Raw genomic sequence first — 140,248 nt, 5'->3', positions numbered from 1 at the left:
GACCTTTCTTCAGCAGAAAGGTGATGGAGCAGGGCATATAACCCTGATAACACCTTCCATGTTGCTCTCCTTTTCCAAATGACAGAACTGAACTAGGAATATTCAAAGCACTGGAGGACCCTCCCTCCCAGCAGTGCGCTGTTCGCTCCACATCTGTGCTCAGCAACATGAGTACTTGCCACCATGTGTGCTCCTCCTGTGACCACGCAGCCCCCTAAGAAATAGGGCTCCAGCAGTACATCAGCATTTCTGAGAGCTTTAACTGGGCTCTAGGAGGGAGGGAAGATACAGCACAGCTTTACAAAGTGATGCCTGGTGCCAAGAAAACCAAGAAGTATTATTATTTAATCTCTCCCATACTGCAAACCTAAAAGAGTTTGCATGAGGGCAAGAAATAAAACTAAATATTCATTTAATTCTAGAAAGGCCAGTTAACCTGAGGCGCGTGCACAACATGAAGGGAAGGCAGTTCATGGAGGAAAAGCATGGAAGCAGTGACTATGTTAGCAGGGGTCAAATCAGTTCCCAAGCTCCAGGGTTTTTTGCTGACTGGAGGTCAGGCAGCAATTTCTTCCAGAAAAAAGGAACTGGAAAGCAGTTGACAGTGGCAACTCTGTGTCCACCACTTTGGGGTCACCTAGGAGCCTCCTGCACACTGGCCTGGGACGACATGAGTGTGGGAGAGTTCAATGGGAGCCAGGAGCCTCAAATTGGTTATTTTAGAAATCGAAATCTGTGTGCACAAAACCTGCTTGTCCAGACTTCTGGGGGCCTGTATCTCCCCCATATCTCAGATCCGCCAGGATGCAGCCAGTGACTGCCCCATCGCACCAGAGGCTCAGTCCCTCTTGCAGCCCGAGCAGTGCTCCTGCATGCTGTGCCTGAGCAAAGCTTCGATGCATACCTTCAGAGCCAGGGAATCGTGGTCTGTCCCACATTTTGCAAACTTCGCAGTAGAAACAAAAACTTCCTGCCTTTGAGTTGTTGCTCCACAGCTGGTCCCAAGCCATGGACCACCAATCCAACAGACCCCACACCCAAAAATGGCCTGAGCGTGCTGGCCTGAGAGAATAACAGCACCCTGGGAGTTTTTCCCACAGTTTGGCCAGCGGCTGCCTCAAACAGAAGAGGAGCTGATTGTTCCCTGGAGAGATGAGGCCAAATGGACCCCATGGCCAGCTGGCCCTGGTGCCGGCATGCGGATAGATCTGTGGGTTTCGCAGGGACAGTGGTGGTGTGCAGCCTTCGCACACTCCCTTTCAAGCCCAGAGGAGCAGAGGTAGCTTTGAGGATTGTTAGCTCTCCATGCATCACAGGGATTTAGCAAGGTTTTACTCCCAGTATTGCATCTTTTTTTTTGCTTAAAACCCAGTCTGGGCGGAAAGCATGAAAAGCACTTGGCATTTCTCCGCACGCAGGCACCTGATTGCCCGGGATTAGTGCTAGCTGGGCTGATCTGGGGACACGGACTGTGCGCCAGAGCTGCAGACAAAAAGCTCCTCAAATTGACTTTTCAAACTGAAAATCCTGCAATTTACAGAGCCAGAATGGTAATAGTAATTTCTTTAAGGATGCGTGCCCGGTTCGGAGGGGGTGGACTCCCCCGAGTCCACGGTACAAAGGATTTCTGAGAGTGTTTCACTCCGGGCATTCGTGTCTAATGAATTCACCCTCCATGCACACCCCCAGGACACCAACTTTCCCTGATCTGGATCTGTTTTTTCGTCTTCTCTGCAATGACTCTTCCCCTAATTAGGAAACCATAAATACGATTCTAAAAAAATTAGGTTAGGCTCCATGTGTAATGCAGGGAGGAATTTGTACAGACAGATAAGCTTTAACACTGAGGAGCAGGAAGGCGATCCTTGCAGGAATTTCAACCCAGGAAGGTTTCAGTTCTTTCCAAAAGAGAAGAGAGAAAAATAGAGAGACAGGGAAAGAATAAATGACACGTGTCTTTTAAAGCCGCTAATGGAAGATTCCCCGAGGCAACCAATCAAGCTGGCAATCCTCCTGTTTCATTTCTTGAAAGGTTCCTATCTTCAACTGAGTTGTCAGCCCAGACATCTCTGTGTTTCGGCACTCGAGGGCTGACAGCCACCGGCAGGAGGGGACAGCAGGACACAGCCAGGACTCCATCGAGACCCAGCGCAGCCCAAGCCCAGAGACCACATATACCTCCTAGCTCTTCCACCCTCTCTTCTCCCCAGCTGTTTGCTGAGACAGGTAAACATTTTCTCTTTTTAACAGTGTTAACTCTGACTTACTGAATTGTTTGTGGTTAGCGGTGGATTCAACCAGACTGAGATTTGACTACCATAGTGCTCCATGTAAAGCAGCCGACGCAGGCCAAAGGCAGCTGTGATCCTGTTTTCAGAGTGCGATGTTTAAGCTGGTGGGGTCTTTGCCATCCTGGCATGCATGAGTTAGCGTGAAGGCATCAGCATGTCCCTGCTCATGTCTTTCCCTTCCAATGGTTTTTCAGGCACAATCAGCATGGGGGTTGCACGATGAGCACTGACAGCTCTCCAGATTGCAAATGGGCTTATTTTATGCCCCTTTCACATTCCCTTGGAGGACTATGCTAGCCTAAAAATGTGTTTTGATCAAAAGGCAACTGACAACCTTCCTGCAAAACTTGCAGAAAATCAGTCTAGAGCCTTTTGCATCTTGGGACATTGCTATGGGGACAGACCCAACAGTCTCACGTTGCATCCATGAGTCCCAGCAGAACAGCATATGGTGCACTGGAAACAGGCGTGCAGGTCCGAAAGCACTTGCTGTGCACACGAGCAAATCCATTACCACTCATGGTTTACCGCTTAATAGCCTGCGTGATCGCGTTGCCCTCTAGCGTCTGGTCGTACGGCAGGAGGTTCGCATCACTCCCAGCACTCTCTGCTCTGGGATGGTTTGTTTAAGCACTGGAAGTAAGGAGTAAAAACTTGTGGTTGCTCATTTTGGGCACTGCCAACCAGGCCCAGGCAGCTGGGAAAGATGCATGTGTGCATGCGTGCAGGTGCTGTCTTCTGCGGCCTGTTGGTTCATGTCTAAAACCAGAAATCTGGATGAAAAGCTGAAAGCGAAATGCCCCAACCCTGTGAAACATGTGCGGAAGAGCGTTTCCCTTTCCAAGCCACTTGGAAATGGGGATGCTCAATAAATAATGGAAGATGTATTTAAAAAAAAAAAAAAAAAAGAGAGATTGGTTGAAGTTTCTTTGCCACACCAAGTCTGCCCTGTCCCCTTGTGAAGCCAGGGACCCCAAGCTGGACGGCTGATGGTCCTTCCCTGCAGAAAGGCACAGACCCCCTTTGCCTCACTGGGCACAGAGGTGGCCCCTGATTGGGAGCTGCCCCATGACTAAGGCTAAGGCTAAGGCTCTCCTAAGGGAGAGGATCTCCCCGTGAGCCCTTCCATGCTCTGCCACGGAGGAGCACCTGGGGACACCCGCTGCTGCAGGGAGTGCTTCCAGCGGGCGCCGGCATGCCGGGCTGCAAGTGCCCCACTGCCGGTGGCTGCCCAAGAGGGAGCTGGGCTGGGCTCCACCACGGGAGATGCCTGCAGTCTGCCAGGAACCCAAGGGCTGCACATAATTGGCATGGAAAGAGCAGATGATTATTAACAACTGTGGCTCATATTTCACCCTAGAGGAGCCCAGAGCCTCTTATGGGTGGGGTGTTCAAGTGCCTTTGGTGTCGGTCTGGCTTTGCTCACTTTTAAGTTGGTAATAAAACTCCCACGGATGGTTCTGGGACAGACCTGGGCCAGCTTTGCTGCTCTGGATGCACAGGCTCCTCTCCTGTGCAGGGAGATGCATGGGGCTTTTGTATCTGTTGGGAGGCAGGAGGACCTGGCCAGGGAGCCACCATCCTGTCTGCCAGCAGAAGAGAACCAGGACAAGTGTCTCCCAGGTAGCTACCTGCTCAGGCACCATGGGGGAAGGATACCACCTTCCCACATATTTCTGGGCACAGGTAGTTACAATGAGCTCTTAGCATCAGTTCTTCTTCACTATGTTTTTGAAAAGTACCCAACAAAATAGACACCTTCCACCCTGCACAGAGTCAGTGCGTCAGTGACACACAGATACGATGTGATTGCAAGAGTGAGGAGTGGCAACGTTCCCAGTTATCCAACAGGCAGAGGAGATGCCTTCAGGGAATTCATCCAGGAGCTGTGGGAAGTGGTCTTCTCTTCTGGTCTCCATTTTCGAGTGGCTAAGCTGATTGCTCTGAGCTGTCGAGTACATGGGTTCCTGTTGCCTGCAGCTGGTCTTGCGGCATTGCTCCCAGGTCCTGTGTGTGCTGGGTCTCCTCAGGGGATTTCACAGCTGCCCTCCAGGGTTTTGAGGTGTTGAGAATTTTGGACAAAGCATTTCAACTGCTCAAGGCAAGTCATCCAAAATGGGCCACAGCTCCTTGCTGGGCACCTACACAAGCGAGAGGAAACTGTGACATACCAGAGCAATTGATGTGGTCATGTGTGCTGCCTTCTGGAAAAGTAGCTGTAGAGCATCCCCTGCCCAGAGGGGAGGAGGAGGGTACTGCTGTGGAGAGCAGGGTGATGAGCCCTGATGGAGACACAGACACTGAAGTCAACTCCTACACTGGGACATGTGGTTTACTCTTAATTTCCTTGATTCATTTACAGAGGTTAATGCGCCCTTCAGCACGCCACATCCAACACCCTGCTCAGCTGGAGGCAAAGCAGAGCCATGGTTGTTTACGGTGTGGGGCTGCCTGGGGGCTCTCTGAACCCCACATCGCCTCCCCCCACACAACCAGAGCAAGGTGTTGAGAGGGAAGGTGATGTACAGGGCTCACCACAACGGGACCAGACCGTGCTGGGGATCGGAGGTGCCTGGGGTGGCTGTGGCCAGCCATGGGGATGGTTTCCAGGGAGCGAAACTCCATGTGGGATGCAGGGTGAGGCCAGTTTCTGGGTCTGGGAGGTGCTGGAGCTCAGCCTAACTCACCCCACATGAACCAGGCTATTCACCCCCCCCATCGACTCCCCCCTCCCCTCCTTGGTCCCCCTCAAACAACCTTTGGTCTGGGATACATGGGACATCCAACTCCCCCACTGGGTGCAGAAAAGAAAGATAAGCCAGTGCTTCAAAGCCGGCCCACAATCCCCTTTGATTCTGCAGATACAGAGTATGAGAAAGTCCCTCTTTTGCTCTGGTACCGGGAAGGACCGGGCAGCAAAGCCCAGCTAGCACAGTCAAGTCCATGCAGATGGACTTCCAGGAAGCCATCAGCTTCTTCCCTGACACATAGAGTGGATGGCATTGCCCGCCCCAGGCGGGCCCCATGTAGCTCTGACACGCCATGTCCTGCCTAGTGCTGCCTGGGCTTTCTGCCTCCGTTGGTACCGTCAGCAAGCCAACGCTTGGGGGACACGAAGCAGCAGCAAGGCTCCTGCCACAAGCGCTGCCCAGGGAAGGGGACGCTGAGGTTTAATTGCCATATGTGTGTGATCTCCTAAAAGCCCTGTTACTTATCGGGGCCTCAGTTTTCCCCATGTGAGATGGAGAGCCTGCCCCTGCTGTGCCTCTGCTGCGTGGTGCGTCACCGCAGCAAAATATTGCTCCTTGTGGCAATCATGGTGTCAAAACGGAGCTGTAAAGGACAACCGTTCCTCTTGCAACCCTTGCCAAAAGGATCTGCTCCCTGTGTCCTGGACACTACCAGTATCATGGCATCCTTCTCCCCCTAAAAACGGGGAGCATTGCCTGCATGCCCCAATGGCACAAACACTGCCAGCATCTCTCTAGCCTCAGGGAGCTCCCAGCCACAGGGCTGGTCGCAGAGACAGAAACAGAAACACGGCTGAAGGTGTTGTTGCCACAGGGTCAGCTGTGACTTCACAGGAGAAAAGCTTTTGCTAAGTGCTTTCGCACTGCCATTTACATGCTGGATCTGGCCACTAAAAAGCAAAATGCCCTGGAAAAGGCACCAGCTGGAGACAGGAGAATTGTCACATTGATGCACAGGGACTCCATCGCGTTGCACACCTGGAAAACACAGAACAAAGTCCTTGCACCTGCATTGCTTTAGCTGGTGCTGGGGAAAACATGAGCAAAATTATCTATAAAGGCTTATCCACATTTATGTCCAAATTCACCTTCTCTGCCTCTGCTTTCCTGATAACACACTGTTGACAACACAGCAGAGTTTAAGGATGCATTGCAGACTTTCCCGGGAAAACACACTTTAAAATCCTAATTGTGAGCCTTGTATTCATCTGACCTACTCAACACCACATCATCCATGTAGCAAATCATCTGGATACCGAATAATTATAGACCAGTGCTAATAAATGAGCAACAAATTCATAATTATCTGCAGAAGTTATTTGATGAATGATTTAAAAAAAACACCATGAATTTAGCTAAATTTGGAAGGACTCAAAAGCTGTCCACAGCCAGGGGAATGAGTCAGTGGGAAAGACGAGCTCTGGCCCTTTCATCACTACATGACAGCAGTGTGAAGTTATTGCCGACTTCCACGCTGTGGATTTTTTTTGCACTCCATTAGGCCTCCAGAAATTTTCAGTTCCTGGTTCCCACAGAGCAGTGCCCACCGCTGCATCCCGGGTGCAAACACTGACAGCAGATCTGGTACTCCCAGAGGAAACTTTGCTTTCCATTGTAGAGAGAGAAGAAAAGAAAAAAAAAATCCGGGCTATGTTTCTGCTCCTCTTTAGATTCCCAGATTGCCTGGGTATCGTTTAGGCTTTGGACAAGACAAGTCTTTGGGGATGACTTGTCAAGGGGGAACGGTGCTTGGGGACCCACTTTAGACACCTTTACAGCGTTGTGCAGCAGTGCCACTCATGTCGGTTATTGCCTGAGACCTGGAAACACTGGTGCTAACCCTTCTGGTGTGCCTGAGAGTGCTGTCTCCATGACTTTCACCTTTAATGCGTGCAGGGGAGAGAGCCTCTGCTCCAAACACGGGGAAAGCAAGAGCCTGCGAAGATAAAGCCCGTGGATGGGCTGGCCTTAGATGGTCTTGCACGCGGGTGATTCAGGCAGCAGCAATGTGATCCAGTTGGAGCAGGCTCGGTGTGCGCAGCTGCCTAATTACACGGTAAGGGGCTTGGCAGTGAGCCGCGCCACTGCACTGCACCTCCGCCCTCCAGCCGGGAGCAGCAAGGGCCCCAGATGGTTTCCAGGCCCAGCTCCTGCCATGGGGCAGGGCTAGGAAAGCTGCCTCTCTCCCAAGAAAGGGCTTGGCATCGCCTGATCCCACCCTGAGATAGCAGGAGCATAGTGTAGGAACCAAACAGGAGCTGATGCTGGGGCAGGGAGTAACCAGGGCTGTGCAGCGCTTCTCCGTGTGTGCCCACCCACGTCCCCGCTGCAGCACTGCTGCCTTCAGAGGGAGGTTGCTGGTGATGCACATCCCACCAGTGACCTGGAGGGAGGTGTTGGAGGCCAACCTCAGCCAGTCCTTCCCTGTGTACTGCAATGTGTATGCACCTTGCAAAAGCCTGTCGTGCAGGAAGGGGCTTGAGTGGTTCCTCTACCCCATCCCTGCTGTCCTCAGCATGGGGCTGGGGTCCCCGCTTGGACACGGCTCCTCCAGAGGTGACCCCTGTGCTCTGCCCCACCACAGTCCCATACCTTTGCACATGTGGCTGGGGATGAAAGCTGAGAATGAAGCACGTGCTCCTCAGCTCAGCTTCAGCTACTTTCATCTCAGTGGCACTCTGCCCTTCTGTCTCCTAGCCCGTGGTCTGTGCTTAGGCCCAGCACGCACTCAATGCCTCAGGACCTCTCTGGATTGTACCACTGCTCCCATCAGGACAGACAAGACCTGGGAGCATGTGGCAATGCTCTGCAAAGGCTACAGACAGCCCCAGTGCTCCCTTGCCTACTGCAGCCCACCAAGCAGCGCCCTGAGGACCCAGGCAGGTCCCAACCTCCTGCCTCCCTGCAAAATACCCTGGAAAGGTGCTGAGCTCTGCCCGCTACCAAGCCCACCAAGCACTGACTCCCTTCTGATAGCAGAAGCCTGCCTGCGGAAACAGTACCCTGCACTGTAAGCAAGCGCTCACTTCCTCCTGAGTTAGTGGAAATATTTTTCTCAAGCCTATAAAACTTTGTGGGTGGATGTAAAGTTGAATCAATGCACCCAAGCTACTGCATCATCTGCAAGGGCTGGATCCAGGTACTTCCATGGTAGCTGCCTGCTGTGGGAAGCTGTTATGCAGTGCAGTTAGGGAGCATTCTTTCCGATAAGAAAATAAATTGAAAATAAATATATTTTTTTTCCCTCCCTCTGTTAAGCCATGTGCTACCCAAATGGTAAATCTTGGCTGGCTGATAGGTATTTAGAAGTGCTCTTTCATTGACAAAGTGAAAAAAATATCTGAACCAGAAGGGTTCTCTAAAGGTCCTTGTAATCTGTGATTTGTGATTGTTTATTCTCAGCAGCGAAGCAGAATCCATTAAAATGGATGTGCCTCTTCAGCAGCTCATTTCCCTTCTCCCTCTGAGGTGCAATTACAATAATAAGCTGCACGAGAGTGAGACCAACTTTTCAAACAGCAGGTCTTGTGAGTAGCAAAGCACCTCCACAAACCCCGGGATATGACCGGCCTGAGAGCATGCCTACAGAAACATCACTGTTTCATCAAATCAGCACCACCATCTTCCTTCCTCCAACGTCCTGCAGTCAGCAGGGCTCACGTCCAGACAGGCAGGACTCTGCGGGCAGCATCACCGGTGCCATCCAGCCATCCTCCCCATGACACGTGCTCAGCAATGCCATGCTGGACCATGCCTGGAAGAGCTGAAGGCTGCCAGTGCCGGCCTCGCTTCTCCACCCAGAAGAGCTGCTGCCACCGGAGAGCACCGCGGCAGTGCTGCCTCTGCCTGCCGACACTCACAGTGCTGCCAGCAGCTGCCTGGATTTGGGTCATTTTTCTCTTTAAAAACTTCTATCCACGTTCTCTTTGCATTCATTTGTGAGCTGCTGGGGAGGCTAGAAACTTGCCTGACTTTGTAAGTAGAAGGTGAGGTATGAAAATACTCCCATGGCTCCAGGAACTGGAGCTTTAAAGAAAAAAAAAAAAAAAAAAGTGAGGCAGCCTCCTGCTCTGCAGGAATTTGGCGCTGGCTGGAGACTAAGATCCTTGGATAGCTGCACATTGGTTTAGCTCTAGCAGGAGCCCCTCAGAAAAACAAGGAGATAAACCACCTCAACTATAATACTTCAGAGCTCTTAGATGTGAAGTTTTTACCTTTTATCTCCATCCAAGTTAAAAATATTTTTGTTTTGCCCTGTCAGCTGAATGGACCATCAACCCTTCCCAGGGTCTGAGGGCAGCCGGGATGACCTGGGTGCTCTATCGCACAGATCAGTTCTGCTTTGGGTCCCATTTAACTGGGAAAGGAGAGCAATCTGGCTGGCTTTCAGATCTCTGATGATGGAGATTCCACCACATCCCTCAGTAAATTGTTTGAATAGCTAATCACCTTCATAATGAGCAGTGTGCGTTGTATTTCTTATCTGAATTTCTGGGTGAAACTTCCAGCTCTGGTCTCCTGTTAGACCTGTATTAGATGAAAGAATCTTTTCCCATCCAGTGTCAGCTCCCCACACAGATTTTCATGGGCTGGACTGGAGTCACCCATAACCTCTGCTTCGGTGAGTGACTGAGATTTTGGAGTCTCATGACTGCTTTTAAGCCTCTTCTGCATAGTTTCAGCTCTTGTTCAGGGTGCTCCTTTGCTTTACCAGCCTCCCTTTGGGGGCCAGGCAGCCGCCGCAGCAAGGTCCACCACCAGAACACCAGCACCAGAGCAAGGTCCCGGCGATGCCTCCCAATTCCTCTCCCCATGCCCAGGGTGGCAGTAGCCCTTTCAGCTTGGCATGACGCCAGAGCTCAGGTTCAGCACATCAATACCAAACTCAGCTGTGGTATTAATGTGTCCTCTGAGGTTTCTGCAAAAGTGTATGCTAAAGCATATTCCTAAAACGTCTGTGGAATGAGCATTTCTTATGGCATATGATCCAGAGGAGGATGCACACAGTCTTACAGTGTCATAACAACCCAGAAGGGATTTCAGCAGCGTAGGCATCTTCCATGCTCTCTGCTCCTCCTGGTACACCTCTCCTCCTCCATAACCCCCACTTCTGGTCCTAACAGCCCAACCACAAAAGCCAATGGAGAAACTGCGAGTATGGGAGTTGCACTGCATCTGGCAATTGGGTGAAAAGCCAAAACCTAGTAATAAAGCGTGAATTATCAAAGCTATCTAGCTACAAGATAAATGCTATGAGAACAGGTATGGAACAAAAGCAAGGGACGGGAGACAGAAATAGAAGGGAAACAAGATCCATCTTCAGTGAGAGGAGGAGAGACTGACGCAGAGCCACATGGGGTTCACTGAGTGGGTCCCTCTCCGTTCTGGCATCGAGCTTGGAGATAAGGGGTTTCCTCACCACCAGGCTAATGCTCAGCATTACTTGAGAGGGTGCTTCTCCCTGGAAGACAGACCCCAGGGAACCTAGAAGAAAATGTGGACTCTGCCGGAGCTGGTTTTAATCCCCCTCCAGGGCCATGCTGACTGTGCACCTGGGAATATTACTGACGAGGCTTGAAGGAGTGCTTAAAAAGAAAGGTGGACAACATCCATTTTATAAGCATGGTGGTTGTCATTAATTATTTCACTTCTCTTTATCAACTTACTAATTATATTATTTACCTTTAAATTTACCTGATTTACCTTTAAATATGACCTCTCTAGAATATCCTGGCAGAGCCTTGTCCCTATCATCTGAAAAGTCTCTGGTATTGCAAGACGTCTGGAAAAGCAGCCAACAGTGACTAGCAAGTTTCTCAGCTCCTCCACAACTCTTGCATTCAATTAACTCAAACTTGCTATTTACAAATGAGCTTCTGAAAAGACATTCCACACAGGGCAGAGCGGTGGATGACTGCGCACTGTCACACTGGCATTAGTGCTTGCTACAATGTCCACCGAAGGAGAGGGACTAGACAGTCAATGTATGTGCATACCCGTGCATAGCTTCATATCCCTCCTCCAGACTTTAATTTCCTATTAAGATTGAGCATTAGTTTAATTTAAAAAGTCAGCACATAGCTGCTCCATTCACCAAGCACCAAGTAGTGCAAAGGGAGGAGCGGCAGGCAGTGCGCCCAGTTGGACCTGCTGGGTAAGGGTGCATGTTTGACAGGGCATTCCTGTCCTGCTGTGGGGGGGAGTCATGCAGCTTGCTGGGGAGTGGGTCAGGAAGAGGCTGGAGCTCAGGAAGGCTTCACTCACACCTTGGATGGGGACATGGGGGCTGACACCCTGTAATAAGGTGGCAGCAACAGTCATTGGGAGGGTCTCCTCCTTCCAGGCTCTGTCGGCTCTGATCAGATTTTCACTTCCCCATCTGTGACCTTGTCTGATGCATCCCCAAGTGCAAGGGGAGCACACAGAGAAAGATGCAGAGCAAGGGGGGAAGAGTTCATCACAGGATGGTTACACTACTCCACCAGTATGAAATCATTTTGGTACTGCAAGATTTTGCAGACAAGTCCTCCAGCACCATTTAGTGAAACTGCATAGATTAACTCTCTGGTTAAAGCATTCCCTCTGGAGCAACACCTTCTTCTCCTGTGCTCTTGCTTTGCTCTTCCTTCACTTCTTTCCAGCCTCATTATCTTCCCTGTTATAGTTTTGTGCAGGCACAGTCACCCCACAGCCATTGGCAGAGGGACCATCACCTCCCCACACTCTCACCCGCTGTCGAGTGAGCACAGTCCCAGCTGCTTCCATCATTTTCCTTGTCACCATATACTGCAGACTCCATTATTGTGCTTCTATTTCTTTCAGCATCACTGCCTCTCCTATTCGCCTCTTGGTGAATGGCAGCATATCACATTATTTTTGAGATGAGCTTTTCTCGCTCTGATTTGCATTTTGTTATTTTCTGCCATGCGTCTGCCCATATCTCATCTGACTTGCTTGCCGCGGTGGGATCAGAGTGCCAGTTTCACTCTCTCTGGGCTCTTTAAAAGCTGTTGGCCTGTCTCCCTGCTGGAGAAGAACCAACCTCCCATTTCAAGTCTGTGTCCAGCTTTCCTCCAGGTTTCAGCCACATGAGACATACACTGTGTCTTTTCCTAAGACTCGCTGCCTCCCGGGGAGGCCTGCCTGTTCACAGCACCTTCCCACTCCCCCAGATAAACATCTGAGCTTCACTCGCCACAGACTCTGCTCATCCCCACGCCTGCACCTCGGCAGAGGCTCTGCCTGCCTTGTACAACCTCTTGGGAAGAAACCATGGGAAGTCAGCCCATGGCAATCCCCTGCAGTGATTTCTGAGTCCACACTGCCTTTTGTAACAGCCTCTAATTTCACATCCTAATTTAGTAAATGACCTCAACTTGCCTTTTGCTCCCTCATCTACCTCATTAACAAAGACAGTGCTGTTTAGGAATTCAGCTTATTTTCTGCTGGTGGGCAGCAGGCTCAGGATGGCCCTGTGCGCACCACACACACATATGGGCAGCTGCTCAGCTGAAACAGGGATTTTTGCCCTGCGCTGGCAAACCTCAGCCCCAACTCTCCAACTCCCTGCCTAGCACTTGCTTGCTCCTGCCTAAAGGTGTTACTTTGTACTCCAAAAGAAGATCTACTATGATGTGTTTCTCCTTAAATTCCCTTAAGCTTAGCATTCATTCCCTCTACTCACCTTCCAGCTGATTAGGTGTGAACAAGGAGGAGAAATCACTTGCTGAGTGCTCCAGACAGACCCAGGTGGACCCTCCAGGAGGATTTAAACCAGTGTTGCAGGTGGGGAGGATATAAGCTGGGGGAGCAGTTCTTTGCTTTTTGAAAGGGTGGGAGGTCTTCAGGGTCTTTGGAGTGCGGATGATGGATGTTGAGGAAATGTTAAGTTTTGAGTTCTCAGGAATTAGTCTATTGCTTTTATTCTGGTTATAAGCCTGACCTAGGTCTTGCTAAATGCATATTTGCTTTGTTTAATTCCTAAGTTAGCCTAATGCTAGGGTGAAAGAGCTAGCAGTTGGGTTATGTGTTACCTGTTGCTATGTGAGGCTAGAAGAAAGTGAGAGATGCAAGTTAATTTTGAAGGGCTGCTCCTAGTGTGTGTGACCAGTGAACTGGGAAGTGTGGGAATGTTTCCCACAGCATGGTAGGGTCAGGGTAATTCTTGTGATGCCAGGGGCTGACTGGAGGGGGGAAGGCTGTTTTGGCTGCTGAGAGCTAGTTTCTCTTTTGCAAGACATAGAGGTTACCCTGAAGCATCCTAGAAGACAGCATAATGTGCTACAGGAGCCCCATGATGGTTGCCTAAAGCTGTGCTTGGCGTGGAGCTGGGGAATGCAGGAGCAGAGTGTAACCTTGCCTTCCCTTTGTGTCTGCGTTGGGACCTGTGTGTGTCTGAGGGGGGCTTTCTCATATGTGGCTTTGGATGTGTGTCAGAGGAAAGAGAAACCTCAGTAAAAATCCTTAGAAATCTCAGTGCCTTGGGAGACAACATTCCTCTTGCACGCTCTGTAAAGCAGCTCCAACAGCCTGAAACCAAGATCATGGGGAAACATTTCAGTAGTACTGACCTGCTCCTTACAGTACAGCCCTCCACCAAGTGTAGTGTCATGTTCTGTAGTGTTTGACCTCAGGAGTAACTCTTATACTTTCCTCTTGTTTTATTTCCTACTGAATTGATCGCTTTGGAAATGAAAATAGTCTCCTTGGGTGCAAGGCTAGATGGGTTGAGGCACCTTTCCTATCCGGGTGGCTGGTACAGATTCAGCTCAGGCTACCAATGCTAGCATTGCACGTGGGATGGATCAGCAAGGTTCAAAGTGGGTGGAAGACTCTCACCTTCTTCATGCACTGAAAGAGGTTTACTAAGGACTAGTGTGGAGGGGGCTAGGGTTAATAAGTTAAACTAGCTGTGACTTGGGTGGCTCTAGTCCTGTTCCAGCCTGCTGGAGAACCTCACTCAAGGTTGAGTGAGGAGATCCATCTGTTTGCTGGGCAGCTGCAGATGGGCTTGTGGCCCGAGAACCGCTCATCTCCTGTTGTAGTTAGTTACTAGGCCTCAATTGCCACTGCAGCTGGTAGTCACTGTTGTACCTTTTAGATGGCAGGTGCTTTAGGATGCTGATGGAGTGATTGAACAACTTCAGCCCCCAGCTATGAGTCCTTACAGCTGGTTTGTATGACAGTGAGGGCTGTACTCACCCCCAGCTCACTCTTCTACCTGCTTCCTTGTTGCCAGTGTTAGATTGGGGGTTGTTTTACCACTGTCTTTAAAAGCATGTTCTCAGGGCTGCAAGGATCAGCTTGTACATACCGGGAAGTGAAGCTTTCCGCCTTACACGAATTCCCCTCATGCATATGTATGGCGAGGTACTCTTTAACTACATGATTCTTGGCAGTTTTTTCCCCAGGACCCTGTACCCTTTGGTCAGGGTTTTCATGCAGCAATTCTGTGTTTGCTCTCCAAAATGAGGCTCTGGCCAGGTTTTTCTTGAGCTCCGGTGAAATGCTGTGCTGAATGCAAAATTACAGATGTCTTCATGTGTGCTTCCCCTGGAGCTTATAACTTATCCATGTGCTCTGCAAGCATAATGAATGTTTTTCCAATGTGAATATCTGGAAGCTGGGGCCCATGGCCCAAAGATACTAGGGAAAAGCACAGACAGCATGTGATCCCTCTGCATGCCTGACCTGAGGTACTTGGGCTCTTTTTTCTACCCTCGAAATGCTTGGCAAGACAGGACTTTATGTGTGTAGATCTGCTGATGGCCCCGGTCACGTTGTGCTCACCAGGCTCCGTACCAACATGGGAACTCAGAGAACAAGCAATACAGGTGTGGCCACTTCCAAATAGGAGCTCTGCAGTGGTTGCAGAAATAAACCCCCAATTCTCCAGGGTGGCACTGAACTGTCCATACCCTATCACATTGTTTTTCTCTGCCTGTAGCCACCAGCCATTTTTCCATTTCACCAAAAAGCAAAAGAGGTCCCTGCAGAGAGCGGCCCTGTTCACTAAACCACCCAGCCCCCCTCCCTCAGCAGCATCCATCCTCTGCAAAGATGAGGGAGCCCTGCAGAGTTAGAAAAGAATAATGAAAGGTGGTTGCGATGCACAGAAAGAAGGAGCTGAGCAGAGACTGCCCTTTCGGGTGCCTAACTTCATAGTCTGAGGGCTCCTGTGTGTTTTTCCTGTGCCATTTTCTAGGCTTAAAAACCAGCCTAAACAGGGAAAATCAAATTGTCATGTGAAGCCATTCTGTGCCCCATGTGGATAATCAGCACATTCATCCTGTGGATGCACAGCACCGATGCCTTTGGCTGCGGCAGCAGAGGCTCTTCCAGCCCTGGATGTGGCTGGGGTGGCTGTTACCCTCTCTTTGCCCACCCCCCAGCAGAGCTGAGGGTTTGACGGTCAGGCTGGGAGCTCCTGGGCACGGGTCCATAAGCTGGAAGGAAAAATAGCGGGCACTGGTGCTACTTTCTCTGTTCTCCACTCCCCTGCAAAGCTTGCTTTAGTGGAAAGTCTGTGAAGCTGAACCTATTTAGCTAACTGAGGAGCAGTTTCATCTTGGAGTCACTGTGGGGGAAGCAGTTACTGTACAGCAGGACTCTCTGGGCTAGTGAAGGCTTGATGAAACAAGAAATACAGACCAGAGAACTTGTGCTTTATTTTGGTGGTGAGGGTCATGGCTGCTGGAGTGACTCACTGGGGATATGTGGGAGTCCACCCCTGTGTCTTTAAAATCCAGCTGAAGTCTTTACCCCAGGGATGAGTTGCTTCAGGTCCCTCTGCAAGCACAGAGACGGCAGCATTTTGGCTCCGTGTTGTGATCCTGGCAAGGCAGGGGAGACCCGGCTGGGGCATGTTGTGCAATGCACCCGCCCAGCCCAGCTTGGGAACGGGGGAGGACTGGGGCTTGTCATGGCAAGGGGAGGGTTTGGAGACACCCACCACCCCACTGCCCAAAAACAAGGAGCAGCTCTTGCAGATGTTGTTGTGGGGAGTTTCTTGCTTCCCTCCAGCTCTCAGTTTCATGTCTTGCCTCTCCTGTGCTAGCTCCCAGGTAATGGGTGTCTTATCTCAGTGCCTTGTCCCAACCCACTGCTGGTCCCCAGCAGTACAGAAGCAAAACTGGGGACTGCTCCTGCTCTCTTGCTGTGGGAATGGTCTGGGCTTTCCCCTGCAGTGCCTCACCTTCCTCCTGGAGGCCTCTTCTTCCTCAGGAGGAGAGAGAGAAGGGCTCTCCCTAGAGAGGGTTTCTCACTGGCAAAGGGTTGGTTTGCTAATGCTCGTGTTCGCCTTGAGCAAAACCACTTTACCTGCAAGTAACTGGGATCGCTGAACTCTGGCGTAAGGGGAATGCAAACAAGCAGCTGAAACATGTTCAGAAGATGGCTTGAAACCTGGCTAGATAGTCCTCGCCTATCAAACCCTGACTCCTTACGCAAGTGAGAATTTCCCTTCTGGGGGTCCCAGGGGAGGCAGAAGGATGGGATTGCTCACAAACAAGGTGGTGCAAAACCCTGCCCTTTGACCCTCCTTAAAGAGCTGGACTGGATTGAGAAAGCATTGAGGGCTGGTTTGTGTGCAGAGAAGAGATGCACCATGCATTTGAGAGAACAGTTTTTCCTCTTTGGAAATCAGCCCTCAAACCTTGCGGGGGCAGCTCAGCCCTCCTGCTTCTGCAGGAGGGTGTTGAACAATGAAGCCTTAACAAAGTGCACGACACTGTGACTGACTGCTTGCGAGACAAAGAGGCGTTGGGCAAGTGGATGCTAAGCCAGAAGAGCTTGTTTTGTGGCAGGTGAGGTCTCTGGTTTACTCACCATGGGAGAGAGCTGGAGTTCGGATCAGGCTCTGAAATTCCAGGCCTCAACATGAGGTGGTGCAAAGCATCCACTTCCCATCCACGAACCAGGAGCCGCTGCTCCCTGTGCAGCAGCAAGGAGGAAGAACTGAATGCCTTTGGGGAACAACTGGAGATAAAGGAGGTGCTAATGAAAGCTAGAAGAATGAAGTCATCAAAATATAAAAAGAAAATGAGAAGAGATTCTTCTTGGGGAATTCATCCATCCCTGCTCATCTCTACAGCTGCCCACCTGCTCTTCGGAAGAAGCAGGAAGAGGGATTCAGAAGTTAAAAGGATTTTTTTTCTCCCCAGTGCTTTCCACTGTAAGAACAAATTTTCAAGGGGGAATCCTGCTTTATAACCTTGTGTTATTTATTCAATAGGCATCCCAGGCACGTGGTACAACTCACTCTAGTGTCTCCCCATTTGTGAAACGCGGATGCCAATGCATACCAGCCTTGGGCAGGATAATCATGATTCCCTTAGTCCCAGCAACATGCTCGCAGCTGCATGTTACAAAAATCAAGACAGTCCCTATTCAAAATGCACAGGTCCTCCTGGAAGGGCTGTTGAGCATTTGCCACTCCAAAATGACTTCGTGGGCAGATGGAGATGATCTCCCCACCCCTAATGAATGTGACTCACTCTGGAGTGGTTAGCACATTAGCATAAAGAGCTCTACCCTCCTGCTGCCCTGCTTGCTCAATTAAAGTGCCATTTGAACCTGATCCCTTCTGTGTTTTGAACGCATGCATATACACAACACCACTGTAATTGTAAATATTTGCCCAAGGTCACCGCTGACACCTCCAGCTTTTAATGCAGAGGCCCAACTAATCTCAGCGCTCATCAAGCTGTGAGTGGGGCTGTCATCTGCTGGTGATCTCTTAGGAAAACTGTTTGGGGGACTTAAAAAAAAAAAATATGCTTCTGTCACTGAGCTGCAGTCTGGTGGGTCCCAGCCCACTTGGGCCCCAGCATTGGATCTGTTCTACAGATGGAGCCACAGCTGTGCACACCCGTCACTGCTCCTTGGCTTGCAAGTGTAAGTACCGGCAGCAGCTGATTCCTTGAGGGTAGAGGAAGGCACTGAGGCTGACCTCCACTGCATCACCCCAGCAGCTACTTCAGCCCCCCATGGTCCCCAGCCCTGCCACCTTGCTCACCCTCTGCGGTGAGGCTGTCACCAGAGCTGGGAGCTGGTGTGACATCGTGATGCTATGTAGCTGGCCACCACTGCACAATGCCTGCTGTCTGGGCTTTATTTCTCCCTGGCGTGCTGAGGGAGGAGGCCTGAGAGTCTCTGAGCTCGGGCCTGAGCCGAGCTGCCAGCCTCCTACAGTAGCTGCTCCCTGGCAGCCCCGGTAACTGCGCAGAGCCCTGTGCAGCCAGGCTGTTACCCACGGAGTCCTTGGTAATGGTGCTTTGCTGTGATCTCTAGTCATCTACTAGTTGTTAGTGGCCTCATTTCTCCTGCAGCCTGATGTGCCTTGTCTCAGGGCTGCACATCTGTGCTATTATCCTCGGTGCTTCACCCCAGCCACCAGTGCAGGGTGCGCCGAGCAGCCTAAATCCGACCCTGGCTACCTGCTGCGGCCTGCTAGCAGCACTGAATTCAGAAAAGTGGCTTTAATTTCCTGCCTGTCTAACCGAAGGAGCATCGGGCCCTATCAGGCTCAGATCTGGCTGTTTGTTCTCTTCTCACTCAGTCTTGCACAGATGCAAACGACAAGGACCAGTCCCAGGACAGCTATGAATTACGTGACTTGGCCACAGCTGTGCAGGCTGTGTTTTCACTGCCAGAAAAGCAGAGATAGGATTTAATGCAGAATAAGTGGTGCATATTAACTATCCTGCTGTCAGATCCTCCTAGGGAAATGGATTTGTAATTCCTCTGCGTGGTGAACTAGGTGAGAACAAGGCTGGCCGTGGTTGTGGTGTTGGCCTCCACTGCTCGGTAGAGTACAGCTGTCTTGTTCCACTGGAAAGTCACAGAGTGACAGCTACCACGTGCTCAGTGTCTGACTGTAAAAATACAGCATATTTGTGTGTGCGTGTGCAGTGATGGCAGTATCGCAGCGAGTTAAGGGCAGAAAACAACACAGATGCAGGTCCCTGCACACCAAAACCGTCCTCCAGCATCTGCAAAAATCTGTCCCTCTCTCACCTTAAGGAGCACCTTAAGGAGCACCAGGAGCCTGGATATATTTTTTCCCTCATGTTTATTTTAAAGAGATGGCTCATTGAACACTCTGGGCAGTCTTCAAATATAAATAACCTGTACATCACGTATCCATGTTACCGAGGAATAAATTGCACTTCTGGGTTCCCCCTCCCTTGCTTCCCTTTGATGTTATTGCCTTGGATACATATATATGTATATGTGCACTTTATACATAACAATGTAACCTCACCCAACAGCCCTTTTACTGTATGGACAACACCAGGACACCCCTCTGCTTTGCTGAACTAGAAAGTAAAAACCCTCATCTAACCTATTTTTCAGCCGTATCTGCCAGTGGAAAAACGAGCATGTTGAAGGACTCGCTGCCGAGGAACCGAGTCTCAACGTGAACATAAGAACGTACATTGTCGCCTGTAACCGAAGAACACGTAACGTGGCGGCGCCCCGTGGGTCTCAGCGCACGCGGGTGCGGGACTGCCGGCTCTTCCCCCACGCGGGGCGAGACGCGGCGGGTGGGTGCGTGGGCGCCCGCCGGTCCAGCTCCGGCCGGCCCGGCCCGGCCCCGCGGCGGCGGCTCCCCCGGCCGAAGGGCGCTGGGGAGGCGGCGCGGCGCGGCGCTGCCCCGGCCGCAGCGGGGTCCTGAGGCCGCCGGCCTCACCTGCGGCGGGGAGGGGCGGCGGGGGAGGCGGGGAGAGGAGGGGAGGGCAGGGCAGGGCAGGGCGGGAGCGAGCGAGCGAGCGCGGCGCCGCCCCCCCCCGCCCCGCGCTCCGCCGCCGCCCGCCGCCGCCGTCTCCCCCGCGCCGCCGCCGCGCCTCCAAGATGACCGGGCAGCGGCGGGGAGGCTGCCGCAGCCCGCTGGTAGGTAGCGGCCTCGGGGGAGCGGGGCGGGTCCCGGCTGGCGCCCGGGCACCGGGGGAGGGGGGTACCGAGCCCGGCGGTGGAGCGCGGGGCCCCGGCGCGGCCCTTCCTGGGTTTCCCGAGGGTTTGCAGCAAGTGGAGGCGGAGTGGGGGGGGCTCCTGCCCTTCCCTTCCCGGGAGCCGGTGCCCGGTGGCGGCTCCCCGCCACCCCCGCTCGGGTTTCCCGGCTGCAAAGTGCGTTTGCGAACCCGCCTCGGCATCTTCCGTCGCTCGGCGGGGAGACCGGGGGGCCCCATCCCCATCCCCACCGTTCCGCGGGGGGGGACGGACAGCTGCAGGGGCGGGCAGCGCGGGGGGCAGCGAGGCACCCCGCGTCCTTCCCGGCCCTTTCTGTTTGCTGGGAACCGTCCTGCTGGGAAGCAGCGATTTATTACCCGGCTGGCCGGCGGGAGAGGGGACTAACTTGCCTTTCCGCGCCATATCAACTCTCCCTGCCAGCTGGTTTAATGACCCAGCAACTCCCCCCCCGCCCGCCCCCCTCTCCAATTTTCCCAGGTATAGCGTGTCGCATCCTTTCTGCCTCTGAGCCCGGTGACATTTTAAATCCCTGCATTTTTTGGTTCCAGGCTCCCGCTGCTGTCAGCAGGGAGCTCCGTGCGGAGCTGCTGCCTTCCAACTGCTCCCGTTTTCCTTCCTAGCAGTGTGGCATGGCTTTAGTCGTGATAAAGTTTAGTTAAATAGAAGTTGAAAGGTAACGGGTTCTTCCGAGACTGGCATCTTCAGGAATTACGCAGGCTTCTTGCAGAGCGAGAGGGAAGAAATGGGCATGTGTAATGTTTCTACTAATGCAAACCCTTCCGTTGCACCAAGAAGCTGGGCAGTATTTCTTGGGATATCGCTCTGGTGTTTTATTGCCTGTGTTCTTACAGATATTATTGCTAGTCTTGAAGCAGAGCATGTTTTGCTCGTGCTGAGAATCTGTTGAGCTGTTAGAAGATGTGCCTTAGTGACACGCAAGAGCTGAATTTCCTTGTCCTCATGCTTTATTTATGTCTTGCCTCCAAAAACGTATCAACCGCATATTTTATTGCTCTAATGTGCACTGCTAAAGATGGTTGTAACGTAGCTCCGGCGGCAAAGCGCTGCTCTGCTGAACGGGTTGTGGAGTTTCTGGAGAGGGCAAATGACTGTTGTTGCTCCATGATTTCCTCAAGTCTTGACATGCTGGGGTGTTAATGGCTCCGGCTCTGCCTGCCCTGCCTGGCTTTCGCCCAGGCCTCCTTGCGCTCTCGAGCGAGCCCTGAAACCTCAACTGAGCCTTTGTTGTTGGAAGGCGGCTTCAAGGAGACCGGCTTTGCTTGAGGAGCTGCTGCAGCCAGACCAAAGCTGGCAGCCGGCACCCGCCGGAGCACTGCGCATCGCGCTGGGCCATTGCTGGCTCCCGGGTGGCATCGGCTCAGCAGCCAGGTTACTGCCAGCCAGCATCTGGCAAAGCTGGGGAGCGCTGCCAACCCATCACCCTGCGTGCATGGGGTCAAGTAGGAGCTTGAGCTGCTCCTTGACCCTTATAATATCAGCGGTGCCCTTCCTTCCTTACCTCCCCCTGCTCCGGTGAGGCGGTGGTGCTCAGCGGCACTCTGTGCTGGAGGGGGGCCGTGGCGGAGCTGCCTGCAGAGGGGTGGGTGGCAGGCTGCGGGCAGAGCCCTCTGGCTTCTGCAGGTGCTGTGGGCTCTGCGTTGTGGTTGTTGCTGCTGTGTTTTGCCTGCTAGGAGCACACTTGAAACTCCTCGCTTGGCTCTTGCCCCTAACGAAGGGGTAATAAAACTAGTCACGAGATGGGGGGGGAGGCTGGCCGTGGTGGTTCGCCCCGGGCAGCGGTGTTGCAATACCCTCGGACCCAAGGGGTTATTCCTCAAGGATGCTCCTGGGAAAAGACAGCGAGTGGGATAGAAATATGAGGAGGAAGAATGAACGTCAGCAACAGAAGCGGTTGCCTCGATTCAGGCAGGTGGTGTTATTGCTACAGAGCCCTGGGTGTGCCGGCTGCTTCACAAGTGATTAGAGACAGGTCTGTGCCCTGCGGAGCCTTTTGCGGCATCGGGTGAAAGTCGTGCGAGCGTGCAGCCAGGGTCCTGAGAGTTGTGCTGCCTGTTTTGTAAACGTTGCTTCAGAAAAAGAAATTAAGCTGCAGTGGGTGATAAATTCTCTCCCTTGAAGCGTGTGCTTGCAGGCAGGCTGCACTCCAGTGGCCTCGTTGGCACAGACACAGCTTGGGGGGTGATGTGCTAACAGTTTGTATGTCATTGCATATATATATATGTGTTTGTAAGCAGGGTGGGATCATCCTTGAGACCATGTGAGATGGATGTATGACTTATTTTTAAAATCAGGGTTGTCTTGTCCCTTGATCATTTCCTCTAGGGATGGGGAGGCATGTTTCCAAACCTGCACTTGGATTTTTCATCCAGAATCCCCTGGATTTTGGCTCTGAGTGGGTCTCTGTGCAGTCAGTGGTTGGGGCCACTGGACTGTCTGAAGTAGAGGGTGGGGGAGTTTTGAGCCTGTTATCTCTCAGGTCAGCTCCTGACTTCTGGGAGTCGTCACATCTTGGAGGCTGGTTGCTGGAGAGACTGTGGCTCTCAGCTGTCCCATCGGAGATGCTGGAACTAGGACTTTCCCTGCAGGCTGCACAGCTAGTTCTTTAAACAAAGCTAATAAGCGGTGTGATTACTTTGTACCTCTGGAGGGTGTTACTGCTTCTGATAACATACCCACCTTCACTCGCTTGAAATCTCTCTTAGGCTGGTGCTCCCCTCTTCGGTGAGAGCTAGCAGAGTATTTCAGGAGGGTTTGTGGCTGCAGAGGATGCTCCCCTGAGCATCCTCCTCAGGAGGGACAAACAGCCTTGGGGGAGGTTTGGGGTCAGGGTCTCGTCTCCTTGCCAGGGCTTGAACCTGTGCTGCTGCTTTTGCTTGTTTTTAATGTTCTTCCTGTGGAAAACTAGTGCATGTTGCAGCTTAATGAGTGCCTGTCTTTACTGTCATCTTTCGCAAATGAACAACTCTGTTAGCCTCTCCGATTAACGAGAGGACGTGGTGGGGAAGCTGATGACTGGTTTCCCTCGGCTGCTTCTTCTAGTGCGATCGCTTGCTGGTGCAGAGCCTGGGGTCCCGAAAATGCCAGGGCAGGGAGGTCACTGGTGGGGAGAATGGGGCGTCTGTGTGCTGCTGAAAGCTGCCTTGTGCCGTGCGAGGGCGGCACGGCCCCGACAGTGGCTGCTGGCGGGGCTCTGGCAGCCTGAGCGGCGCTGGGGAGGGAGCGTCTCGCCCCTCGGATCCTGTGCCGCCTTCCTGTTTTCTTACGCGCGGCCGCTAGAAAACATCATGTTAGCTCTTTTTGCCAGTGGCCCAGGACTTGCCTCTCGTCTGCTGCGTGCGGAGAGGGGGACAGTGCTGAGCCCCAAGCCTGCGGCTTGCGTCGTCCTTGGAGGTGACACGGGGTTAGAGCTGGGCATGCTGCAGCCTCAGCTTTGTGGGGTGGAGGCGGTGGGGTCCTGCCAGCATCAGTGAGATGTGCAGCACTTGGTGGCTTTGGCATCTGCCCTCTCCCCCCCCCCGCTCCTCATCCCAGCCCCAAGCAGGCTGGGAGCACCACCAGCGGCAGAATAGCTCCTTTTGTGCCTCTGGACACGCTGGCCTTTCTCAGGAAATAGCTTATTGTATTCGCTGGCAGAGCCAGGCTCCGTCATTGCCTCCGCTCACTGCCTCCACTCTGTCCCTGCGCGTGGGCTGCCCTCAGCCCTGCCTGCTGTGGGCAGCGCCAGGCCCTAGGTCCAAGAGGGTCCTGTGGCTGGCAGGCAGTGGCTAGGAAGGGGACATCCTTGCCGTTGCTCAGCCGGGGCTCCCGACTCGCTGCTGGGGGGAGGAAGGCAGCCCCCCCTGCCCCGGCAATGCCCACCAGCACAGCGAGGAGAGGAGTGGGGTGCAGCCCCTCAGGACCACCTCAGTGTGGGGACAGGGTTTGGTGATGAAAAGCTTGGCGTGCCCGGCTGCCCCTCGCCTGCTGGGTTGAAGCTCTTTACCCCGCACAGCCAGGCTGTGCTGCACCCCTTTGCTCTGTGCTGGGTAACAGCCTGCCCCACGGGGCTGGGGTGCCCCCAGACCTGGCGTGGGGGGTCAGGCATGCCTGCATGTGAATTTGGACCTCTTTTTGTCTTCTCTCTGTGCCTTCTTTCAACTCTGTGGTGCCAGTCTGCCTTCGTGCAGCTTGCTCATCCCCACTGTCACAGGCTGGGCTTGGCTTCCTCCCCCAGCAAACAAACCTGACGTGCCTCCAGGCACTGGAAGGGCAGGGGACATCCCTCTGCCACCCCTTTCCCCTGCTTCTCTTTTGCCTTTGGAGTCCTTCTCACAGCCGGGCTCAAGCTGTCATCCTCTCATGTCATCTCCCCTGGCAGTGTCCCCCTTTCCCTCCCCCCGTGATGTCCCCTTCTTCTGTGCAGGGGTGTTCATAGGGGATGCAGGCTGTCCCAAATGTCACCCAGTGTCACACCAGTGGCCGCTGCGAGAGCCCAGGACCAGGGAGGGGGCGCTGCACCATCGCAGGTGCCATCATTTCTCCCCATCACCCAGGTGCCATGGGAAAAGCCTGGTGTGCTCTGCGGCTCCAAGGCTGCTCCCTGCCTCAGCCAGGGCTGCCCTGGGATGGTCCAGGCACGTTTTGTGCTGTGCTGAACAAGGGGAGTCTTTTAAATTGAAGTGGAAATGGCTTGTGGGATTCAGAGGGTGTTTCCTGCTGAAAACCGTGTTTATTATTTAAAACTGTGCTGGCTGGGATGGGTCCAAGCGGAGGAGTGTGCTCGGTAGCCTGCTGCAAGCAACCTGGCCTGATATGTGGACGCCTGCTCTTCCCTGGCTGGGTATTGGCAGCTGGTTTTGTTTCCTTTTGGGCATTTCCCGTGGGATTTCCGCACTTCGAAAGGAAGAGGGTGCGGATGGGATCTGGTTCGAATGTGGTCTTCAGCCAGAGTGCCCTGTGGATGAACAGAGATACTTGCTCTCACCTGTGCAGATTAAAAGTGATGCCAGATTGTTTGCTCTCAAAATTTAAGAGTTGAGAGACTAAATAGAAAGTGGGGTTGTTGTGTGGGTGGGTTTGTTTTTTTGGTTTTGTTTTGTTTGTTTGTTTTACAGCTGTTGCAGAGTTGGATGCTGCAAGCTCTCCGGTCTTAGAACGGTGTATTTTATTTATCTCTCTCTCTGGACTCTCTACTTGAGAGGGAAAACGAAAACCCAGCATGAGAAATAATAGGAAACCTGCTACATCAGTGAGAAACTGAGGGCAAATTCAAGAGATGCTTTTTGCAGGCCATGCAAGAAAACATTTAGCAGGTCTGTGTGCCAGCTCTGCACATGAGTGGCTTGGTGTACATCAGGAGTCCCAAGGCTTTGCCTGCTTTCTGTGATGTGGCTTGAGATCCCAAAATGAAAGGGCCTCTGTGCCTCTGCAGAATATTATTTCTATTGTTTATAACTGGAATTCATGTCTAAGAAGGAAATGAATTGCTAGGTCTGTTTGTTTATTCCTCATTTTGCAGACACAGGAGCTAGACCACAGTGGGATAATGGCCTAGAAATTAGATTTCATTTTAATACGCAAACCCAATTTTGAGTTGGTTGACCGAAGGGGAAAAAATTAACTTCAGACAGCAGGCAGAGGCCTTCCTGAAGTAGGATTCAAGCACAGTGTAATAAATGTAAGCTGGCTGAATATCTGTATGGGAGTAAAGAGAAGATGTGTACATGCACACCCCTCTGAAATGGAGCTGTGCAGCATCCTTCGGCAGCAAGTCAGAAATGACGTGGAATAAATTAGCTTTTGCTTTTTCAAAGAGACACAAAGTGAGTTAAATGTGTTTCATGGACAATCGTCAGAAAGACCCCGCTAAATCTGGTTGTGTAACTGGGCTGATTAAAATTAGGCAGGGTAAGGCCATCTAATTATGCTCAAGTACCTGAAGCAGGGGGTGGGCTGGGGTGGCCGCGGAGCACAGCGCTGATGTTTGAGCACGCTGGTGTAAGGCTGTGAGCAGCCACTCTGGTTCGCTGCCCTGGCTGGGTGTCCTGGGAGGGAGGGAGGAATTTGGAGGGGCTTCTTTGAGCTGCAGAGCGACCTGGCTTAACGCTTGGTTAAGGAGCAGGCTGGGCTTTTTGCTGGATGCTGCACTGGCTCAGGCTGCCGCCCGTGGCGCCCGCTGTTGGGTGTTGATGCTGAGCACCCCCGTGAAGCCCCACTGTGACACTGTGTGATGGTGGCACTGGTGGCTGCTGTGCTTGTGGTCGTGCTGCCTGAGATGCTGTGCCCTACCCCCGGGGCTTTGCTTTACCCAGCCAGGGTGTCTGGGGCTCCAGCGTGCGTGTGGGACCTGCTGTCCGCCTGTCTTGCTCAGCAGCTTCTCTCCAGTGGTGGCTGTAAGCAGATGCTTTGGGAGAGAGGGAATGGGGCAAGCAAGAGTGGCAGGGGTCTGCACTCCCCATGTGGGGGGGAAAGGACAAGCACAGGAGCTTCGCATCCCTCCCTTCCAAAGCTCTGGAATTGGACCTGCCGCCTGTGCAAGGAAGCAGATGTGGATCCAAGCTTCAGAAGTCCTGCACAAGGGGATTTATCCTGGTTGGACCTGTCCTTGAGCTAGTATCTGCTGGGTGATCACTGCCCTGGTACTGTAGCTTTGGAGGAGGTGTCTGCACCTCTTCTTACTTCTTTCATTCAGCTGAAATCTCATACAAGAAAACGCTTTTCTTTTTTACTGTGAGACTGGTCAAATGCTGGCACAGGCTGCCCGGAGAGACTGTGGAGTCTCCATCCATGGAGATATTCAAAACCCAATAGGCCACGGTCCTGGGCAGCCTGCTCCAGGCGACCCCACGTGAGCAGGGGTTAGTCTCCATCCTCAGAGGTCCCTGTGGACCTCAGCGTTTCTGTGGCTTATTGGTTTCTCACCTGAGAGTCCCTGGGAGCGTGGTGGGCCTGGTGGCATAGTGTTGTGCCTCGTGGTCCCCAGGGAGGAGGGATGCAGTGGATTCAGCGCTCGCCTTGCAACACAGAAGTTTGGGAGAGCTGATGGCTGTGCGCTGTCGTCTTGTAGGATTTAGTGGCAAGAGATCTACATCAGCCTATTAGTCTGTGTGGTTATTACTAAAGGTGATGTCTCTCCTTGGAGTGATTTGCTTGGACCAAGTGGAGCCCAGACATGAAGGGAAGGGCCTATTGCTAGGCTGTTAAAAGGGAATTTAATACTGGGGACCGCAGCCTGGAGGGCATGTGCATCAAAGGGGGAGGGAGGTGCTGGCGGGTGTGCTCCTGGTGAAGGAGGGACAGTTGATTACCCTCCGTTTTAGGGACAGCATTGCTGGGATCCCCCTCCTCTGGGGTGAGGAAGGAGGGAACGAGCTGTCACGTGAGCCCAGCATGTGGGAGTGTGGGGCTGTTTGTCAGCAATTTAATTGGAAGAACGATCATTGAAATACAGAGAGGAAAGGTGAGATGATGCCCCAGGTCCAGAGGTTACCCAAACAGCCGGGTTTATGGCTGGGGAGGGAAGAGATCGAAGGAAATAATAAACCACTTCAGGGCTAGGATGATGCTGAGAGAAGGGGCCCTGGGGGGTGTGGGTGGTCCTATGGGTGATGCTCTGGGTGTCAGCGCAGGGTGGACATCAGACATTCCTGCTTTGCAGCCTGCCTCCTAGGCCAGAGGAGAGAGAAACTCTTCCAGGCAGTTACGGGCAAGCTGAGCAAGGAAAGCATCCTGCATTTAGGAATTATTTTAATCTTTTAGCCTAGTGCCCGTAAGGGCAGCGGTGGTGTCTAGAGGAGTTGTTCTGCATGGTCTATCTAGCTCTGCTGCCTGCTCAGCTCCCCCAGAATAGCCAGGCAATTTGGATGAGAAGCAAAGCATGGATTTTCAGTGGTGTGTGTGACAAACTGCTGGAAAAAGGGAGGTGGTGATGCTCCAGAAATGTGCGCTGCTGGGGTCCAAAGGTGTCTGGGCAATGGGGGAAGTGCCAAGGCAAACCGGAGCTGGGGGCAAAATGCAGTGGCCTCTGTTATGTGTGCAATCAGGCCGTTCGAGGGGCCTTTTGGCCTTGAAACTGCTGATCTCAGGGTCACCCAAGGATTTCTGCCACCTGGGAACAAGCCTTCTGCTGGCTGCAATGATGTGGTGCCCCCCTCACGCTCCCAGGAAGGCCCCAGCTCAGCACCGATGTGCCTGCAGGGACGGCAGTGTGGGTGTCCCTGAGGCACAGCACCTGCCAATGTTGGCATCTGTTCCTGTGGGCTGTCTCTGCCTCCAGCTGTGGAGCTGCAGCTTGTGCAAAGCCTAGCACGGCTGCCCTGCCCTGCCCTGCTGAGGGTCGCCTGTGGATTACACCCAAAGCTGGGCAGAAGGGCTGTGCTGCCTTTTCCCGGTTCCTCCTGTTTGTGCTGGATGGTGGGATGCACCAGCTGTGATGGTGGGATGCACCAGGTGCAGAAGAAAGCCAGAAACTCTGAATTGTTGCAGAAATATATTGGCTCAGGCCACGCAAAGGCATTTTGTTTATGTTAAAGCATCCGATGTGTTCTTAAAGCTGGCTCTCGGGAGCTGCTGGAGTTCCTCCAGCAGTATGTCCCGGGAGCAGCCTGCACGCACATAGGCTGTCTCCTGAACCCTGTCTGTAAACACGGCAGGCTCATTTAGGCAGCGCTCGTGTTGCCAAGGACTTCTCCGTTGATTGCTTTGCTTTAGCGCTTGCGTTGTCTTCTCATTGCTGCAAGCAGCTCCCCCAGAGCTGAAGAGTTTATAAAGGGATTGGAGCTCAGAGCAAGGATCCCGACTGGCTCTAAAACTCTGCTTGCAAGATCCTGAGCTGCAGCAGAGTGCTTGAGAATGAGCCAAACTCAATTGCATTTGTTTAGCAAATTCATCCTGATTTCTTCTGGCTTGCGCTTTGCATCACGGTATATTTGTGGCGTGCTGGGACCTGGCCTTGGCTCTCTCCGCCGATGCCTGTCTGCCTGCGTTGCTTTTTTCCCCTCCCAGAAATGTGCTCTGTTTTTTTTTTTGTTTGTTTGTTTGTTTTTTTTCTTGGAGGTTTTCCCTGGCTGCCGGTGGCTCCATCTCTTGCTCCCTGGTGCTGGAAGTGTTTGTGTGCCTGTAGGAAGGAGGAACAGGCTGGCTTTGTCTTGCAGGAGGGTAGTAGGTGCCGAGCTGCATGACTCGGGGCCTTTTCTATGATGAACGATCCTGGCCATAATCATCTTCTTGCTTGGCGCGTTCCTTCTTCTTCATGGCTGGTGGGTGGGAGATGTCATGGGGCCAGCGGAGATCCCAGAGGACCATGCCATGAGGCTCTCCTGAGCCCCTGCTTTTCTGTGCTTTGCCTCTCAGGCTTGCTTTTCTCCTGGGGAATCTCCCCTTTCTTCATTGATGAGGGCTGGCCTCTCCCAGGGACAGGCTCCTCTTCTTTATCCTCTCTGGGATTTTTCTTCTCAGCCCCCGAATCCAGACTTGATGCTTCCTGGCTTCCCTGTTCTCCCTCAAAATCGTGGTCCTTCCCTCTGCTTCCTGAAGCATCTGCCTCACCACCACAGTTCCGTACTGTTCCATCCTGTCTCCCTGCCCTCTGCTGCTCTCCCTCCCTCCCTGGCACTCACAGCTGCCTTGGGTAAATGCTCTGCAGCCATTTCGTGGTCAGACCAGGAGGATTTCTTCCTCACACCCTGCTAGAGATGCTCTCTCCTGTTCATTGCTTGCAGTACAGGCTTATTTCAGCTCTTCTTGTGTCTCTTCCCGTCTCTCCTGGCACCTCTGCTCCCATTTCCCCACCACCATGTCCTTGCTCTCCCTTATCTGCTGTTTCCCCTCTCCCATCCCCAGTCTGGGCATGAGTCCTGAGCTCTGCTGTGCTTGCCTCTCGCCCTGACCCGCTGCGCACTGAAGCGGGCGCCCGGGAGGCCACATGCATAGGCAGAGCTCGCCGGGCACTGGATCTGCAAGAAGGCAGTAAATCCCTGTGTGTTCACACGGGGAGCACGAAATGCAAAACTGGGGTGCCAAGCTCTGCTGCTAAGGAGGAGGCTGCTAAATCTTCTTGCATGCCCTTGCTAGCTTACTCCTGGGCACTGATGCCACCCGAGCGAAATGCAGGGATGCTGTGGCTTCTGCTTTTGGTATCCCAGGCACCTGCCTGGACTCACAGTGTTTGGGCTGCTGGTGTGCCAGCTGCCAGAATCTGTGTATAGTGCGAAACTTAATTTCTGGGAGGAATATTGCACTGGTCTTTGACTTTGTTATGCTTTGAAAGGAGGGAGCCCAGCTTCTGGTTGTCATCAGAGGATGCTTTTTTGGGTGCTGGCTGCTGTTGCCTTCCTGGCCCCCTCTCTCCATGTTTGCATTTTTCTGGCGTGAAATATTTCAGCCTTTTTTCATGCCTTTTATCTGATTCCTGAAGTCCTTTAGCAGCGCTTCATCTCACGAATAATCATCAATCAGTGTTATTGCCCTTCTTGTTGGGAGGTGATTCAGGTTGGTCTGTGGGGGTCATTAGGGGCAGGGTGACATGAGTCACAGATGGAGATGCCACAGGGCTGGTGTCTCCTCAAAGCGCAGGGTGGTGATGCCCGCTGCCATGGGAGAGGATCCAGCTCCCACCCTGGCCCCAATATCCTCGCTGCATGTGGGGATGACAGCAGGCAGGAGAGGGGGCTTGGGCTCCTCCCCACTGCCTGAAAAGCTGCTCAACACTTCAGCCCTTGGCTGAGAGAGACCATGGTCTGGGCATGCCAGGCTGAATTGATTTTTATATATATATATATATATATTTTTTTTTTTTAAAAAAAAAAACTTTCACTCCTGCCAATACTTTCTTAAGCCTCTGGCCAGTGGTGCAGTCCCTGTGTGACCTGCAAAGTGCTGTGCTCCCTTTAGGATCCTCAGGATTTGCGTGCATTTATTATTCTTCACCAGCCATGAGCTTTGCTGTCCGTTTGCGGAGACGCAGCAGGCTTCCCGCTGAGAATCAAGGCAGTCGGATGCTCTCGGAGGCAAAGGCGCCCCTGCGTGTAAAACCCTGTAGAGACAGAGGTGAGCCTCTTGCAGCGTCTGTGATTATTACAAATGCAAAATACAGAGCGTTTTCTTTTTCTTTCAGATCATTAAAAGAACACTTCAGTGTTGTATAGCAGGTATTGTCCGTGCTGTGCCTCTTGACGCTAAAAGCCATCCTCTGCCTCCCTCCGGCAGCCCGCAGGGAGGGAGCGGGGATGGCAGGAGGAAATTACCTTTGTAGTTACCTGCTTCATCTCATGAATTAATCTAAGGAGAGCTGAAAGGGGTGGCAGGGAGATCTGCAGCCCCTGCACGCCGGCAAAATTATCTTGGTTGCTCCTTGGAGCAGGGAGGAGTGCTCTGGGTGATGCAGCGTGGCAGAGCTGTGCTGGCTGGGGAGCATGGGCTGCTGTGCCGGGCACCGGGGGTGATGGAGGCAACCTGGAGGATTACGACCACACCAGAAATAGGGATTGTGTAATTATTCAGTGTGCTCTGTGATGCAGCCTGCGCTGGGCTTCGGAGTGGTGGCTTCAAGGGTTATGCCCTGGTCTTTCGCTGCAATCTGATCTGTTAGATGGCTCGGTGAGCTGCTTGTTTCTAACTCAGCTGTGTGCGCTCAGGACCTGCCTTGCTTGCTTGATGTTTAATCCCCATCCTGGCACGAGCCATGGGACACAGCGGATGGTGTCCTGCACCAGCGTAGCTTTACTGGTGTCTTGCTGATAGCCTGGCTTTGATCAGAAAACTTCTCCTCGGTGGCAGGGGAGCGAGCCCAGGCTGCTCCTGGAGGATGCTGAATGTTGCATTGCTAGTGGAGCATCCTGTGACGTGCCACACAAAGCGTGAGGGACCACTGCTGTGGGTGTTCGGTGGCATCCAGAGCAGAGGGTGGGACATGGGGGCAGGCGGTGCCTCTGCCATACTGGTCCCCTCTGCGTGCTGGAGCCTTCTCGCTCTTGCTGTAGAGCACAAGCTCCTTTGCATGGGGATATTGCCTTGTAGATGCTGCATTGATAAATGCCCAGGGTGTTCGGGGCAGCACTGAGGGGTTCATGCGAGCAGCTGGAAGCACATTGCTGCTGCCTGAGCTGGTCATGCCATGCCCATGCACCCCCCTGTCCTGTAACGCTGAGCTGTCCCTGCTGCCTGGGCCAGATCCCGCCTGGATGCGGGGTGCAAATCTTTCCAAGCCAGTGCTGTAGGCTGGGTGATAAAACCCAGTGCAATTGGAGTTGCAGAAAGCAGAGCCTAGTGCTTGCAGGTGGGTGGGCATCACACAGCAGTGATAGCAGCAACAAGCTGAAAATATCCAGCTCCTACAAAGCCAGCACCGCTTGCTCGCCGGTGGTCAGCAGTTTGGGAGATGAGGGAGCTGTGAACCTGCCAGCAGATCTGTGCCGCCCGGGCAGGGTGCGTGCAGTGCCTGCTGCTGTGCCTCCGGTAGATCCGGTAGCAGGGTGCTTAGGGCAGGCTGTGAGCTCCGAGCGTGGCAGCAAAGCAAATACAATTGCAAAATAATCTCAGTGTTAGGTGGAATACAGCTGGGAGAAAGCTGAGCAAGTTGAATTGGTGCCTTTTTTTTTTTTTTTTTTTTTGAGATGAAGGGTAAAAGTGCTTATGTGCAGAAGTGATTGAGGGCTGGAGAGCCCTCTCCAAAGGGATGCTAATGGTTGTGAGTCACCTCGGAGTGAAGGAGCATTTCGTCTTGAAAGGCTTCAAATGACCTGTTTAATGCACTGGCAAAACGTCCAGGGAGCGCTGACGTCCCTTTGTCATTTTGTAGTGCTGGGAGGAGGACTGGGAAATCTGGCTTGTGTACAGAGCACTCCCAAGGGGCCGGTGTAGGAAAACGGTTTAAAAAAAACTGCCATGATTTGAAAACAAGCCTTGGTTTGTCCCTCTCTGAAACGAAGAGGTGGTAACTGTAGCAGCAGAGGCTCTCCAGCATCCTCTAGCCCGGCTTTGGAGGGAGGAGTGGGGTCTGCAAGTGGGTTGCACCCTCCCTGCTGGAGCCCTGCAGCAATGTGGGAGCTTTCCTCTGAGTTTGCTTGTCGCTCGTCCCGTACGGCATCGCTGGCTGTACCATGCTGGAAGCGAAGCAGGGCTGGGGCACGGGTGCAAACTCCATCCCCAAACCTGCACTGGGATGCTTGGCGTGTGGGTGCCCCCAGCCCCCAGCATGAGCCTGGGTGGTGCCCACAGCTGCTTATGCCGGGAAAAACGTGTCTCCAAAACATGTGCCTCGTGCGCTAGCCTCCTTTTGTAAGGGAAAGCCTGAAATAGCGAAGCCCTGGGCTGATCCCTCAGCTCCAGTGGTGTGTTGCTTCCCTCCTTTTAAATAGTTTGTGTCTTTTAGCTGAGGCCCGTGGGCCAAGTTACACCAGTCTGGGCACCTCTTCCTGAATGTGGGGGGGGGGCGGGTGTGAAAGTCCAAAATATCTGCTACCTGCATTGTTTCTGCATTGGGGATTAAAGCTAATTATTTCCCCATTGTCCTCAGTTCCTGCAGGAAGCCTTGTTTATCTTACCCGCTTCACCAGGAATGCAACCCCAAGGAGCCTGTGCAGATATATTTAAACTTGCACAAAGCAGCACAATAGCCTTTGAATTTCCCGACTCCGTGGCATCAGTTGTGTTTAGTGGTTTTGGGGTTTGGAGGCTGGAGTGGGCGCTGGGCTGGGGCAGCCCGGTGAGGCTCTGCGGCAGCGGCTGGCTCCGGGCTGACTTGCACAACCTCCAGTTAGTAGCGCACGAGGTTGGGATCTCTGCGGGGAGGTTGGAATAGCCTTTTTCCTGCTGGCAGCGCTGAGCAGCAAGGTGGGACTGGAGCGACATCGTCTGCAGCTTGCTTCTTCATGGGCTCGTGGGGCTGACACAGTGCTGCGGCACACGTGCTCCTCAGAGTTTTCTCCCATCCCCTGTGGGGCTGCCTGGCGCTGCTCTGCAGCGCGGGTCAGGGAGTGCGGCGGGGGGATGTCAAGCACCGGGCTGGCACGCTCGGGCTCTATGCCTTTGCTGGGATGGGGCCGTACTGTGCAGGAGGAACCCCTGTTTTGGTTGAGGATCTGTCTTTGTTCTGTCCCCCAATAAATATCCCTTCAGTAGCAGCCTTGATGTTTGTACGGCATGAGGGTCCCTGGGGAGCACTGGTGACAGGCCGGTTCCTTGCCGTGTCATGCTCACGTTGCAGCAGCACCGGTACCTTCCCAGGTTTGGGTCTGTGTCTTCTCCTGGCTCTTTCCTGCAGTGGACTTTGCCATGAGCCCAACCTCGCGTTTGCTACGGTCATTTCTCAACACCTCTCTAAACCCATGGGTGAGCAGCGCCGGTATCCTGCGTTGAGACTTGGTGGCCCAGTAGGAAACGCTGGGGTAGGGATAACCCCAGCGTGGCTCATGGGGCACAGTCCCCGAAAGATGCTCATCCCCCAGTATGGCGCCGGGGCTGCGAACGCTGGAGTGGGCCGCTGCTTCTCCAGCGTCTGGAGAGACTGAGGGGTTCACCCTTGAAATACGCTTCTCCTCAGCCACCCTGCCACTCCAAGGTCAGTGGGGGATTTAGGCGCAGCCACCTGTGCTGCCTCGCCTTGCTTCTGGTTTAGTGAAGGAGCCGAGCTTTCATGGTTGGTGCAGGTAGAAAGTGGGGTGGTGGTGTGGGGGGTTCTGCTTGCTCTGTAGCTAAAGGCTGTGGGTCCTGGCAGCGCCTGATGTGGTGCTACATCGGTTGGGTCTTTGCCTGCAGCAGCTCTTTGCAGGGCTGGATGCCTCTTTACAGGGCTGGATGCCTCTGTGCAGCATCCATCTGGTGGATAAAAACCATGACTTGCTGTTGAGCCCAGAAGGTTATTATAAAGCACCAGCTGCTGCTGCACTGCTTTTGCAGCCATGCCCTCCCCTCGTCCTTGCAGGGCCAGGGGCCTCTGGCTGCTTGCAGGGACGTTGCTGGGCTGGAGCTGCATTGCAGGCGGTGGCTGAGGAAGAGGGGAAGGATGCAGAGCTGCGGGGTGTGCTTGGACAAAGGCTTGGATCAAAAAGCTGCCGCGATATGTGGTCTGGCAGGAGCCAGCTGGGCACAGGTCTTTTTTTGGGAGCTGCCGGTGCTGACGTGAGTGCTGTGTTTCACTCGCCTGCCTTACAGCAGCGGCTGACCGTGCTGGGCAGCGGAGGAGAAGCCGTTAGACCAGGGTGGCAGGAGAGCAAGTAACTGCAGGAGAGGTGAAGGAGGGAGGGAGGTGGCGAGATCTGGAGCAGAGGAGGGGTTTGGTGGGCAGGGGAAGGAGGGTTTGCAGGGGGATGGCAGGGCTGCCGGTGCCAGGGTCGCGGGAGCGGTGGACGTGCCAGTTTGGTGGCGTGCCAAGTACCCAGCTGCTTTTTTCAATGACCGGGCTGGAAGTGGCTCGCTCGCATCTGCGCCGGTCTTGGGAAGGTGGGGCTGTTCCTGCCGCTGCTGCAGCCCTCATAGCCGGGTGCCTGCAGATGTCCCTGGCTCTGGCACCACGGGCTGGGGCTGCCTGGCATCGCCGTGACCCCTTCGGCTGTGGGGCTTCAGCCCCCGAGCTGTGGTGGCAGCTGCTGGCAGAGGGGCAGGGGCAGCTGGGTTTTGGCAGTACCAGGCAGAAACGCATGGCTGGGGAGGCTGGGACAGACAGACAGACACGGCACAGTCTGCGATGGGCTGTTGCCTGCAGGAGGGTGAGCTTGGCTGCTGCAGTCCCTGGTTGTACTAATTGCCGGAGCGCAGAGGGCCCTGGGGAGCTGCGGCGTTCAATAGGAATCAAAAGGCACCGTGCTGTGCTCCAGGGACCTGCCGAATCAGAGGGGACCGGAGAGATGCCCTGCACCTTTTTGTGTCCTGTCAACCCCCAGGCCACCGAAGGAGGTGGCAAGGGAAGGTTTCTACGTCATGTCTGTGGGAATTACCCCTCAAGGCTCCCAGAGGGTGATGTGCGCCATTGCTGCATGAGGTTTCTTTGAACCACTCCGGCTGCTGAGAAATCCGTACAGCGCGATTCTTGCGTAGCACGGCTTCAAGAACTGGTGAGCAAATTGCAGAAAGTCCCTCCCTGATCTGCCTTGCACATCGTTAACTCCAAACGCTGGATCCCCCGGGAGCCTTTGGTGGGCACATGCTGTGCTGAGGTCCCGCAGGAGCACTCGGGGAGCTGTCACCTCACCAAGCAGGGCAGACCGCAGTGCCTCATGCACACTGCTGAGCCGGGCAGCATTTGTAGGAAAGAGATAAAATCTTCCCTTTGACCAGGACGTAACTGGAGAAAAAAACAGACGAGCTTTGTTTGGTGCTTGCCTCTCTGATGTCTTTGAGATGAATGAGGTCTCTCCCTGGTGGAGACCTCCTGGGCTTTGGCCAGAGCATCCTTGCCCTGCACGGATACCCGAAGACAAGCTCCTTAGAGCTGCTTCTGCTCCCTGGTGAGCTCATCCAAAACGTGAGTGGTGCTGGGCTCACACCGAAGGTTTTGCCTCTATGGGTGAAGCATTCAGCTCCATCTGCGGAGGGCTGTCGTGGATTCTGGTAGGTTTGGGGTGCTTTCAAGATCTCCACGAAATCCAAACGGTCCGCTGCAAGGCTGGCACCTGATACCGGTGAATGGGGAGCATGGCTTGGTGATGGCTTGTATTCTTGTGCAGTCATGACCGACTTAAAACAACAACACAACCATGGTGCTTCATCCTACACTGCAATCCTATCAGGCTAGACAAATACGACATTAGCAGCTGATGGTTTAACATTAGGCCAAAAAAACCCTCCTATTGTCATGAGCCCTTCTCACATCATGCTTTCCGGCCCACAGGAGTGTGGCTCTTCATTTCACACCGGGTGAATCGGAGGCAGCTGCAGATGGGAAGGTTTCATGGCATCGGCAGAACAAATAGCGTAATCAATTGATTTCTGCACAGCTGTAAAAGTATTATTAGCCATTTAAAACAATGGGAAACATTAAGCTCCAGCACTGGCAGGAGGGGAAGGATGGTGGGGCATGCTGGGCACAGAAGGTGCTGAGCTGGGGGCAGCGTATTTGGGGGAGTATTGGGGAGAGCCTACCAGGGCGAAGGCTTCTTCTGTATATAGAAAGTACAGAAATCCCTGGGGGATGACGGGTGGTGGAAGCTCGTGGAGCTGCTTGACAAATGGAGAGATGTTATCAGGAAGAAAAGAGAGAGAAGGGGGGTGGAAAATGCAGCGCCCCAAAACAGAGCAGCTCGAGGGGCAGCCCAGGAGCTGCTGCAGCAGGGATGGGAGTGGTGGCTGGTGGGGCATGCTGGACTGGTGATGCTCATGGGGGGGGCTGGAGTGCCCTGGCTTGGGGCAGTGCCTGTGTGTTGGTTACTAAGGCTCGTGCAGGGTTTACACATTGGGAATAATCCCCTTTTTAGGATGGGGTGGTGGGAGAGAAACCCAACCAAAACTAGTTGTGCAAGCTGCAAGGGCAGAGGCGTTTAAGGGGCACCCCACCAGCCGTGCGGGGACACGGAACAGGTTGCGGGAGCCCTTCCCAGCCTTGGGAGCTCCACTCCGTCACCGGAGCCTGATGGGAGAAGTTCGGGAGAAGGAGAATGTTGTGATGAAGCGAAACAGTTTCATCCCATCAGTCAAGACAATGTAGGCAGTGATGAAGATTAAATTCCCCAGGGGAATAAGGTACTGTGCAAACGGAGAAATTAAAGAGCAACAAATCACCAGTGCCCGGTGGGCTCCAGCCAGCTCTTCTGAAGGAATTTAACAATGAAGCAGCTGAACTGCCAGCAAAAAGTAATCTTTCACTGAAAGCAACTGCTGCATAGGAGCGCAGCCTCTTCTGCTCTGTCCTTAATTTAAAGAGGTACAGAAGAACTGTGGGAATTACAGAGCAGCCAGCTTTATTTTAGCACCAAGCAAATTGGCTGAGAAAATAATTAAAGCTCATGTGGAAATGCCTGCACTTCAGTGTGATAGATTAAGGACAACAACGCATGGCTTTTATACAGGAAATCCAGTTTACTCAGGGTTTTTTTTTCTTCTTTTTTCAGTATTGTGGTAAGGTGATTGGAGGGAGCGGTTGGGAGGTGAATTATTTGGATTTTCAGAAAGCCTCAGACAAATTCGCTAAGTTATTAAGGAAACTGTTAAGGCAGGAGCTGTGGGAGGAAAGGCCAAATTCTGTTCAATGTTTTCAGATTTACTGGGAGGAAAAAGCAAGCAAAGAGGCTTATGCTGCAGCGACGGCCTGGCCGAAGGATGCTTTTCACCGTCTGGGGCTTTAAGCTTGAAATTTAGTGTTAAATATGCATAGCAGCTCCACACGCACCAGCTTACCAAGGTTGCAAGTCAAGCACAGAAAAATTAGGTAATGCTAGGTCTAAATTGGCTGCATGAGCCTGATTGCTTCCCCTCTCTCTCTCCCTTGAGTATCTTCGTTGGGTAGGAAGCTGTTGCTAACTAAACGGTCGGGGGCTATTTTTCCTCGTAGGACCTCAGTTCCTCTTGGGACAGACGTGTCCCAAGGGCAAATTTAGGGCAGTTCATTGGGAAGGCTGATGTTTGCAGGAGCGCAGTATCATCAGCAGGGCTGGGGGGAACGGAGGGGGAGCCCCTCTCCCCTGTCAAATTGGGGAGTGGGTCCCTGCCGCTGCGGGAGGGTCCTGCTCAGCCAGAGTGGGGGCTGTGCTGGGCAGCCTGGGCTCTTTGGGGACGGGACGTGGCTGCCGGATGGGGTTTTTTATTTTTCCCTGAACAGCGATCCAATTTTGAGCTAATTTTCCCAAGGACAACAAAAAGCACACAGACAACTGCTGCCCAGATTTTATATCCTGCTGTTGGGGAGCCAGTAGGGAAAGGGTTGCCATATTTTATTTTATTTTTTTTTAACATACGGGTGGAGCAACATAGCTTTTTTTTTTTAAGCCTCATTCTTGGATGTGGCTGAGCAATTTGGGCTGAAGTTTTTCTGGGGGGCGGGGGGAAGGGAGGGGGAAGAAGAAAAAAAAAAAAATCACACTTGGCGTGGAAAATATTAACCTGAAGAGTTAGCATTTGCCTAAGCAGGTCCAGAGAGGAGAGGTCGTTTGCAATGTGGGGATCTGAAAAGCTGGCAAAGCCCTTCCCAGTTTTGGTGCTGGGGGAGACCAGGAGGAACTTCAGGTGGACTTAGCAAACGTTGGTAAAAGTGAGGGCTGGCAGAGGTCAGGAGGGTGTGCTGGAGGGGAAAATGTGACCTGCAGACATACGTTGTTGGGTTTTAAATTCTCTGTAACCGTTTAGGAAAGCAGGTGCTGCTGTGTCCAGCTTGGCAAAGGTTGATGCTCGCCATGCACAAGGTGCATTGACCTGTCACCACCAAATGGTAGTGAAGCCAAGCGCTGGGTGGTGCTGGGTTTTTTAGCCTGATAAACCCTCCACAGTTATACAATAATTATACACTGATGCCTGGAGAGCACTGAGAATTGCGTCCTAAATAAACCAAACCTATAACTTGGGAAGAGTTGCGGCACTCCTTGCGCCGTGTGTATGGCCGTGGGCAGGGGTAGGAGGACCAACTTCAAGGTGTAGTTGCGGCCAAGCCCAAGAAATGAAGAGAAATTGCAGCTGTTAGTTTTAAACGCAGGTACAATGCGTCATATTGATTTTTCGGTATCTGAACTCCACGCACAGGGCTTGCATGGCATGGATGTGTGAGCAAGAGCTTTCTTGCACCAGGGGCCAAGGGGAAACCACAAGCAGAAGGAGCAGGGGGAATTTTGGGCTGCCTGAAGATGGTCAGAGGGATCAAGGGGAATTTTGGGCTGGCCGACCATGGCCTTAGGTGATGTACACTGGGATGTCCCCTCCCAGGTATAGCTGGGGTGATGTGAGCAGCATCTCCTCCTGCTGTTTCTCTCTCTCCTCCCTTCTTTCATTGGTGGCAAACCTCTGCATCACTCACGATGAACCTTTGAGCTCGAGGTAGCAGTGAAGCATGTTTGGCTTTGATCTTCTAAAAATAATAATTTGTGAGAGGCAGTAGGAGAACCTTTGTATCAAACGACCCTTGGTATAATTTGCTAAGGATATCCTGTGCACCCGTGGGGCACACCATGCTCGTGCTGCTCTGAGTCAGCACATGGGTTTCAGAGCCCATCAAAAAGCCAGGCTCGAAGTAAAAGCACCAGTCGCTCTGTGTCCCAGCAGAGCTGGTGGCTGGCTTTGCTACCAGCCCCGCAGCACCCACAGCATCGTTTTGCTTGCCCCAGTGCTTGCTGCTTTTCCCCCTTCCCTTCTGGCTCTGCCCTTCTTTCTTTGGCAGTAATTGATTTTTTTTTTTTAAATGTTTTTCTCTCTTTCCCTTGGGTTTTGAACAGAGTTCAAATTAATGCAGCCAATTCTGTTCCTCAGCGTCAGCAACAACTTGTCATCAGGGTCGTTTTTATCCTGCGAGCAGGAGGCGCTCGGTCTTGACTGATGCGCCGGTACGTGTGCATGCCCAGCAGAACAGTGTCTGCTGATGCTGTTGGAGGATTGCAGAGGCTGGGAGTGTTTACACCAAGTGCTGCTGATGAGGTTCGTCCCTTTGGGGGGACGAGAGCTGGGGTGCAAGTGCCATTCTCTGCTGCTGGGCTGGCACAGGGGCTCCGGGTGGCACCCAGCGGGCTCCCACCACCCTGAGCGGTGACCCCAGCAAGGATGCAGGGGCCGCAGCCATGTGCATCTCTCTCGTGTTTGTCCTCTCTGTGAGTTGTGTCTCTCACCCTGCCTATCAGCTGGGAAGCGAAAGCAGGGAGGCATGGAGCAGCATGTGGGGATGTGTGACACCCATGGGTCTGTACGCACCCACAGTGTACCCCCCGTGGGGGGGGGGGGGGTGTAGGTCACAGTGATGAAGGTGGGTGCTTTGCCCACATCTCACCAGCTGCACAGACTGACCTTCAGCAGCACGGGTGCCTGCCGGCCAACTGGCACCTACCTGAAGCTGCTCGTCATGGCCGTCGTGCCAAGCAAAGGCACCCCACGGGCATGCTGGAAGGACGCTGCGTGCCTCCATGTGTTACGCAATGGGAGAAATCCCACCCAGGCATTTCCATGGCAAAAATGTTTGGCTTTATGTTACTGCTTTGTTAAACCGCTGCTTCTTTTAGTCGCAGCCCTGCCCAGCCGCTGGCTGCCGGGAGTTTCCCCAGGGGCCGGTGCGAGCATGGCCGGGGCCGGCTGACCCTTGGCTACAAGTGACTAGGGGCTGTTTGTAAACCGTGTTAATATTTTATAACTTTTATATTTAAGGAGTTAATGACTCTAAACAAAGACGATTTTAATCTAATCAGTTATTCCTCATGCCACGTCAAACCTGGACATCAAAATGAACATCAAAGTGAGAGGCATGAAAGGCTTCGAAGGCAGTGCCAACTGCTTCGCCCAGGTGCATCTCTGACAGAGCTTTCTCGTCCCTGCTTCTGCTCCAGCCTGGTTTTTGAGGCTCCTCTCAGTTATCTCAGATCTAAAGGATGTTGTCCCAGCAAGGAAAACAAGATTAACATAAGAACGGCCCTCAGGAGCAAAGCAAAAGGCTGTTTAAACTTTTTGCATCCTTTCGCCTCAGATGGCAGCGAAGCAGGACACTTCAAAGGCTGGTGAGAGCTCGCAGTAGCGTGCGGCGTCTGCTCCATGGGAGATTGGCCCGGCGATGAGCGGCTCTGGCACTGCCCTGCAGAGGCTGTTGGGGAGCTTCTTGTACCAATCCTTATTCTTAAATTCTTTTCCTGATGTTGGTCAGACTTGGAAACAAATCCTGTTCTTGTCCTTCTTTTTTTTTTTTTCTTTTTTTTTTTTCTCCTTTGTGTTTTGCTGGCCGGGGAGAATCCATGGATGAATCGGGGAGGTGAGAGGTGCTCTGCTCCCCATGCTGGGGTTGTACGTGCAGCCGGGAGCATCGGGCTCTTACAGCGAGGCAGCTGCTCTACCTGGAGCGTCCCGGCAAAGCAAGGGACCAGCCCTGATTCAAAGGCAATTTGTAAGGTTTTAAAGCATGAGTGCCCAAAAGGAAGTGCCGGGGAGCTGCCCGTGGCTGCAGTGATGGTGACGGGGGCTGTTACGGCTGTGCAATGGGAGCCCCCTCATCCTGCCAGGCTTGGAGCACGGTGGGGAGCCCAGCAGATCCGGCTTGCGGCAGGGGATGGCTGCTGCAGACTGCGCAAGAGCTCCCGGGCAGGCGGCCAGGAGCGTTTCCTCCCTGCCGCTTTCCCATGGCTGAGATGGGCTCCAAGGCTTGAGAAAAGCACCGGGGGCCGCAGAGAGGAAACTGTTGGGAGCCTTTGCACTCCTCAGCTTTTTTGGACGCGGCTGCTTTTCCCCTCTCTCTCTTGCAGGAGAAGAGAAAAAAAAAAAAAGTGTGTGTGCAAGGCTGCATTTGGGCAGGCCTTGATAAGGTTGCTGCAGCATTAACACATCTAAATATCCAATTGCTTAATTTTATAAGCCCATTGAGCTGGTGCAGGGAAGAGCTCAAGATCTCCTCCAGGCACTTGCAAATCCTATTTCAGGCAATTAGGAAGAGATGGTGTGATAGGCAGGGACCTGTGCAGGCAGCAGGACACCTGTGTGATTTGCCGTTTGCAGGTGCTGAAGGCAGCTGTCTGCCCGGGGTGGGCAGGCAGAGTCCCCCTGCCGTGGTTGGGGATGGCTGCCAGCACCGCTTACAGGTGAGGCTGGAGCCAGCCCCAGAGCATGCCGTGAACGCTGGGATTGCTCGAGGCTCTGAAGCCGCTTGGTGGGAGGAGGTGGATTGGAAAATACCTGCAAAAGGTGGGACTGCTCCTGCCCCGCCGGCTCCCGGGCTGCTGAGCCGCAGGCGCTGGCTGGCCCCACTGCCACCTCCCCTGCCTGCCCAAGGGGACTTCTTGGGGCTTTCTGCAGCCAGACCCTTTCCTGCTTCTGCTGGTTCATCCCATCCACGCTTAGATTACAGCCCCTTTTGACAGTGTTTTTCCTCTTCTGCCCAAACGGGAGCCCATGCACCCTGCCAAGATGTTTCTGGAGTTGGGAACTGGGGGTAGAAATTTGGCTGGGCTGGACACTGTGTTGCTTTTCATCAAGTCCGCTCCTGCAGCAGCGCCGAGGTGCGGGGGTTCCTGCCAGGCTGTGACAGAACGGGGCTTTCCCTGGGTCTGTGATATGGGGGTGGGTATCACGGTGGGCATCGCTCGGAGGCTGACTGGCTGGGGCCGAAGGAGACCTGGAGGCACCAAGTGTGCGCTTGGGTGTCAGGCATGATCCGGAGCACGGGTGAGAAAGGAGAGGCTGAATCCGATCCCGTGTTGCTGCGTGCCATCAGCTGCCTCCCTTTGCTTTAGGGCGGCATGGGGTAGGGCTGGGAAGACTGCGGTATGGCAGGGAGAGGCTCTGCTCCTGGGCTCTGGGGCATCTCTGGTGGGAGAAACCAGCGTGCAGGTGCCGAAGGGCCATGCTGCCAGCCCAGCAAGCAGTGGGACAGGTAGTTGTCCTCAAACAGGGCCCGCTCGTGTCTCCTGATGCTCTTAATGGGGTGCACTGAAAGGGCATGGTTATGGACTGAGGCTCTGCTACCCAGGCCTTGACTTTGGGTGTCTGTCTGGTGTCTGTAGGCAGCAGAGCAATGTTTAGCTCTCAAACCTGGTGCAATGTTTATCACACAAAGCCTGAACTCATCGGTTAACGGGAGTGGGATGCAATAACGCCCAGCGCAATGCTGCTTGTGAGCGAACAAGGTGAAAAATGCTCTGTAGGCTGGCAAGAGATTGCTGGGCCTGTAGGTGAATTTTGCATCCAGGAGCTGTCACTGATGATGGCTGCTGGTCTGTGGTGGGACAGAGGTGGTGACATGCAGCAGGGATGAAACAACCGAAGAAGCCAATGCACTTTAGGCTGGGTCTTTGGGCTTGAAAAAAAGGTGACTGCTTGGGGCTGGGCACCCTTGCTCCGGGATGGTGGCTAACACCCAGCTTCGCCTCTCCTGCCTCCAGGGTACCAGCACCAAAGTCCCAAGCCATTTTCCTCGTAGGCATCCCCCTTGCCAGAGGCCATCTTGTCATGAATGTGGAAGGAAATCCCCAGCCCGCCCCTTCTGTGCTTCCTCGGCTGGGAGCTCTTGCTGCCCAGCTCGTGCTGTCCCCTCCAACACGCCCTCCAGTGTGGAGCATCCCCCCGGAGGGCTCAGCTCCCATCAGCACCTACCAACGCTGAGCACCACACAGCCGGACCCTGCCCTGCTCCCCCTTCCCAGATAATTAAACACTCCCTCTCTCCTGTGGGAGATGTTCCCAGCCGGTGTCAACCCAGAGCAGTGGCAGGCTAATTTGGAGCAGAGAGCAGCTCTTCAAGCACTTCGCTCTACCGGGTTCCCACGGGGAAGCAGCGGGTCGATTAATTGATTGCTGGTTTGCCTCTTAACGCAGAGCAGAGCTGGAGGCAGCGGGGCTGCTGCGAAAGCCCACCCTGTCCCCCTCCTCACTAATTAGTCCCCGTGTGTGGCTGTGGTGAAGCTGGGGAGGGAATCATGCAGTTTCTCTTCTTAGCACCTGCCGGCGTGAGATCTGGAGGTGGGTTCGCAGCCTGTGCCCGCAGCGGGTTCGGTGGGGTTTTTATTAAGATGGGGCTGTTGGTGTGCTGCCCCAGTGTCTGCTGCTTGCTTGTCCTCCAGCCCGGATGGAGAATTGCCCTGCAGTCTGGGTGGAGAGGGAGCTCAGTGGCTGCCGGGCGCATGGAGGGGACAGCATTTGGGAGCGTGCCGGGATGCCGGCGGAGGCAGGCCAGCGCTCGTGGTGCAACTTGGTGCTCTGCAAAACTGGAGCTTGGAAACAGTGCGACAGCAGGTTGGGTCGCTTGCAGCGAGCCTGTTTCCAGCCTCACGCAGGGGAGGTGATCTAAAAATACGAGCTTGTTTGCCTCCAGCTGGAGTTGATTTGGGCATCCCTGGTTGTTGCTGGAGTGCAGCGGAGGACAGCTGAGAGATGGAAGTTTGCAGACTGTAATTTCACTGCTCCTCCTTCCCTGCCCCGCTCCTAAAAGGCGACGGCTGGGAGAAAAACAGAGCAGGAGGATGGTACATTAGAGCTCCTGGCCCACTTTGCTCGGAGTTTCCAGGACATGATTCGCCTTTTCCCCTTCACCAAAAGGAGACAGGACTGTGTAGCTGCTAGAGGGGATATTTAGAGGTTTACCTTTGCTGTGCAGCAGAGCCTTTATGCATGGGAAACCAGCATGGCCCCCCGCTCCTGTCTTGGGCAGCACTCACTAAAAGAAACGTGAAATCATGTGGTTTCTCCTGTTTTTGCCTTCAGCCTTGCTGTCCAAGTCCTCTTCCCTGGGCTGGGCTGGAAGGTGGTGGAGAGGGGCTTGCTGCTGCCCCTTCTCCCTTCCCCTTTCCCCTCCAAACAGCTCTCCTGTCCCACAGCATCTCTGGGCACTGGTCCGAGCTGGTGGCTTGGCTCAGGTGGACAGTATGGTGAGATGCTTCAGCCACGCCGATGCGCTTGCACGAGCTTGGTGGGGCTGTAGTAACAGTGTTGGGGTGTTGCGGGGGTGATGTGTCTGACTCCCCTTGGCGCCTGTTTCTGGTAGAGAGGAGCTGCCTGGGAGACCCGCTGTCTCATGTCTCTGCTCTCCTCTCTCCCAGGTACCAGACCACCTTCCCTGGTTTCTGATGCTGAATCAGGATCGTTTTAACTAAAGATGGAAACACTGGAGTCAGAATTGACCTGCCCAATCTGCCTGGAGTTATTCGAAGACCCTCTCTTGCTGCCGTGTGCCCACAGTCTCTGCTTCAGCTGTGCCCACCGCATCCTGGTGTCCAGCTGCTCCTCCAGTGAGTCCATCGAGCCCATCACCGCCTTCCAGTGCCCCACGTGCCGCTATGTCATCTCCCTCAACCACCGGGGCCTGGAGGGCCTCAAGAGGAATGTGACCCTGCAAAACATCATCGACCGCTTCCAGAAGGCATCCCTGAGCGGCCCCAACTCCCCCAGCGAGAGCCGCCGCGAGAGGACATACCGCAACAGCCCTACCATGTCTGTGGCTGGCGAGAGGATCGCCTGCCAGTTCTGTGAGCAGGATCCCCCGCGGGACGCGGTGAAGACGTGCATCACCTGCGAGGTGTCCTACTGCGACCGCTGCCTGCGGGCCACCCACCCCAACAAGAAGCCCTTCACCAGCCACCGTCTGGTGGAGCCTGTGCCTGACGCACACTTCCGAGGACTCACGTGCTTGGAGCACGAGAACGAGAAGGTGAATATGTACTGTGTTGCTGATGACCAGCTCATCTGTGCCTTATGTAAACTGGTGGGTCGCCACCGGGACCATCAAGTGGCATCCCTCAGCGATCGCTTTGAAAAGCTGAAGGTAAGCACCCAGCGCGGCCGCAGCAAGCCTGCGGGCAAGGTCGTTTGTAGGGGCTGGTGTTTGCTGAATGACAGTTGTCAGAGCAGAAGGTGGTTCCGGGTGCCCCAAGTGGCACCTCTTATTTAAGCCAAACAACTCCTGAAAGACATGTGGGCTGCAGGATGGAGCTTGTGGGTTCTTCCAGGACCCTGGTACCAGGAGGCTGAGCTGGGTCTTGCTTGCACAATTAGAGCAAAGTCTTTGTTGTTTTATTTTTCTCCTGCTGGTGTGTGTGTGCCAGGCCCGGGCATTGGATCTTCTCCCCAAATGGCTGGACAGTGAAACATCATCGGGCACCGAGGTGCCCTGTGGCTGTTGCCCCAGGAGTGTGGCTTTCTGCCAGGGTTTGTCCTGTCCTGTGGGAGAGCCGGGGTGGCAAAGAGTGGCCTGGGGGACCTGTGAGCATCATCCCCCGAGGCTGTTGTGCTCAGGCTGTGCCTGTTCAGCCCTCTTGGAGGATGGGAGCAGGACAGGTTGGGCCATGGGCATTTCCTTTTGGAAAGCCGCTCTGCAGCCTTCCAGCCTGCAGGCTGCTGCATGGGAACCCTCCTGCTGTCCATAAAACCTCCCCTGCAGGCTTTACCCATGCCTGAGGACCGCTGTGCCCTGAGAAGTGCTCCAGGGAGTGCTTTCATGTCCTCCTCGAGCTGGCTTGCTCAAAGCTTCTCCACTGTGAGAGAGGAGGGGGCCAGGCTTTGGGAAGTGATGAATGATGAATGGGTTGAGAGCAGCCCTCTGGAGAAGGACTTGGGGATGCTGGTGGGTGGAAAACTGGACATCAACTGGCCATGTGCGCTTGCAGCCCAGAAGACCAACCATGTCCTGGGTGCATCACCAGCAGCGTGGCCAGCAGGTGGAGGGAGGGGATTCTGCCCCTCTACTCTGCTCTGGTGAGACCCTTGGAGATCTGGTGAGATCTTGGAGTACTGCGTCCAGCTCTGGGGTCCCCAGCACAAGGAGGACATGGACCTGTTGGAGCGGGTCCAGGGGAGGCCACGGAAATGGTCCGAGGGCTGGAAGCCCTCTGCTAGGAAGAAAGGCTGAGAGAGTTGGGGTTGTTCAGCCTGGAGAAGAGAAGGCTCTGGGAAGACCTTATTTCAGCCTTTCAATATATGAAAGGTGTTCCTAAGAAAGATGGAGGGAGACTTTTTACCAGGGCCTGTAGTGACAGGGCAAGGGGCGATGGTTTTAAACTGAAAGAGGGCAGGTTTAGACCAGACATGAGGAAGAAATGTTTTTCGATGAGGGTGGTGAGACACTGGAGCAGGTTGCCCAGAGAAGCTGTGGATGCCCCATCCCTGGAAGTGTTCAAGGTCAGGTTGGATGGGGCTTTGAGCAAGCTCACCTAGTGAAAGATGTCCCTGCCCATGGCAGGAGGGTTGGACTAGATGGTCTGGGAAGGTCCCTCCCAGCCCAAACCCTTCTGTGATTATATGAGACAGTGATGGAGCTCCCCTCTGCTTCACAAGCGCCCCAAGCTCCTCTGTCCTTTGCCCTCCCGTGGGATCTCAGCGCTTTGGCTCTTTGCAGATGCCATCCCCGGAGAGGCTGGCCTGAGCAGCCCCCTGTGTCTCCCAGAGGGACTGTGCCAAGGGAGGCTGCTGTCTTGTGGAGAAGGTGGCTGGAGGCTGACCAGGATTTGGAGGCTTCTGAAGGTCTCCCCCATCATCTTGTTGCCTGGGGTCTCCCTTCCACCAGCTTCCTGCCGAGACCAGCGTTTCCAGCAGTGGGGAGCTCCCGTGGTGGGGAGCCTCTTCTCTGCAACAGCCTGTGTTTTGTGTCCTAATTTCCCCTGAGCTGAAGCGGCAGAAATGGGCAATCACTCTCCAGCCCCCTTCACTTGTAGCACGTATTGATCCGAACTGAATTACTGCTCTGCTGCTCTTCAGGTAGGAGAGAGCAAACTTCCCAGGGGTCCCTCTGGAGTACTTTGAAGCTTAATTTCTATGCAGTGGCTGTGGTTGTACTGAATGTTATGTGAATCTGTATGGATGATGTTTGACCTATATAAAGTTAGAAATCCCTCTCCGTCCCCCGTGCATTCCTCATGAGTCTGCAAAATGGTTTTAATTCCTTCTTTTCAATATTAAAAAAAAATATAGCTGGTCCCATTAGAGGTCACACCAGTGAGGCTGTAACTCTGGCGGCAGTCATATTCCCATTATAACCTTTCGCATGTGTTTCTAGCTGCTTCTTCCTTGGTCCTTTCTCCCTTAGTGTTCTGGGCTTGTTTTGACCCAAAAGTGCTTTTTTTGGCTCTTTGTCTTGTTAATATTTTGAACAAAATTGATTTGTCTGCTCTTGTGTTTTTTGAGGGCAGAAGAAATACTTCTATCACTCTAGCAAAAATATAGAAGACTTTTTTTTTTTTTCCCCCTTTTCCATGTGCAGGCCAGATTATTTTTTTCCTCCCTTTTTTTTTCTTTTTTAAACGAACTTATGCCTGGAAAGATAGATATCCAGTTTCCTGGGCTGGTTTCCCACTTGCCCTTCTCCAAAAATCTCCCAAACCTGGTGTGACTTGCCCAGTGATGTGACTTAAACGTCTGCAGCGGCAGGAAGAACATGCTGTAGGATGTCCTGTACTTTATTTCTGTCTCCCCCTGTGTTGCAGCCACAAGGTCTGTCTTTTGGTAGGTGCTGCCAAATGGTATTGGTGCCAGTGCATGCTCGCAAAGCATCTGGAGTCTGTGGTGGCTGATGTTTGCCTTCAAGACCTTGATGTCCCTGTCTCGTCTTTGCATCATGCCTCACCTAAGCTTCCCCTGGTGTGCGGAGCAGTGCCAGCAGCCCGGTCCTTAGTCCAGGACATTCTTTTTCCATGAAGAAATGTCTCAATTAGCAAATTGGAAACCTGAGAAAGAAATGACCATGTATGTTTGCACGCAATAAAAACTGGGGATAGAAATTAAAACCCTTTTAATATTTTTCCCCTAATCCGGCCCGTGTCAGCTAGCCAGGCAAATTCATCTGAAGATAAAAACTCTTGACCACCTAAATTGCTTTTTCAACCAGCCAAATTTTGCAGGTTGCCAGAACACTATTTTTTTTTTTTCTTTTAAATAACAGTCTTAAGTGATTTTGGATGAGGAGGGAAGCTCTCTTCTGCTAGAAACGTTCTTTTGGTGCTATTCATCCTGCCCAGCTCCCTGTTCAACTGCAGGAGCTGTAGCTGAATAGGGGAGCAGGGGAGAGGGGGCTGCAATGCCTCTGCCCGAGTCTGCCTGCCGGTGGCAGATGTGGCTTTCCTCCTAGGCACAACTCCTACGTGGGGGGACATCAGTTACGTGTCTGTAATCCCTGCCTCTGTCTGTGCATCTGTTGGGCTTTTTTTTGGATGGCGTTTTTCCTAATGCTCTACCTCCACTGCAGGAATTGCACGGGATCGATGCCGAGCTTTACCAGCAGAGTCAATATTTGCATTAGTATTTTGTGTTGTCTTCCTTGTACAGCCTCAGTCTATAGTTCCGACCACAACGCACTCTCTGGCAATACTTGAAATCCTTGCGAGTATCTGAAATACTTGAAATCATTAAAAACATGCTGAGATAGGAGCGCTGGCAGGATGCTGCCGCCTGGGAACCTGTGGCTGGTGGAGCTGGCGGCTGCCTAACGCAGCCGCCTTGCCCCCCAGGCCTGCCCGAAGCCCCCCTGTGCCCCACGGCAGGGCTCTGCCCCCTCCTTTTCTTTCTTTAAGTCATTAATCAGTGAGTTACGTTGCAACCAGCCTGCTCTTGAAGATCCGCAGTACGCTTGGGCATCGAGCAGTGAGCAGTTGCTCTTAATCTCCGGCTTTGATCCTGTAGCTAGAGCGAGCTGGAAACGCCTTTCAAGTTGGGGTTTTTTTGATGGAAAATTGGGTTTTGAACAGAGTAATTTCATTTTGTCAAAAGGGCTGTGCTTTCCACAAAGTCTTTGGTGGGGGATTTTTTTTTTTCCTTCCTCTTTAGAAGAGCTGAATGCCTGAAAACCATACTGTTGTGTCTAAACCCTAAGCCATCTCCCAGTGCTCCCCTTCCCCTCCAAGCTTGTTTTACATCAGAAATCTCTAGTGTGTGCCTGCAGCGTGGCTTTCCCATGGAGGCTCTGCAACGATCTGTCCATATCATATTGTACACCTCAAGGTGTTTTAGGAACCATCTTTAAGCCTTTTAACGCATATTATGGCTTTTTATTTTGTGCATCTTAAACTCCACTTCTTTATATTATAAAGAAACGGGTAAGTGCGAGCAGTTTTCCTGAACTGCGGTAAATCCAAGTTGTGAACATTGTCGGGCTGAGGTTTTGGACCTGCTCCGTGGTTGCTTGTATAATGCCCGTTGCTTTGGGATAAAGGAGTTCTTGCTCTGATGCTGCTGCTGTTTGCCAGCGCATAATTCTGCACCCAGTTCTTTCAAGCCCACAAGTTGGCTCGTCCATAAAAGTGGCTCTGTTTGACGTGCACTGCACCTCGGACATCAGCTGTCGTCTACCAGCTCAAACAACCGCTGGCAAAAATGTTGCAAACACCAGGGATGCTGACAATGCAGGATAAACCACAGTTATTTTCAACCCTGGCCATCTGACGCTGCTAGATTTTCTGCAGCGAAAGCATCCACCTGTTTTTAAGATGGACAGAGAGGGTTTTCCCAGCTCCCCTCCCCTTTGCTGGGACTCACAGCCCGGCCCTTGTTGTGGGATGGGAGCCTGGGTCAGGGAGCATCTGAATTTAAGAGGGCACCGCACAGTATGCCAGGCAGGACGGGGCAGAGGTCGAAGCGCTGGGGTCACCCACGTGGCATGGGAGCATGTCCGGGAGCTTTCCGAGGCTGGGATGCCTGGGATGGATGCAGCAGCATCCTGTTTCTCTGGGAAGGCTCCACGTCAAGGGTTGTCAGCTACAGAGACCACAAGGGAAGGGAAAAACAGCTCTTTGGGTAGGAAAGTGCTTCATAAGAGAGTGGCTATTTCCCAGCACTGCGCTTAAGCGCTCCGAGAACTGCGGATACGGGAGATGAAATACTTAGCGGTAGCATCTTGCCAGGCGAGCAGTGTGGGTGAGGACCGGCAAGCGGGTGATGCGAGAGGGACCCGGAGGGAAGGCAAGCGAGAGGTGCGATGCTTTTAAGGGGTTGGATTTCTGCCTGTGTTTTCTGCTTGTTTCGGCATTTGCTAGTAGCGACCTATTTGAGTGGGTCCTGCCGCAGTATGACGCGTGGTGCCGAGACCCGTGCTGAAATATTCATGCGTAATCCTGCACTGACAGACACTTCTCTTCAACCAGAAGAAGTGCTTGCCTTGTGCTGCCTCCTTTTATTCATTTACAGCTGCAATGGGTAGAGAAAGACGTGTTCCTTCCCTTCTCCCTCGCCAGGCAAGGTGGCATTCACATTAATATTTACCCTGGTAAGAGACTGCGGGCATGTCTTTCTGCTTCAAGCTGGCCTGCTCAACCAGAGCCTTGAGAGAGGGCACGTGTAGGGCTCTTTAGGCAGAGACTTGGCATGCTCCTGGTTGAGGATTCATTTGGTGACATAATTACATCTGTGCCAAGCAGGTGGCTCCAGCACTCGCTCGGCTTTGAGGTGGCACCCATTCAGCTGGGAGAAGAATCAGGTGGTGCCTTCAGAAAGTGGACCTAAGTTAACATTGCATGTTTGAAGGCATCTTCGTATCTCTTGTCCTCTTGCAGCTCACCTTACAGGTCACTGGCTGCCCAAACCCCCCTGGCATGAGCTCTTGGAGGTCCTGGGGTGCCACCTGAGTGTGTCTTTTGGGGTGTGCGCTGCTTGGCATGTCCTTGCTCAGCCTCGGACTACCCGTCCTGCCACGTTGTGCAGCCCTTCTTGCGGTGGTGAAGCATCTGCCAGCAGTATGGACCAGGCTCACTCGTTGACAGCGTTGGCCTCCCATGCCAACCCGATGGGCAACGCGGGCGCTCCTGATGTGTGAGCTTGGCTGCGAGTAGTCAAAGTGCATCAGGATTTTGGTGCTTGTTTTCCCTCTCTGCCTGTTCAGGAAGGGTCGAGATGTTGAACGCAATCGGGGCAAAAAAGTCTGTCAGCTCGGCTTGCTGGCTGAAAATCAACATTAAAGATCAAATTAAAAATGTATGTAGATTAAGAGCAAAACTAATGGCTTGACCTAGATAAAGCGAGCGCCTAGGACAGCAGTGCATTATCTGCCGAGTAAAATCTCAGCCAATTATAAATTCAGATTGCTTGAAACTCGTAATTACAGTCCTCTCTGCGGAGCGCTGCCCTGCCCTGAGCCCCGCCTGCGCCGGCAGTGGCTGCCGCTGTGCCAGGGCCGGGCGCGAGGTTACGCTGTGCAGCGACTCCCTGCAAGGGAGAGGTTACAGCAAGAAAGGCTTTAATTGAAGAGCTCTGGCTGGCTCCTCCCGTCCGTGATTTGTGGTGGAAGGAGTTTTCAGAGAAAGGATTTTGCCTTAATTATTTGCTGCTGTCTTTCGCTTCTCTGTCTGCTCCGTTCCCTTTGCAGGAACCGGAGAAGGGCCAGCTCAGAGGAGGCTTTTCCTTTGCCATTGCTGAGGCTTCTGTTGGTTGACAGGCTGGAAATACAAAAAAAAAAAAAAAAAAAAAAGTGTTTTGCAACACTTTTATATCTGCTCTTTGCTAAAGGAAGAGCAATAAGCCAGACAGAAAGCCTGTTGTCTGTTACGCTTCAGAGAGGTGTGCTGCCTCCAGTGGGTTTATGTGAGTGGGACTCAAGATTAAAAAAAAAAAAAAAAAAAGTCCCTGTGCTAGACAAATTATATGCAGAAAGTTGATAGTTATTCCAAGGCTCTTAAGAGAGCGGTGGGGTAGAAAAATGAGGAAAAAAAACCTTCCTTCACGCTGCAACGTAGGACTTCTTCGCCTTGGGACTTGTGAATGTGTTCTCACTTGTGCTGTGTGAGTCATTGAGATTGCTGCTTAATTTATAATTTACTGTACTGCCATGGGGCTAAACTGAATTTTTTTTATATATATATATTTTTATATATATATTTCCCCCACACAAAAGAGTTAGCTGAAAATGAGGGTTACAATTGTGACTGCTGTGATGCCTACACAGAACATGGAAGGCTGTTACCAGCAAAAATATAGAAAGCTCTGGTTGTGTTGTAGCTATTGGCTCCTTTACTCTTAACCAGCGGCAGATATGCTTTTGCTGCTTGAGACCCACTTAGAGAAGGAGATGCAAACCCAGCTGAGGCTTGCTTCAGACCAGGTTTGCAGTGATGGGAGTTGCAACCACCCTGCTGCTTTGGGGACCCTGGTAGGGAGACAGGTGGTCACCTGTGGATGCTGCAGCCCCAGCTGTGCTGGCAGAGGGGGTTTGACACCCCCCCCACCCCCCCACCCCCCCTTGGTGGCAGCCCTGGCTAAGTCACCATTCAAGCTCACCTACAACAGTTGCAGTACCAGTGCAGGCAAGTCCCTCCCTTCATCCTGCCCACCTCCTCTCCGTGGCTGTGCTGGAGATCCAGGCGCCTGCACTGCAACCTGTCTCAGCTTTGGGACTGAGAGCTGGGGTTGCAGCTGCTGGGATTATAGATAGGCGTTTCAGGGCAAGCAGAGCCCCTGCCTTCACCTGCCAGCCTGCTCCTCAGCCTTACCTGCTGTTTCTTTTGCTTTCTATGCACGAGTCCAGGCATCTCTACTCCCCAGCAAGCTCCTGAGGCTTTTTAGCATTGGTTTCTTTCTCCTAAGGTAGGTAGGCGGTGGGGAAAAAACAACAAAAGCACACTGTGGGGTTTATCTCTGGTTGAGTTGTAATCTAGTGACTGGTTATAAGAGATCTCTCTGAGCAGGGGAGACCTGTGGTCCAAAATGGTGTCCCCATCACAGGGTTATCATTCCCATCACTTTGTTTGCGGTGACAACCAGACGCCTTGCAAAGCAGCAAGCACTTAACTGATGGTGAGCGTGTGCAGAAGAGCATGTCGCCTTAACCCTGATGGAGATAAAGGCCTTTGGTTCTCTGCCAGGTTCCCATATCAAGTGATTGCCCTGGCCTCTCTCTAGCAGTTCAGCGTGCCCTTTGGATGCCATGCAGCGGGAGTCAGTCATTGCTACGGCTTGGATGCCAAAATTGCAACCAGTTGAGGACCCCTTAATGGGAAATTGTGAAAGCTCCTGGGGGGTGCATCACACCTGCACGAGCCAAGGGCACCTGCAGCCATGCTCAACCCTGTGGAGGGGACAGTTCCCGGGACCTGGCGTGCTCTCCCCATGGAGGTGGAGGCTGCTTGGACATGGAGAAGCTCCATGCAGTGCATGTTGTAGCCATGGAAATAAGGCTGGCAAGAAATAAGGCTGAAAATAAAGCTTTTTTTCTTTTTTTTTTTTTTTTTGGCATGCCAGTGGGAAGCATCAGCAGTGCAGGTAGTCTGCATGTTGGTCTGTCCGCCTTCGAGCTGCTGCCCTGGCGTCACAGAAGCCCCAAGAGGCAGGAGGAGGCTTACGAGCACGTCTGGGGCTGGCGTCATCTCCCCGCTGCAGCCTGGGCTGCCCTTACCCTTTTGCTCAGATTCACTGAAAACACCCACTTGATGCGCGCGACAGGAGCGCGCCACCCAGTCGGCTGCTGCGGGGAAGCGTGCGTGGGTAACGCACGGCAGGGTGGGTGCGAGCACAGCACTGCTTCAGCCGTAGCATTTACCTACAGAGCATGAGTCATACAGAAGTACACCACTTTCCTGGCTGCTTTGCCCCGTGATAGGAGAGGGATCAAAAAGTGCCCCGTTGTCTGATGTAGCTCCCAATTTAAGTCTTCCATCGGCATGGAGGACACAAGTATTGGTAACTTTAATTACTGATCATTTGTAGGTCATGGGGACCAGAAATCAGCACTGAGTGCTGGGATCCTTGATTTTTTTTTTTTTCCCAGAAATCTGCTTTTTGGGGAGGGTTTGGATTCTTTTTTTTAAACTAAGCTATTATGGGTCTTGATAGCAGACCTGAGAAACTGCGTTGGTTAGATTAATCTCTTGCTTTTTCCAAAACCACATTTACATCCAAGCTGGTTTCAATGTTACTACCTCAAGAGCAGCTTGAGCTGGAAGATGAAAGCACAAAGCTGTGCAAAAGTCACTCGATGACACTGTGTTTGGGATGAAGCTAAAGGATTAATCTCCAGCCTTCGAGTCCTGTGAGACAGCAGGTCAGAACTGAAGTCTATGGAAGAAGCAAGATGGTAAGCAGATGAAGTTATTTTTAAATAGGAGGTGTCACCTTCTTTTATTAAAGTCCCCCCCCAAATGCCTTAATTTCAGAAAGTGGCTGGTGGTCAATCCGTTCACCTTTTGCGTCGGCCTCAAGCAGTAGGAAGTGATGAAGGTGATGGTTAAGGATATGAATGAATTTCACCTTTGTTGGGATTGATAAACCAAAATTCATGGTTCTTATCAGCTATATGAGCATTGAGATGGTGGGGTGTGAAAGCTGAGGAGCACATGAGGCTGCAGGTGTGGGATGATGCTGGGGAAGATGCTCGTGGAGGCTGGTGTGCTTGGAGAGTTGACTTGTTTTGGGAGGATGAAGCCAACAGGAAACATGCCATTGACCCGCTGCCTGGCGGTGCTCGGTACAAATCCATCGGTTAAGGGACACGGCGCAAGGTGAGCAGCCATGCCCAGGAGAGCAAGGTCAGAGGAGCAAGGAAAGGGCAGATGTGGGATGTCCAGATATCCAGGCAGCAGCCCTGGCCCTTCAGCTCCTTGCTCTGGGAGATGTCTTGCTTGGGAAGGCGCCGGCTCTTGACGGGGCTGCCGAAAGCATCAGTGTCTTCCACGTGCTGGCTTTCAGGATGGTTTTCAAAGGATGAAACTGATTTGAACACCACATCTTTGCAACATTGCAACCAGCTGGTGCCTGTGCCTGCCGCAGCCTCGCCCACAGCCTCACAGCTTCTCCTGGCTTGAGGGCTTCTCCAGGTCTTCAGTGTTGCAGCAGCAAAGCATCAGATATCCTTTCAAAAGCACAAGGAAGAGGAATAAAAGTCCCTGAACCTTTTGCCATCAACATCGGCAACACGCTCACGATGAGTCCGTGTGGGCCACGTTTCTACTCGTGCCTAAGGATGAGGCCAGAGGATGCTCAGACCACATTATCGCTTGTGGCGAGACTGCTAATGTCCCCATGCCATCCCTTGCTCTCCACACGAGTAGTATTTGCAACGCTGGTTTGCTTTTATTTTAATTAGCTGCTGCCCTCTGGGCTGCTGGCAAGATGCCGGTGGGGGCAGCGGTCAGACAAGGTTTGGAAGGCATCGACGTGCAATGCCAAGGGCCGTTCAGCTGGTCCAGGGGCTGCTGTGCCCCTGGTGCTGCTTTCCTGGAGGACAACGGCGTGTTTTGCAGCGGTGGGGTCTGTGCTTTCTTGCGACGCTGCTGGGTACCCAGCTCAAGGATGCTCTTTGAAGATGTAATTTTTTCATTACTCTGTAAATAAACCAGGCTCAAAACGTGGTGTTGCCACTCCAAGCGGCCCTGCGGCACTTTTATCAGGGGGCTAACCAGAAATGAAAACGCGTCCAAGTTACCAAAGGGGGACGGGGAATTTTTTTGGCAGAAGTTGTTGCACCGGTAAATTAGAAATGAAAAATTTATGAGCATGTCAAATTGTACAAGTGCAGCAGCTCCAGATCATTAGGTATTAAATTCTTGCTTAACTTTATACCTTTCGATGATTGACTCTTACACGGTGATTAGTTGGGTGGGAATAATTTGTGTGGAGGTGCTGCTCGTGCCTCCTGCCGGCACTGGGTGGGACATGCAGGGAAATGCAGGCGCTGGAGGTACGTAATTTCCTGCTTAAAAGGGCTTGTGGAGGAGCTGGGGTGCGTTGCAATGGAAGGAGCTTTCTCCCTGCAGCAAGAACCTGGGGTTTATGGCCCTTTGTGAATGTTTTCTTGCTCGTGTCATAGACCTTGGGGCTTGAAGACCGCCAAGAAAAATTAATGATGAGCAGAAAAAAGTCTCTGGTTCCCCCTTCCTTGGAGAGGGATCTATCCGTGGGCTCCGGGACGAGGGAGACGTGAAAATGAGCAGGAAAATGTTAGACAGCAGCATGCGTCCTGCTTGGGAGCTGGGCTTTCTGTGGTGGCCGAGGTCTGTGCTGGGACCTCATCGCTGCCTCTGACCCGGCCATGGCTGCCTCTGAGAGTGCTGGCAGTGCTGGTGCCTTGGTCACCTGGACCTGCTGTGAGAAGGCAAGCGGGTTGTAGAGGAGCCTTGTGCAGAAGGTGGAGGCAGGCTGGTCCAGGGGTTCCCGTCAGACAACGGTCTGGCAACCTCAGCTCAGCGTTGAGTTTGGGAGATGCTGCCCTGTTGGTTGTGCCAATGGGTTTTACTCCTAATGCTGTTTTGCACAACTCCATCAGGTGGTGGTTGCTCTGGACCTGAAATAACGTGTTCGAACACTACAGAAAATGAAGTCTTAAACATCTGCAAAGTCCAACTGTGGCTTTTACTGGGCTCTTCTGCAGCTGGTGTGGTGTCCATCAAACAGGCTTATGTATGAGGTGACAGGTTTAGCAGTTGAGTTTTCAGTGCTATTTCTGGAGAAGGGGGATAATCTCTGAGATCTAGTACTTAATACGACTTTGCAGTATAAGCAAATCTATGTCAGTCCTTGAGCCATGGCCCTGTAGTTTTTCAAGCCAATTTATGTTCCCATCAAACCTGATCTTTGTTCTAGCCATCCCTTGACATGTGATTGAAGTCTTTTTTTTTTTTTTTCCCCTCTGTCAACATATTTGTTAACAATACAGATACTTTTATTTAATAGTTTTCTTTATAGCATCTCTCTGGATGCCTCAAATCTGCGTTATCTTTTGCAGTTTCTAAATTTCCATTTAATTCTGATTTTTCTCTCCATGTACTCCTGCTGTTTCTCTGCAATATAAACTCTTTTAGGGAAAACTTACCCTCTTGCGCATGGTTTCCTTCCCAGAACAGGTACTTTTGTTTCCCGAAACAACTGCAAGCCGTTATCTTTTCAGGGCTTCTGTTTTGTGATGTTTGTTTTTAAGGGTCTGAGCTGAACTTCAGCTCTTTCAGTTCTGCATGAATAGATTTTTTTAAAATAAAAAAAAAAAATTAAATTAGTGCAGCTCCAGATCCCATGGAAAGTCTCCAGCTGTGGAGGATTCCCTGCATGAGAGGTGATGCTCCACCAGCTGCACAGTGTTGCCTTGTGGCCTGTCCCCCAGGAGCTCTTCTTTGGGGTGCTCGGGTACGTTTTCTGCTTCTTGCTCCCTTTCCTTGGGTTCCTGTAAGATGGTTTTGCTCCTTGCAGATCTGAACCTTGCCCAAGGGCAGGATGCTATTAAGACTGTTTATTCTCAGCTATTCTGCAGTGCTCTTGCTTCCAGCAAGCTCATGCTACCTGTGCCTTTTTTTTTTTCTTTCTTATTTTTCTGAGCTTTTACTCTGAATTTTCCTCTTTGCTTTGTGGCTTTGGTAATCCAATCCCTTGGAGCTTGCACTTGGTATGTCCTGCGGTCTGCCGTGTTCCCATGGCTTCTCCTGAGCTCTCGTCAGTGTTTTCTGGCAGCCTTGTGCTCCACGTGCCCGATTCCTGCACCACCAGCTCTCTGAGGTTCCCCACATCATTCCCTGCTGCACCCTTGACTCCACGGCCTCAGGTTTATCACAGGGGTCTCGGGATGGGGGAAGTTGTTCTTTTTGGACTTGTAGGTGTGTTTCCCTTGCGACACTCGTATCCCAAAATGTTTTCTGCAGTGTGTCCTTATGTTTCTTCAGCAGGGTCTGATTATCTGTCTTGCTTTTTCCTCCCTTAGCTGTAGGTTATTAAGCAGTTCAGTGCTCTGGCCTGACCCTATTCAGAAATACCTTCCCTTGCAGGTGACCCTTTTGCATTCACAGGCTGAGAAGGGTGTGAGTCTCGATGCTCCTCCATCTGGCGGCTGCGTTTCCAGAGAGCTCATGGCTGCTGCATTTTCTCCTTTATTAGGATTTTTCCCTCTTTCTGTTCCCAGCACCGCGCAGTGACTTCAGTCATGTCGGTGACAAGCCCTGCCTGAAATCAAACCGTGGTGGACAGAGCTCGTTGGGAAGGGGAGATCGGTCTTGGGCTGCTTGCACTGGAAGGTGGCGCCTTGTGAACACCCTCATTTGAGGGAGAGAAAGTCTATTTTCTCTTTAAAAAAAAAAAAAAAAAGGTGCTTAGCCAGCAGTTTTGGAGAGCGTAGCCCTGCTTTTATCTCTTGCGGCGAGGCTGGATGGCACCGCTGCCCCACGAGCATCACCGCTGAGGGCGGTGGGTGGTGCTGCCCCCTTGCCTGCTGCGCTCCTGCCTGCGTGGCATGGGGCTGCGCGCTCCCCTGCCCGGCGTGAGCTTGCGGCTCCTGGGGTGCAGGGCTGGTGATGAGAAGCCACCAGCTCAGCTCACCAAGCACGCATCTCTCTAAGGAGAAGCGCTGTCCCTCTCCCTCGCACCTGGCACCCCGGAGCCTTCTGCTCACTGAAACAACCGGCAGTTTTGCCAAAAGATTAATATTCCTGCCCTGAGTAGCTGTTGTTTAATATTCAGGATATATTGCATTATGGGCGTAATGAATATTCAGGAGCGTGAATTAGCATAGCTCAGTTAATTATGCTCCGTGTGCAATTGGGAAGGCACTGGCTCTCGTTAGGCCTGTGCTCAGCTATTCGCGGCGCATACTCTTGCTTGGAAAATGTGTCCCAGCAACGTTCAGTATCTTTAAGTGGTTTGGAGAATCGGTTGCGTGCGCTGGGGTGAGCATCATATGAATTTCTTAGCAGGCTCGAAGTCATGCTCTGAGATGCTGAATATTGCCATTATTATCATATTAGACCCTTAAATAGGCTTACAGGTGTTATTAAGTGATTTTACCATGACAGCTGACATGCTTTTTTAAAAAACCTAATTTGAATATCCTATCAGTGTAGTTCGATGTGCCCTTTTATAGAAATTAATGTACAATCGCAGCATGTCTGCTGATAAAAATCCTCCTGCATTGGGAGTGGAAACGGATCTTGGGATCTTGAGATGAGGGATGTGTGGGGTTACCTGCTCTATTCTTCCAGCAGGCTGTGGGCTGGTCCCCGGAGTGTCCCAGCTCCTGCTTTGGGCTTTCTCCTTCTCAGTGTGCTGGCTCCAGGGAGACCGTCCCATTGCTGGAAGGCGCATGTTACCTGCTGCGGAGCTGAGCACGTCCCACGGAGCTGGCAGGCTCTGGCTTGCAGTGCGTGCTGTGACCGTTCGCTTGACCTTAAAGATCTTTTCCAACCTAAATGATTCTATGATTCTATGAATGGCTGGTAGATCAGCCCATCTTGTTTTGATCTTTATCTATAAACGGGTATGTCTGTGACGAGGAAAGCAGAAGTGTGTCCCCAAAATCTCTTGAGCTGGCTTCCAGATGAACAAGTTCTTGCACCTCTAATATTTTTTCAGAGCTCCTGGCTGGCTGGTCCACAGGAGGCCACAGCTGTAGCAGTTGGAGAGCCCTGTCCTTGCAGGATGTCGTGACGGTATAATGCTATACAATGTGCAATGTAAGCATATAGCTTCTATGCTACCGATGTATAAAGTATAGCATCTATGTCAGAAGATGGAAGCACCACCATGGGCCATGCGGCCGGGCTGGATGACAGTGCTGGGCTAGCACCGAGAGTGAATTCTTGCTTACTAGTTAAACTAATGAGGCAGTCAGTCCTCCTGACCTACCTTTCTCTCGTGATGGTGCTGTGGCCGTATGTAGCAGGATCAGGGCTGCCTTCAGATGCCTGAAGTGTCCGTGTGAGCCATGTATCTTTGGGAGCTGGGGAGCCGATGTGCTGGTTTTGGGGTGTAGATCAACAACCTTGTCTTTGCTGCTTGGAGCAAAAGGAGTCTCAGATGTGAAGAGCAGAGATGTTTCTGACCATCTCGCTAAGGCGTGGATTAGGCGTCTTTTCTGCTCCTGCCTGTTGCCTTCCTTTTATTTGGTTGGTTTGGGAGTGTATTTTGCTTTGATGGGAACCTGCCCAAAAAGCGTTCTTGGGAGGGATATCTAGCACCGTCACCTATGTGCTGTCCGCGCAGCTCCGATCGGTGGGTCGCAGCACCCGATCCCATCAGCCTCATGCAAGCAGTGCTTCGTTAATCGTGCCCTGGAGACAGACCCCAGGCTCCCACAGGGAGAGACCCGAGCAGCTGAGGGCAGGACGTGCTCCTGCCCGCTGGCCAGAGGTGCGGGTGGCCACGGTGGCTGGGGAGCAGGCTGGGATGCTCCTAGCATGAAATGCCTTTTTCACCTGTGAAAGTTATTGGATTAATCAGTTGCGTGCTGTCATCTCCTCCAAGCACAGCCCTTTCGGAGTCCCGTCCGAGCGCAGCTGGCTGAGCGGGAGGAAGGAGCTGCGTGCGGAGCAGCTTTGGCAGGCTGCACTCGTTGGAGGGAGGCTCCGAAGCCTCACCCGTGCTGTGATCTGAAAAACGACCGGCCCAGCTTCCCGCTCACCCTCCACGTGCCAATACCCCTCCCTTCAGGGACGGAAAATGCGTGGCTCAGAGGAAGCAAGCTTCTTCTGACGCAGCTTGTTTGCATCCTTGGCCAGCTGGCCATAGGAAAAGGAGAGAGGTTTCGCGGTGTCCCCCGGCTGAGCACCCGGTGCTACGACTTTCAAGGCACATCTGATTGCAAGGGGATGGGATTTGGGCATTTTAGTTTCAAAATCAGCACAATATGTAGCCGAATCCTTGTGAGCCTGCTGAACCCCTTTCCGCTCTTATGGGCATCTCTGATTTATGGCATAAGCTCAGAAAATAATGTGCAAAAAAGCGTGTGTCGTGTGGGATGTGCCAGAGCAATAAATCCAGATTCCTTCCTTGTTTCTCTAAAGGGCTTTTGGGAACCAAACATCCGGCATCCAAGTGAAAACGTGCATGGGTTGTCTTTCAGCCTGTGCTGTTTGGCTTTATTTATTTATTTTGATGATGATGATGATTGGAAGATAAAGGTCACAAGGCAGAAGAGCCTGATGGATACGCCCACTGCAGCTCCGTGTCCTGGCAATTGTCTGACGTTTGTGGTGGAGTGATCCATAAAAATCCAGCCTATAATGTAAAACATTAAAAAAAAAAAAAAAAATGCCCCCTCTTTGGCCTCCCAAGGAAGGAATTATGTCCTGCCTGAAGCTATCGTAGTACTATGAAGAAGGAGACATTTCCAAGAGCAGTGGTTCAAGGGTAATGGGGTCTGCAGCGTGGTGTCTAACAAAATTGAAAGCTCTTTCTAAAGTGTATTTGTAAAGGTTTATCTCAAAATAACTCACCCTGAGTACTTCCATACTGCTTAAAATGGTATTCTTCCTGGATAACTGGTGTGGGGAACCATTTTTTATTAACGCTGGATGGAGGTTTGTGGGGTTATTGGGTGCAAAAATTTAAAGCTGGATATTCTCTGATGGTATCTGCAGGCATAAAACTGGGCAATGGTCTCGGGGAAGCCGTAAGCCCTGTAGCGGTGTCTGGGGAACGCTAACATTTCATGAGACTAATCGCTAGGTTAAAGCCATGAGAGTTTAAGTCCAAATTTCTTTTCAGCCACACCTAGCTTCTGACAGCAATGCCTTTCTTACCAGAAACTTCTGACACTTGGATCCTCAGCAGGAAGCCAAGCAGGCTGGAAAATGGAAAGATGCTTAGAGACGGTGTCATGGAGAGAGGAGCTTGGACCAAGGAGTACCTATTTTAGGAACACTGTGCAACATGAGTGTGCTGACTTTGTTTTGAATGTGCAAGGCGAGGACAAATGCAGAAGGTTATTTATGCATCTGAGGGGTAGGGATGGGAGGTAGGAAACACGTGATGGCTTTCATTGCGTTCTCCTCCCAGATGCTCTCAGGCACTGGCACGGAGACCGTGGTGGGTGTTGTCCTCCAGAGGTAGGGCCGGTGAAGGAGGTACAGCTGCAGTTGCTGGTAATTGCTGGGCCATGGGCTGAGACCTGCACCCGCTCTGTTTACAGAGAAGTGATTTATCTTTCCCGACTCCTTAAGCACCGCTGGCTTGGCCGCTAGAACTTGCACCTTGGGCAATGGCCTCTTCCCATGCTTTGCTGATGCTGTTGGCACATCCATCAGTGAGATCAAGACCTGCTGCAAAAGTTGCAAGAAATTATATCTTTCCTGGGGCACCTGTCTCTGTCAGCTCTGGAGGCCGTTAGACCATCCCAGCGCCATCCATCCCTTTTCATACAAAGCTCACAAGTCTCAGCTGAAGCTTCATTATGGAAAAGAACTATAAATGCCACTTGTCCGATTTGCTGAGCATATGACTTGCATTGGCAGAGGATTTGCAAAGAGGCAGTACTGGGTTTGCACGTGTGCGTTGGTGCTGCCTGGGCGAGGGGGAATCTCTTCTGGCCTGTGCCTGTCCAACTCTGCAGTCCACCTGAGAAGTAGCTGTGCAAAGATGTCAGCAAGAGCCGTTCAAGCAGCTTAAATTTGTTCTCACAAAGCAGCGACTGGCTCAGCTTTTTACTCTTGCTGCACTTTGATCTGACAAGCACCACTAAGAAAATTAGCTGTAAGGTCTTTGCTTTTGTGAAACCCAGGCAGTTTGGAGCATGAAGTGTAAGCTGTGGGGACCTGCTCTCCCCAGGCCTACTGTGAAGAGGGGTGCTGCACCACGTCCCAGCGTGACTTCTCTCTCGCTTGGCCTGGTCTACTTCTCATCTGGGACTTAGATTCCCGCCTTAGCGAGCAGAGCTTCTGCTGGGAGCAGGGATGGGTGCTGGAGGTCCTGCCCGAGCAAGGACTGGGGGCCTGGGCTCCTGGAGATGACCATCTTCTGGGACTGCAGCCTGGAGAAGTTCTCTATCCCCCTGAAGCCTCCTGTTGCCTTGAAGAGCCTTTTGAGTTGGAGGAAGAACTTAATCTTTGCCAAGATAGATTAAATTAATTTCTTAAGATCGTAGGCGCAGATGCTGTCCTAGTCCCTTGTCCCTGGCTGTGAGCCCGCTCTCATGGCCAAGTGGTCCTTCTCACGCTAGCTGGACGGGCTGTCCTCTGCCAGCTGTACTTTGGGCTGCAACCCCCCAAAACAGCTTATGGTAATTCAGCCTCCTACTCCTTGCTTGCCTGTGGCAAGTTCTTAATTGCTCTGCCTCCGTTTCCCATCTTTAAAACAGTGCTATGTGAGATTGGCATTTGAAAGAGAGAAGATGGCTGAGAGGAGCTCCTACTGAAGGGCAACGCCATCTCCTGAGCTCAGAGCTCAGCTGGTGAAGGGAAGAGCTATTGATTTTTCTTTACCTTGTTTTTGAATGGAGTTGTCAGTTTTCCGATTAAATGTTATGTGCCGTTAATGATTTGCTGTCTCAACTTTTGTTTTAAAGTCTTGCTGTTCACCTTTCTAGAGGTGAAGCGTGTAAGAGTCGGCACCCGGGAGGCATGCTGGAGAGCAAGATACTTTCCACCTCTTTGGGTCATTTGTTGTCAGTTCAAAAAAAAAAAAAGAGAGCAATATTATGTAGGAAGGCAAAGAGGGGCTTCGTTTACTCATTGTGTGTGGAGACCTTTGGGGTTGCTTTCTGTCTTGTTGTCTCCAGGGAGCACCAGTTGTACTGGAGGTACTCCATGTGCACCAAAGCACATGTATGGATGTGTCCCCACCCTTGGTGATGCTCCATCTGCTCTTTCTGTGTTGAGAAAAGTTCAGTTAATTCATCTTTCATTAAATAGAGGGAGAGTCTTGCCTTCTCCTTCTCTTGATGCATCTTCTACTCCATCTCCTGTGTCTCAAGTCCAATCTATAAATCGAGGCTGAATCAGACCTGTCTGGAAACAGTGAGTGGGCAGTTTGGGTCGGATGGGGCAGCTACACAGACACACCTTGAGCAGCGCGGCTGAATCTGGCCGCATCCTGGCAGCCTGGTCTGGGAGAGTCTCTGCTGTTCACTCTTGGGCTGCTCCTACCAGCCCTTAGCATCGCTTCTGGAAAGCGAGCAGGGAGGAACTCGGAGAAACCCAGCACTTGCTTGGCAGGCATTTGAAGTGCCTCTTTGGTCCTTCTGTGGATTTTTGCATGCCTGAAGAAGTGATGACTTTTCCTCCGCCATCTCCAGAGGAGCTGATGCTCCTACTGGGAGGAGGAGAGGAGAGCGCCGTGTCCCCTCCTGTGTGAGTGAGGATGCTGCCAGCATCGGCTTGAACTTTGCTTCTGCCAGCATTCGCCCTCCTGCACGGCTGGGCTCTTTCCCTAGCCCCTGCGTTTGCACTGTGGCTTGGGAAGCATCGATCTGCCAACAAAAGCCAAGGGGTTACAACGTCTGCTGTCCTCAACCACCCCCTCTGTGTTTGGAAGCTCTGAAAGCCGCAGGACGCAGGCGAGCCAGGAAGCCCGGGGATTCGGCTGCCTCTCCAGGGGCCACGGAGCAGCACGTCCGCTTCCTCCGACCCGAGATGCTCGCAAGGCGAAGCTGGCCTCTGCCTGCTCCTGCTGCCAGAGCATATGTTTATGCGCAATGGCTACTCCTGCACGGGCTTCATGCTGGTGCGACGCTTGGCAAGTTGCCGCTTTGATGCGGTCCCAGTGACAAATTACTCCTCGGATGCTCGCAGGCTTCCCGCACCATCTGAATGTCAGCTCTTTACAGCGCATCAGAATCAAAGAAGATTCACATCTGTTATGTGAATGTTATGTTATTCACATCTTTGCAATGCCACTAGGTTTGAGGGGGGTGGTGCTATTCCTTCAGTGCTGGAGCTCTGGAAGGGTGGTGGGTTTTTTGCTTTAATCTTAAAAGTCATAAGAAGAAAGGGTGAATTTTAGGATTTTGACAGCAGAGCCCGGCTACAGGGGATGTGTGCAAGACTGAAGGGACTGGGTGCACAGAAGTTTTCTCAACCCCAGCCCCAGGCGTGAGCTGCAATGTGCCGGCTTGTCCACTAAAGGGGTCAGAGCTTTTCCCATAGGAAATATGCTCATCCTTCCCATCAGGGCATGCACGCAGGCGTTGCTGGGGACCCCTGTGGGAGCTGTGCTAATGCAAACGAGTGTCGGTTGCTTGGGACCAGAGCAGCGCTCAGAGAGGAATCCCGTTGTCTGTCCGTTGGCCTGATGCTTCTGTTGGAGACGAAGGGCTGGTTATTTATTTCTTGGTCTTCACCTCTTGTTTTGGCTTTTCTTAGACACATTTCCTATGCTGTGCACGGGGGGTCTGCTCCCCTCAGGGGGGAGCCCAGCCCCATGGGGCAGCACACGTCCGCACAGCTCTGCCGGGCTGTGCTGGCTGTTTTGCGGGTGGCGAGCGCTCCCAGGACCCGCAGTTTGGGCATCCTGGTTCCTCTTTCACTCACCAGCTCTCTGAGCCCTGAGACCTAACGCAGTTGTAGCATAGCTGTTACCTCCTAGGAGAAGAGAAACAAATTATTTTCATGAGCTCGTTTGTTTGTGTGTTCTTCCCGATGAAATGTGAGGCAAATGCATCAAGTTTTCCTTGCTGCTAGCCCGTAGTGCTGTAGTTGCTCATGCACTCAAAGGAGAGTAAATTGGGATCTTGATTTTTACGTTGCTTCCAAGGTCAGCCAAGATGCTGTCATCTTCAGTGGCAGGGATGGCGTCGGCGTTGCGGGGGGAGCGCCTGCGCCTCTGGTTGCATCTTCCTGCAGCTACAGATTGGCACGGCGGTGCCACCCTCATGCCTTGTGCTCCGCTAGCTGGCACAGCAGGGACGTGGCACGGGCGCCGACCAGTTGCTGTCCCCGCAGTGCTGCTCCGACAGCGGTCGGGCAGGATGCGGTCCCTGTGGCACTGGGGTAATCGTGTCCAATTGACAGTCCCGGCCAGAAACAGTTGCAGGGGATGCACAGGGGTTGCATGGCCACCTGGAAAAAATTCATATTAAAGTTTAGGATTGAGAGGAAGGTAAAGGAGGGTGGCACAGCCCTGGGGCAGGTCCCCAGGGAGGCTGAGGCCTCCATCCTCAGCAGGGAACCCCTTTGCACCCGTGCTGCTGCAGTGGCCCTGCGTTGGGAAGCCTGTGCATCCAGCCGGGGCAGGATTTGCTTAAAACCTTCCGCATCATCCCTTGTTTAAAAACTAGCCTTTCCATTTAATCTAATGCCACTTGATTCTTAAAGCTGTGATTTTTAATTTGACAGTGTTCCTTGTCAGTCCCAGCAGGAAATATGTTTGGGACCAGTTGGGAAACAGAGGAAAAAAAATTACCAGAAGGTTTTTTCACTTCTTTGATCTATCTTATTTATTTATTTATTTATTTAACAGAAAGCACAGTGAGAGAATGAGTCGTCTCCTGCAATCTGTTTGCTGCTCTCTGGGTATTAGAGGATGATACCAGCTGGGCTGGTAAAAAAATCTTAAAAAAGAATAATCCCAAACCCACATTAGCAATTAAACATGTCACTCACTGAACTCTGGAGTTTAATCAATTTTCCCCCTTTTTCTCTTTCTTTCTTTTTTTTTTTCTCTCTCATTTTGTTTCTGAGTTCTGGTCTGAGGCCGTGCTAGCCGGGGGTTGTGCATCAGACAGATGCTGAGTTATTTTATATTCCATTCAGGCTTAATTAACGCAATACGTAAGAGTGTCAGTGCCGCTGTGGCCGTGGGAGTATGCTGTAAAAGGAGGGCCAAAAGGAAGGAAGGAGGCCAAAAATAGCAGATCAAACCCTCTGTTTGGGAAGTAGACGGGTGAGGCTCTTGCAGCGCTTGCTGCTTGGGTGCAGAGCTGGTGGGCGTCATCCCCTGGCTCCGCTCCTGCCGCGCTCAGCCGGATGGAGGGAAATGATGTGCTGCTGAGCAGAGCTCTGGAGGGACTCGCGCTCCTGGTGCTCAGCTGCCTGCCAGGACGGCCTCTGCTGTGGGTGCCTCTGCGCTGCTCGCTGCCCTGCACTGGTGGGGCTCGCTGGTTCCCCTCAGCTCCCGGGGCTGCAGACCCTCCCTCCGGGTGCGAGCATCTCCGGTGATGTGCCTGTATCCTTCAACTGCAGCCAACCTCCCTTAAATGTATCTGCCCGTGGGTGACTTTTCCAGCATCTCTTTCTGAACTGTCAGGGAACCTCACAGCCTTGAAGCCTTTATCCTGAGAACTGCAGGGGTGGTAAATCCCTATGAGCCGTGCTGGGCTGTTATAGGGGTGCCTCGCGAGCTGGACCAGGTGGCCATGGAGGGACGATGACACCCTGTGACAGCCCTGGTAATTTGAGGGCATGTGGCATCACCTCTCCCCATGCCTGGAGAAGCAAAACTCTCCCCTTGCCATGCTGACCTCACGTGCTGCAGTTCAGCGTCTCTTCGGAGCCACCTCTTTCGAAGAGGGCAAAGCGGGGCCGGGAGCAGAAAAATGGTGCTGTGCCAGAAAGTCACCGGCCAAGTGTTTTGGGAGGCTGCGAGCGCACGGCGGCTGCTGCTGTCTCTGGAAAGCCTTGCAGAGGGCAGGGAAGGATGAGCAGCCCCGTTTTGCACTGAAGCCTGAATGCGTTTCTGTGCGTGCATCCCATGCCAGAGGTCCTTGTCCCCTTTCCCAGGGCCACAGAAGCGAAAGCGCGGAGTGCTTCTTTGCTGCTTTTAATATTAAGCGCGTGCTTTGCTCTCTTGTGTGGCTCCCAGGCATGACTGGGGGGAATGAGGCTGTTCTCGGTCTCTCCTCCTTGTTCCCGGTGTGGGGTGGCTTTTCCTGAAGCTGCCGTCTGTGCTGTCCCAGATGTAAATGAAAATCCATTGTGTTGCTGTTGCGAGCCAGGTGCCACTGGAGAGAGCGTCTTCACCAGTGTGGAGTGCTTTGAACATCCCCCAAAATGGGCTCCAAGGAAATCAGGGCAGCTTCATTTTCCGCGTGGGGGGAAGAGTGGATGAAAAGGCAAAGCAGCGTGTCTGCAGGGTGGCTCTCGCTGCTGGCCAGGTCGCTGTTTGCGCTGCCTGGGAGGTGGTTTCAGGGTGGATTTTCATTTGGGTTATTGCTAGGCGCCTGGCTCTGCCTCTCCTTCACCATGGCACATGCCAGACTGCCCTGGAGCCGCTTTGGGTGCGTTGCTGGTTGAGTCATAGCTGAAAGCCAGGACGTGGAGGTGCATGTGCATTGCTGCGTGCTTTATTTTGGGCCCAGGCTCTCCCTCTGGGCTTTTTTCGGGCTTCAGAGAAGAGCATTTTTAAGCAGAAGGTATCCCTTGACAGATGGAAGTAAAAATGGTTATTTCTGCTCATGGAGGTGCTGGATCAGCTCTCCCTTGGGTCACGACTTCTGGGGTGATGGCAAACGTTGGGTTGATGACACCGCTCTGATGGAGCACAAGGTGGACGATGCCTTTGGGTCAAAACTCTGAGCACGGGGTTTCGATATGCTGAATTTGTACCACTTGCTAAGAGGGATTTCAGTTCGAGCATCTCTGTGCATCCCAGGAGGGATTTGCTGGAGGACACACATGCTTGGGTGTCGGTGGGCTCCTCACATGGGAACCCAGACCTTCCCCCTGGAAGTCAATGTGAGCCAGTCTTTCCAATAAGTTGTTGAAATGTCCCATTTCAGCATGTTGAAGCCTGCCCGTGCTGCCTTCTTCTCATCTCCCTGCTGCTTTGCAGCCCTTATTTCCATGTTTTATCCTTTGCTGCAGGGTTTGAATGAGTCCTGGAGCTTCTTCAGCCTGCTGGTAATGGGCAGCCCCTAGTGAGGTGTTGCACTCAAGCGCATCATTGAAATAAATTGTCTCATAAATTATCAATGAAACCACCTCCTCTGCTCTAGCATTGCTCGGTGGTGTCCCGACAAAGGAAGCTGTGTGGTTTTAATACAGCAGCATGGACAAATCCCCTTTTATATTGGACCAGAGTCTTGGGAAAGGAAGATGGAAAGCTGATGTGGGAGCCACCCCCTTTCCCACCCATCTTCTCCCCCATCCCCTTTGGAAGGGGCTTGGCAGCTTGAAGGGTAGGAGTGAGTTTCCTCCAGCCTCACCTGACCCCAGCTCAGATGGCATGGGCCAGGCTGGGTTCCCCCCCCGCCCCTTTCATCAAAACTCAGGTTTGAGCAGAGCGGGAAGGTGCTGTGCTGCAGAGCTGCTTCACCGTGGGGTGGCTGGGGCTTGGCCAGCCTGAGCAGCAGGACAACATGGGGTTTTCACATGAATATGCAGTTATTTTCGAAACATAGCAAAATATCCCACCCAAAGCACTGCAGTTATGATCCAGGTCTAGAATCACCTGCATTTTTATCTTCTTTTTTTCTTTTTTACCAATGGGCTTTGCCAAGATGCTTGCTGGAGTAGCATGTGCTCTTGCTAGGAGGAGCTGAACATCTCTTTTGGGTGTAGGACACGTCCCGTGGAGAATTGCTGCTTGGACACACAACAGTTTCTGGGCATTTATGAATTAATTGGTGTCCTTAGCCTGAGTTCATTTGCATTTGCAATGGACCCTTTAAAAACAACTTAGGGGACCTTTCCCTATCTGAGCTTGCCTCGATAATGAGGTGATGCAGAGTCTTCCCTTCATGTATAATTAAGGGATGAAGGCGTTTGCTGGGAGCGGTGAGGATGGGGGGCACGCAGGCTGCAGTCTGGGGCTGGGGAAGTGTTACAGCTGGGGGGGGGTGGCCGTGAAAGCTGTAACGATTTTAATTGCATATTGCCAAGGAGGAGAAGGGAAGATGTATCAGGATATAGCTGTTTCTCCTCCCCCAGGGATGCTGTGGCTCTTTGGCTTTGTTTCTTTTCTGCATAGAAAAACCCGTCTTCTTCGGTGTTGAAGCGAGCAGATCAAACCCGCTGCTCAGCAGCAGCACGTGGGCATGATTTGGCAGCAGGTTAGAAATGGTGGGGGGGGCTATAGCCTGAGCTTTCACTGCAGTGACAGACTGAGCTCTCCCTCCCCGGGGGAGGGAGCTTTCCCGTGGGATGCAAGGCTTGGACCTGTTTTGAAGCTTTATTTATTGACGTGCAAGAAATGTCTCCCTTATTTCCTTTCTGCTCGTGGCTGGAGCAGAGGGCAGGGCAAGCGTGCAGGCAGCGCACGGCAGCGTGCCGTGACCCCTTTCAAAATAGTGCTTCTGTAACAGATGGACCGTGCGTGATATTTGGAGGGAGGGCGATGTTATTCCCAGTGCAAAACTTGACCTCTTTTTTTTTCTCCTGTCTAAAATGGGACAGGGGAGAGATGACTTGAAATCTTCTGAGGCTAGCGTGTGCCCGTACAGACCTGTGGTGTGCAGGAGGTCCACTTGCGTGCAGCCTGTCTCACCGAGCTCCGGCAAAGGATTTTGCCTGGCAGCAGCCAACTGCTGCAAGCAATTCTTGCAGGCTCCCTGGGAGTTTGCTGGTGAGGAAAGTGAAGCAAAGAAAATTAAAACTTAGTTTGCACCAGGATCTGGGCATGATTTGGTGCTTGAATCTGTTTGTGCTGCGCCGGAGCCTGTGGGATTGTCCCCTGGGACTGCTGGCCGCTCTTGTAGAACAGAGTGGGGAAGGCAGAAGCTAAAGCCAGGCACTGCCCTGACCTGTGTGTGCTTCCATTAAATCCTTATTATGCCAGAACCACTCCCCGCCTGGAACCTGTGCATTTTTTTTTTTTTTTTTTTTTTAAATGGGGGGATCTTTTTAAAGCGCGATGCCTCCATGCATGGAAAGCTTGTAATGGAGCTGCAAGGAGAAGCCAGTGCTGGCTGTGCCACCGGGGCTGCTCAGCGCAGTGCCGGAGCTGGAGGTTAATGCGGTAAAGCTGCAGGTGCGTGTTGGCTTCTAGGTTTATGGAGCTGGTGGGAAATTTACTGAAGATGGGTGCTGCCATACCCCTGGGTATGGCTTATTGCAGAGGAGAGGCGATGGGGAGGCAGGCAGCAGTTCCTGGATGCCTGCAGGAGGGAAGAGCTCTTCCACAGCTCTATCCGGGCTCTGTGCACAGAGCCAAAACCCAGATAAACCGAGAGGGAGAGCCCCAAAGTTTCCCTCTCGCTGGGCAATTGGGTCACAGCGGCTTCCCCAGCAGGTCTTTTAAAATTCCCTGTCCTGCTGGGAAGAGCCTCCTGTGGCAGGCATCTGCACTGGCACCGGCTCGCTGGCCGTGGGGCTCGGCCAGGGCAGGCAGGGTGCAGTGCCCGCTGGGCAGGACGGGCTGCAGGAACAGTAACTCAGCTTGGCAAAACTCCTGATTTGGGAAAGAGTTTGCTGGTTTTAGTATGGTTGAAGGGTGGTTCCTTCCAAGCATCGCTGTGGTAGTGGCACATCCACTGCCGGGGTTGTGTGGAGAGGCTGTTACGTCTAAATCACTGTAATTACTGTCTGTAGATCTTATGGATTATTTTTGGGGTGATGTGGCAACGGCAGATGGGTTTGTACACTTAAGGGTCTTTCCCTGACGATGGGCGTTTGCTGGCTGTCCTGCCAGGGAGGTCAGCCTTGGCATTCACTGCTGGGCTGAGGCACAAGGAAAGCGGGGAAAAGTAAGGAGAGTAGAGAGTAATAAAAGTGACGGCTTCTGAAATAATTTAAATCCGAGTTATGCCCAACAGGGAGTTTATCTTTCAAGTTATCCACAGCTGAGCTTTGTTTAACCTTGGATAATTCTTCTTGGGTAAGCGAAAAGATCTCTTACACCTATAATAATATCTTTTTGTGAGAGTTATTTAGCGCTCAATAACTGCTTTTTAAACTGTTGTAAAACATTGCAATCGAAAAATAAAAATAAAATGCTAATTGGTCTGGTTTCAAAGCCCGTGACAAGGCCTCTTATGGAAGATGTATGCTTGCAGACATGCTTGCCAACACATATATTAGCAGTGTCAGAGGGAACAAAAAGTTCCCGTTAGCAAAGATTAGCTTTTAAAGAAAGATGAGGGGACTGGGGAAAAAAAAAAAAGGAAAGAAAAGAAAACTAGATAAAGGTTTTCTGAGTAACCCTCTTTGTGCAGGGCTCTGCCAGAAAGATCAATGTGGTTGTTTTATTTTTGTGCCTTGACACTGCTAAATTTTGAAAGAGTCTTTTGACCCATTGGTGAATATGCAGGAAAGAAGCTGCTGGAGAGGGAGGGGGCTGGGGGAGCAGGCAGGGACCGTGTTTACCGTGCCAGTGTTTCATTATAATAACGCACGGATCTGCTACAGAAAATGTCTTGGGTGCCTCGGCTGATGACAGAGGGGCTCCTGTGCTCCTGTTAGCGTGGCAAAGGGTGCAGACGGAGGCAGTGCTGCGATTTTGCTGGATGTGGGAACTCCCCTTATTCCTTCCATGTGCGGAGTCCTCCCAAGTCATTGCTCTGCTGCTGACCTTCCTCCGGGAGCTGCTGCAGGGGCTTTTGGGCTTGCCTGGCCCCCCTCTCCATGCCCGTCGTGCTTTGGGAGCAAGCCCGAGACCCGAGGAGCTGGGAATGCTCTGTGGCAGCTCCCTGCATTACTCCCTGTGCCGTTAATGCCTAGCTGCTTCCCACCGAAGCCAGGTAAACCTCCAGCCTTCCCGATCCCCAGTGGGACTGCAGCTAGGGCAAACGGTGCCACTGGTGCAAGTGCTTATCCCAGTTATCTGGGCGTTTTTGGAAAGCCCACCCCTGGGGAAGAGAGGGGATGCGAGAGCCTCAGCTTTCATGTCAAATAAAGCACCGCAGGGCTGGTTTGTGTGTTATTCTGAGACTCTGGAGAGAAGCTCAAAAGCTGACTCAAATCCACTCCAAAGGCTTGTGAAAAGAACTAGGAGGCAAATAAGGAATACCCATGAGGTATTTATTTATTTTCTGAAACACTTGGGATTTTCTAGCCGGTCTCGTGACTCACTCGGGCTCTGACTTACCAAGACTGAATGCCTGGGCTTGGCAGCTTGTGACTTTCTGCTGCCGTCCCAGAGCTGCTGGGGCAGGGAGCTGCCCATGGGGATGCCGCACGCCCCTCCGAAAGCTTTAGTCTCGCTGCCGCACCCAAGCGATGCTCGCTCCGGCTCGGTGCTGTAGCAGCTTCCTGGCCCCCGGGGTGTTTGAGCTTTAGCTCTCACAAGGCAAAAAGCTGGCTGTCCAAGGCTCGAAGCACTGCTCGGTCTGTGCTGGAAAACCTTGTGTGTGGGGAGAGGGTTTGAGTGTGTGAGGACGGGGTAATACTGGTGCTGCGCCGCTCAGCAGCCCACCCCAAGGGTAAGTGGGTGGCCCTGAGGCCCCTGCCTGCGATGCTTTGGGCTCCCCTTTACCAGCTGTGCCAGAAAGCAGATCTATTTCCTTTCTGCTTCAAAGTATCTCTGAGAAATAATGAGCTCGACTTTGGGATTTAAATTGCAAAGGGAAACGATAAGCTTTCCGACCCCAGCATTGCAGGGACTTCAGCACTAGCAGCCGAGCAGAAGGCAGCTGCCTGCAAAGGGGCTTTGGTATAACGCCCGCCCCAGCCTTTTGTGGCTGGGTGTTGGGTTTGCAAGTAGACATTTTTCTGATGGCAGCTCTCTGTGGTTTGCTAGAGCACTCAGAAGACCATTTTAAAAAAAATTACTCTGGCAAGGTAAGCCTGGACTGAAGAGAAACCTTCAGGAGTGAGCGCTGGAGGGCAGCGTGCCTGTCTTGGAGATAAAGCAAGGCAAAGTTTGCAGCGGGGGGTAATGCTGTTACTGGATCAGGGATATAGGTGAGAGGAATAGCAGAGCTGTTGGCCATGCAAGCCTTATCTGGAGGCCTTTCCCATTGATTAAAATGCCTGGGGGGATTCTCCCTCCAAGCTGGGCAAAGCCCCATCACCAGGAGTGGCTGGAAGCTATGACTGCTGCTCGAAAACATGGTGGGAGACGCCAGCAGCCTGGATCTGCGGTACCCTGGGGCAGGGCCTGCGGCTGGGCCCTTGCCTTGGCACCAGAAACTAAAAGTGAAAAATAATGAACCCTTTTTTCTGCTCGTGGGGGCCAGCTGGACTTCCCTTCCCAGCACGTTGCCCGCTGATGCTGTGAGCGCTCCTTATTCCCCATCACTCGCAAACCCCCTGTTCGGAAGTGCCGGCTTTCCGCAGGGCTGCTTGCAGCAACTGCCAAGCTGCTGATAAACACCTGAATATAAACAGAGCAGGGAGATAAGTGCACACTCTCCCTCCACCCCCTCCATGCTTGCTGAGCTGTGATTTGAATGCCGCCAAGTGCAGCTACATGTCAGTTCAGCAAAACCAAAGGAAGGTGCTGTTGCTTTCTTTCCCTTTGTATTAGTTTCCACCGAGGCCTGTTTTTCATTTAAATGATAGGAGCCAACCTGCGTTGGAAAAACATTGTTCTCGAAGCCACTGACTCGGGCAATAAAAATAGTATATTGTGGAGTTGCTGTGTCCTGCAGAATGAGCGTGATTTACTTATTTGTTGTGCTCCTTGCAGCAGAGGAGTGTTGCAGCTGCCTCAGCAGCTGGCGTGCGCCGGGCAGGAGGGTGCTGCAGTGGTTGGGACTGGGATGAGAGAGTCTTGCCGTGGCTTTGCTTGGGTTGGAAACCCTTGTGTGGGTTTCTGCTGCCCACCAGCTGGAAGCTGGACCCGGGCAGATTTGGGGTGTGACCTGTTGCATGCCCTCGGGGCTCCCTGGGTACTGTGGGGTGAAGTTGTGCCTGAAATGCTGCTGCTCATTGCAGTGAGGGGTTTTCAGCAATGGAGCAGAGCAGGTCTGCAGCGGCTGTCCAGGCTCAGCCGTGGTTTTTGGTGGGCACGTTGCCCGTAGTGCCCAGAAACGGGGTTGCGAGGCATCGTGAAACCTAGCTGTGACACCCAGAACAGCACAGTTGGGAATAATCTGGTAGATGATGGGGGGCTCTCCCCCCAGGCAGGATGTCTGCTGGATCATGTTCCGCTCCCCACATCTCTGGGCATCTATCTATATTATTCTTAAGTCTGCAGCCACAGGAATCCCGGGGCTGTAGGAGAAGCTCAGCTTGCTTTTTAAATACACCGTTTTATGACCTTTAAAGACTCAAAAGACAGGAAGCAGATAAGAAGAACTGGGTTTCTGTAAATCTTATGGTTCGGGGGACACTTGGCTGATGGTTATCAAGTGTATGGGCTGCCAGTAGGAGGGAGGTGAGTAAAAGAGTGCGACGCTTAATCCCATTTCCGTCCAGAGTGCTGCTGCATCGTGCAGCAGAGGCTGCAAAGGGCTGGCGCTCGCTTAGATGAAGCACAGTGGATGGCTTTGTACGGGGGGATGAATGCTGCTGGCGGGTTTACATCAGACGCTTATTCTTTCAGAGCTGCCTCAGCCGCACGTGAAATTTGGCAGGTTTTTCCATTCTAAACTCACCGAGATTTTGTGCTTCCCAAAGCCGGTGCTGCACGTAGCAGCGAGATGCTTTCCACAGGGCTTTTATTATGCAGTTTAGGACCTATTCGTTGCATTAATGTGTTATGTCAGCCCAACTGCAGGTCCAGGCCCAGGGATTCGGTTTGTGTTTATTCTGGATGCTCACCTGCTACTCACCTAATACTTCTCTGTGTTGCACAGCTTCAGCAGCTTTATTTGAAGCCTCTGCATTGTAGCACTGTAGTTCTGTTACAGCCGTACATCACACAGGAGACATTTGCCTCCCATACAGAGGCATTTGCCTTTTCAGCGTGCATCCAGCCTGCAGCAGTGTATGCTGCTGGGCGAGTTGCTAACACTGCTTCTTTCTTTTATTAGATGGTGTTTTCAGTAACCGCCAAATCACCACTCTTCAGGGTGAAATTTTCCAGCGTAAAAGGCTTAAATTGGGTGTGGGCTTTTTGATATCTGGGGTTTGGGTTTTGTGGGGTTTTTTTTGTTTGTTTCTGTGTTTTTGCAAAATGATTTGGTTTTATCGGAGAACAGGGCTGGAGGAAGAAAGAGGTTATCACGGGCAGTTATGACTACAAGTAAAATAAATCTGGATGCCTCTTCTATAGACAAGCCCCCTGCTTTGCAAAGACAACTTTCACTTGGTCCTGTGTCTTGTGGGCCTTCTGCTGTTGTCCCGCTCCATCCCTGGGCTTTTGCACGGTCTGAAGTGACATGTGCTTGGAGATTGCTGTGGTCCCAGCAGCCAAAATCTCCCCAGGTCCCTTTCTTTGGGCACTCTGCTCCCTCGCGGTGCCTGGTGCTGTGCAGGTGGTCCATGCCCTGGCGTGCTGGGCAATGCAGGTGGGTGTCTGCGCCCTCCCGTGCTGGCCCTCGCCGTCCTGCCGGCTGTCTGCTGCCTGGTTTGAGCAGAGGCAGGCAGGAGTTGAGCTGGAAAGGAGGAAAAGGGAGAGCTCAGAGTGACTGGGGCCAGGACAGTGGTGGCACTGGGATGGCAAAGCCTGGGCTGCTGGATTTGAGAGATGAGGACTCTGGGGCAGCTCGCCAAAAATCCCTGGGGGATGCACCAAAGCCTTGCAGCAGCTCATCGCTTTGGTACATTTGGCCTTTTCCCAGAAGAACAGCTAACCCTGCCGTCCAAACTTCAACCTTGACTGAGAGCACTTATCCTTGGCATTTTCTAGGGAAATAACTGAAATTTTAGGGCTTTCCCTCCTAGTGTGGAGGAGGAAAGAGATTTTTTCCTTTTCTCATTATCAGAAACAGACTTTTTTTTTCTTGAGAAGGGAACAAGGACTGACAGGAGCTTTACACTTCACTGGGTGAAGTTTTAGCCAAGTTTAAAGCAGCTGAAACAGGTTTTGGCATGAGCAGTTACCCTTGCGCTTGGCTTGAAGGCTCCAGCGGTCCCTCCCCTCCGCGTTTTCCAGATGTTGTAACTTTTTGAAAAGCCTGTCTTTGGTTGGTTTTTGGCCTTTCTCCTCAAGGTGGCCTTCAGAGAGGCTTTAGCAGTGTCCGTTCAGCAGTGTGGAGTGGGGTGGGGAGCTCTCGGCGCTGCCCTTGCGTGCCAGCTGGCATGGGTCTTGATTTTGGAGAGATCAGCAGGGCTCCAGGGGCTGACTGAAGGCAGGGCTGGGCACACAGTCGCTTTATCTGGACTGCCCAAACACACTGTCTTCAGGCACTTTGGGGCATCTGCCAGTGCCGTGCCGTGTCCCTGGCCCTCAAGCAGTGGGCAGTGCAGGCTGGGGATGGCAGCTTGCAGCAGGCAGGGCTGTTTTCTCCAGGAAGGAAAACCTGTTCAGACGTTTTCTCTTGTGCCTGTTGCTGTAAGACGTCGGAGCTTGTGTAATCCACGGGGCTGATGCCTGAGATCTGCCAGATAAGCTGAAAAAACAGGCGCTCTGCAGCCCGGGCTGGCGCTTGCATTTGGCCGGGGCAGGCCAGGGAAGTGTGCAGGGACGCGCAGGAGGAGGCTGCAGGCTCGGCCCCAGCGCGCTGACCTGGGGCTCGACCCATCGGAGTCATCCCTGCAGTGCCCTGGCTGTGCTGGAGGAAGCGTGAGGGTTTTGCTTGCCCCAGCTGTGCTGCCGGTGAGCTTGCTTGCCCGGGATTTCTGCAGCAGCCGTGGTGCTGGCTGGTCTGACGGGACTGTCGGATGCACAGGCTTTGTAAGTGCAATGTCCCCTACACATCTCTGACGAAGTCCGCTGTAGCATCCCACATGTTGCAGGGGAAAAGGGCGTCCCCAAGCAGCGCTAAGGCTCTGGCCGCAGAAGAAACTCCCAAAAGTGCTGTCTGTCCCATTGCTTAGTGATGTTGTTGGTGACTTTTTGGTGGGTTTAGGCATTTTGTTTGCTTTTTCAGCAGCAAAACAGCAGTGAAGGGAAAAAGCAGGCAGAAGGAATGGGACTTTCTGGTGCTCGCATCTGCACAAGGAGTTAAAGTCTTCTCGCAGTGTAACCCTGCTGAAGTCAGTGCGTTTACCCTGAGGCTGAGTTTGTACTGGTGTGCGTCTATCTCAACATCTCCGACTCCGGTTTTAACAGTCTCACCATGGCTTAACATAAGCAACAAGTCAGCCAAAATAAGCCCCATCCCGGGCTGTTGGTTGGTGCGTTGTTATCTGCTTCCAAGAGAAACCTGAGGGTTTGCATCCTTCTTCACACTTTGGCAACACTGGCGATGTGCCCTGCCAGCAAAAGCTTTGCTGGACTGGCTGACGTGGATGGGAGCGGGGGAGCAAGCCCAGCACCGGCGCTCAGCTTTCCCATGGCCCTGGCTTCTGCTCCCGCAACCAGGTGCTGGGATGGGGGGATCACGGAGCATCCTCAAGCCAGCACAGCTGAACGGCTCCTTTTCCCCATGGCGTGGCTTGGAGCGAGACAGGGAGAGAATTCAGGGCAAGTTCCCTGTGAAATGTGGAATGGCCCGACTAAACGTGGTGGTCTTGAACATGCCCCTGGAGGCTTTCATATGCCGGTGCCAGGAAGGTGGAAAAGTTTGTTCAGCACAAGCAAGTCCTGCACGAAGCAGGAATCTGGGAGGAAGTTATTTAGACAGTAGCCTCCATGGGCCTTACGTTTGTGCTCCTTCTGCACAGCTCATCCTAGTTTTTACATCCAAATTTGTTATTCTGCAAAGAGAGGTGAGGAGGAGAGACCTTACGCTGCTGTGGTTGCCCTCCAGCCCATCCTTTGCTGGTAGTGGTGCTGCACGCCCTGCCAGCCCTTCTGCTTAATGAAGCAGCCTAATGGCAGGAGACAACTGCAGATGAGAGGTTGTCTCCCAAAGGGCATGTTGTGTTTAATCGTTCCCATTTGTCACCATCCTACCTTTGCACAGCGCTGGGATCCGGGTTTCTAAATCAGCCTCGGGGTCTCTTTTTGCTCCCGTGAACAGGGACGTAGCAAATGTCCCGATGCAAAAACGTTTTCCTGCAATGGCTTACAATGCCTCTCTTCGTTTGTCTTCAGGTTATTAGAAGGGAAAGTAGCTGGGTTTATTTCCTTCAGACAAGCCATTCAGTAGAGCGGTGTAAATCTAAAGCAAACAAGACTGCAAGGGCTGAACAGGGACAGAGGCTCCAAGGACATCCCGGCCGTCCTCGGGATGTTCAAGCATGTTCTTGACTGCGGGGAAGTTTGCATTGCTCAGCGCTGGGCTTTGCCCTCCTGCCGCCGTTGCTTGCTCCGCGCCGGCTCTCTCCATCAGAGTGCACCGAATGCCATCTCTGTGCTGTGCAGGGCGGGCAGTCGCGGCCCCCTCCCTTGGCGTGTGTGCCAGAGGGGTGCCAAGGGGGAGCTGCTGCCGTCCTGGGCCGAAAGGAGCCTTGGTGAGGGATGAGTCAAGCTCTTGGCGAGGGATAAATCAAGCCCTTGGGAATGTTTTGCTGCTGTCTCTTACGGCCCCGTGCCCGAGTGCTGACAAACAGTGGCAAGGTTTGGGGATGCCTTTCAAAGCCTGATGCTGATGTTTTGTGACAATTAATCTTGCTATTTATATCAGTATAATTAGCTATGTTATTAATATTATCAAGGCGCCACAGTGCTAATTATATGTCTGCTTAACATGTGCTATCAGTGCTGTTTAAAATCCAATGTAATTCTGTTTGACATTATCCCTACCATTAGTGTTATTTGTTGTGTGCTGCAGAAGATAATTTGATGCTTCTAATCGCTGCGATACCCATTAGGCAAACTGTCCCCACTCGCCCAAGCTTTTGAGAATGATGCCACCAAGTGGTGCAACTTTCCTAGGGATGTTTCCCTGTGAAATTTTCCCCATTTTTGGGGTACCTGTCCGTCAGGCCCTCCCTTGGAAGGAAGGGAACCCTTAGAAAATCCTGCCCCCAAAAATAAAGGAGATCTTTGCTTTGGGGTCTGTAGGAGCTTCTCTGGTCTTTTGTTTCCACTTCTCCCCCTGCCAAGAGCTTAAATATTTCAAAGTTGAAGAGAAATGTAGGTGAAGCGTAGGGAACCTGACTTTAAGGAAACTTTTACATCTTTTATCCTACAGCACTGTCTACCAGCAGTGCAGGGGTTTTCCTTCTCTCCCACCAAACAGCTGGCTCGGGAGCTGGCGGTTGCGTTTGATGGCCAGGCTGTGTAAAGCAGAGACCATCCTCCCAATGCTGGTTGTTTCCTTAGGGGGACAGGCAAGGCAAACGTGGGCATTTGAAGCCGGTGAGGGTTCCTGCTTGCTCCTGGTGTGCCTTCCATCAGAGGGGTTTATCACCACCTGCCATTTTTGAAGATCCTCTCCCATTGCTAAAAATACGGTTTTGCAAATCTAAACGTGGAGCAAGGTGCCTATGCATCTATTTCAGGACTAAAATAATGGTCTAAATATCAGGGTAGGTTTCTAGCCTTTCCTCCCTGTGGCTCCTCTGGCACTGACGTGCCGTGGGAGTGATGCCCAGCTGCAGTGGGCACAGACACTTGAGGTCCCTACCAGTGCTCATTGCAAGACCCTATGAACTTTCTAATCCTTTTCCTTGCCCCGTGCACGTCTCCTGTGGCTTTACCTCTTGGGAAGCCACGTGCCAGGAGGGCCCCTGGGGAAACCTTGGGTTTTTTGTCCCCTGCAAGCAGACATACTCATCTGGATGATGAGGACCTGAGAGCCAGGTCCCACAAGCATCTCTGTCTACCACCCGGGGCCAGCCCATCCACGCTGCCCACCCGTCCAACTCCTGGAGAAGGTTTTAAACTGAGATAAATCCTTCAGTATAGGGGCAGGTAAAGAGATGCATTTGATTTCTGACTTTCTGACGCCTGCTGTTCATGCCTCAGCCTGCTCTCCTCCCGCTGCAAACTCCCGTTACTTCTGCTGCAGAGACGGGGGGGAGAAAAAAAAGGCTCTTGAGCATGTGCAGGAGTTGGAGCAATGGGGAATTAAAAACCAGCTGCTGGAGCATTTGATCATCTTGTTTGGTCCTCTGAGCTGGGAGCTGAGTTTTTCAGGGCATGCTGGGAGAGGGAAGGCACCGAATTGTAGGCTCTGTATTTCATTATCGTTCATTTGCAGCTGTCTCGGTGCCCCCTCTCCATCATGAGACCCTGAAAGAGGGAGTAGGAGTGAGGGTGGAAGGGTATGAGAAAAGGGGCAGGAGCATCTTCGGGGCTGGAGGAGTAAATATTTCAACAGCTTTGGTGATGTCTCTCCTGCCCTGTGCTGGGACAGGCTCTGACCTGTCGCGAGCGGGTGCTGGGAGGGTGCTCCCTTGGGCAGGTTGTTCTGGTGCTTCTGACTGCTGAGCTCGGAGGTGCTGAGCCCCAGTTCCCATTGGTGGGATGTGCCGCAGAGGTGGGATGGGTGTTGCAGCCCCAGAGCGGGCAGCTCCTGCCCCACCGTAGCTGTATGACAGCCCTTCTCTAGCTACAGTGTCTGGGATGGGGCTTTGTTGTGGGCAGAGGTTTTCAGGGACTTGGTGTGGGTTAGATCCATCCTGCAGACTCCCACCTGGAGGGAGCTGTGTGCGTGGCACTGCAGCCTGAGGACTGAAGCGGGGCTCCAAGCCTGCTGGGCTTTCCTCATCGCTCAGCCCCTTTCCACCTCTGGGTTGGGGCTGGGGGTGAGATGTGATGGGGGACCCCAGCCAAGCCATCGGTAACCCCTTTGATCTGCCTGGAAACAGGGGGCTGTGGCACAAGGGTGGGGTCGGCAGAGCATGCAGTGCCAGAGCTGCTTCTGCTTTGTGGTTGTGCGAGAGGATAAAATCTGGGAGCTTCTTTGGGATCTTCTCCTTCCCCTAGTGCAGGCAGGGAGGTTTCCTTCCTTTTGGGTTTCTCATTGATCTCTTCCCCTCAGCGTGAACCTGCTGCTCTCCCTGTCCTTGGTCATGGGCACCAAGTGCTCGTGAACCTTCCCAGCGCTGTCCTCCTTCTAAACCCTCATCTCGCTGTCCTCCTCCAGCATTCCCTTTGAGCACGGACTCATCTGATGTTCGATACAGCTCTGCCTGTATCAGACTCTGCCTGTATTCAGCTCCTGGCCAGAGGAACTGTCAGAAATAAACTGTAGGGAAAAGAGTTGAATGCCCATGCCACGGTGGATAGAAGTGAAGTGGTGATGAAGATGATAAAAGCCACCAGTGCAAGGAGGATGAGCGGCCAAATAAGTGCACAAGGTGGGACTAACAGGCAATCTGGAGGATGAGCCATTTGCAGAATATAATTTATACGTTTTATTGCTGATTACTATTTTAGATTAAAATCATGTTCTGCAGTGTTTTGGCTTAGTAAAGCTAAACTCTGGGTCGTGGTCATAACACAAGTCAAGCTCCCCTTGAATTGATTTCTCCCCCGTCATTTGTCATCGACCTCTGATGCTGTATCTTTCTGATCTCTGCAGTATTCAATACATTTTCTGCAATAATTTGAAAAGCAGGAGCTTCAGCTTCGCTTTCAAGCTAATTTTGTATTTGTAATTCAAAACATATCTCCCTGGTGTTTAGGCGTGAATTCTACTTCTAATTCATTTTATGCATTTCATATTCAGTTTTGGAACAGCTGAATCTAAATATTGATATGCAGACCAGGCAGTGAGGAGAAGTGGGTATAACAAGTACCTTTCTTGCAATTTTTCATTACTTTTTGCTTGAATTTTGCTAATTTGGTTTGGAAGGTGTGATAGAAATTGAATGAAGTAATTAGTGAATCTTTGATAAAACCGTTATCTATCTGGTGAAAATCACAAAGCGTCTTTTTATTGTTGAATGGATACCAGATGTTCCTCAGAAATGTATGAATCTTCCATGAATTTCTCTCTATCGCTTTCCTAAACTTTCTGTTAAGTGAGTACTCATTGAATTTCATCTCTTCATTTCTGCAACAGAAGCTTGATTGTTTACTAAGTGCAAATATGAATTTGCGTAAACTATGTGCCAAATTCCAAATTTCCTTTTTGCAGCCTCAGATTGGGTGTTTAAGCTCTTCAGATGGTAACATTAATTTGGAAAGGCCGTCAGACCTTTCAAAACTCAAGCCGTGCACCAAGCCTTGTGTTGCAAATGGCCCACTGGATGATTTCGTAGCTCCTTAGGATGCAGCACACAGTCACTTTAGCTGACAGACCGTGTTTAAAATGCTGACAAGAGCTGATATAGCCCGCTGTGATTTTATATACTGACTTATTACAACTTTTACCGAGGAAGGAATCGCAGGCACTGTGCTGTTTGTCATTCAGTCATGAAAATGAAACAGGTATACTAACAATGCTTCTTCCCATATAACTGTGTTCTCCAATTTTCAGAGAGTAAATGCAAGCAAACTTTTGCGTAATGAAGCTTTCTTGATTGTGAATCACATTGAGAGCTTCAGAAGATGAAGAGTGAAGGGTGTCTTCAATCAGAGCAGCTCAGGAGATGACCAGCAAAGCAACTGGTCCTTTTGGTAGAACCCAAGTGGTTCATTGACACTGAAACACTCCTGGTGGAGCTTCCAGCGGGAGGGCTGGGCCCAGGGTTGGACAGCGAGGGAGGGCAGGGAGGAGGGAAGACCTCACAAGAGCGAGTAGCCTGAGAGGTGGAGCTTGGTCTCTGTCTGATTTGGAGCTTCAGTTCTCCAAGTGTTTTAAAAAGTTCTTAATTTATCACAATATTGCTGCTCTAACAACCCATCCCGCTTTCTTTTTTTTTTTTTTTTGTCAAGGGCACATTTTTCCTATTGCTCATAATTCACATTAGGACTTCCTACATCTTCTTCTGTTAAAACTTCAGTGTCTTCCATGATGGTTATACCATTAATTATGGTTATGTTTTCTGTCTGGTCTGTTACAAGTTTGAATGTTGTAGGAACAGACTCCTGAGGGATGCTCAGCCCAGGCCTTTTGCGTTGTCCTGCCCGCACCTCCAGCCCACTGAAGCCATTGGGATCCCACTTCACTGACTGTATTTGTCCCTTTGTAGACTTCCTACAGTTCCTCCTTAGATCATCTCCACATGTTGTTCTTCCTAGTAGTCCAAATTCATTTTAGTGTTTCGTGTTCAAGGATATTTATCGTCTTTATTTTTTTCCTTAGGAAACTTTAATGGCAAAAATGTTTATTGATGTTCTTTTAGTTAGTTTGTCCTCTTCTGCCTTTAATAATTGAGCTCAAACATTATCAGTGACACTAAGTCTCCCGCTATTCTGATGCTCTCTGTGTGCCTCAGATCAGTATTTGTCAGGCTTTTTTTCCCGGAAATCCCGTCTGCGCATGAGATTCTCACATACCCATAGGAATATTCTTAGGGGCATCTATAGAAAGAGTAGTTAACATAATTGCACTATCATTAGTGAACCCGTGAAGACTCATGTTTGCTGGAGTTGGTCTCCACCCACCTTCGCTTCCCTTCCTTTTCAGGGCAGCTTCTAAGGGCAACTTTTATGTTGTTCTTTGTCTTTGCCTACCATGTATTCATATAAATCCTTCAAAGGATGCATCTTCTGTTCCACCAGTCATTTGTTCCATGAGGATATACATATTTATGGGGATGAAGCTGTGTTGTCTATCTTTTAGACTTTGAAAGGAGTTTTGTTCACTTTTGGCTTCAAAGCCAATGGTAACAGGGTACTGCTAGCTACAGTCCCACTCCTATTTCATGTCTGACAGTCCTTCCTCAGCTGTAAAGCAGAGTGGCTTTGCAGGATCTGTTTTCTCATGGTCTGATGTATTGTCGAGCTGCATCGTTGTTAGCTTTGTCCTCTAGTTATTCCTCTGCATTCAGAAGGGGTCCTTCACATGCTCGGTGTATTCTGGTTTCTAATCCTTTCTCCATGTCTGAGGTTGTTAATCCTCATTATAGGCTGTGATTTGTTGCAAGCCCTTTGAAGTCTCTGCCTTCCAAGGGTTGTGTGTGTAACTTCTGTCTAACCTTGACCCGGGCGTTGGGTGGGTTTCTCCCCCATCTGGCTCATGAGATGCTGCTGGTGTAGCTCTCTGGGCGCGGGACCATGTAAGCCTTCCACCCCACCAGGGTCTCGCAGACCCTAGGAGACCTAGCACGCCCTGCAAAACAGGATTTGGTCACCTCAGGTGTCTTTAAAACACCGGGTATCTGAGGAAGGAATCTGCATTGCTGCCAGCACACAAATCCTCCCTCTCCAATGTGGGGACCTGCAGCAGTATCTCTGAGAGATGAAAGGAGCTTGTTCCCTTGCAACCTCCAGAGAGTGATCAAGAAAAATCATCAGGCTATTGCTTTTCTGGTTAAATGAAGCCAGTTTTCTAGCAAGCTGTCATATTTGTCATCTTATCCCCTGTATGACAGGCAGGGAAGAGGAGAGACACTTGCTGGGGTACCGTGGCCGCATGCTTCAGCGCCCGAAGGTCAGGGAGAGCTGGAACAGAGAAGGCACATGGTAAATCACTTGATTTTGAAGGTTCCCACCTTTTTCCTAGTGAAGCATTTTGCAGGGGTATTTTCCTAACTGTAACTTTTTAAGAAGGAGGAAGAACTTTGAAATGACCTTAAGTTTTCCTAACTTTGATTGGTTTTGGATGGGTTTGCTCTTCTCAGCCTGGAGTCACATGTGCTGGAGATGCTTGCATCCAAGCCAATCCATCGGATGTCCTTTCTCATCAGTGGAGAGAGAGGTGCTTCTGAAGCACAGTTCGCTCAACTCCTTGATGTCTCACATCAGGAGATTGGTCTTTTATTAATGATTTCTGCTTCTCACCATTAAAAATTTGGGAACCCCAAACACTTTGTGCAGCTGTAGAGGTTATGTTAAAACTGCCCAAGTCCAGTTAGTTCATTCCCACCCTTCCCCCCTGTTAGAGTGGGTCAAAATTGAAATAAAACTTTCATTTCAGTCTATGGAAAACATTTAGTTTGGCCAAACCTTCTGTTATACTCTCGTCTCAGGCATGCTGTCCCTGTGCACTGTCGCCGGGAGGGCTTTCGGCATCATTGCCGAGGCTGCTTGCACTTTCTGCAATGATGACCCAAAAGGATGATAAACTTCACTAATCCCAATGAAAACAAAAAGCTGCAGGAAGCTTCAAAAAGGTTTCAAAGTCCCTAGTGCTCGTCCAGGTCTGATAACACCTCCCTGAGCTAGAAACGGGTGCTTAGCCGGAGCTCGGGTCTGCTCTTCTGAAGATGTACACAGGAGATGAGGTGGCCGGTGAGAACCAGCCCCACAGCCGTGTCCATGCCGTGTCCTGGCAATCGCTCTGGTGGGATGCTCAGGTCCAGAGTCACTTTTGCAGCGTGGGAGAGACAGAACCTGAAAGGACTGAAGGCTGAAGAATTAGGGCTGAAGGAGCAGGTGGACATCTGCGGTGTCTTCTTTCTTTTTTTGTCCTCTCTCCTCAATTTTCGTGGTTTCGTAACTCTGCCAGAATAAAACAGAATGGTTATTAATGACTTATTTTTCCAAGAGATGGGATTTCTCAGTGAAGCAGGGATGCAGGCGATGCTCGGTTCCCATGGGGACAGCAGAGCCGCTTCCAGGGTTTCTCCCGAGATAAGCCCTGGGGATTTCTGGGGCTGGCGTGAGTGGGCCGTGGCTGGGGAGTGGCTGCCGGGGCTGCTGCCGGCTCCGGCTCCTTTAGCACACCGTAATCCATCCCCATGTCAGGGCTTAGAGATGGGGAAGGTGGGGAGGTTTGTTCCCCGGCAGCTCCTTCTACCCCTTGGGACATGCAGCTGCTGGTGGTACCTACAACAGAGCATCACAAAGTGACCTCTCTAGACCTCCTGGTACTGGTTTGGAAGAAAGCAGAAATTACTCACTAGAGGAAAATTCCTGGAAAAAGACATTGCTTGGAAAAGTAGAAATATTTTTCTTTGGCTCTGTCTTTTTAAAGGAATAAATAAAAGTAGTGGAAGGTAAACAAATAAGCTCAGGACTCACTGTAGCTTGGGAATTTTTACATCAAATGTAGCAAATTTAATAAGATGTCTGAAAATCACATTATTTTAAGCTGAAAAGGACGCAGCCTGAACCGGGGAGTAAAGTCTCGGAGTATTTAAATAGGACAGCTCAAACAAGCAGCTAATGGTTAGATGGCTTCAGGAATAAAAACTGGCTTGTCACAGTCAGCATGAATTTAATAAAATATGCAAACAATTTTCAACACTGCTGCGATGGTACAGAAAACCGTGATAATATCCAATAGTAGAAGAATTGCTTTGAAAAGATTAAAAGACATGAACACTGAAGGACTTAAATAAGCCGTATGCATTTCTGTCGTATTTTTGCAGAAGTGTTTGTTAAGCAAGCTCTGTAGTGCCTTGTTAGCTTCTTTTTGTGGCTGGATGGTTTTAGGCTGGAAGGTCAAGGGCTATGTCCAACTTCGAATGTAACCTGTCCTCTCGGACCTTGCTGGGCACAGGGATAAAGCCCTTGGGGACGCGTTGTCCTCCAGGCTCATCTCTGTGGCCAGGGTCTGCCCAAAAGTGGGTCAGAGAGGCTGCTGGGACCAATATGGCTGCACCAGGGCCAAAGGTCTCGATGTTTCTCTGGCTGCACAGGTGGGTTTTTCAGCCAGTGTCAGCTCCACTTTAGCACTGCGGGGATGCTCCTAGGAGCACGCCTACGTACTGCTGGGCTGTGCCAGCAGCGTGGCTCTTCTCCGAGCAGCAGGAGGTGGCAGTCACCACTGCAGGGTGGCTTGGTGCTGTCCCAGGCTTTGTGTCCAGCCTGGTCCCCAGGTGCTTCTCTCTTCATAGCTGACTTGGAAATCAAAGCTTTTTGGTATCACCAGTAACTCTTATTCTTCTGATTTCTTGATTTATTTGTAACTTGTCAATGTTTTGGAGGTCTTTCACAGTGCCGAGTTGGGGTGGCCAGAAAGGAGCCCCGACTCAGCTGAAGTCAGCCCTCCGCCATGGCAGCATCCCATCAGGACCACCTTGACATCCAGAGAGAGGAGCAAATGCTCCAGGGTGGCTGCACTGCTCTGTTCCAGCTGTAAACCTCAGGGATGAACCACTTCTGAGCATCACTTCTGGTGAGCGTCTGGGTGACCAGCACAGATGCAAACAGCTACCTTTGGGTAGATGAACGCTGCTGTGCATCCTCTGCCCATCTTACCCATCAAGGGAGCACGTAGCGGAGGGCTGACTGTGGAAGCAGGTTGCCATTAAAATGTGCTCCTCAGGCTATCTGGTCTTCTGCAAGGCCTGCGGTCGCTCTGGCTGGCAGGCAGCATTTATCCCACTCATGGGGTCAGCCTTGGGCAGCCGGATAACAGGGAGAGATGCTGCAGTACTCCTGCATCCATCAGGCAGCCCCGCGCCTCGGAGTGTGCCTTCTGACAGCCAGAGGATTTGGGGTCTTGGAGGTGAGCTGCCAGATGTCCCTGCCCCTCCGTAGCCTGGAAATGGATGTCATAACAAGATCTGTCCCAGGATGTCTCAGTCGGTGACAAAGGATGCAGAAGAGAGGCCACCCAAAAAGCTGCTGTGCTGTGCCCTGCACTGACTTGTCACTGGGATGAGGGGAACCAGCCTCTGCTGGAAGTTTATTTGGTGGAAGCATGAAAGCTGACCTCTCCTTTGGGCAGCTCCTGGCTTTCTCCTCCAGCTCCCAGGACAAGGCACATGCAAGCCCGGGAGCTGCAGGCTGCCCGTGGCACCACAGGAGCGTGCTGTGCTTCGGCGGGCTTTCCCCTCCGTGCACTGCAGTTGTGTGGATTTACTGCTGGAACCTTCACACCTTGTGATGACTGAGGAGAAGGTCTAGTCACCCTGTAACAGGGAGGGGTGTCAGCTGCCTTGTTCTCGTCCTTCTTCTCGTTTAACTCGGGAAAACGGATCAACGTGGCTGCCAAGGAACAGCTCGTTCCTTGGGAGACGCGCTTGTGTGGACGAGCTCCAGCAGCAAGAGGTTATCCATCACCAGCGAGCCATTCCTCTTCTCTCTGTGGTGAGGAGGATGACTCGTGCCAAGGACTTGCAGGTGTTAGGGCTCTTACAGGATCTTTGCCTGAAGGAGTATTTTCGGAAGCAAAGCCCCTGTTTCTATTAAGTAGCGCAGGGACAGAAAGAGCGAACAGGGGGAATATAAGTCCTCGAGATGCACGCTAAGCAGCCAGGCAGCAAAACTTGCCAAAACAATGCTTCAGACCAAGTCTGCAACTAATCAGCAGCTTTGGAGAAATGACAACATTAAACTATTTCATGTGATTTTTTCCCCCCTCCTTGGAGCTGTGCAGGACAGCTTTGATTTATAAGAGAATTAGCGCGCTCTTCCCAACCCGTTCCTCAGGTTGCCTTTCTGTAGGAGCAGAAACATTTTGTTGTGTTCCTGGGGAAACGAGGCCAAAGAGCAAGTTTCTGGGAGGAGGCGAGTGTGACCCTGGGTTGCTCCCATTGACAAGCAGTGAGTTTTACCCACGGCCATTTTTTTCCTCTCGTTTCTTTAGTTGAGAAACCAGATGTACCTTAAGAAAACAAAAGCTCTGCGTGCGTACGTGTGTGTTGGTAGAAGTTGAAATCCCCACCATAGTTGAGGATGTGCTTCAGTTGTGTCCCCATGGTAAGGTCTTTCACCATGAGCACACACCCCTTGGCAGCACCAGCCAGCATCTGGGGCAAGTGCTGGCTGTCGCTAGCATCCTCCCAAAAACCAAAGGTGCCTTTCGTAGCACCAGCCCCGGCCCCGCGGCCAGCCGTGGGCCTCTCTCTAGCACAGCATGGGTTTGCCAGGAGGATGAGATGCGCTTGCAGAAGCGGGTGGTGTTACAAATCTTGGAAGAGGTGAGGAGGAATCTTGGAAGAGGTTACCTGGCGGCTTCACAGGGCAGCGGCTGCAGGACAAGGCTTTCCCTGCGAGGTGTAAAGCTGCTGTGGCACCGGGGCTGCTTCAGCAGCACCAACGAGCATCTTCACAAAAAGCTGACAGTGCTACGAACCTGGGTGAGCAAAAATATGACATGTCCTTTCATTTTAAGTGCCTTTTCACTCCGACTGCGGGATTTTCCAGCTGCCTCAGTGGTTATGAACCACATCTGTGTAAATCGAACAGGCACGCTCTAACTCTTCTTGCGAGCGATGCCGGTATGGTTTCCATCCTCCCTCCCATCCTGCCAAAAACCAGAGCTCATCTGAAGCTGCGGGAGGAGAGGAATTTCCTGAGAAGGATAAACAAGCCATTCTCATTACCACGTCTTTGCTGCTGCAAAGGAGGCTTACCCACTCCCCTACCTAGGAGCCCCTAACAACTGCTGTCTCGTTAGTGGCCATGGGCTAGTGACAGGGCAGCAGGAGCACCTGGGCAGAGCATGGGGAGAAGCCCTGGCCGCTCCTCTTGCTTTCCTCCAGTCCCTTGGCATATCCAAGAGGAAGAGCGGCTGCTGCTGTCACATCTTCATTATTAACTCCATTGCTTTTCGGCATCAAATATCTCACCCTAACAAAGCAATTTGCTGTTCGTGCTTCATAGTCACTCTGTTACTCAGGCGGCTGTACGCACGCTAATGGACTCTTCGTTTCACGTCCAGTCAATGGCTCATATCAACAAGACACCTGCAGGCATGTAGATGACTTGTGGTGAAGATACAGGGTGGGACCCTGGGGCACGTGGACCACGCCAGAGTCTGCCCTTGACTCCTTGCCCTGCTGCAAGGCAGGGGATGGGGCAACTGTGGGCTGGCAAGCATCAGCAGCTATTGTGGCTGTGGTGCTTTGGGGTCAGTGGCCTGAGGTTTCTGCAGCCTTGCACCCACTGCAGGGAAGACACCAGCTCTTGTACAGGCCAGATGAGTCTTGGAGATTGTTTGTCACCTGTGAGCTGAGGGCTCCTTGCAGCCATGCACTGGATGCTGAGTGGAAGAGTTTTGTCAGTCACGACAGATATTTTTCCCATATCCTTTCTATTAGGGAAGGATAAAGTGTCAGAAACACGTTGCTTTTTCGGTAAGCACATCTGTGGGCAGAAAACTCTCCTCCCTGCCCGGGAGCACCCGCTTGCTCTGCTCAGAGCCTTCCTCTGGGCTGCAGACCCTCCACCCCTTCGGCTGCTGGTGTGTGGCTTCAGGGCAGGTCGCAGGGGGGCTGCAGGTCTCCGAATCAGCCGCAACCTTTTGATGTTGCTGCTCTTAAGCTCCATCAGGCATGTGATCACGTGCCTGCGTGCATGTGTTGGGCAAGGAGCGCTTTCCTTCCTACCACTGGGGTAAGGGAATTTGGGCTCTAATGAAGACTTTTACCTTGATGTGTAGCCAGGTCCTGGGGGAGCTGCTGAGAAAATCACCTGCAGTACCAGCATCCAGAGCAGTAAAAGACACAGCAATTATGTGAAGGGTAAAAAAACCTTACTATCTCCTTAGGTGATGGGTTTGGAGAGGCCTGGCTGCCTCCCCTTGGAGGAAGTGCATTTCTCGTTTAGAGGGAGCCTGGCAAGAGAAGCCCCTGGTAGCCTTTCTTAAGGAAACGAGGGCTTGAGATAGGTGCAGGAGCATCCCAGGGAGGTCCCTGCCAGCACAGGCTCCTGCCCCCATGTGCCCCGGGCGACCCCCCGTGGCATGGCCTGGGCAGCACCTGTGTGAGCAGGGGGAGGGTCGCGCCTTTGGTTGCACGCTCCAACTGGTTGTATTTAGCTCACAGCTAACTGGGACGTCTCCTGTTTTGGAGACATAAGGACATTTGATTGCCTACTGGGCATTTTCTCCAGCAAGCATCTGAGTGGCAATTCCCTGTCCCTCCTTCAGCGATGGACTTGCATCCTCTGTGGTGAGAAGCTCTAGATATTACAAGCCGGTGGCCAAAGCAGTGCTTGTTAGATACTGCTAGAAATAAAAGAAACCAATGCATGATACAGCTGCCTGCAAGAGCCAGGTGCTGCCTCCCTGCCTGCCATGCCGCTGGAGGACAGCTGCACCGAGTCCGGCTACGCTTGGCGGTGCCTGGTCTGGAGCTTTGGAAACCTGGTGGGGAAACAAGTCAAGCTCAAACCCTCATGGCCTCCAGGGTCAGTGTGTCGTTTCCTCGTCCTTTGCAGTGATGGAGGGATCAGGAGCGCCAAAGGGAAGAAGCCACGCGCGAGCCCTTCGGCAGAGCTGCCGCGGGAAGGAGGAGTAAATAACACATTGCTGCTTTATTGGTTAAGCAGATTTCTGCACAGGTTCGTCTACTCTCATTAGGCTGGTTTTGGGACCATCCAGGAATTAAGCGCCAGAGCTGCTGGGAACCTGCCGTGCCTGTAATGGTGTCCCACAGGGGGTGGATGTGGGGGTTTGTGCAAAGCCCGGCCGGCATGGGGAGGGATTGTGTTACAAACCCAGGGTGTTCTGTTATCTCTCATGAGGTGAGACAGAAGAGGGGTTTGCTCCCCGTAATCAGACGAGTTCAAGCAATTCTTGTTAGCTCAGTCCAAAAGAAGATGCTCAAGAAGAGCCGATAAGATGCAAATCCAATATGTGCTAATTAGGCAGTGGCACAACAAACAGCTGCAAATTTTACATTCAGTTAGCCCTGTTTACTTGGGTTTTTTCTTCTTTTATTTTTCTCTCCTAAATTTAAATTCCCAAGGAGACACTATATACAGTACGTGCTAATGCAGTCTGCATTGAAATGCTGTGTGGAGGAGCACTGATTTCTGATCCTGCCTGCCCTCCCTCTGCAGCCGTGTTCCTGCTCAGCCCAGCAAAGCTTCCCCTCTGGGCTCCGGGCTGACTCCTTCCTCTCTTTTCTCTCATTGCAAATTGGAGCACAGCCACTGAAATGGTGGACTTGCCCCACTGAGAGCAGGATCCAGTCCCAGGTCTTGCTGGGCTGAGACAACTCGGTGCTTGCTGTGCATGGGGTGAAGAGGATGGGCTGGGGACCCCCCAGGACTGCAGGCTGGGCACTGGGGACATTGCTTGAGCACCACATGCTGGGGCAGCACGGGTGATTGCAGGGTGGATTGCATGGGCAGCAGGGAGCATTACAAGACTTGCGATGCTGCTCGGGTGGATGTGGCGGGGAGCCCTGTGCCATGGCACACCCGCCACCGTGTTCCCTGCACCCCCAGCCACCAGCCCTGCTCCCCATGGGGGAGCTTTCCTCCAGAGCTGCTTCCCAAGCCAGCACCAAGGTGAGCATAGAAAGAGCCAGTCAGGATAAACAGATTCAGAGCTGCTCTTAATTGCTCTGACTGGGCAGGGGACGTGGAGGGGGATGTTGCAAGTTGTCTTTGCAGTGCATTGAATTGCACCCTCAGATGCATCCTCGTCTGTTGGTCAAGTGCTTCCCCTCGGTCCCTGTCCCCCTCCGTGCAGGTGGCTGACTGGTGGGATAACTATCAGAGCCTCTTTGCCTGGCTCAGGGCTCCTGCTCTAGACTCTCTTCAGCACAATTAGAAATGCCGTTAGAACCTTGCCGTAACAAATTGCTTGATTTTCTAGGTCAGCTCTGCCGGTTAGGGTGATACCAGCCACTGAAAGCTGGCAGTTTATTTCAGCTTTTACTCAGTACGTTTTGCTCCAAAGCGACTTAAAATGCATTAGTGTCACAAGGCGGGAGCTGCGCGGAAGCCTCTCAGCAGCTCAGTCGTGTCTTTCTGTCACTTGTCCTATTGTCTGGGAAAATTCTTTTAGCAAAGGCAGGCAGCTGACTCGCTTATCATATTTTCCCCCTGATTTTTTTTTTTTTTCCTGGGGGCTGGGAATTGATTATAAACATCATTGCAGAGGGATGTGTCGCTACCAGGGTTGATGGTGGTAAATAGCGGGTGGGCCCCATGCTCAGTCCTCTCACTGCCCGGCAGGGAGGGGAGATGGGAGCGGGAGCATCCACCGGCATGGGCATGGTGCCGGGGCTCTGGACCTGCTGCGGCCATGGAGAAGAGCCTGGTCTGTGCTGTGCTCGCCCACACCCAGGTTTTCGGTTTGGCAGCACGGAGGCAGCTGTCATTAGTGGAGCTGGGAGGATGCTGCACAACCACCCTGTCACCCTCCCTCCCCAAAATGCACCTCGGAGGGAGGCAAATGGGGTCAGGACTGACCCTGGTGGGAGCTGGCTGCAGCTAACCCAGGCCGGCTGCCGCTTCCGAGGAGAAGCCGCACTGGCGTTCCCGAGACAAGCTACATTGGTGCCCCTCATCCCCATGAAGCCAGAGGGTTCCTGGGGCAGAAGCTCAGTGCAAAGCAGCGTTTTGGCCGGGAGCAGGGACATGGGTGTGGGTTTTCCATGGCTCCAGCAGCATTGCAGCTGCAGGATGCCGTCAAGAACTTTGATTGTGGTTTTAAAATCTGACCAGCTCCCGCAGGAGTAATCGTGGCAGACTCCAGATACCCTGGGCAATGTACTGATGGCATCTGGCTTTCTTCTGCTGCTCCAAATTGGGCAGAGGACACCCAGCAGCAATCCTTCCCCGTGCCAGGAGACCTGACAGCACATCCTCAGCCGCCGAGGGCTTGGCCGTGCATCCTCAGCCCAGCAGAAATCCCACCCAGCTGCCGCAGGTGCCCTTCCCCTGCATAGTTCTGGTGAAGCTGGTGAATGGTGGTAGGCATCCAGGGACCCATTTTCCTGCCACTTTGCAGCCCTGGAAGTCGGGGCCGTCCAGCGGGTGTGCGGGGAAGCATTTCGCAGCTGGTTTGACTTTTGTGCATGTGTGCGTGCATGTGTGTTTATGGATGCACGTGTGGTTTGTGTTTGTGGTATGTGGAGGGAGCAGGGCAGGGACCTGTGTCCTTTATTGAAAGCAATTATAAATGAACAAGGGCAATGAAAAAAGCCCTAAATAAATCACTGAAAGTAAACACTCTCCAGTTTTGGCTGCCTTTGCATGAAGATAAATGTGGAAAGCTGGTCCTGTAATAAGGCAGAGCCAAATGACACCCTCCCGTGCCGTCTCGCCAGGGTCGCTGGGGTGAGCCCTCTCGCCCCATCAGAGCAGCACTAGGGCTGGTTGCAAGTTAATGTCAGCACAGACCAGCAGCAGCAAAAGCCCCCCATGCCACCGATAGCCGTTGCACTCCCATGTCTAAGGCTTTCCTCAGCTACAGGGCACTCCAGCTTCTCCTGTCCCATGCCCAGGGGTTCCCACTGGTGGAGAAGACCTGAGGCTCACGTGGCTCAAAGCCCGTGGGAATCAGACCCCCCATCACCCGGTGGCTCTAGCAAGACCAGGTCTGTGTGATGCTCCTGAGTGGCTCAGCGCGGACCCCTTCCCCTGCCAGCCTGCTTGGGGCTCAAAGGCTGCTCTGCTCCCATCTCCCAGCTGGTTAAAGCCATGAGGCCGACTGCATTTCCCAGTGCGGACCAGCTTCCAGACTGGTGGGTGGGGTGGGGACCTGCCATGGAGCATGGCTCCCAGCAGCGTGGGGAGTGCAGGATGTGCTCCTGCCGGCTGCAGGCAGGGTCGTGTTTGACAAAGCAGAGTGGACCAGGAGGAAGCCTAATATTTATAATTCCTAAAGTTGTCTTGAATCCCCAACCTTGATGCTATCTTCAAACAGGAATAGAGAAATCCATATTTAGTTTAACTGCTTGTCTGATGTTTGGAGAAAAAGGAAAATCGAGAAGTTGTTGCTCATCATGCACATAACTAAAGAAAATATGAACATCAGTGCTTGCACATCAGTGCCATGTTATTCAGCTCCTTTGGTTGAGTGCCAAATATATTTATTCTGCATCTGTTCACCTGCAGGTAAATGAGGGGGTGCAGCCGCTGAGCTGCTTTGTCAAAGCTGCCGGAGGGGGTTTGATCCTGCTGGGGTATTTTGCGAGCTGTACAGCCACAGCCAGCTCAGGCTGGGAAAGGCTTGGCTGCTTTCCCAGGGTGACTGTGTCTGTGCACTCCTCCCCTCCGGTCCTGCCATCCCCGGGTGAACGGGTTTCCATCACCTGGGTGACCCGACCCCTTCGTCTCACTGAGCACCAATGACTTTTGCTCAAGGCCATGGTGGTGTTTCCTTTTTATCTCTTTTTCTCACTTCTCTTCCCAATTGTAGAGAAATCAACTATTCGGTATTTCAGGCCAGAAGGTGAATGTTTGGGGAAATTATGAGCATGTTATAATGCAATTAAAAAACAACCCCTATAATTGCTGTAATTTATATATACCTACAAAATAACCAGCTGGTGTAATCAAAGCTTCTAGTATATTTTATTTGTTTCAGCAAATCAAACAGAAGGAAATGGTTCCATCTGCATTTTCACGTGCTGCACAAGGGTTTGCAGCAGTCAGAGCTGCCTCCTACGGAAGCCCTGCAAAGACAGGGAGCAGCAAGAGAGGGTGCTTGCTGTTTGAGCCATCATTAATACGAGTAAAACACTGCCGACTGCTTCCGCATCACTGCAGTATCAGCGTACGCTTAACGAAGGGATAAGTGCTCAGGGGCAGGTTTTGTGCATGTTTATGGACGGGGGAGGAATGATGCTGTCCCCTGGAAAACTGGGGATGCTGCATATGTGTTTTGGGCTCGTGTGCTTCAAAGAGTGTATCTCAAGCTCATCTCCCTTCCCTCCCTGCCCTCCATCAACAGCCCTGGAACATTAAAGCAGATTGGCTGCAATTTCAAAGCTGCGACTTCAGTGCAGCCGAGTTGGTGATGAGGAAGATAATTAGCAAGTTAAATGTTCAATGCTTTAGTCAAATTATGTTTAATAATATTGAGCTATAAGGAAAGAGGGTGGCAGGAACTGTTAGCAGCTGGCTTTTTCATTATCGATACAGCATTGTTGTGCAAAGCGCTTTCCACTTAATGAAGGCACCCTGGGTTTTATTTCATTTTTCAAGCCTGTTTCTGTGTTCTGCTTCACCCGCCGTTGGCTAGCAATTTGCAGGATTGCAAACGAGCTCAGAGTATTTTAGGAGCCAGTGGTTTTTCAGGAATGAATGCTTTGCCTGTACTTCATGACTATGATTCAAGTTCTCTTGGCTAACTAGCCCCCAAATTATCTGCGTGTGCAGAGAAAGGCCGTGTTTATGGGTCTGCTGGAGTCTTGATGAAAGCCTCAGACTGCAGTCTCTAGCCGAGGATGAATAAAAGACTGCAGGGATCCTCTTCCAGCCCTGAAGTTTAAAATATTAATAGGATATCATTTTCCCGACAAATGTTGCAACAGGTAGTGAGCACTTTGTTATAAAACATTTCCTCTTAGTGGAGCTGCGTATTTTAATGGAAATGCGGTGTCACTTAAATTATTGATATCCAAAAAAATACAAGTCCACTGTGTGTCCACAGATATCGAAATCTTTTCAAACTGGCTCTTTCTCCGCGCTCCGCTGGATCGCGTTCTGCTCCATGAATATTGCAGCCTGCGGGCGCCAAAGCAGACCGCGCTCCCCGGACATCCCTGCGCCACTTGGGTTGCGATCTGCTGGCGGTGATCCGCTCCCACGAGCGAAAGGCAGCATGGCCAGGGAGCTGGGAAGAGAAACGCAGGCAGCTCGTGGCGGGGGCCACAACCTTCTCCCGGGGACCTTTTATCTCCGGTACCAACAGAGGATGAGGAGGGGAGAGATGGAGTGGAAAATAGCAGCGATTCATTCAGAGCGGGCAAGCTTCCTGGCTGGCCATCAAAGCAGAATAGCTCTTTATACTCTTATAAAAAGGTGGGACGTGGTAGGAGGGAACGGCCGAACTCGGCCGGGTTTTGGCAGCGGTGGGCAGCCTGGCAGGAGCTGGGGAGGGTTTCGCCCCCGCTGCTTGGCAGAGGCTGCCGATCGCTGGCTGCCCGCGCGGTGCGAGCTGTCCCCATGGCTTGGTCTGGAGCTGCCACATTGCTCTCCCTGCCTGTGCCTGTGTTGCTCCAGCAGAGATGCTTTGCGAAGGAGAGAAATCCCTCTCTGATGGTTCAGCAGGCTCTTGTTTGGCTTCCTTATCAAGTGCAAAACAAAACTGATGACAAAAATAGCTGTGCTGGCTTCTTTCCTGGTAGAAACCCAGGGAGTGGCACATTTAGTCTCTCCCACCTTGTCAGAAGGTTCAGCAGCAGCGAGTGGTTTGAGAACATTTTTGAGAAACTTAGATACTCCTGATGTTTTTCTGGCTGCCTGTAAAGTTTTCCAGGGAACCCAGGAGAAACTCAGCTTTGCTGCAGGAACACAACCCACCCCGGCTTCTCAAACCATCTCCAGAAAGGAGCAGCAAAGGGCAGACACCCATGCTGTCCCCTCTGGCTGGTGACCTCCTCGGGGCCACCGCGGTGCTGAGCTCGGTGGCTCCCCCATCTTGGGCCCGAGCACTTGCTCAACCCACCAGCGTGGGCAGGAGCTGCCAAGAAACCCAAGAGCCTTTGCCCAAAGTTATTCAAGTTGTTGCTCCCTCAGACGGCGCATTGGGTGGCAAATGGTCTCGGTTGCTAATGGGGGACTGGGGACAGTCCTCTGGCTTTACTGATCCTTTTGTTTTTTCTCCTTCTCCTCTCCCATTTCTGGACTCACAGCAAACCCTGGAGACGAATCTCACCAACCTGGTTAAACGCAACAGTGAACTGGAAAACCAGATGGCCAAGCTGATACAGATCTGCCAGCAAGTGGAGGTTGGTGAGAGCAATTGGGGGACCAGGGGGTGATGGGGAAGGTGCACTGGGAAGCTCCCGGCTCGAGTGATGGGATGCACGGGAGTGCTCCTGTGTCCTTTCCCTGGGGGCTGCCCTGGGAGCAGAGGTGAGTGTGTGGTGGGAAGCGTCACTGACGCCAAGGGGCTAGTGGGAGGCTTTGTGGAGGCTGAATTGTTTCGGAGAGTTTAGTCCCAAACGATGGAGGATGCGGGGATGGTTTCCAGGGGTCTGTAGGGTCTGAAGGAGAGGGTGGCATGACTGGGAGCTGCTGGGAAGAGACACAGGCTGCTGGGTTGGCTCAGGAAGGGAGGACCTGCTGGCTGCTCTGTGCGCGGGAGCAGAGGGTGCTTTTGGTTGAAGCCTGGGTGACACTGAGCATGCAAACACAGCTCAGCTCTCAGGGAGGGGGGAAGCAGAGTTACACCTCTTGTAGCTTCCTTCTGCGATCAGGTAAGGTTTTGCCAGCAGCTCCTGTTTCCTTTGATGCACAGGTGGGATCTGCTGGGGCTGAGTACTGAAAAACCTCATCTGCAGCTGGAAGGCATTAGTGAGAGTTTGCTTTGGATGCTCAGCATGCTATAGCCTGCACCCTGCCTTCAAAACCTGGGGCATCTCCAGCTGCTTTCCCAGAAACAACAAATCCTTTTGACCATGATGCATGCCTCCACGCTTCAAATTCCCTATGAACCTCTGGGCTAGTTACACCTCCTCTTTCTTGTCTGGGGGTGCTGTTAAAGCAAACTAGTTAATATTTGCAGAGCACTTGTATATCAAAGTGACGAGCACTCCGGGAAAGCTCAGAAGGAAACTGCTAGTTGTGCCTGCAGAGCAGCGTTGGAGCAGCACGCAGCAGCCACGGCCAGGGCAGCCTCGCGTAGTGGAGGCTGCCTGTGGAGCAGGACCTGCCGTCCTCACGGCCAGCCCAAGAAGGGAGTCATGGTCGCATAACTGCATCTGCCCAGGCAGGCGTGGAAGCTGTCGCAAGGGTCCTTCTCAGCTCCAGGGTGCTTGTACTGTGTTAATCATATTTTAACTATTTCCTCTTGGGAAGGAGAGGGTGGGACCCCACCATGCTAGTGTGGGTTGAGCAAAAGTCCTCTCCACAGCCTGGTGGAGAGGAGGGAAGCAATGGGTGTCTGCAGGTGCTGGCAAAGAAGCAATATAAAACCCCCACAGCTGCTTCCAAGCATTTAATGGGTGGGGTGTGCTCTCACCTGGGATGTGTTTTGGCTGTAGCAGATCCTAATCCCAGGAGCGAAGCCAAGCAGCTCGAGTGAGCCTGGAGGTCAGAGGGGAACAGAGGCACAGGCAGTGATACTGGGAACATCTGGGTGTGCCGTGCGTGAGACGGTCCTCCCCCCTGGGAGGCCCCTGCAGGGCTGAGGCAGGTGCTTTCCAATGCAGCCCTCCCTTCTGGGGTGCAGGGGCTGTCGTTCCTGGCACTGGTGCTCCCCAGGGCTGCTGTATCCACCATCGGTGAGCTGGGGCTGTGCTGTGTTTGCAGGCAAGACTTTCATGCTGGAGAAGGATGTGCCTGTATCTTCCACAGGGCTTGGGTGAACCAGGGCTGGTAATGAGGATTCCTCTTCCCAAGGGAATAAAGGTGGGGTCAGATGTGACTTGGGGAAGCCCTTTGGGGGTAAGGTCCTTTGCGTGGTGAGGCACTCAAAGCAATGCTGATGAGGCTGAGCCTGCTGGTGAAATCAAGGCTCATTTGAGTCTCTTTGCTCCTAAGCACTTTGGCATAGCCTTACTTTTCCTATTAGCATGAGAGTGTTTTTCTGACCTTTGCTGTAAAAAGAGGACTTCAAGGCATTGCCTCCAGCCGCTGTATTCCCATTTTGCTGTGTAATTTGCTGCTAGCCAGGGCAGAAACTGTGGGAGAGCCTCTCTCATCCTGCTCTTCCCTGAGCCACTCAAATGCTCTGTGATGTGAAAGTGGAAGCAAAGGGTCCCAGACAAGGACGACTGGAAGGGATTGTCCCCCATGGGCACCTGTCCTGAGGCTCATCGTGACGATGGCCATCCTGAACATGCAATGGAGGTGCTGCCTCTTCCTGTGGCATCTGGCGTCTCATGCTCCTCCATGCCAGGAAGTTTTTACCAAGTCCAACTCGAAACTTTCCTGCTGCAGTTTTCAGCCTGTAACTCTCTGCCCTGTCCTGTCCACTGTGGACACAGGGGGAAAGTTATTTTGCTCATCCCTCCAGCAGCCTAGAACATACTTGCCGACAGCACATCCTCCCTTCTCTTTTTTGGGCTGAGATAGTTTTATTATTGGTTTTTTTTTCAAGTTTCTTCACAGCACATTTCTCAGTTTCTTTACAATCCAGACTGTCCCCTTTTTGTCCACGCTTTCCTGGAGATGCAGTGCTCTGAACTGGTGGGGTTCCCCAGCCAGAGCAATGCTCTGCTCTTCTCCCAGTGCTCTGAGGAGAGAGGAAAGGGTTATTTTGGTTGTCTCTGGGCTATAATCCCATTTCTCTATCCCAGGGCAGTGGCTGCAATTTTCACACCCATGTCTCCCATGTAGTTTTTGAGCCATCCCACCTCAGACCCTCTTGGCAGGCTGCTGCCTGGCTGCTGTTCCTTAGGACAGCACAGTGCCCTGCGCTGGTCCTCATTGAACCTCACCCTGCTTGTTAAAGCTATTTTCCTCATCTCTCTAGTTCATTCTCAGTTCAGGGCTAGCCTCACCTTGTGGCAGTGTAGGCAGAGTGACTTGTCCCCAGCCCCTTGGTTCACGCAGGGATGTTGTCTCCATCCTTGCCGCGACAGCAGCTTCCCCTTGCAGGGCAAGGCTGGTTCCGGCCGTTCTGCCGGTTTGCAGCAGCTGGTCTTCTTCCCTGCTTTCCTTCCTCCTCCCAAACATGTGCACTCTGCCTCCCTGCATCCTTCCTGCCGTCAGAGACGGCGATTGCAATCTCTCCTGCCTGAGCCCTGCTTTCTGTAGCAGAATAGCAAAGTTCAGGCTTAAGCCACCAGCAAGTGGGAGAGGCTTTGTAGAGGGGATTACAGAAAGCATCGGAGGAAGAGAGATCACCTTTAATCCTGCTGAAGAAAGGGACTCAGCTGACCTTGCTGCTTTGACCACTTGATCTATAAAACCCTTTGTGTTCCCGGTGTGCAATCAGGCATCTTTTGTTTGCATCACCAAGGGAAGTGTTTGTGCGAGCTGTGCGTGGGGAGAGCCTGTGCCAGCAGACTGACGCTGCCTCTTGGCTGCAGCTCCGGAGTCAGGAGTTCATAAGCGATGCACTCCTGTGGAAAACATTCGAGAGGAAGAAGGCAAACAACCTTACTGTTGTTTCAAAGTGCACATACCAATTAATAGCAAATTAATTTGCAGCTTTGATTACTGAAGTGATACATGGAGAGAGGCTGTCGCAATTAGTTTCTTCTTAATGGGCTATTGATTTTTTTTTGTTGCTAAATTAAGCAGCGGTTCCTTGAACCAACACCTTTCCAGAGAACAAAAACACCAGGCTGCTGCAGGCATCGCTGATGTGGATTCGGGAGGAGTTTGCTGGTGCCTGAGCAAACATGACGGCTATTTGCTTCACCCTTAGTCACTCCAGCCCTTGCTGGGGGGAATGCAAGCCCTGCGGCTTCCCACGCGACTTCCCCGAGCTGCCTCATGGGCCAAGCAGCTGGCAGGGATGTGGGGCTGCTGCATGTGCTGACTGGAGTCGTTTGCCCGTAGTGAAGCACACACGGATGCATTTGCACAGGGAGCTGCAGCTTGTTCTTCACCATCTGCGTCTCAGAGAGCGACTGGGGCTCTCAGGCCAGGAAGGTGCTTCCTAACCCCCGTGTTTCCTGCAGGCAGCATCAGCGTTTTGTTCTTTGCTCACTAAATAAGGTCCTTGTTGCTGTCCTAATGATCTGGAGAGAGGAAAAGAGTGCCAGCGGTGCTGTGTGTGCCACCAGCAGCTGCGAGCCACTGTCAGATGCCGCTCAGTACGCGAGGAGGAAGGAGCTGAGACATGCTCTTCGGCTCTCCATGCCGAAATAAGGAGCAGAAAAATCACACCTGGGTTTTGCAGGACTGCTGGCCTTCCTGAGTGTGGCTGTGCTGATGCTCCTGCGTCGTTTGCATTGTCCTGCTTCTCTCTCTGCCAGTGTGTCGTGGTGGGGAGAGGGATTTTTTGGCTCTGCAGTAGGAATGGCTTTTGTTGGAGGTGTCTTTCCTGGGCTGCCTCTTCCCCCAGGGCTAAACGGGTTTGGAGTGACTATGGTAAAATAGATAGCAAATGGATGTCTTGCAGGCAGAGAAGGAGCCAGAATGTCCTTGCAGAGCTGTGGTGACAGTCATCAGCACTCACTGCTCTTAAAGGTCACGCTTTGACTCCAAGACCTCCACCAGGGATGGAGCAGGGATGCATCTGGATGTGCCAGGACAATGGGATGTCTTTCCAAACCTCCTCCTCCTCTGAATCCAGCTCCAGCATCTTAATGAACTGACCTGTGAAGAATTGAAAGCTATTTGGTATTTCTTTCTGATTCTGGAAGTTTCGGACCTCTAGGCTGTTGTTTTCTACATAGTTTAGGAGTTTTCAGCTTTGTCAGTCGTTCTGCTTAAAATAACAGTTGAAATGCATTTCTCAGTCTTACTAAGTATGCAGTTGTGCCCTTCAGAGGCACCTTGTCAGAGAGCACATTAAAGTGTGAAGTAGAAAATATCTCTGCCCCTCTACGCTTCCCAATCAGTCTGAATGCAGGGGATTTTGCTTTTGAGCTATTTGTGGACATTGCATATAGGCGGACACATGCAATCCCAACATACTCTGCCCATCAAGTCATGTTCAATGTAAGTCCCGCATTATGTCCAGGAAACTGTGCCACCAGCACCCTGAGGTGCAGAGGGAGGCATCCAGAGAAGAGCGTTGCAAGCGTCCCCACGCCGCTGAGCCTGCGCTGCCCGTTGGCGTTACAAGGAGTGACTCCTCCTGTACGGTGCGTGGGAGGCTGCTGCTGAGGGAGGGCGAAGGGACCAAATCCTGCAACAGTGATTGAAATGTGGACCAAAGAGAGCAGGTAATGACCCTACAAAGAAGCTGAGTTTGTAAAATACCAGGGTGGGTAGCAGAGATGGTACCCACCCCGATGTCCCCATTGGGGAGGACAGTAGGAGATGCTGCCCGGGTAGCTGCTCTTGCATGGTGGGATGGTGGCCCTCTGTGCCATGGCAGCCGCAGGGCTGGCCTTGGTGCAAACTGGTTTGTGTCCCCTGGGGCATGGCTGCCTTGCTACATAGTCAAAAACCTGTTGACAGTTTTGGGGGTGACAGCGCTGTGGGGGTGGGATAGGGTCCTCTGCTCCATCTCAGAGCTGGGTTCCTGCTGCCTGGGTGTGGAGGAGGAGGTTTGTCTGTGCGTGATCATTAGGCTGAGATGATGTTCCTCTTCCCTCTGCAAGCTGCAGCGTGAGCTTTTTCTGGGTTGGAGTTTCACCATTTGCTTTTTATTGCAGGGCTGTATTGTCCCTAGCACATTTCTCCCCTCTCCCCCCACCCCGCTGCATTGAGAAGGGTGAAGTATTTTTCTCCCCCCTTCTTATGTCTAAAAAGTCTCCCCCATGCCCAGCTTTCCTACAATTGTAGCACCCGCTGAGTCTTCACCCCCAAATACAGCATTTACCTGGGAACTAGTTCATCCTAATAAATAGTGGTTTGGCCAGTATCTAGCTGTGCCTGAGCCAGGGCTTTTGCCAGCAGAGCTGTGCTGGTCTGAAATCCCACCTCCGTGCTCTGCTGGCACTTGGGGGGTGAGACCCTGCCCTGGAAACGCTCCTCTTTGGACAGAAGGCAGCTGGGGAAAGGGACTGCGGTGACCTCTGCGGCTTCATCTGCCTTCAGTCTCCCAGATAATGAACACTGGCTGAGCTGCAGATTTCTTGCCCTGGGTAGGTTTTCAGATTTAGGATTAATTTAACCAAGAGCCCGAGATTTCTGCTTGGCATGCCAGGCTGGAAGGGGAGCGTGCTACTTGCTAAAGGACCTCCCCCTCTTCTCTTCCTGCTGTTGTTTTTGCAGTCGTGGCACCCAGGGCTCCCTCCTGCCGGCAATAGCAAGCACCGGGGCTGCAAACACTTGCAAACAGCCCTGATTTTGTGCTCCTGGGAAATTCGAGTGATGGCCATCTCTGTCTGCACTCGTGCCCCAAGGGGCGAGTAGGCTGCCAGCATCCTCTGCGACAGCCTGGGTTGCAAGGCAGCGCTGTCGCCTTTGCTGCTGGCAGCACAGGTTGCTGCAGGCTCCAAACCCTGGGTCTGATTTCCCCCCTCTGCTACCTTGCAGCAGATTTGGAAGATGATCCTGTGTTTTTTCTCAGTGGAGTTATCTTTGCAGACCATCAGCTGTCTCCCACTTCAGTGTTACATAATCTGCTGGCCAGGTTTAAAAAAAGATCTTGTATCAAATGTGTTTAACTCTGGGTTGGCTTCAGACTTCTCCACTGTTTCACATAGCTTTGGGAGTACAAAATGAAGAAAACCTATTTATGTCCTCTAGTACACTGTTAATTTAAGTGATAGGGCTCAATTCCCCTTCTACAAAGTATATCCCCCCTTTCTTGTCCATCCCCCCAAGGGTGCTGGTCTTTCCTGGAGACAGAGGACTGAAACCTCTGCCTGTGCTTTCACGGCACTCTTTGCATGCCTTCCTTTCAGCTTTAAAATAAAAAAAAAAAAATCTGCGTATTTGAAGCCTGAAAAGGGGGTCCAGCAGGGATTAATTAGCCTAAATTAAGCAGGACACATGCAGCTTTTTATTGTAGAAACAAGTCACTGTTTCCTTCTGCCTCTTGGGGCTGGCACCGTGCTCACCTCTGCTTGTTCGAGGGGCAGGGTGGGAGCCCCCTGTGTCCCCAGCCTGCTGACCGCCCCGCTACCTGCATCCTAATCACCCCATCTCTCCGAAAGATACACGCTCCACCTTCCTGCCGGCGGCACCAGCTCAGGTTTACCTGGAGGAGCTGCAATTAGGACAAATCCTCCATCATCTCAGCTCCTGACCACCTTGGGGAGGGCTCCTGCTCTCTAAGGTCACCAGTATCCTACCTGGCGCTCCCGGCACACACCTGGCACCTGCGTGGCAGGGCCTGGCTGGGCACGGACAGCTCCTGCACCCACAGCAGTGATGTCTGTGCAGAAGGACCGATGGTCTTGGGAGATCTATGAAGAAGGAAGTCATCAATGCATCTCGTACTTGGGCTTCTCTGCTCTTCTTTGAAGGCTTATGGGACAAGTCTGCCATCGTGTCCTGCTGCCTTCTCTCGCCGCCCCCCACCCTTGTCTCAGCCAGGGAACATGGCTCTGTAGCCTGGGTTGATGAGGGTTTACTGGTCCCTTTTCCTAGGGTGAGAAGGCCATCTTGAGTAGCATCTTCAAGAGCAAAGCTTCAGAATTGGTCACTCGAGTCCAAACCAAATGGAGGAGCCACACGTGCTGGTCTCCCCTGTTTGCAGCATCTGTCCCTTCATGACCAAGGAGCTATAGTGTCTCCTTGCTGCTTTCCCCAAAAGCACGCTGAGAGCCACGCAGCCTGCTGGCAGTGCCCGGCCTGGCTGGTGGGTATCTTGCTGGTCAGCAAGGGAGGGAGAGCATATGTGATCTCCCCGTGGTCATGTTTTGGTAGAGGCTAAGCAGCAAAATTATCATCTTGGCCAACCGTCCACATGGCAGAGGCCACAAGGAGACCAGACCTGGTCTAGAAGAGGCCAGATAGTGTCCAAGGTGGTTTGCAATAGCTGATCAGACCTGAAGGTGAATTTTGTGAAGCTCTGGCCAGCCTGATTGTGTCATCTTCAGTCTCCCACTGGGACTGACTCAGGTGCCCAGGTCTACACGAGGTCTCCTCGTCTCCTGGCTCAAGTCCTGCCTCTCAGTGCGGTGATTCTGGAGGGCAGGGTTGGAGGAAGAACTGGTTGTGCCGTGTAGTGGGTTGTGTTTCTTTGCCACTGAACCATAAATACCAGGAATAAGGTTAGGGAGGGAGGAATAGCAGCAGCAGTCTGGAAGACGGCTGTGATCATGAAAGTGCTGTTTGATGCTCGCTCTGTTAGTCTGCTGGGGTCTGGTCCAGCCGAAGCTGCGTGTCTCGCATTGGGAACCGTGGTTAGGAGGGGATGATGTAGGGAGGAGATTTTGGGTTTGAGCATCAGCAGGCTCCCCTGGTGGTGAGCCCAGAGCAAAATCCATTAGGGGACGGTGCCCCAGTTTAGGAAGTGAACGGCAAGCACAGTAAGAAATTTGCCTTGAGCTGGAGAAAGCTTAAAGATTTATTGTGGTCTGGACACGCATCCTGCCAAACCTTTGCACTATGAAGAAATGGGGCTTTTTAGAGCAGCAGGTGCTGCTAGCAGCATCTGGTACTTTTTTATTTTTTTAGGGGGAAGATGGCTATTTGTAAAAGGCTTTGCTCAAAGAGGGGCTCCCGAGGAGTGCTCTGTGACCACCAGACACTGTAAGCACTGTGCTGTGGCTGAAAATAAGGGTAATGGAGGCGTCCGTGGAGCCTGGTGCTGCCTGCTGGGTTGGCAGCACCGTCGTGGCGTGCCCAGTGGCTGCCCAGCTTCTCTGCTCTGTGGGCTGAAAGCCGCTTCCAAGGAGGTGCTGGAGCCCCTGGAGCCCTGCCGGGAGCGTCCTGCAGCACTGGGAGGGGGAAGATTTTTCCTCCCCGGGGTCCTGTACCATGCTACAAAGCTCGGGGCTGCAGCCCGGCACAGCAAGTGGCCGAAGCAGAGGCGGGGTGGCTACACCAGCCCAGCTTGCCCGTAGTTGTTGCTGCCTTGAGCTGGTTCAGCCCTTTCATTAAGACCCCACACAGCATTTCCTGATGTGCCCTTTGCAGCCGTGCAGCCTCCCGTGGGCTCTGCCTGCACTCCCTCCCTCTGCCCACACCAAGCAGTTGCTTTTGGTCTCACTTTTGCAGATGCTTTGAAGTCACAGCCACCCTTGCTCTTGCAAGCAGGGTGCTCACATTCATTTTTAAACCTCTTCTTGCTTTAACTAGTACACGGGCACTGCCTCAGTGTAGGTGCATGAGAGAGCTGTGAGTTTTGCTTGGGATGAGAGGGCAGCAAAGCCCGCTTCTTCTGCAAGAAGCCTGCGCTGCTCAACTCAAAGCAGGACGGCTAGGGCAGGATCACCTCCAGCTGCCCCATAGCTGAGGGCAGGATGGGGGTCACTTGGGAGTGCCAAGAGCAGCCCAAGAAGTGCAGCCGTGGCTGTGCAGAGCACTCTAAAACATACAGCCTGCCCAGGGAAGGGAGGTGGAGAGATCCCTGAGCATCCCTGTGTGGGGCTGGCGCAGGCCAACACTGGGTGTCAGCGCTGTCCAGTGGTACCCAAGCTTTGTTGGAAAGCGATGCAGCTGTGACTGTGGGGTACGGCACCCCAGCAGGGCTGAGCCACGCTGTGCAGCAGCAGCAGCAGGGGCTTGCTGCTCCCGGGCTGCCACCTCCCCGCAGCCCGTGCCCCAGGTCCCGGGGAGGGGGCAGTACCTATGGAGGAGCGTGTGCCCCAGAAGCTGCCCAGCACAGCCCCGTCACCCAGCGCCGACCTTGGACGTGCAGCAAGGAGGGCTTCACACCCTTCTCCGGCCCGCTTCCGTCTGTGTTGCAGGGCTGTTATCTCCTGCCCAGCTCAGCTCCTGGCAGCCGGCAGAGCCGGGACCCGGCACGGAAGATATATATTGCATCTCTCCTGGTCTGAGCTGGGAGAGCCGCAGGGCTGTCGGGCTTAGGGACAAGTGTGTCCCTCCTAATGGCGTGTACTTTTGCTGTTCCTGGCCAGGTGAACACAGCCATGCATGAGGCCAAGCTGATGGAGGAGTGTGATGAGCTCATGGAGATCATCCGCCAGCGCAAGCAGGTCATTGCTGTCAAGATCAAGGAGACGAAGGTAAGGAGGGCCAGCTTGTGCGTCCAGGGGTTCGAGGGTCCCCTCCTGCGCCTGTGGGGTGGCTGCTGCAGGGTCCATCCTTCCTCTCTGGGGACAGCCCAGCAGTTTGTCAGCCCGTGATGCTGGGATGTCCCAGCCATGTGCAGAGGGGCTGCTAGTGGCATGTGTGGCCTTGTCCGTGAAGAAATTGCTTTGGGCAGCCATCGGTGCACACAGTTTCATCTCCCTGCCACCCCAAATGGTGTGCAAGTCCTGGTGTCCCTCGCTGCCGCTGTCCCCAGGGCTCTTCTGCCAAGGACAAGGCGTGTGCTTGACATGGCCGGAGGAGGGAAGGCGCGTTGATTAGCATGACAAATTGGTACAGTTGCTTGGATCAGTCCAGACAGCTTCCTCAGGGTTTTTCTAACACTGCGGTGCTAATATAATAATGTAGAATTAATATGGAAGGGCCATCCAAGTCCTGCACTGCAGATAAAGGAGAGGCTACACGCTCTGCACTGCAGCATAGCCGTAGGTGAGCTGGTTTCTCACCCTTTTCTTTGAAGGGGTGTTTGGACCCTTCCTCCAGCGGTTCCAGGTGTCTTGGCTTTTCCCAGTGGTTTCCGTGCGATGGGGAGAGGCTGGAGGGATCAGCTGTAGCTCTGAGCGGCACCCACGGGAGTTTACAGCATGCGTGCACAAGCCCTTTGCCTTGCTTACTGAGCTTGAACATGCGTTAGGGTCCAGCTCTGCATCCATCACAGTGCCGATAGCTAAGCCAGGGAGCAGCATCGCCCCAGATACAGATTTTTTTGCAGGCAAAGGTTTGGGAGCAGGTTGCGCTGCTGCTTGTGCGTACACAAGAGAGCCAACCAGCATGACTCTCGGACACCCTCGGCAGGAGTGGAAGCTTTAAAATGTGTGCTTTTATCCCAGCCACTTCAGGGAACATATTTTATGTAACGGTGCCTTCTGCTGGTCCATCTGTCTGTCTGCCTCTCACTTCCCACCCTCTCCCCGTAACGTCTTTTGACCATGTTGTCCAGTTTCAGCCGTACTTGGCAGGGTGCTGGAAGGCTCAAAGATGTTGTTTTCCTACAAATTGGCAGCTGGGTAGAGGAGAGAGGCCCCAGTTAGTGCCCAAAGCCATCAGCAGAAGAAACGCTCGGCTGCTATAAATTGCCAGGGTAGGAGTAGCAAGCTTGTGCCCACGTAGCTGCAAACCCAGCACTGCACTGGTGGGAGATGGATGTGGGGACAGTGGTACTGGCAGTATCAGGGAGGGGACTGGCTTTGGTTACCAAAGGTATCTGGAAACTGGAATAAGCCTCTTTGCTGGTGAAATTGGGCTGGAGATGGAAATGTGTGGGTCTGCAGCACTGCAATGCCCCTCTGTTAACCCCCTGTGCTGCCAGCGCTGGCCTGCGGGGAGGCTGGCCAGGTTTCCTCCATTGCTTTTGACACCTCTGAGCAATGATTTCCAAGTGTGAACGGGAAGCAGCCTTTCTGAGGAACCCCAGACACAAACATTGGAGAGTTAAAAAAGCTCCAAACACAAAAGAAAGGAGGAAGCACCGGAGACTGTGGCTGGTTTGAAGCGCTCCGACTGCAGAGTGAGAAATACTGCTTTCCTGCTGAATTGCCATTTGGTTTTCCATTTGTTCTGGGCTGCTTTTCCTGACAAATGGCCTGACGGATGCCTGGAGCAGCCTGATTGTACGGTGTTGGAAAGAATGGCAGCCCCAGGCCCAAGAAGGAAAGTCTATGGAGGCAAAAACGCTGAGGCAGCAGTTTGTCTCCAGCCGGAGTACGGTCCTGGGAGGAATTGGCTGCTCTGTCCCAGGGCTGCTTTTGTAGCTGTGAGATGGAGCTCCTCCACCTCCGCAGGCAGCGAGAGAGATGTAAGGACCAGAACAGCAGCCTGAAGTTTGTGCTTGGTCATGGGTGGGAGTGAGGGATGCCAGGCGAGGATGCCCGGAGGATGATGCCTGCCATGCTCCTGGACAATGCACCTTTGACATAAGGAAACCATGCCCAGCCTTTAGGTATCTTTTATTCCAGTAATCCTAAAAAAGAGTTCTTCCCGGATGTGTCACACACGTCTTTGGAAACCCACCAGAGATTAGATACTGAGGAGCCCACATGCAGCTCCAAGCTAGGCTCGCACCTTGCAGGACTCAGGTTCGTGCTCTGCTGGGGCTTGGATACCACTGCCCATGAGACTGGGCAGCACCCCGTGGTGAACGTGGCACTGAGGTGGTGGGAATACGTGGGAAGGACCCAGGAGGCAGAAAAAAATCATCAGCGAGGATGCGAGAGGAGGAGCAGGAGGGAAGCAGGCAGCTGGGCTGCCCTGAAGAGCACTCTGCCACGGCGTGGATCCGGCCAGCGGGTGCCAGCACCCATGTCTCCTGCTCGGAGCACTGCAGGTGCTGGTGTCACAGCCCAGCCTGGCTGGCCTCGGGCCAGGGCATCTGCACCTCCTTTTCCCTTAGCCACAGCGGAGGCTTTGCCTAGGATTAATGCTGCAGGCTGTGGTCCTTGCAGGGATGTGGCCGAGGAGAGCTGGGTCTGGGCACACCAGCAGCTCCTGGGAGCAATCGTGGTAAGGGCAGGGGCTCTCCTGCCTCTCCCTGTCCGAGGCTGACAGCTACTCCAGGGCTCAACGAGTCCTCCCTTGACACAAAAGTCGTCTTATTTCTCTTCCTTATTCTCCTTTTGGTAATTTTTTTCTGACAAGTCTGGTCATAAAATGAACCATCCATCAGCCCATTAAGCCCCAGCAGGAGAATCGCTTCCTTGTGCAAATAGCCATTTTGAGCTGTGTCTGCCCGCTGCTAGCGAAGGTGAGCCCGTGCTCCTCCCCGCTACGTGCCGCTGGGGCACAGCTTGCTGTGGCGTGCTGCTCCCTGCCCCCCCCCCCCCCCCCGGCACCGTCCCCTGGGATGCTCCCTGGGGTGGCAGCCCTCCCCGTCCCTGAGTGGTGGGGGCATTGGGGGGTTGCAGAGCTCCTGACCAGCCCAAGAGGATCCCCCCAGACCCTGGGGCTCTGGACAGACATGTCCCTCATTGCACTTTCTGTCGCGAGTCTGTGCCACTTGTCTGACCCCCTCGTTTGGATGTCATTCATCCAAGCCAACATCTTCTTGCTCGCTAATAATCTTGCCGGTGCGCCAGGTAGTGAGAAGGACGTGAGAAGCAAATGGCAGTGGCTATGGAGTGACCCACGCCATGGTTTAGATGCTGCATCACTGGCTTTGTTCACCCATGTCTTATCCCGTAAGCCAGGCAACTCCCCTGCTCTTCGCATGACTTCCCCCGGCCCTGCCCAGACACCGGCACTGGGATGGGCTGGGTCTCCGTGGGATGCTCTCCTCGGAGGAGGGAAGTGCAGCGAGGCGGCTTGGTGAGGGGCAGGATCCCAAGGCAGCCACGCTTTCAGCCCTGCCTTGCTGGGAAAAGGCCAGGAGAGTTCGGGTTTAGGGGTGATTGCTTCTTATTGCATATCAGGAGGGGGAAGCACCACCCAGCTTCCTTGGCTCTTTGAAGGGTGCAGCCCTTGGGTACAGCCAGGTGCCAGCTCTGCTGCCCTGAGGGAGAGGTTGGATATTTGGTCCCACCACTAAGATTGTGGGCTTTGGGTTTTTCTCAAAAACTGATGTGCCCTGAGCACCTGCCCTGTAGGCTAACCAGGCCACTAGCCTAATTACAGAAAAGTCTAGCAGCAGCGACTGCAAACCCTCAGCGGGATGCACAGAGGAGAACGGGGGCTCTTAGCCCACCCGCTGTTGAGTAAAGGATGGCTGTACTGGGAGAGGCTTAAACAAACCCAAATTCCCCTCTGTTGTCTGCTGGCCAGGAGGCCCTCGGAGCCAGCTCTGTGCTGGGGCAGTGAATGTGATACACTGGAGGGACGGGATGCCATCCAGAGGGACCTGGACAGGCTGGAGGAGTGGGCCCATGTGAACTTCATCAAGTTCAACAAGGCCAAGTGCAAGGTCCTGCACTTGGGTTGGGGCAACCCCTGGTATCAATACAGGCTGGGGGATTGAGAGCAGCCCTGCCGAGAAGGACTTGGGGATGCTGGTGGATGAAAAACTGGACATCAGCTGGCCATGTGCGCTTGCAGCCCAGAAAGCCAACAGTGTCCTGGGTGCATCACCAGCAGCGTGGCCAGCAGGTGGAGGGAGGGGATTCTGCCCCTCTACTCCGCTCTGGTGAGACCTCCCCTGAAGCACTGTGTCCAGCTCTGGGGTCCCCAGCACAAGGAGGACATGGACCTGTTGGAGTGGGTCCAGAGGAGGGCTGGAAGCCCTCTGCTAGGAAGAAAGGCTGAGAGAGTTGGGGTTGTTCAGCCTGGAGAAGAGAAGGCTCCGGGAAGACCTTATTTCAGCCTTTCAATATATAAAAGGTTTTCTTAAGAAAGATGGAGGGAGACTTTTTACCAGGGCCTGTAGTGACAGGGCAAGGGGCGATGGTTTTAAACTGAAAGAGGGCAGGTTTAGACCAGACATGAGGAAGAAATGTTTTTCGATGAGGGTGGTGAGACACTGGAGCAGGTTGCCCAGAGAAGCTGTGGATGCCCCATCCCTGGAAGTGTTCAAGGTCAGGTTGGATGGGGCTTTGAGCAAGCTCACCTAGTGAAAGATGTCCCTGCCCATGGCAGGAGGGTTGGACTAGATGGTCTGGGAAGGTCCCTCCCAACCCAAACCATTCTGTGATTCTGTGTTTGCACCCAACCTTGAGCCCTGTGGGAGTTGGGGCGGGGGGGGGACGGACACTGCCAGGGCTGCAGGGAGCGAGGCCAGGTTTCACAGGACAACCCCAGGAGCATGTTGGGTGTGTGGCAGCTTGCGGGGCCCTGGCAGGAGCGTTTCTGAATTCACAGCGTTATTTGCTATCGCTGTAATTCAAACTACATGTGAGTGTTAAGTCAACAGTGAGTCGGAGCCCGTGACTTCTTGCTGCGGCGGAAGCAGGCTGCACGTCTGGTCCTGATAACAGCAGTGGCAACAAATCCAAGTGTCATGCGGCGTAACAAGCACTACCTGCTTCATCTGGTCCTGCTCCTGGCCACCGGCACGCCAACCCTGCACGTGTACGTGGCTGTGCACCTGGGAGCTGGCAAGCCTCTGTGGGGGAAGCGGAGCGATTAAACCGTGGTGATGTGCTCTGCTGCCTCCTTTCCTCTCCCTCTCTCCTCTGCCTGCTCCCATCGTCCAGCTGCTTCTGGGCTCGCAGCCCTGCACTGGGACCCGCGGCCATGGTGTGGTCAGCCCCATCTGGGATCTTCGCAGGTGCCGGAGCGGGTGCAGGGAGATGCTGCAGCCCAGCATCACGCTGCAGGGACACGGGGCTGGGAGCTCTGCCACCTCCGCCGACAAGTGACAGCTGCCTGGCCACACATCGTTACCTCCCAGGTTTAACCTGAGCTTCCTCACTGCTTGCCTGGAGCTGGCACATGGCTGGCTCCAGGCAGTAAATCTCACGGCATGGGTGCCAGGGTCTGGCAGGTGTTTCTGCTGGATGGATGGAGCAGGCAGGTACCAAGGGTATCCTCACCTCTGATGGGTGACATCCTCACCCGTGCTGGCAGCGCAGTGGGCACTTCCCAAGGGATGCCTCACCCTGAGCACCTTTGCAGAGCTCACGGTGCTGGCTGGAGGATGCCCAAGTGTCCTCACCTTGCTGGTGATTCACCCCAAGGTCCCCTCCTGCTGCAGCCCGGCATGCTGCTCTGTGGCCGGTGCTGGAGTGGGTGCAGCCAGGTGGGTGCTGCACTGGTCTCGCAGGGCTCTGTCATCTGGCACCCAGCCATGTTGCTAGGTGCAATGGAAACCCTTAGGTGTTCGGGGGGGGATGCAAAGTCACGGCTTTTTCTTGGCTTGGGGTGCCCGGAGCTCATTTGTTGGCTTTTCACCCTTGGTCTTGTCTATTTTGAGCTCCTGCAGAGGTGCTGGGGGCTGTGGAAGGACGCCCGCAGCTGTGTAAGGGGAGCAGGGCCCTGCTGTCAGCTGGGGGATTAGCACGCTACTTAATTGTAAATGCACCCCCAGTGCTGACACCTCGGAAGAGCAGCTCCAGCAGCCTCCGTCACCTCCGAGAGCTCCTGCTTTTGCTTCCTGATGGATTTTCAAACCACAGACGTGGGTGGGGTGGCATGTGGATTGACAACGTGCTGCAGGGCAGTGGCAGCGAGTGAGGAGCTGCCACATGAGGAGCTCCAGGAGCCGCTGTCGCGACAGCTTCGTGAGCCTTGCAGAATGCCCTGCTCCCTTGTTAAAGAAAAGGAAACAAGGAAATAATCTGAAGGCATGCAGACAAGCAGCACAACGTACCGGCTGCTCCCTTCAGAGGTGGGCTGGGAGAGCTGCCGGTGGTCCTATGGAGCAGAGAGGACACGGCTAAATCTCTGCCGTTGCATTCTCACAGGATGAGTCCAGCACGATGCTTGGTTGCAAGTGTCTGCTAAATAAGTGAGAGGAAATGGTGTTTCTCTGGTTGATGCCACAGGCGCACTCCTGGAGGACCACTCGTTTCCTTTTAAGATAAATTTGGGCAATGCTGTTCAGGAGAGCCTCGTGTGGGATTCGGCTGCAGAGCACAGGGCAGAGGTCTGAAGTGGGATTTATCATTTCAGAATCTGCTGTTTCAGGTACTCCCAGCCCAGCTCTATCTGCTGAAATTTGCTTTCCCCTCCCCTGGGTGTCTGCAGGGTCCTTCGCTGCAGATGCATGCGGGAACAGGGCAGTGGGAATTTATATTTCATTAGCAAGTGCCTCGTTGTCCCTCTCAAGATGCTTTTCCAGATACAGAATTACTTGCAGCTTGGCTGCCAATGCAATTCCCAGTGTACTGATTCGCCTCCTTTCTTCTGTGTCTTTGTTGGTGCTGATGTAGGACCCAGGACTGCTCCTCCCGAATCAAAATATTGTCTTTGGCACCAGCAAAGCATCAGACAGCCAGAGCAACAGTACAGCGGGTTTTAAACACGTGATATTGACCTCAGCCGCCTCCAGCTCCAGGCTTTCCTGAGTTCCCCTGTGCTCCCAGCTTAAATAGGAGAACTACCCCAAAAATCTGTTGTTGGCTCCTCTGTAATGTCCCTTTTCCCTGCAACCTGCTCTGCTCCTGGCTCACATTTGAGTTTTCCCATTTCCAGCGTGAAGCTGCCTGGTCTCTGACAAGCCCCCATCGCTTCTGGGTTTCCAGCCCTTTACCCTCCTGCTTGGTGCCGTCCGTGCTCTTCGGAAGGTGAAGGGGATGCTGTAGGGTCTGAGCCCCAGGGTGACCAAATTTTACCTGAGTGCAGTCTGACGTGAAGTCGGTGCCGGGGGTGGCCGCACACGTGTGTGTGTTCACGTAGAGACAGGAGGGAAAGAAGGGGGTTACATCTCGTGATTATTTTATTGTCGGAGCTGTAGGCCTTAATTCAGTAGACCCTACAGAAACATGACCATCGCAATCCATGAGTAGCCTCAGGGGTGACCTGGGGCTCGTGCCTGCCTTTCCTTTAGCTTCACCCTGGCTGCATGGAGAAGGTGGGAGTTTCAAAGGGGCTTTCCCTAGTGCTCCAGCACAGCGTTCCCCTGAGACATGGAGATTTTGCCTAAGAAATAACGTTTCTTCTGGTTTCTTTGCTCCCCTCACTGCTGCTGAGTACCGGTACTTTGAAGAAGAGAAAAGAGGTGCCATCAAACCCGTTCACTTTGTTTATTCCTTAATGGCTTGTTCAGTACTGTCTTAAGCTATCAGTAAATATCTTCCACAGAGCTTTGCAGGGAAAGGACCAAGGTGTCAGAGGTGCTTTTTCCTGGAGTCGCTTCATGTCCCCTTTTGAACGGTGGCTGGGCCAGATCTGAGTTTCCACTGGACACGTCAGAGCCCTGAGCCCTGGCTCCGAGCACGGGCTGTGCGGGACTTGTGGGACACTTGTGTGGATGGAGCAGAGCCCGTTCAAGCCACATGCCCTATTTTTGGGTGCAAGCTGGTACCTGGGCTGGTTTCTCAGCTCCTGCTTCCCTGTGTTGTGGGTGACTCTCCTGTCCCGTCTTACTGCAGCACCTCACCTTTAATTGCAAAATGATTTGCGGCTGCAAATGTGATGTTTTCCAGCAGTTCTGCTGGGGCTGAGCCAGCATGAGGTTTCCTTGCCCTGTGCTGAATTGCTTTGCAGGAGCGCTCCTCTCCTGGCCAAATCTACTGAGAGCCAGCACAGGGAAAATTTCTTTACTGGAAGAGTGGTTAAACATTGGAACAGGCTGCCCAGGGAAGTGGTTGAGTCACCATCCCTGGAGGTATTTAAAAGACGTGTAGATGAGGCGCTTAGGGACATGGTTTAGTGGGCATGGTGGTGTTGGGTTGACGGTTGGACTCGATGATCTTAGAGGTCTTTTCCAACCTTAATGATTCTATGATTCTAGGGGGGATGACATTGCATTTGCACGGGAGGAGTGGAGAGAGGATGCATCACTCTTCTGCTTTGATCACGCGTGGGACCCTTAGAGCAGTGCGGAGGCTTTTCCCTGGGGCTTTCCCATCTACAAGCAAAATTTAACACTGAAAGTGCATTGCTGCTCTGCCTCCCCAGAGCCTTTGGGGACATTTCTGTGCCATTTCACCACTCCTTGCTTCCCCTGAGCAGCCCCTGGCTTAGGATGGGGTTTCCTCAGTGCTTTTCAAACTACGTGCTGGCTTCTGAGCACCTTTGCTTCCCTCTGCTCCTCTCGCAGGTGATGAAGCTGCGGAAGCTGGCCCAGCAGGTTGCTAACTGCCGGCAGTGTCTCGAGCGCTCAACGGTCCTCATCAACCAGGCAGAGCACATCCTGAAGGAGAACGACCATGCGCGGTTCCTGCAGACAGCCAGGAATGTGGCCGAGAGGTGGGCTGGCACGCTTGGCTCAGGACACCGATGGGATGTCGCTGGAGTTGTCCCCTGGTCACAGCTCCCTGCCCAGGGACACCCTGTCGTCCCCCCCCCGCAGCCTTCCAGCATGCTGCCCTCAAATAAATGCCGATCAGGGGTGTTGCTGGTTCCCATCCCTTGCAGGACATGGCAGGTCCTAACCAAGCTGAACATCTACTATGGGAGCAAACATCGTTCCCTGGGGGGGGGGGAAAGTGGTGGAAATGCCAATCCAAAGAGAGCTCGGGGGGCAGTCGGGGCTGGGACCCCCCAAGAATGGAGCCCCCCCACCTCTCTGGGTGCCTGTCCCCAGGCTGGGCCACCCTGCTGGGGCAGGAGCAGTGGTTAGTAGGTGCGAGCTGGTTTCCCGACGGCATGTAATGTCACCACTGCTTGCACTCTTTTAATCCCCCGTCTCGCCGCTGCTGGGTGTTGGGAGCAGCCTGCACCCTGATGTGTATTGATGGTCTCTTCCTTTCTTTCAGGGTCGCCATGGCAACTGCATCCTCTCAAGTTCTGATACCAGATATCAATTTTAATGATGCCTTTGAAAACTTTGCTTTAGATTTTTCCAGAGAGAAGAAGCTGCTGGAGGGGCTGGATTATCTAACCGGTGAGTGCACAGGCACACTCCCCACCACCTGCGCCCCGTGTCTTCCCTGCAGCCCTCCTCCCCGGCACCCCGCCGAGGGCTGGCAGGCGTATTGTAAAGCAAACTAGGTTGCCACTCATCCTCACCAGTAAAAAGTGCCTGGTCAGCTGTGGCAGAGCAGAGGCTGTGCTGTCACCAGGACAGTGACACATCCCCATCCTCCTGTTTGCACTCTGCCTCTCCCGGAGGGCAGGTGGAAAAGTTCAGAAAGCAGGTGAAAAATGACGGTCTCCACGACCCGGGGAGGAAGCTAATGCACATAAAGATCTGAGAGGGCAGATTACAGAGACAGAGCAGTGAATTAACCAATTATTATACTTCTAATGCACTGCATGCTTTAGCATTTCCCTTTTGCTGTCCTTTCTGTGGGTCTCGGTGCTAAATTATGAACTCCTGTGGGGAGAGACCTTGCCTGGGCCTCTTGGTGCTGCCTTGATGCCTGTAGCACAGGCTGAATGCTGCTCTTGCCCTCGTCCGGGGCGATGCGGGGTGTCCGGGAGGAGCCCTGCCGCAGCCGACGCTGCTGGACCGTTCCGTGTGCTGGAAAACCAGGGGGAGGCATGAAAGTTTTGGAGAAGCAAGGACATCATTACTCACCCAAATCCGATTTTATTCATTGTGAAGCAAATCAGCTTGCAATGAAAAATTGACAACAAACATGTGTCTGGAACAGTTACGGGATGAAATACTTATTCCACAGTCAGTGCTGAGAAATAGCTGGATTTTGAAGTGGCTTCTCAGCTTGTTTCAGGGTGGGGGTGTCAGACCTGATGGAGGCAGCAGCGATAACCCCTCATTCTGGCACACCTGAAAATACACTGGCCCCTGGATATTTAGTTATCGCACTAAAAAGTTTAGTTAAGTAGGAAACACAATGACAGATAAAATGAGACAGTTGTTTGTGTCAAGAGACTGCTCCCCGCACAAGCCCATCTCTATCCTTAAGGGAGCAAAAAAGCCCTAGGTATATTAAGAAAAGAAAGCACAGACTTACTGAAATACGTTATCTGTGATCTCCTGCAGCACCGAACCCGCCGTCCGTCCGAGAGGAGCTTTGCACGGCCTCCCATGACACGATCACCGTCCACTGGATCTCGGAGGACGAGTTCAGTGTCAGCTCCTATGAGCTGCAGTACACCATCTTCACTGGCCAAGCCAACTTCATCAGTAAGTCGCTGCACGCCAGCTCAGTTTGGGGAACCGTGGTCCAATTTGGGAAGACAAAAGGTTCTCGGGGAGAATCAGCAGGTTTAAAGGCTGGGAATTAGGGGAGGAAGGCGCAATGAAGGATCCTCTGAGGACACCGCCTAGGGCTGTAATGAAAATGATGGAGGACCCCCCCATGCTGGGGGTCCATAACTGAATTGTTTTGCCCTGCACTGGGTGTCTGCAACCTCTGGCTCGGTGAAGCATTTGGTGCATTAGAGGGTCTCGTCCGTCTCACAGCTACCGGATCTGTACATCTCCCACCACGCCCTGGGATTGTATGGACAGGGCAGCGCTGGCTGCTCTGTGGGCTGGTAATTAAGCGTGATTTATATATCCTCCATAACAATATTGAGGCATGTCTCCAGGTTATTTTTCCTGAAAATAACTGTCATACCTAATTATTTTTGCACACCACCACAAATTTGCGTGGCAGGAATGGGATTTGAGGACTGAGGAGGGCTCTCGATGATGGGTCTGTAGTGGTACCTAATCACTTAGGAAGCACTGTGGTCAGACAGCAAGGAACCTGCGGCTCAGGTGGCAGCATCCAGCTCCTCTGGGAGAGCCTGGACTTTATGGACTGTGTGGTGCTCAGCGTATTTTCCATGTCGTGATATCTTCTAGTGCAACAGGACAGCTTTAAAACAGTTTTATAGGGCTGAACCAGCCCCCGGGCTTGCCACGAGGTCAGGCCAGCAATCTCTTGGATGCAAAGCTCCCTCCTGGATATTTGTTACTTGATGAAGACTATGGTAGTTATGGGGTTTTAAATATTACAAATATTTTAACAATGCATTTAACAGCTGGCTCCACCATTTGGGGAGGGACGTAATGGGATCCAGAGACATCCGCACAAGGGATGGTTGGTTGTTTGCAAGGCACCCTTGGAGGCGGGGTGTGTCTTCAACCAGAGCGAGCAGGAGAAAGCGAGCTTGTGGTTATGGTGACTTTGAAGGGACGCACTCTGCCCCTGGTCCTGCTGCCTGAGTGCGATGGAAAACAGCAGCAGTGAAGGCAATGAAGGAAGCAGAAGCAACAAAGGGAAAAGGAGGTGGTGGGAGACACCTGTGCAAATTGGGGGGTGGTAGAGCACCTCTGGCAAAGCATTGTTTTGTCCTGGCGACCTCCTGCTGCTCTTCCAAAGATCAGGACCTTAAAAACCAGAGTTGTCCTCCAAGGGCATCCCAGCCGTGTGCGGGGGCTCCGGTGTACCGCTGCTCATCAGCATCACCGTTAGTCAAGGAGTCTGTGCTTGGGAGGATTCCTACCAGCCCCTCACAGCACCGTGCCGGCCGGGGCCAAAAGTAGTCTGAGGGTGCAAAACAACACTGGGCATGGCAAAGCCAAGCTGTCGCAGGCAGGCTCTGCCTGCAGCTGTGCCGAGTCTTCATGTGGTTGTACCTACCTGTGCAAACCTCCCCATCTGACATCAGGGCTGGAGTTTGGCTCTAATATTAGCCAGGCAGAGTTCATCAGACATCCTGAATCATCTGAAGGCTTGAAGGTAAAATGAGCCAGAAATTGCCTGGGGATTAAAACTAAAGGAATGTGCCGAATGTCTATTTAATTTCCTCCCCCCACACCTAAATTGATCAAAAGAGACTCAGACTCTGAGCTTGTTGGCACCATGGCTTATCATTAGGGCGGGCTGGTAAACTGCAGGTTGAAAAAGCCGGGGCTGGAAACTGTGACACCCCCACACACACACAAGGACAGATGCGTCACATCTGCAGGAGCCATTTAGTCTTCCTCCTTGTTTGTTGTCAGGAAGGTTTATTTGAAAAAAAGAAAAAGCTGGCTTCTTTGTCCTTGCCATAAAGCCAAGGATGATTTGCCAGTCTCAGCAGCAGTGGTTTATTCCTTTGGGTGTCCGGTGAGTCCTCGAGATATCAGAAATATGTACCTGTTACGATTTCTTGTAACACTGCCTTTTTCCTAAAATTGGAGGGAAGGGGTTTACATTCTGGAGGAAAGTTAATTTGTGGGCTGAGTTATAGGAGAGAGTCCAGGGAAACTGTTTGTTTCATATGAGAAAAAAATATGGATGTTGTAATGGGAGAACAAAAATATAGCTTCCAGTTTGTCCGTCCTGAGGTAGTGCTTTGGAAGAGCACAGCATCCCCACAGCATGGCTCTTGCAAGGAAGTTTTATTCCTGGTTTTCCTTAGTAGCACTCACTGTTGTAGGAAGTGCTGACAAAATGCTTCAGAGTGGGCTTTTTGGGCCGCTGTCAGTTTATCTCACTGGTCAGGAAGACATCGGTGCTGGAAGCGTAGTGTCGCAGCACAGGAAGGCTGTTAAGTGCACTTTAAAATATGCAGGAAGCTGCCAGAGAAAGTTACTGCTTGCGACTTTCAAAGCTGGATAGCACTTGCATCCCCAGCCTTGGCCAGCAGCCTTTGCCCTCATTTTGGAAAACAAGATGATTTATTTCCTCTCGGTCAGAGGTTAGTTATGGGTGCCAAGTGCTACAGCAGCTAGATTTCCCCTGCTCAGCTCTCCTCTCCTCCCCCGGCCACAACATGTTGTCTCCAGCATTTTGTTCTTCTCTGAAAGCCTGGGAGAGCTCAGTAACCTCTTTGGCTCTGTTCTTAGATGGCCACCAGCCTCCACCTCCCCTGCATCTGCCAGCTGAGGAAGAAACGTGGACCGTGCTGGTATCACCAAATTGTTTAGGTGGGGAGGGACACCTGAAGGTCTTTGCACCAACTCTGCATAAGCCAGGCTGACGTAGAGCTCAGTCAGGTTGCTCAGGGCTTGTTTCTTTACCATTGACCATCTCCAAGGATGGAGAGTCCCCAGCTCTCAGGGCCCTGCTTCAGTGCTTCCCCACCCTCAGCTAGAAGATATTTTTCCTTATCTAACCAGGTTTCTCCCGCTGCAACTTGTGCCCTTGCCCTGGGGCTGTGCCGGGGCCCCTCGGGGAAGGGTCTGGCTCCCACCTCTCCCCAGACGCCGCTTTGGGCACGTGGCTTGGAGTCCAATCCATCGAGGGGCGTGGGAATTAGTCACCTACCCACCTTTGGGGGCTGTGTGGGTTTGGCACAGGCGTTAGGAAGATGGGGGCTATGGAAACCACAGGGGTGACGAACAGCAAGGGCAGCTCTGGGGCACACATCAGGAGTGTCTTCTTTGGCTGTCTTTGGTAGCTCTTCATAGAAGGAGTAAAGAAAACATCAATTAACACCTCAGAGGATAAAATGAATAATATATTGTCACTTGAAATAACACAGTCAGGTCTGGGTGATGAGAGCCATTTGAGTCCTGGCTGAACTCATGCATGAAGAGACACTGGAAATAGTGCGCTAGGGCTCACCTAGCAGGAGCACGAGGAGGCTTCCCATGAAAGGAAATACCTTTTCAAAGAGCACACAGTTGGCCTGTGGAAGCCATCCCCTTCATGCTCTCTTTAAAGCCAAGAGCTCGGCAGGAGTTGGACAATTTTATGGATGACGAAAGCTGGAATAAAAAGGATTTTTTTAAGCTTTGGCAAGGATAGAAGCCCTCAGACTTCAAGACCAACCCCTTCTTGGTTGTTTTGGGAAAGAAACCTGCTTGGGAGGCCAAATCACTCCCAGACTGTTGTCTCTCAGCCACCTAGTCCTTTCCGATGAAGGATTCAAAGCTCATCCTTGTCTGCAGAGAGATAACACCTACCAGTGCTTGGCTGAAAGCTGTGTGCTCCGATGAAAGCAGCTCTGCGTGTAGGATGCAATAGGTATCACATCAATTTTATTTTCTACTCCAAATAACATTGCTCTGCTCCCCTAGGCCATTTTCACGTATATTTTAAACCAAATCCAGGCTGACAATGACTGCAACCTGCTCTTGTCCTCCGGCTGAGTGAGCCACCAGAGATAAATAAACACCCCAATGTAAACCTTAAAAGAGGAGGTTGGTATGTTTTCCAGGCTCCTGCCTTCCAGCCATGCACACGTATGCTGGTGATAGGAGGCTAAAAACCCTCCTCCAGTCACCCTTAATTCACAACCCGCTCCTCACGTATCGTCTCGCTTTCGCCTCCAGACCCACTGGATCCGAGAAGCCTCCAGCTACTGCTTCTGAGCTTCCTCCTTATTCTTCTTTTGGTTTAAAGCAACAGTCCTGTGTCGTGATAGCTGCCCCCAAGCCATTTTCTGAAAGCCCAGAGCTTCTCTGTGCTGCAGCGGATGGTCCTGGGCACTCGCTGCCCCCGGCCCCTTGGTGCCAGCGCTGGAGGTTGCTCCCGAAACCCTCAGCGTCCTTTCCCCCAGCGCTGGCTGCCCGAGGTACTTGTGCGACTGCAGGTTATTCTCACCCCAGCCGTGCCAGTGGCAGTAACAGCATCTGTGGCAGCATGCAGGGCTTTTCTCCTTTCCTGGAGTGCTGTGTCATCCCACCTTAGATACAACACTACATTTTCAGTACGTGCTGGGCCCTGCAGCTCTGGCAGCACAAACTGCCGCAGCATTAGGGCTTAGCGCCTCCATGGTCTTCGGGCTCTTAATTCCTTTCCATTTCCAGAAAGAGTTTAGGCTCCTGAATGTTTTCCAAGTGTCCAGATCCTGCTCCCTTTGCTGGGAGCTGTAATTTTCTTTGAACCACTTTGCATACCAGTCTACACAGGGAGCCGAAGCATCAGCATCCCTTGGACATGGATTGTTGCTTCCCACGCCAGAGCACTGAGCGCCGTGCAGGAGGAGGATTAGGGTGCAAACATGTCCCTTTCTGCTGCTGGCATTGCATATTGCAGCCCCCAGAGCAGCAGGGAGCTTGTCCTGCAGGAGCAAAGAAATGAGAGAGGATGATGGTGGGCATCACCTTTTCCCAGGCACTGTGCCATCTGCCCTGGCTGGAAGGTGCCACCAGTTGAATTCCTCTTTCTCTGCACCCTTTCCCCATCACTTCCCACAGCGGCATCTTGAGATGCCAGTGCCCCACCCTGGCTTTGTCTTACCAAGCATTGCCTTCATGTGGTAATAAAAAAGGCTCTTTGAGTTCCTGGGGTTTATCATCTGTGGAAATTTTCCTGCAGGTGCTCTTAACTCTCAGACAGACGGTAAATCAGCCTGAGGGATGCATGGTCGTTGAGCTCTGCGTTAGCAGCACGTGGTTTTTGTATTCTGTCCTTTCCTGTGAATAAATCTTCCCTCCCCTCTCGTGTACCACAGGTCTCTACAACTCCATGGACAGCTGGATGATTGTCCCCAACATCAAGCAGAACCACTACACCGTCCACGGGCTCCAGAGCGGCACCCGCTACATCTTCCTCGTCAAGGCCATAAACCAGGCAGGCAGCCGAAACAGCGAACCTGCCAGGCTCAAGACAAACAGTACGTGCCCGGGCGCTCGCCTCGCGTTGATGGGTGGTGGGAGAGCAGCTTCATCAGTGCTCGAGTCCGAAGGGGTATGGCTGAGCCGCTCCCTGCAAGCCCACAGTTGCTGGCAGCGTGATGGAGACCCCTGGGTTATTTAAATCATTTAACCGTCTTACTTGGTGTCTCAGCTCCTTCCCTGCCTCGAGGGATGGTCTCCTGCTACCTCACGCAGTGCCTGGAGCTCCCATCAGCTCTCTGCTCCTGTCAGCGCCCGTCCCTACAGGTCCCTGGGACGGCTGGGATTTTAGGAGATAGGAAGGTCCATCTTTCTGGTCACTTTACATCACTGGGCTTTTTGGGACTGATGTATGGAGTCCCAGGGCAATTGTGTGCTTGTGCATGGCTTTGCTCACAGCGGGTCGCAATTTTGGGGAGCCATAAGGAGACTGAAAAGTGTCTGTGTGGCAGTGTATGGGGCTTTGCAGCCACATGCAAAGCAGAAAAGAAGTTGCACTTCACATCGCCCCGGGGACGGCCAAGGAGGGTTAAATATGTCTAGGGAAATCAGAGTGAGATTCGATCAAAAATCAGAGGGCAGCGGAGCTGGACCCGTCCCGGCAAGGAGGGAGTTTCTGGGTTTGCAGTGAGAGGAGGGAAGCCTTTTCCCATTGAAGGGCAGCAAACACCGCGGGGCCGTTAGCACCGACTGCCTGGGGGGACGTCACAGGAGAGACAGCGTGAAATGTCGAGGGAGAAAATAAGTCGGCTCTCCAGGCTTCTGCCCACAGCTGCCTGCTCCGTCGCCGTGTCTCTCCGATGCGCATCGAGGCTGTCCCTGCCCAGCCCTGGCGAGCACGACCCTCCCTTCTGTTTCCTTTCCCAACGTTGCAATCGCTCCTGCCTTGACTAGGCTTTCAAGATGATTTATCGCCTCCACCTCCTTGTTTTCTTTGTGTGACTTTAAACCAAATGAAATTAAGTAAGGCAGTGTAGCAGTGGGGCTGGACGGAAGCTGCCGAGAAGCAAACTCCAATCCAATTCTGCCTTGTTTATTAAAAATGTATCCCTCCTGCGGTTGCTGTTTTTAAGTGCTTCCCCGTGCTTTGAAAGGCGCTCGCTTTGGAAATAAGAAATGGGTGGCTTGACAAGCCGAGAGCGATGATGTGACACAGCAGCACAGAGGGGAGCGAGGGCGGTTTGCTTTAGTAGCAGCTCCCAGGGGACGGGGCTTGCTCTTTTGTTTTTTTAACTGAGTGTCAGTCATCAGAGATGCCGGCACACTGCTGAAGGCTTCTCTTCGGAGATGAACTCGATTAAATAAGAGCCCAATCAGGTTTTGAACTCCCCTTGTTGCAGGGATGTGTCTGCAGCAGCTTCCTGCATGTTTAAAATCTCAAGCAAGCCTCGCCTGAAGCGCTGTACAAGTGGTTATGTATGACCGTAGTTTTGTGTGTGCCAGGAGCTCCTCTCACACGACCGAATGACCGAGGAACCGATCCCAGCGCCTCCTGCTCAGGCGATGGGAGGGAGAGGCGCAGGGCACTAATGGGCATGCATTCCTCTCTGCCACTGTCTCAGCATTTATCTGCAGCCCATGAAAAGCGTTTAGGGAAACTTCTGAATGTTTGATTTAGCAATAGATATGTATATAATATATATTCATAAATTTTCTTTCTGTGGCCAGCCTCAGTGTACGAGGGCTCCTTTGGGGTGTTAGCTGCTTATCATCAGGGGTGGTGCCGGCTGAAGGTGCAGACGCTTTGTGCTGCACCCCCAGCACGTCCTCGCTGGCCGTTTCTTCTGCCTGTATTTGTCGTTATGTGTCAACAGGGTTTTCTCCTTTTCAAGTGGGCGATTAGAAGATAGTGCCCACTTTTCAACTGCTGTAACCTTGGCAGAAATGTCAGCAGCCCGACCAGGAGATGGGCCAATTAGCATATTTCACAGCCCTCTTTCTGCTCCTGAAGTGATGTTTGGAGAGATTCCTTCATCGCCAGAAGATCGGTGTCAGGACACATATTGATTTCCGCAGCATTAGTGCTGTCAGTGCTGGTGCTAAATCTGTGTTCCCAAACTGCCCAGACAGAAGAGCTTGGGAGAATAGTTTTGGTTTAGTGACAGAGAGAAACTCTCCTTTGCTGAGTCTGGACCTGAGTAGGTCTTATTCATTAGCAAGTGTCCAAAAGTGGATGAACGTGCCAGAATACAGGGACAGTCCCAGCTCTGGTAGTAAATGAAGTGCAGGGAAAGTGGTTTTTACAGTCCTTGCCTTGACCATTGCAGACTGGTCTTATTCTCACTCACATTTCTGTCTCTTCCTGGTTTATGCATCTCTTGGTGAGACCTCCTGTGTTGTACGGGGTGGCTCACGTCCACACCCCATCTGAAATGTCAGTTTGATCTCAGCCGGAGGAGTGGGTTTGCTGCAGCACAAGTTTGCTGCCTGAGCGATGGTCTCCGAGGTCCCTGTTAACGACAGGATTGTGTTAGTGCAGATGCTTTCTAAGGAGCAGGATGACCCTAAGCTCGCTGCCCAGCAGGGCGTCTGTTGGAAGATTCATAGATTTGGATGGATTTATTGCTTTCCTGCGACTTGACAACTCAACATTACAGTCCTGCAGCTTTGCTTCCTCAAAGTGATGTCTGATGGGAGGACAGTAATCACTACTGTCAAGCTCAGTCTGCAAGGCGTCCTGTGGCCCACAGCCTTCTTCAGCTTGTTTGCTTCTGACCACAGGGCAGCTGGCTGAGGGCTTATGGACCGGGTTGATAGTCCAGCTGCAGGGTCACAGGTCCATCAGGTTTTGTACACGGGTACTTCTGAATATGGGGCGCAGGTGGCATCTTAGATGGCTGGTCAGAGCAGGGACGTTGCTGCTGCAGGCTGAGGGGGAGAAGAGAAGAGCAAGAAGGGCTGGCAGTGTCTTACTGTGGCTCGGTTTGCTCTTCTGCTGGGCAGACCATGGTGGACATCTGCAATGAGGACAGAGATTGTTTCTTGAGAGCGGGAGTACGTATCCATCCCTGCCTTTCTCTGCGCAGCATGCTTTCAGCCGAACGCGGTCACCTGCCGTCTGCCCTCTCTGCTCTGCCCCGTCCCCTTGCCCTCACAGCGGGAGGAGCAGGGTGCACAGGGAGCTGCTGTACCGCGGGGCACGAGCCGGGGCGGTGCTGCTCCGGTGGTACCGCTGCACCGACCCACCCGACGGAGCAGGCTTGCTGCTCCTCATCCACGCAGCTGAATGTCGGAGGTTGTCTCTTGCTTCTGGGGGATCTTGGTCCAGTTATTTCTGTAGCTGTTATGTAAACCAACACGCAGCCCTGTCTTGGCTGTCCCTCTGGATGGCTTTTTTGACACGCTGGAGCTGGCATGGTTAGCAGGACCTGCTGAGCTTCACCGTAATTGACTCCTCCCATGAAGCATCAAGAAAAGAAAATCTGGCAGTGTAGCCGCCCCATTAACAGCCCTTGTCTTGCAGACAAATTACTGCTGAGGTAGATAGAAAACTAAATATTCTTATCTGCACCCAGGATGGGTAAGCCTCCTGCCTCCGTGCCGCCCTCCCTCGTGCACCTCTTCCAGGGAGCAAGGGGCGAACAGGAGCATCCAGAGCCCGTGCGTCTGCTCACCTTGATGGGTGGCAGGAGCCCTCTGAGGCCCAGGGGAGCTGGGCAGACGCCGGGAGTCCCACAGGCAGGGGGTACAGGCTCCCGCCTGCCAGCACCTCCCCTCTGCCCATCTCCATTCCCGGCACACCACTGACCTGCTTAATTAACCTTGAACATTTTCCTAGCGGCAACGCCGGCTGCCCCCTCCTCCCTCTTTGCTCCCACACACCCAAGGCCAGCCAGGATTTCCTCTTTTCTGCTCAGACGCTGCACTGCTCGAGACTTTGCAGGGAAGGGAAGCTCAATTAAGCTGATAAACACCCCGGAGGGTGCAGCTTGCTGTGTCCAGCCCTGGAGCTGGCTGGTTTCCCATGGCTCTCAAGCCCCATGCCGGCACCATGGATGGATAAACCAGCAAAAGGCTATAGGGAATGTTCTGGCAAGCTGAATTTGTGAGATAAAAGTTATCCGAGTAACTGGCCCAGGATGTATATGTTAATGAAAACTGACGGGAGAAACTGCCATAACTCCCGGTTCTCTGCCAGGCAGGGCTGTGTTGGAGCTGGAGAGGTGCACTGACTTGGGAGCAAAGGGGAAGATGATGGAGGCTTTGGGCAGGGAGCGGGTACATGAAGGCTGCTCTGCCCACGCTCCGTCTTGCGCAGTTGAAGCCTCCCCCCAGAAGACATTGCGGAGCAGTGTCCATCTCGTGGAGGGAGCCTGGCTGGCACACTGGCATCTCCATCTAGCCCAGCAGCACCAAGCAATTCTTTTCTCTTGCTTTGTCTTCCCTTGCCTGTGAAAAACATAATGCTCTCCTCTCCCTTCACCTCTGGTTTGTGCTGCCCGCAGGACAGAAGTGCAGCCGGGGCGCTGGCAGCATCCCGCAGCTGTGGGGCAGCCCCCTCACCTGGCTGGGCTCTCCCGTGGTGGCTGAGACCCGCTGCCACTACCCGCCCCACGTCAGGAGACCTCTGCTTCTCCCAGCCATGCTGTCCTCAAGTCATGAATCCTCCAGCATCTTCCCATAACCTCCCTCGTCCAGCACAGCATCGTTTGGGGTGCATGGTGCAGGCAGCCGCAAATGCAGAGGACCCTGCCGGGCTCACGCGCTGGGGATTTGAGGCAGCTGAGGTTGGGACCATTGAAAGTCTGTGAAATCCGTGTTGTTTGCCAGTGCCAGGGTGGTATTTTGGGAAGGGGGTCAGATGGGAGCAGGCATCCAGCTGCGTCCTCTGAAATGCCCTCTGTCCTGAGCAAGATTCTGCAACCCAGCCTGTGTGCTTTTTAGCGCCCATCTTGCCCATCACAGCACGCTGTCTGCAGATACAATTCCAGCCCTTGGGCTGGGATGTGCCAGCACAAACCAGCAACAAGGGTTGGATTCCAGTTGTTCACACTGACCTTAAAAAGGGGTCGTCTTCGTGAAAAGGGCTGTGACTGTCTCTTTCCTGACAGAGCCGAGTATTTTTATACCTCCCTTCCTCAAAGCTTGTCTCTTTGCATTACTGCTGGAAAAAGATAGCTACAGAAATATTAAAATAGCTAGAGGAAAGCGGGGGGGTGGGTCACTCCCAATTTGCAGCTTTACTTTCAGGCCTCTCAACTCAATTATCTAGCAAATTGGGCTCTGAGGAAAATCAACACGAGCTACCATCAGGTATCAGAGAGCAGCGCGGATGAGCTCCATTATGGGGTCACACTTGAAAGCTCTCCAGCCTTGCTGTAGCTAGTGCTGCCGGCTGTTTGCAACGGTTTCTAGCCCTGGCTTGGAAACCCCCTCACTGCATAGCGTTGGCGTGGGCGTTTCTCCTCACCAAGACTCGGTGTCCGTAGCCGAAAACGGGAGCGTGCAGGAGAGTACAGCTCATTGTGCATCGCAGTCTGTCAGCAGCTCCTTCCCCCGAGCCAGGCCAGGGACCGCTCCAGGTACCAAAGCCTGGTTTTAAAGTTGTTTGCAGTTATTTAAGGTGTTTTGCTGCAGCTGCCCTGTTCAGTTTGCTGTGTGCTAAAGTAGATGAATCCCTATAGAAATCCTATCTGGTATCTATATGCTTTTTACTGTATCTTGCATGAAAACTCACAGCGACAAAAACCACTAGAACTCAATTTGCTTCTTTACAACACCTTGGGGTTTTGTTTGCAAAAACAGGGATAGTCTGGGGGCTTCTAGAGGGAAATCGTTGAAAAATAAGGAGGTCAGATGAAGTCTGTGCTTTGGAAGCACACGATGGGGGAGTGCTGGGGAGTTCACCCAGCTTTGGTTGAGCTGTGCTGAGGGCCCTGGTGTGACGGTCCCAGCTGCCCTGCCCAGCAGAAGGCACATGGCCAACGTGTGCACCGTGCGGGGTTACCTACAGAGCCAGGAGCTGAACGCAGCCCCATCGTTTTACACATCTCTCCCAGAGTGATGTGGTCTGGGGCAGAGCATGGAGGATTTTTTTCTGTCCCATGGAAAGGAGATCGCTGTCGCTGCTGCTCAGCAACTGCTTTAGCTCAGCTGCACTGAACTGATGTGGGTTCACGTGCAGCCGATAATATACCGGGACTCCACTTCGCAGTTCCCTTTAAGAAAAAAATAGGGAATTACAGATGGAAAAACCTCTGGGAAAAAAACCAAGCAAACCACCATTAAATTTGCAAAGCCAAGAGCACAGGATTTAAAAAGCACCAGAATTATGTTGCATGTGCAATTTAATTTTATGCCTGCTCTTCCTGCATTATGCAGCAGTCTTTAATGCGCGGTCCCTCGCCCCATCGGGCTCCCCGCGGGTGCCAGTGGTGAGGGGCTGCAGCGGAGCAGAGCACCTGCTCGCCGGTGTCCCCAGCCGGGCTCGGCGGCTCGGAAGAGCTGGCACCACAGCCATCCAGTGCCTTCATCAGTCGCACTTTGTCATCAGCGCTACTAAAACAGACCGTTGCAGAAATGTTTGGTGCAGGATTTCCACCCCTGCTGGTACTCTCCATAGAAAAACCCACGGGTCTCGTGGGACCCCACTGCCCCACACTCAGCCCCTTCCTGACGGCACGGTGCCCACACAGGCTTAGCGGGGCTCCCTGCCGCCGCTCCCCTGGAGATGAGTGCCGTGCTCCCCGTAGGAGGGTGCGGGGATGGAGCAGCAGTTTCCCGGTGCAGCTTTTCTTTTGCAGCAGCAGCCAGAAAGGATCAGCCACCAGCCCTCAGCACCCCCAGGGATGCTCCTGTGTTGTACAGAGGGGTAAACCGAGGCACAGTCTGTGCCTGAAGCCTGTGACCATGTAGAGATGGACCAAGAGATCCTCAGGGCTGGGCAAACCCATTTAGCCATACAAAAAAAATGGTGGTGTATAGAGAAGGCAAAGTCTGTCCTGAACCGAGAGCAAAGAGAGTGACGGGAAAACACTGGAGCAGGGAGCAGAGAGGCTCCCCAAACACACTGGCTCTCTCACCTCGCCACCCCGAAATGGAGGGCTTTGTTTCAGGCGTCTCAAAATGCAACCTTCTGGCTTCTCCTTTGCACACCTGGTCTTGAAATGACCCTAAATTATTAAAGGAGAAAAAAAAGCATTGAAGCAAAAGGGATTGTGAGTTCCCCCCTGAAAAAAAGCTAAACCTGGCTCAGAAGAGCTGCTCTGGCAGGGCAGTGGGGGGTTCAGGGGCTGGGCATCAGCCTGGGCATCGCTGGCAGGGCTGCCCATGAGCAGCCCAGGCAGAAGGTGCACCAAATCCCCCAACTCTCCATACTGAGTAAGTCTGTGTTTGCAAGTATTTTTCTGACCCCATCCCCACCTGTGTCCCTGCACGCACAAGACCTGGGCTCGGGAGCCAGTGAGGGTCAGTTTTGCAGTGAGGCTGCGTGGCACCAAAAATTGGAGCCTTCCAGAAAAATCCTTAGCGCTCGCTGTTGAATGTGTTGTGGAGCTGGTGCCCAAAAGAGACGGTGTTTATCAACGTGAGGGAGGGCAGATGTTCCCCTGGCCTTGCAGATCTTCAGGAGGGTTTTATCAAAGTGAGCAGGACAGCCAGTGTGTGTCAATTAGGAAACAGTTTGGCTTTCTGTGTGCTGGTAACGTTGCAAAGGAATTGCAGTTGGGTTTCAAGCCAGCATTAAAGATCTGCAAAATCCATCAAACTCAATTCTGTTAATTGCGGAGGAAGCCCCGGGACATGCGCTCACTGGCTGGCCCTGTGCTCACACCTCCCTTTCAGCCTCCCCTAAACACAGGTTGGACCCGATGCCTTTGATTTGCTTCCACCACCGTGTGCACAGCCCAGACTGCCTTCTCCAAGTGGTGAGACCTTGTTTGGCAGTGGAGAAGCACTGGAAAAACTCGAGCGTGCTTCCTATAACACGTAATAGCAGCCTGTGCACTATGGAGAGCAGTCTGCGTCAGCTGCTGATGGGGATTCAGGGACGTGCTCGATGCTGCAGTACTGCTTCTGTGATTCAGCATTGTTATACCAGCACTTAAGGGTCTGTTCTCCTTTCCCTGTGCTGATATAACTCTCATTACTGCTAATAGAGTACGGATCCATTCAGGAATTCAGGCTACATGCCCTGCCTAGGTTTGGTTCGCAATGCATCCTGATGGATGCCAATCCAGTGCCATTTCCATTACCTGGAAACATCCCCCTGTTTCTGCCACAACATTTTACATCATAAACAGAGGGCAAAAGGGAGTTGCTCTGATGGGGAGTGAGGCATTTGAAGGGGGTGATGTGCAATAAGGAGACCCTGGACATTTCCCAGCCCCTCACTTAAGGATCCCTGCCAGGACAACACAGCCCTGCCCGATGTGCCATGCTGCCCAGCCTGGCTGCTCCCAAGTCTGGATCCTCCCTGGGGGCAGAGCTCACTCTCTTCAGCTCATTTATCTCTGCATTTTCGAGTTTCACCTCCTTTCCCTCTGTTTGGTCCGGGAAGGTGAGTGATTCCCGGGCTGGGGAATAAGCCCAAAGTGCAGGTGCTGCTCTTGTCCCTGCTCCCCTCTGTCTCGCCGGCGGTGCCGGGGGTGGTGGTTTGCTTGCAAGCGTGGGCAGCAGTGACTTGCTTTCTCCTTCCAGCAGGGCTGGGGAAGCTGCTGCGGGCACCAGGGGCACAGGAGCAGCCCAGGGCGCAATGGCTTACGGATCAGCCTGTGACAATAGATGCACAAGGCACGTGGATGTGCCTCGGCGTCTTACTGGGCATCTGTAATCCAGTGTCCTTGGCTGGTGGGGGAACCTTTGGCTCATGGAGGAAGTCCAAAGAGCCTGGGGCAGATGTTTCCTGCCATGTTCTGCCTGCACGGTGATGGTAACAAACATAAATCCTAATCCGTGTGTCTTCTTCTAACAGGTCAGCCTTTTAAGCTGGACCCCAAGATGGCTCACAAGAAGTTGAAGATCTCCAATGACGGGCTGCAGATGGAGAAGGACGAGAGCTCCTTGAAGAAGAGCCACACGCCCGAGAGGTTCAGTGGGACAGGATGCTATGGCGCAGCAGGCAACGTCTTCATTGACAGTGGCTGCCACTACTGGGAGGTGGTGGTGGGATCCTCGACCTGGTAGGCAGCACTGTTTCTTCCCTCCCTCTCCTAGAGGCCCTCAGATTTCTGCAGAGATGTTGTGGGACACGCTAGGATTAAATACCAGGGTTTTGGCAGAGCTGCTCATGGGCAGGGAGGTGGCCGAGACCTGAAATCTGGGTGGCTGTGGCTTTCAAGAGGTTTATGAGGTTCTCCTCTCTGCCAGAAGCTTTTGAGTCCAATCCAGTCAGGCTGCAAGGTGAAGCTTGTATCTTCATTTCCCTCACCTACTGAACCTGCTAATGCCTGCCAGGGCTCAAACCTCACCCCGGCGGCAGGGCAGAGGTGCCACGGAGCTTTAAATCTGCTGGTTTTCCCATGTGCAGTGCCCTCCCCTGGGCTGCCTCGTGCAAGGTCCCACTTAGCTGGACCAGACGTGGTTATAAAGTCTGAGCTGGAAGGCTAAGCAGAGGGGAACCATGGCTAAGCAGAGGAGACAGGCACGTCTCCAGGGGAGGTTTACAAAGGCCTGGCGAGCCACTGAAATATCCCTGTGAGGGCAGGCAGCTCATGGGGAGCCTGTCCCATGCCTGTTTCACTCTGTTTCACCCTATATTCATACCCCAACATTGCAGGCTGGCAGAAGAAACAACCCCAAGCAGCGGGTCCCCCTACTCATAGGGATGTACATCTCTGACCTGTGATGGCAAAAGGGCCAGCGGGGCAAAGCAGAGGGTGATGCTTCGCTCGCCGTTTGCTTTCCATCACCCTGTGCTGCTGCTGCATGGCTCTGCCTCAGGAGAGGCCACCTTTATTGCCACGAGCTGCTTCTCTTGAGGGAGGACGAGTCCATGTCTCCCTCCCATTGGCAGGAACGCAGAGCTTTGTCCCCACCTCGGGCCACCTGGCATCTGCTGAAGGCCACCAGGCTTGGTGGAGCACAAGGAGCGACGGCAGCCCAGGATGCAGCGCCTCCTCTGCAGTGATTGCTCTCTGAGGTTTCATGGCTGTTCTCTGGTCCAGGCTCCACAGGTGGATGCTGCGAGAGTGGGAGGGCGAGAGCCAAGCCTCCCTGTGCTCCGTGGGAGATAAAGGCAGCATTCCCAGGGGCTACAAGGATGAGGATTGCTTTAGCCCCGCTCCTCCCCAGCAGCCCACTGCCTTCTCCCCAGCGCCCTTGTCAGAGATGCTTGCACAGAAGCACCGCCCCAAGTACAGCTTCTTGCTCCAGTAGTGGCAAGGAGCATCCTTGACCCCACAGCACCTCCCTACTGCATCTCAGCAGGCACCCACAGCCCAGATTTGCCCTCAAACCCAAACCCCTGCCTGCAAAACGCATGCAGGCAGCAGCAGAAGGGATGAGTCGGGGATGCAAGGTAGCGTACCCTTCATTAAAAAGCAGTTTCTGACTTCAGCAACTTGATTTGTCAGTTGTTTCTCAAGCAATTATTGTATCTGGAGCTGTTTCTTAGAAATGGATCTGTTCCAGGCGTTGTTTTGCTGATGACCGAATACTGCAAGAACTTCAGAGGAGGAAATAGCTTTCAAATACACAGCAGCTCCTTGGGCTCTGCGGAGGGGTGTGTTCAGGTGCAGGACGGGCACTGCCACGTGCTGGAAGGCAGCTAATTGAGTCAGCTGTGGCTGTGACTCAGAGCGAGCCCGGAGCCCTGTGTCCTGGTGAGGCTCGTAGCAAGGATGCTTTGATCAAAGGCGGAGTGGGACCTGCAGCTCTCAGCAGCCTTCAGTGCCACCTCCTGTCCCCCCATGCCTCAGCCTCTGCACCGACACTGACAGCCCTTCCCCGCTGTACCCCATCCCTTCGTTGTCGCTGCAGGCAGGGCAATGCTTTCACACGGGTTAACACTGCCAGTGCTGTTCATGTGCTGCCTCCTTCATGGTGTGTAACGAGGACTCGGCTGGTCCTAGAAACCCACGTGCATCTCCGGGAGCTCCAGCCGAGGAGGAACTGGTATTTGAGTGCTACTGCAAAACACGGCTCCTCTCCCTCAAAGAGATCCGCAAGGGAGACAGAGCACGCCAGCCTGGTTTGGGGAACGGATCGTCGCCTGGCTTTGCCCTTCTCCCCCATCCTGCTCTCCCCAGCTGGTCGCTCTTGACCAAAGCTTGCTGGTTCTTACAACTGACCAGAGGGATTTTGAGAGTGGCAGCAGTCAAAACCCAAAGAGACACGGCACACACTATCTTCATGCCCCCTAACTCATGACCACAAGCTTCAGGGAACTGATGCTCTTCTCCCAGGGGCTTCAGGCATAGCCAGGAGGGAAGGTCTCACAGTGGGCTGGAAGCTCTGCTCTGCAGTGGCAGGGGGAGCAGATCAGGAGCTTTTTGTCCCGGGGGTTTGGAGGAGAGGGGTGTCAATTCTTGCCTTTCCCTGAACCCTGTGCTTGCAGCTGCTGCCTGAGGCAGAACACCAGAGCTGATGCTCGGAGGTCATTAACAGAGAAAACCCCTCTCCCTGACCCAGAGAGCTGGCTCTGGTTTCTGGCTGTGCCTGTCTCCCCTCTCTGTTGGGGAAGGGGGCCTCAAGGAGCAAGCACAGCAGCAGCCCCAGCTCAGAAACTGCTCCCAGTGCTCACTCCCATCGGGCTCAGCCTCCCATCCACCCCCAGGATGAAAAATGCCTTCACACAAAGCATGCTCAGAAGTGAAACAATTGGGGTTTATTATGAGAAAGCCCCTACCAGGCAGATCCCCAGAAAGCTTCTGCTACCGAGCCGAGCCGGGAGGCATTACAGCAGCATTATCAAGCTGCTGCATTGTTAAAGCTGCTTGTGCAGCACAATGGGGCTAAAATGGATGGTTCCTGCTGAAAGCACCCAGCTGTGTCACCTCTGCCTCGCCCCACGCAGCAGCAGGAGGTTGTATGGGGAGGGACTGATGCTTTTCCCCAGCCAAGCCTCTGCAAGCAGCTTTTCAGTCATGTAAAGCTCTTGCCGTGCTGCTTTCACAGTCAGGCAGACTTTTAAACCATGGGGTGCCAGCAGCCCTCGGGGCTGGACTTTGTCCTGTGCCGACGCTGAAGGTTGCTAAGCAAAGCTTGTCCTCTCTTCCAGGTACGCCATTGGCGTGGCTTACAAGTCAGCCCCCAAGAACGAGTGGATCGGGAAGAACTCCTCGTCTTGGGTCTTCTCCCGCTGCAACAACAACTTCGTGGTGAGGCACAACAACAAGGAGATGCTGGTGGAGGTACACCCGCAGATGAAGCGCCTCGGCGTCCTCCTGGATTATGACAACAATGCGCTGTCCTTCTACGACCCGGCCAACTCCCTCCACCTCCACACGTTTGAAGTCTCCTTCATCCTACCAGTGTGTCCGACCTTCACCATCTGGAACAAATCCTTGATGATCCTCTCGGGTCTGCCTGCCCCAGACTTCATAGATTACCCAGAGCAGCAGGAGTGTAACTGCAGGCCCCAGGAGTCCCCGTACGTATCAGGGATGAAAGCCTGTCACTAGTCTGTCCAGCCCTGCCCGTGCCCCACGGTGGCACCAGCAATGCTGGTGGGTGCCGGCGGTCAGAGTCAGCCGCCGGGAGCCTGCCGGCAGCCGTGCCAGAGAGCCACCGTGCAGCCGTAACACTCCAGCAAGCGAGCGCCGTCCCACACGCAGCTCAATGTTTTTTTTAAGGGGAAAGAGGAAGAACCTCTAACTGCGGCTGAAAATAAACTCCTGTTGGCGAGCTCCGCTTGTGTGCGAGTGTGGCTTGTGCAACGCCTTGGTGGTGTGCTCCGATCTCTCCCGAAGCGGATTGTCACCTGGATGGTTTTGTCTTCCCTTGGGGGCTGGAAAGGCTGGGGTGGGTTTTTGGGTGACCTTTTGAGGCGCTGCTGTGGTCAGAGGGATGTCTTGTGCATCCCCGCAAGGCGCGGGTTGGAGCAGGAGGGATTGCCTTTCTGGAGCCAGCTGGTAGCTTGTCTCAAGAGCCAGGTGGGACCTGAGCATCGTTTTCTGGAAAGAACTTTCTGTTTGGCTGAAGTCTGGCAGCTTCTCTGGTGTGGTAGATAATTGCATAGACCCCTCGCACTTGGTGAGCGCTGGCATTGGTTATGTGGTGGATGGTGGTTATGATGTGGTGGATGGTCTGCGAGAGCGAAGGCAGCGCTAAGAAGGACGGTCCCGCTGCCTCTCCCGGCCGTGTGCATGCTGCTGCTGGCCATGTTCCCTGTGCTTGGCTGGGTTTGCAGTCCCACAGAGGACAGCAGCCGGCTGTGGACCCCCACCCCACCCTGTCTCCTCCTTCAGGAACTCACCAGGAGTCAGGGAGACCCGCATCCTTAAGGAGCAAGCCGAGGAGCGTCTCGCCCCTGGCACAGAGGTTTGGCAGCTGCTCCTTCCCAATGCAGGGTCTGGCCAGCTGTGCCCCACCACGTGCGGCTCCGTGTAGACCTCCATTAGTTTCATGTCTGCTGTCCCTGCATAAAAAACACATCTCTCTGTGCTGAGCAGATGGTCAAGTCCTGCCCAAAGACCATTTCTGTGCTTTATGACCCAAAATCTCAGTTTATGACCCCAAATCTTGGCTCTTGGTTTGTTCTCCACCATGGTGGTGTGAGCGTGGAGCTGTCCTGTTTGCTCTGTGGCAAAGGACTGAATCCGTCCCAGGGGCTCCAGCCCCTGGTTACTTGGAGCTCTTCAGCTGCCACCAGTGCTCCCAGTAACCAGAAGCACCAAGTCCCCTGGCCAAGCTTTAGTTTCCACATTTGCTTAAAAGCCAGGAGGAGCTGGGCCGGGCACACCGGTCCCTGTGTCGCAGGGAGCAAAGACCCAGTGCGGGCACCTGCAGCCAGGGTCCGTGGCACGATTCGGGGCAGGTGGGCGTGCGGATGTCCATGTCGCACCTGCGGCAGGCAGCACGGCGTGGCGGGGATGCCGGGGGAAGTGAGGAGGTCAGGCAGCACGGTGGCCCAAGACGGGCTGGTGCTTGAGATTTGATCTGTGGTGTTTGAAAACCCCTTTTTCTCCTCTGGATGTGGGGCTGTCAGGTGCCTCGGTGACATTGCACGGGGACCGTCAGGCTGAGACCTCCTAGCTCTGCCAGCCTTTTCCTTTCTTTTTTTGGACCTTGCTGATAGGGATCTACCTCAAAGCCCAGCCTCGGAGGGATAGGTGGCCGGTTCAGACAGGGTGACAGCACTTCGAGGCTTGTCCCACAAGGGCTGCGGGAGAGGCTGGTTGAACTCAGCTGGAGCCACCTGGCCCTGTCCAAAAGTGGGTGCTCCCCGCCGGCCACCCAGCCTGGGGGACACTTGTCATTAAGTCTGGCAGTGGCAGCTGCCAGGCGATAGCTTTGTCCAGGGAGAGTGTGTATAAAAAGAGCCTGTTTCTCAGCACAGCACCTCTCCGCTTTACCTGTCTGATATTTTTGGTGACTGGCTGCCTGATGCTGTGGGAAGGGAGGCGGGTGTCACCTGCGGGGAAGGGATCTGCCACCTGCACAGCCAAGCTGAGGGTGATTTTGCTTCTGATCCAGGCTGCTTTCCTGTGGTGCTTGGCAGGGGCTTGCGGCGGGCGCTGCATCCCTCCCGAGCAGACAGAGTGGTTTTATTTGCTTCTTCTGGCCCCAGCGTGCGAGAGCGCCGGGTGGGGACGCAGCAGGGTCTTGTCTGCCATTCCCCACAGCCAAGCACACAAACAC

The 140,248-nt window shown here is 52.8% G+C and overlaps 1 protein-coding gene across 1 annotated transcript; it reads left to right on the top strand.

The window, feature by feature from the left end:
• Window positions 1-19,876: 19,876 nt before the first annotated feature.
• MID2 (midline 2) lies at window positions 19,877-138,288 on the top strand. The gene is made up of 10 exons (XM_076347570.1): window positions 19,877-19,933; window positions 45,642-46,363; window positions 99,432-99,527; window positions 109,344-109,451; window positions 118,163-118,311; window positions 118,821-118,948; window positions 120,011-120,154; window positions 125,347-125,508; window positions 134,421-134,628; window positions 137,667-138,288. Exons 2-10 carry the CDS (start codon window positions 45,698-45,700, stop codon window positions 138,067-138,069), a joined length of 2,064 nt encoding a protein of 687 aa, XP_076203685.1. The 5' UTR covers window positions 19,877-19,933; window positions 45,642-45,697; the 3' UTR covers window positions 138,070-138,288.
• Window positions 138,289-140,248: the final 1,960 nt, after the last annotated feature.

Source organism: Aptenodytes patagonicus, chromosome 9 (genome assembly GCF_965638725.1).
Source record: "Aptenodytes patagonicus chromosome 9, bAptPat1.pri.cur, whole genome shotgun sequence".
NCBI lineage: Eukaryota > Metazoa > Chordata > Aves > Sphenisciformes > Spheniscidae > Aptenodytes > Aptenodytes patagonicus.
Note: the sequence above shows the minus strand (reverse complement) of the source record. Positions and strands in the feature narration are given on the sequence as shown.

Excerpts from the sequence above, each read along its gene's own strand:
- MID2 (XM_076347570.1), top strand. The coding sequence starts at position 45,698 with ATGGAAACACTGGAGTCAGAATTGACCTGCCCAATCTGCCTGGAGTTA. Across the intron at positions 120,155-125,346 it reads TGGCCAAGCCAACTTCATCA|GTCTCTACAACTCCATGGAC; the intron begins GTAAGTCGCTGC and ends CGTGTACCACAG. Across the intron at positions 134,629-137,666 it reads GTGGTGGGATCCTCGACCTG|GTACGCCATTGGCGTGGCTT; the intron begins GTAGGCAGCACT and ends CCTCTCTTCCAG.